Source organism: Aphidius gifuensis, linkage group LG2 (genome assembly GCF_014905175.1).
Source record: "Aphidius gifuensis isolate YNYX2018 linkage group LG2, ASM1490517v1, whole genome shotgun sequence".
NCBI lineage: Eukaryota > Metazoa > Arthropoda > Insecta > Hymenoptera > Braconidae > Aphidius > Aphidius gifuensis.
Window position 1 is genome coordinate 14,409,375 of NC_057789.1, and position 130,846 is coordinate 14,540,220.

The following is a 130,846-nucleotide window of genomic DNA, read 5'->3' on the forward strand; positions in this document are numbered from 1 at the left end:
TCTCGTGTCTTCTGTTGAGTCCCAGTATTTAATAAGCCCTGCGGCATAATGTTTTTAGTTGTTTCGGTATCCATAAGAGTATCCTCACGAGTATCTAGGGAAATATGATTCCAGCCCAGCAGAGCCCCGAATGCTGGACAGGGTTCTAAATACAACTGGAGCTCGACCTGGGCCTCCAGTAAAACCGTTTGTGACACTATCTATAGTCAAGTGTCATTCAAATATATCAGCATGGTGTCCGACACTTTAGCTTGACCAGGCTATTGCGAGACTATTTGGAAAATCAAACATAAAAAATACTTGTAAATCAAATTTTTTATAACTGTGAGATAAACTCTGGTTTTTTCAATTATAAAAATCAAAAGTGACTTTTAATTTATAATCAACATTTTAATTGTTGGATTCCCTGGTAGAAATTTGACTTCGAGTTGCGACATTCAATGTCGCAGCGAGCTGGGCGCGACCTATGCTATGCAACACTCGCAGAAGTATCTCGCTGCGAGGTTGCTGCGACCTTAGAATTCATATACGCGCGCGCATCTGCAATTTTGGTGTTTAACCTGTACGTTAAATAATAAATAAACGGTGGTGCCTTCTGCTTTATAATAGTATGTGTAGAACATTCATATTAATCATGAAAAATAAATAATTATAAATATAAATAATTATTGTCGCTCAAAAAATTCATCTGATTATAAAACAGTAAGTAATTTTTTGAGTCTTATATAAAACGTTGATACTGTTTGGAGAGTTTTCAGAGTAATGCAACACTAGATATTCATGTAGACATCGACAAACGGGGAATGTCAACCAGAATCATCGCATCGCATATCTTATTTTAAGTTTATGTCATATGTCATGAAAAAATAATGTAAGTAATTTTTGAATTTTATACCCTGGTAGAAATGCTCCGTCGGATCGACGTCGGGCCTGATTTAATATCGAGATAACATGTATAATCATTGGGAAAAATTTATAGGTTAAACACGTTATGTTGATATTAAGTCGGGCCCGACGTCAAATTTCTACCAGGGTATTTTATTACATAATTAATATTTGAAAGATTCAATAAATTTTTAATCTGAATTAATTTGTTGGAGAGTGATGATTGTAGTTCTCTACATTGCTGTTTTTTGTCAAGATTTGTCAAGATTGGTCAAGATGACAAGCAACGACAGCTTTAACTATATAAAACTTTTTCAAATTCCTGGAAACCAGTAGTATCATGATTATATTCGCTATTATCAGATGGAAATTTTTATATTTAATGTGTTTTTAAATTCAAACAAATTAATAAAAAAACATAAATAATATTACTATTATTATTATTGCTATCATAATAAAATTGATCCCCACTCCTTGCCGTTTAACCTAACTGAACCTGATAATCGTAGAAATAGCTATGTCGCATGCTAGACATTACATCGTAAGTCGCACGTGAATATCGCAGCTAGATCATTGCGAGATGAAATTTCTACCAGGGTTAACTCAGTTTTTTGTTAATTACTTAATTAAAAAATGCATTCACATAAATAACTTGATAAATTATCATTTTAACTAATAAAATTGAAAAACAATTGAAATTGATGAATTTAATTTTTAATTTGCACGACAACTACATTCTCCGATCGGTACTTGATCGAAGTATAGATTTTTAGTCATACGACTGAAAATCTGTAGATAGAGCGCACGGCAATCTGACATATATCAAAATTGAGAATCATGTTCGAGTTTTTTTTTTTTCTTATTACAAAACAATTATTATTTTTAATAAACAACTTATTTCCTTCAAAAATGTTCGTGCCAAGAAGTTTATTTCTACCGTCAAGAATTATTCTTCCTTTTTTTATCAAAAAATTTTTTGTGAGTTTGTTTATTCAAAGCTGTGCTTAGGGCTGGATACGAAACGAAACGATACGAAATTTTCGTAAGTTTCGTTTCGTTTTCGTTAAATGCAAAAAATTTGACTTTCGTCTCGTTTCGATTTCGGTTTCGTCAAGTAAATTTCGTTTCGTTTCGACGTCAAAAATCTTAATTTCGTTTCGGTTTCATTTCGTTTCGTCTCGGTTTTTTTTCGATTTCGTCTGTCCATTAATAATGCCTGGAAAATATGCAATAACAATATTACTGTGAATAAAAAAAAAAAAACTATTTTTAGTTATATGAAGTATTTATTCATCACTTGTTTGTTTTATTTATTTATTTATTTTTTTAGACATTTAAAAAAAAAAAAAATTTACATAGAAATTAGAATACAAATAAAATGATCGGCTTTTGTCAGACATATTTGTTGTATTTTAATTGATTTTCAATTAATATATAACTTGTAACCACGTTATTACTAAAGTAATTTTTTTTCAAATTTATGAATATGAAAAAATATATAGGGGAGAGTGGCCCAAAACGGACACCTTAAAGGTATAAATAATATGTTTTAATTTTTATCGCATAAGAGAAAAAAAAAAAAAAAATTAAAACTGAAAAACGATATTTATAAAAAAAAAAAAAAGCCCAAAACGGACACCCCTAAAAAGTCAGGGCAAATATATTTTTTTTTTTTTCTAATTTTGAATGTAACAATTTTAATAATAAATAAATAAATAATGAGTAAGGAACTGTCAAACTAAATGTACACATACACGTACAAACGACTACAAACACATGCAAACACATAAAGAGTAGAGACCTCTAGTCTCTTTGGAGATCATTAAAAATATAACTACAACAACGCCATTTTAACACTATAAAAACTAGGGTCTTTATTTCTTTTTAATATTTTTCTATACTGAGTTTCTATTGGTCCGTTTCTTTTATTGTACCAATAATATTTAAAATATGAACGATTGGCGAATTAAAATTGACTTTATTTATGTAAAACATTGGAATTATTCTAATTTCGGTAAAATGGTATTAATTATTAACAATAAAAAAAAAAAAAAAAAACAGTCACGACAATGCATAAAAACAATAATTTTTTTCATAATTTAACAATATTTTAAATTAATAAACAAAAAAAAAATGGGAAAATATAAAAGAAAAACAGATAGACAATCGTGGGATCCAATTGTAATGGCAAAAGCAATTGATGAAGTTGTAAATAATAATCAATCTAAAAAATCAGTTGCTCTTGCCTATGGAATATCCCGTACAGTATTAATACGTCGTGTTGAGTTGTACAAAACTTCCTCGAATATGGAGATAGCCATTATGAAAGGTTTGTATTTCTTTAAAATTTATTCATAGTTTTCATTATCAAATCACCACTTCTTCGTATATTGGTACAATTATTTATTTTATTTTATAATTATGTACATAAAAAAACTATTTCAATGACATATTTAATCCAGTACCAGGTCTAACACATGCTTGTAAATTTCTTTTAATATTTAATACATGAAAAAACAATTTGAATGACAAATCCAGTCCAGTACCAGGTCTAACACATGCTTGTAAATTTATTTTAATATTTGAAACATAAAAAAAACAATTTGAATGACAAATCCAGTCCAGTACCAGGTCTAACACATGCTTGTAAATTTATTTTAATATTTAATACATGAAAAAACAATTTGAATGACAAATCCAGTCCAGTACCAGGTCTAACACATGCTTGTAAATTTATTTTAATATTTAATACATGAAAAAACAATTTGAATGACAAATCCAGTCCAGTACCAGGTCTAACACATGCTTGTAAATTTATTTTAATATTTGAAACATAAAAAAAACAATTTGAATGACAAATCCAGTTCAGTACCAGGTCTAACACATGCTTGTAAATTCATTTTGGTATTTGATACATAAAAAAACAATTTGAATGACGAATCCAGTCCAGTACCAGGTCTAACACATGCTTGTAAATTTATTTTGGTATTTGATACATAAAAAAACAATTTGAATGACAGATTAGATCCAGTACCAGGGCTAACACATGCTTGTCAATTTATTTATACATTGATTCATCATTTCAATAATTTTTTAATCACTAAAATAATAAAATAAATCCACCAACTCATATTAGACTTGATACTTAATCTAGATTATAATTTTAATAATTTATTTAATCAATAAAGAAATAAAATAAATTAAATAAGTGTACCAATTCATAGAAGATTTATTTATGATAATAATGCTTTTTACGTGAATCTTATGTTGTGGATCAATGATTATTGGACATCTTGAATTTATAAATAGGTTTAGGAAGTGCAGAAACGGTTTTTAGTCGACACCAAGAAGAGCAGTTGGTGGAGTATCTGCAAGAAAATGAATCTCTTTTGTACGGCGTCGATCCAACAGCATTGAAGTCACTTGTTTGGTTACTTGCTGAAGAGAAAAACTTGCCAAATTCCTTTCTAAGTGGTTCAGCAGGTACAAAATGGATGCAAGGTTTTCTTCGACGTAATCCAACTTTGTCTCTAAGAAAACCTGAAGCTGTATCTGCTGCTCGTGCACGAGGATTCAACCGTGTCGTAGTCCAGAAATGTTTTGAGTTATATAAAACAAAACTGGACCAACACAAGTTTCTTCCCCATCGTATTTGGAACGTTGATGAAACTCCAGCATCAGCGATTCCAAAAACAATGAGGAAGATAATAGGCACAAAAGGACGGAAGCAAGTTGGTGTAAGAACATCAGGAGAGAGGTCTCGTAACGTCACCGTTGAGTGCTGTGTATCAGCAGCTGGTGAGAAACTACCACCAGTTTTCGTATTCGCCAGAAAAAGGATGAATGAAGAACTCATGGCAAATACAACTGATGGATCTTGGGGCATGGTCAGTGATTCTGGCTACATCAATTCTGAATTGTTTGAAAAATGGATCATGTGGTTTATGGCTCAAGTGAGGCCAACTTATGATGACCCAGTTTTACTGATTTTAGATGGTCACTTGAGTCATACCCGTAATTCAAAACTCCTCAGAATTGCTCAACAAAATCATGCTCTGTCTACCACCCCACACGACGCACAATTTACAACCCCTGGATGTTAGTGTCAACCTCCCAGTGTCAGTATATCACTCTAGAGAAATACTGTACTGGATGAGACAACATCCAGGGAAAAATGTAAGTGAAAAAAATGTCCCAGAATGTTTTTGCAAAGCTTGGGAACATGCTGCAACAAAAGAAAACATTCTGGGGGGTTTTAAAAAATGTGGTTTTTGGCCTTTTAATCCCAACGTTTTCACTGACAAAGATTATGCACCAGCTAAGGTATCTGAAAGACCACTTATACCAGCAACTACTTCACATGAATCTGGTAACACTGAAATATGTGAAGAAGTCACTAGAATGTGTAGTAATCTTTCAACTCTTTCAGTATCTTTATCAGAAAAAAACAAAAACAATAAAAAAGGACCTAAAAAAAAAGAAAATGATGAAGATAAAGATGAAGATGATGATGATGATGAAGAGATGGATAAAAAAGTACCTAAAAAAAAAAAAAATGATGATGAAGATGAAGATGAAGATGATGAAGAGATGAATAAACAAGTACCTGAAAAAAAAAATGATGAAGATGAAGATGAAGATGAAGATGAAGATGAAGATGAAGATGAAGATGAAGATGAAGATGAAGATGATGATGAAGAGATGAATAAACAAGTACCTGAAAAAAAAAAAAATGATGATGATGATGAAGATGAAGATGAAGATGATGATGAAGAGATGAATAAACAAGTACCTGAAAAAAAAAAAAATGATGATGATGATGAAGATGAAGATGAAAAAGATGATGAAGAGATGAATAAACAAGTACCTGAAAAAAAAAAAAACAATGATGATGAAGATGATGATGAAGATGAAGAAGTAGCTGAAAGAAAAAAAAATAATAAAGGAAAAGTAAATAAATTTATAAAGAAAAAACAAAGAGAGTCTGTAGGGTTTAAGGTACTACCCTGGAAGATCAGACCCTACCCAGTGGAAACCGATTTTTCAACTAGAAAAAGACGTGCTGGGGGTAAGACCTCAATTCTTACGGATGAAAATTATATTAAGGAGCTTGAAGAGCTAGAAAGAATAAAAGAAGATTAAGAAAATAAAAAAAAAAGTACAAAAAGAAGAAAATTAAATAATTCAAAAATAAAATCCATCAAAATTGAAAAAGAAGAAGAAGCAAATGATGATGATGAATCAGATGCAGCTTGTGGCATTTGTAATATTTTTTTTTCAACTGAGAAAAAAAAAAAAAAACTGTGGATCCAATGTGATCAGTGTAACACTTGGTTTCATGGATTGTGTGTTGGAGTGAAAAAAAACAATGTTAATGATGATTTTTATTGTAAAAATTGTCGATAAAACTTTGAATTATTGTTTCTATTGTTTATAAATTGATGATAAAATATTTAAATTTTATCCTTTATTTTTTAATTTTTAAATATTAATTATTTAAAAAATTGTTGTCATAGTTATTTAATGATTTTTTAATATTAAGGATTCAAATTATTAATTGAATATTTAAATATTGTTATTTGTCTTTAAATATTTAAATATTGTTATTTGTCTTTAAATGTTTTAATATAAAATATTTAATAAATATCATTTTTTAAGTTTGTTATTAAATTGAAAACAGTTAGTTATCAAAAATTAACAACAATTATGTGTAATTATTTAATATTATTTTTTTATTATTTTTTTTTGATTTTACTCAGTTCTACCCACTCTTGAAACACAAACGCCCTCTATTTTTAGTATCTTTTTTTTTTACTAAAGCGAAAATGACAATGAATGACACTTAACGTAAAAAAAAAAAAAAAAAAAAATTTATCATTTATTTCATAAAAATATTAAGGGTGTCCGTTTTGGGCTCGGTGCCCGTTTTGGGCCACTCTTCCCTATACGTTTCACAGTGAACACTACGCGTACTAAAATAAAAAAAAAAAACAAGCTCTGACCTGCTAACGAACGATAGTTTATATTTTGGATATAAAGCAAAACTAAAGATAAGCAAATGAACGTGACAAACAAAATATATGTGCTAGCTGTCGTTGTCCGTTAAATAGGTGTCATGTTAAAAGAAAAACAACAAAGGATAGAAAAACAGTCAATACGTAGAATTTAATTAATAAATATTAAGATGAGATAAAATGCGGATAAAATTTAAAATTAATATTTAAAACATTCATTTAAATTTTTCAACGAAATTTCGTTTCGGCCGAAACTTTCGGCAAAATTCGAAGTTTAAGCACGGTTTCGTTTCGATTTCGTTTCGCCAGTGTAGAGGTAAATTTTGTTTCGAAAAACCGAAACGAAACGAAACGAAAACGAAATTATTTCGGTCTCGGGTCCAGCCCTATCTTGGACATTTGTATTTTTAAAAAATGAATTTACACGTATTTTATTTATAAAATAAATGAAAAATGTCCAAGGAAAAGCAGTAGCTAAGGAAAAGATGTAGCTAAGGAATTAATGTGACTAAGGAAGTATTTCCTTGAAACATAATTCTTTGGCAACCTCAATTAGTAGCTGTTAAAGCTCTGGACATTTTATTTATTTATAAAATACATGTATTATTTTTAAAAATACAAATGTTCATAAAGCAGTAGCTAATGAATTAATGTAACTAAGGAATTATTTCCTTGAAACATAATTCTTGGCAACCTCAATCCTTAGCTACATCTCTTTCTTAGCTACTGCTTTTCGACATTTGTATTTTTAAATTTACATGTATTTTATTTATAAAATAAATAAAAAATGTCCAGGAGTAGTAGTTATGAATAATGTAGCTAAGGAATTAATGTGACTAAGGAATTATTTCCTTGAAACATAATTTTGGCAACCTCATTCCTTAGCTACTGCTCTTGGACATTTTTTATTTATTTTATAAATAAAATACGTGTAAATTCATTTTTTAAAAATAAAAATGTCCAAGAAAAAGCAGTAGCTAACGAAAAGATGTAGCTAAGGGAAAGATGTAGCTAAGGAATTAATGTGACTAAGGAATTATTTCCTTGAAACATAATTCTTTGGCAACCTCAATTCCTTAGCTACATCTTTTCCTTAGCTACTGCTTTTTCTTGGACGCTTGTATTTTTAAAAAATAAATTTACATGTACTTTATTTATAAAATAAATAAAAAATGTCCAAGGGAAAGCAGTAGTTATGAAAAGATGTAGCAGGAATTGAGGTTGCCAAAGAATTATGTTTCAAGAAATAATTCCTAGTTACATTAAATCCTTAGCTACATATTTCCCTTAGCTACTGCTTGTCCTTAGTCATTTATTTATTTGACAAATGAAATACATGTAATTTATCCTGTTTTAAACGTTTCATTTCTGGATAATTGTAAACAACTCAAAAACTCGCAGTATGCCCATCCCTGCTCAAATTAATGATACGTAAATAAATCTGATGAAAATCACTTACTCTGCCATCTACTGAGCCCTATCATAAATATGTTAATACTATCACCGTATGACGCGCGACAGTCGGATCGACAGCGGTTCGACGTCGAAAAACGCCACCTTTCGATGTCGTTTCGAGCTCGAATTTCTACGTCGATTGGACACTGCGTGTCGAAAATCGACACTAAATTCTACCTGGGTTTGTTATGAAAACATTCAAAGATTTACTTCCGAAAAAATGTAAAAAGCAACGTTCAAAACTGTAATTTTTACGTTGTTAAAACATTGAACGAAATGACACTTTTTTTATGTGTACTTAGCTTCTTTTCCCAGGAATCGGGTTAACACAATCAAGAAAAGAAATTACATTTTTCCGATGAATATTGACAATAGATTACAATTTTATTATTCTAGAATAACGTACTCGTAGTGTAGATTTTACAGTTTTGGTGGTAAAAAAAAAAAAATAAAAATAAATTTAAAAAAATGTAAAGTATACAAAGAGGATGATGAAAACACAAGATACGACTGAATATTTAAAAGTGCGATGAAAACATTAACTATTTACAAAAATAATATTTTATTATTGAAATGAATGAAAAAAATCCCAAGGAAAAGCAGTAGCTAAAGAAAAGATGTAGCTAAGGAATTGAGGATTAAAATATATTTTTTGGCAACCTCAACTCCTGAGCTACATCTTTTCCTTATCTACTGATTTTCCTTGGACATTCGTATTTTTAAAAAATAGATTTACATTTATTTTATTTATGAAATGAAAAAAAAAACCTGAGGAAAAGCAGTAGCTAAAGAAAAAATGTAGCTAAGGAATTGAGGTTGCCAAAAAATTATGTTTTAAGGAAATAATGTTGCTTAAAATATATTTTTTGGCAGCCGCAATCCCTTAGCTACATCGTTTCCTCAGCTAATGCTTCTCATTGGGCATTTATATTCTTAAAAAATAAATTTACATGTATTTTATCTGTAAAATAAATAAAAAACCCAACGAAAAGCAGTAGCTAAGGAAAAGATGTAGCTTAGGAATTGAGGTTGCCAAAAAATTATGTTTTAAGGAAATAATGTTGCTTGAAATATATTTTTTTGCAAACTTAATTCCTTAGCTACATCTTTTCCTTAGCTACTGATTTTCCTTGGACATTTGTATTCTTCAAAAATGAATTTACATGTATTTTATTTATAAAATAAATGAAAATGTCCGAGGAAAAGCAGTAGCTAAGGAAAAGATGTAGCTAAGGAATTAATGTTGCCAAAAAATATATTTTGAAGCAACATTATTTCTTTAAAACATAATTTTTCGGCAACCTCAATTCCTTCGCTACATCATTTTCTTGGCTACTGCTTCTCCTTGGATATTTTAAGCAACATTATTGCCATAGCAGTAGCTAAGGAAATGATGTAGCTAAGAAATTGAGGTTGCCGAAAAATTATGTTTTAAGGAAATAATGTTGCTTAAAATATATTTTTTGGCAACTTTGAAAATATATTTTGAGCAACATTATTTTCTTAAAACATAATTTTTCGGCAACCTCAATTTCTTAGCTACATCTTTTCCTTAGCTACTGCTTTTCCTTGAGCATTTTATTTGTTTTTAATAAAATACATGTAAATTTTTTTCAAGAATACAAATCAAGGAAAAGCAGTAAGCTACGGACATGATGTAGAGCTTGAGGTTGCCAAAAGATATATTCTAAGCAACATTGTTTCCTTAAAACATATTTTTGGCAACCGCAATTCCTTAGCTACTGTTCGTAGGGCATTTTCATTTATTCCATAAATAAAATACATTTGAATTCATTTAAAAAATAAATGTCCAAGAGAAGCAGTAGCTAGGGAAAAGAAATATAGGAATTGAGGTTGCCAAAATTATGTTTAAGGAAATAATGTTGCTTAAAATATATTTTTTGGCAACTTTGAAAATATATTTTGAGCAACATTATTTTCTTAAAACATAATTTTTCGGCAACCTCAATTCTTAGCTACATCATTTCTTAGCTACTGTTCCTCCTTGGACATTTGTATTCTTGAAAATAAATTTACATGTATTTCATTTGTAAAATAAATAAAAACCCTAAAAAGCAGTAGCTAGGAAAAGATGTAGTTATAAATAAAATACATGTAAATTTTTTTCAAGAATACAAATGTTCAGGAAAAGCAGTAGCTAAAGAAAAGATATAGTTTAGGGTGTGCGGCTGCTAAAATTAGATTTCAAGCAACAATATTTCTTAAAACATAATTTTGGCAACCTCAATTCCTTAGCTACTCTTTTCCTTAGCTACTGTTTCTGAGCATTTTATTTATTTCATAAATAAAATACATGTAAATTTATTTTTAAAATACAAGTGTCAAGGAGAAGCAGTAGCTGAGGAAAAGGTGTAGCTGAGGAATTGAGGTTGCCAAAAGTTATGTTTTAAGGAATATTGCTCAAAATATTTTTTGGCAACAACCCTTACACATCTTTCCTTAGCTACTGTTTTCCTTGACCTTATTATTTTAGAAATAAAATACATGTAAATTTTTTTAAAATACAAATGTCCAGGAAAAGCAGTAGCTAAGGAAAAGATGTAGCTGAGGAATTAAGTTTAAAAATTATATTTCAAGCAACATTCTTAAAACATAATTTTTGGCAACCTCAATTCCTCAGCTACATATTTTTCTTAGCTACTGCTTTTCCTGGGCATTTCATTTATTTCATAGATAAAATACATGTAAATTTATTTTTTAAAACAAATGTCCAAGGAGAAGCAGTAGCTGAGGAAAAGATGTAGCAAGGAATTGAGGTTGTTGTAAAAATTATGTTTTAAGGAAATAACGTTGCTCAAAATATATTTATAACCGCAATTTTAGTTATCTTTTCCTTAGCTACTGCTTTTCTGGACCTTTCATTTATTTTTGAAATAAAATACATGTAAATTAAAATAATACAATGTTCAGTAGCTAAGAAAAAGATGTAGCTAAGGAATTAAGGTTGCAAAAAAATATATTTTAAACAACATTATTTCCTCAAAACATAATTTTTTGGCAACCTCAATTTTCTAGCTACATCATTTTCTTAGCTACTGCTTCTCCTTGGACATTTGTATGTATCTAAGGAAATGATGTAGGTAAGGAATTGAGGTTGCCAAAAAATTATGTTTTTAGGACATAATGTTGCTTAAAATATATTTTTTGGCAACCTTAATTCCTTAGCTAAATCCTTTCCTTAGCTACTGCTTTTTCTTGGACATTTGTATTCTTAAAAAATAAATTTACGTGTATGTTATTTATAAATAAATAAAAAACCCAAGGAAAAGCAGTAGCTATGGGAAAGATGTAGCTTAGGAATCAAGGTTGCTGAAAAGTTATAATTCAAACAACATTCATCTCCTGAAGATAATTTTTTGGCAACAATAATTTTTCAAGAAATAATTTTCTGGCCACATTTACTCCTTAGCTACTGCTTGTCCTTATGATTTTTATTTAATTGATCAATGTAAAATCATTTTTTTAATTTTTTCTATAAGTGAATTTTTTAATAAATTCATTGCTGAGAATTGTTAAACCACATCTGTAAGTGGCTGATGAATTATAATACCTCAGAAACTGATTTTTTACAATATTGTCGATATGACGATACGATACGATATGGAGACAATGCGATACAATACGATATGATGAATTTTCGATACGATATGGAGGCGATATGACACATGACGATACGATACGAGACGATATGACTTAAAATGAGGCCTCATATCGTATCGTATCGCGGCATTACTACGCAAAATCAAAATAAAGACTTCGTATTAGGCTCATATTATGTGCCTCAAACAACTCTGTTGTGCACTTTGCAGTTTTTTTGTTCTATCTCTAATAGTTTTTGAGAAAAAAAAAAATTCCGATACTTGATTTTTTTCTTCGAAAACCGTTATTAATCAAAAAATAACCCCGGTCGCCATCACTAGATTTTTTTTAGGCGCATCATATGAGCCTGATACAAAATCTCTATCTTCAATAGGGCTTCATGCGGTAGGAGACGAGACGAGATTCAACGAGTCTCGGTATCGGTCTCGCTCGTTCGCACCAGGTCTCGGTCTCGGTCTCGTCTCGCAAGTATCACCGGGTCTCGCTTTTATAGTAATATTTTTTCGTTAAGTAAAATATAAAAGAATGGAAACCAATTGGTTTATTTATATATTATTCAATCATTTAAATGATCGAATAATATATAAATCCTTTATTGAAAATTCACATAAAATAAAAACAATTAATATTATATTATTTAATAATTAAAATAAATATTGAATTATTTTAATTAATATTTTATATCAATAAAATTGATGAATTAAATTATACAAAATTATAACATAATTTAATAACCGAAAAATATAAAGGAAAAATGTTCAAAGTTGAAACTTAAATTTTAAAAATCAATGAAGTATTTGGAAAAGTCTTTAGAAATTCCATAAACAAATAATAAATTTTTTTTTTCTGTCTCTTCATTGATATGTATTTTCCCCATTCCACGAAGTAAAATACTGCTTTTAAAATATCAGATACAAAAAATATCAGTTTAGGAAAATATAATTGGCGTAACTTTACAATTTTCATAGGTACATAAGGCTTGTAGATATCTCGCTGTGCCTGTAGCGTCAATGTCTTACTGTGCAGTATTTTACTGCATAACAGTTCTTCTTTTCAATACGATTCGTTACGACTAAAAGATGTTACTGATCTCATTCATGTAATGAGTTTAATAAAAACTGAAGATGGTATAGCTGGACAGAACAAAGATTGTTTTAGTAAAAATGCTAAAAAAATTGATTTAGATGAAGAACGAATCAGTAAGTTGAAATATTATTGCCTTAATAGGAACCACGTTTTTTTTATAAATCAATTAATTTTATTGTCAATAAATTGGTCTACCAACTGCTGGAAAAGTACACTACCAAGATCAATCACTCGAAAAAGACTAAAAATTGCTTCTTATCCATTTACAACTCTCAAACCTCATTTAAGAATGATTTTCTATGATGATAATGAACAAATTGCTGGTAAATAAAATATATATTATTTAAATATTTTAATAATTTATTTTTATATGTACTTAATGGTATTTTTATAGTTGCTGATCTTCCTGGTTTTATTGAGGATTCACACAAAATCGTGGTCTTGGAATAACATTTTTTGAACCTGCTGAAAGATGTGCTTTTTTATTTTAGATGCAAGTGAACAATGGAAACATATGAGTTTATTAAAAAATGAAATTCAACAATTTAGCTCAGCATTAAATGATAGACCATCATTAATTATTGCAAATAAAATGGACCTTCCTGGAGCAAAAGTTATTTTCAATTACAAAAATAATTAATTTCAAGATAATTTAGAAAAATTAAAGGAAAAAGTTAGCGTTAATCATTTTAATATCAGCAAAAATGGGTAATTATATTGAAAAATTATTGCAAGAAATTCGGGTAATTTATGATATTGAATTGAAAAAAAAAATGATAAAATAGCAAATTTACCAAATGATGGTTTAAAAATTTATATTATTTATCATTTTGTAAATATTAAAATTTATACAAAAGTATAATTAAGACATTGTTTTATTTGTATGAAATTAATATTTTCAATAATTGAATTAGTTTCTGGTTGATTAACAAAAGTCATAAACCATCTTGGAAGATTGTATATTTTTTTTCTGTCAAATAAATCAAGTGATTGTTCGTAAATTGTTATAATTGTTGTAAAAATAGCTACATCGGCAAGTGTCATTTTCTCACCAACAAAATAAGTTTGATTTAGCAAAATATTGTTCAGCACTTTGATCGTATCAAGCAAATTTTTGTTAGTCAACTCATTTCACTTTGTTGTTTTACGTAGGTGGGACGCTTCGCGTCACCTACGTATTGGATTTGTCTACCGAAAATTAAAAAACGCTTTCATTTCTAAAGTAATTGTCAGAGACACTTCGTGTTAGAACCAAAAGCAGCGTATTTTCAATCTCTTTAATTTGTATATTTCCGATTTTTTCTCAAATAATTATTAAAGTTGCCGGAGCCAAAAATGTTAAAAACCTTTTTTTCTTTTTTTTTTAAATATTAAATAACTTTTTATCTGTAAGCGTGATCGATTTGCACCGAGTAATTAAAAGTTTCCTTTTATTTTGATCTTTCAATCGCCACTATTTTGAAAACGATAACTTTAAAACTCACAAAGTTATTAGAATTCTAATAGAAAAATTTGATGTGGCTGTTTTTTTCCTGATTTACATTGGGACCCAACAAAATCATGTTTTATGGAGATTCGACGCGCAGTGTTGGCAGCCCTGTTTAGTTCGTCTCACTCACACAGGTGAACATATGTTATGATAAAATTTCGTAGTGCTGTGACTAAACAATATGACATTTTATTTGAAAAAAAAAAATTACACTCACTAATAATTGCACATAACCCACCGGAGTATTGAAAATTTTTATTTTCGTTATATATGATTTTTTTTATTGGTTTTATTAAAGCTAGCAAAATCTATCCACTGAATAATTTGAGCTGAATGAAAATTATCAAATCATTTTAATTTATTACCACCTAAATAAAATTTTATTGCATTTGCAATAAATAATTCAACATTATTTCCAGTCAATTTAATTGTACAATCTGTTGTTTTTTTTTACCACCAAATTTATCAGCAATTTGTGGACGATATTTTTTAATACTCAATTCTGTATGAATTATTGTAAGTAGCAAAATAATGTAATGATTCATTCAAACTAAATAAAAAAAAAAATTAAATATAAACACAGGCAATTTTAATTTTTCAATGATGTGTCACATCGTCATGTATTATGAGAGTACTAAAAATGTAAACGAAAATATAATATTCATGTGACCATGGAACTGTTGTAGCAAAAGCGCCACTATCGGGAAAAAAAGGTACTGACTTGCTGTATTCCGTGAGCTTTACCAACAGCCTATGCTTTAACATAGGAGATTACCCTCCTTGTATGTAGACCTCCATGACTGAAGAAGATGGCTTGCGGCCCGGAGCGCTAGTTTCGGTTACACCGTTCAGGGTGAACATCCGAAAAATAAAGTCTCTTTAAGCTCATTTAGTCCGTAATAGGGATATTGAATGTCGGTAAATATCCAGTTGGCACTATGTCCGACTTGAATACTTTACGTAAATCGGCTTTTCCTAGTTACATATTAAACTATTTTACTTTTATCCGATATAGTGTTATGCCACAAGATGAATGATAAATAAGATATATTTATTATGTTTAAGAGTTATAATTTTCGATGATATATTTTTTTTTATTTTCTCATATTTTGTAATAATAAATTTATGACACTATGTATTTCTATTAATTAGCATATTTTAATTTTTTAATTTTTTAAATTCATGTTATTACGATATTTATCATAATCAGAGCCGGGAAGTTCGTCTGTTATTTCAGCTTGCCGTAAATACCATGGCAACATGGTGAAATATAGTTTTAAAAAAAGACGATCTGAACCTCGTACATGGAAAAAATGGCCTCAAAAAATGGCCTTATTTTTTTTGGCCTCTTAAAAATGGCCCTTTAAAATGGCCTTATATTTTTGGCCTCTTAAAAATGGCCTCAAAAATTGGCCAAAAGAGGCCAAAAACCAAAGAGGCCATTTTTTAAAGCCATTTTTAAGGAGCCAAAAAAAAAATAAAGCCATTTTTTGAGGCCATTTTTAAGAGGCCAAAAATATAAGGCCATTTTTTAAGGCCATTTTTAAGAGGCCAAAAAAAATAAGGCCATTTTTTGAGGCCATTTTTTCCATGTACGAGGTTCAGATCGTCTTTTTTTAAAACTATATTTCACCATGTTGCCATGTGTTAACAGCTTTAATAACAGAACATTTCAGCTCTGATCATAATATATGAGTCACCTTTTAACGAAAAATAATGTTCAATAATTATACCGAATACGATAAAAATCACTAGTAATTTTTTACGAGTTTGTGTTGTAACGTGACATTTTTGCATGTTACCTTCTCGGACTAATTATCAAATATTTTATTTGGTTTATTTATTAATTTATCATGAAATGCAAAACTAACCAAAACCAATATCCAGAAACGTAAATTATTATTATTATAGTGTTAAAATCGTGTAGTTTTCAATTCACCCTAAAACTCGAAAAAGGTATGAGCTAAAATCAATGAGGTTTTCAATTCGCCCTAAAACTCGAAAAAGGCATGAGATAAAATCGTGAGGTTTTCAATTCGCCCTAAAACTCGAAAAAGGCATAACACATTCATACCAAAAATACCAAAATAACGTCAATTAAATCCAACAACCGAAACAAAGACCAAAATAACCAAATAGCGTATCAATAATTAGCCTAGAGGGACGCTAGAATCACTCAGTGTGCTGGTTATGGTAGAAGGGCCGGATAAAGTCACAAGGAAAAATATTTAATACACAAATTAAATAATCAACAAAACACATTATTATTTTTATACTCAAAAACCCAAAACGTAATATTTATTATCCAAAACTTAGACGTAAATCCAAAATACAAAACGTAAACTCAATAATCCAAAACGTAATACATAATCTTACTCACGACCTTGAATCTAATATATTAATTAAATTAACAAAAGGGACCGCGTTTCTAATTATTTAAACAAAACCAAACTAAATTATCAAATGAAAAATGTATGCTTGACGTTGCCCATGATTCACACGGCCAACGCCCCAAAAACTAACCTACAAAAATACACATGTCTGCTGGGTCTCCAGCTAGACACATGAGTACCCTAATATACATAAAACAAGAGCTGATTACGAAGCTTGTGCATCTTACCACGTCCCACAGCCAAGAGAGCGAGTTCAGCCCAAGATATTTTGGAGCAGCTCAGATCTACCAAGCTGTCCCCACTCAAAGCTATCCCTCCTCTCTTTATCTTGATAAAAAGGGGGAGAATATACTACAAAATAATAATAATAATACAAAAAGAAAATATTAAATACTAAAAATATATATATATAATAAATGAAACGGAGTCGTTGGTTGGAGGATTCGTCCGCTTGGTGTCTTTCCGTGTATAAGGCAGTGAGAATCACTACAGTGTCTATGAGTTTGTGTCTATTCATCGTCTGAAAAAAAATCAGTCTTATATTTATATGTAGAAATAGATTACAGACAACAAATAATCAACGGTAAAATCTATCGTAAAAAAATTGGTTTATCTATATACATAGAGTACTCTTATTATCAAATTCGGCTAGTACGAATGAGCCAAAAACGATTTTAATCAAATGTATATATAGCTAGTTCTACTTTTCTATATTAAAATTATTGTCCGTTTAATTGATATAGCCGAATAATAATCTATGTATATTATTTTACAACCTCTTTCTGTTTTCAGATTCAATCAGCTAAGCCGATCAATAGCTTTCTGAAGTTGTATTTTTATTGTCTAATCATATATTCATTTGTTCTATATTTTTCGCAATGTATTTTCTCCGTTCGAATATATTAACCATTATAGAGTTTCTGAAATTTAATAAAACCCTAGTGATGACTCCATCATAATTATGTAACACTAGATTTTTACAATGCTCAGATTTGCATTTGTTATTAAAACGAAATACTAGAAATCCTGATTCATCCGCAAAATTCATCGATAAATAGGGCCCTGTTTTACTAACTCTTTTGGCAAAAGATGGCGACACCATTCAAATTTATTTAAAATTTATAGACATAACCTCAAAATATGTTGTCAAAATACATACATCAATGTTGTTATTGTTGTTGTTGTTTTTTTTTTTTTATAGTTACATCATTTATAACATCAAAAATTTTTTATTTACAATTTAAGGCTATGTATAATAATAATAACAACAACAACAATAATAATAATAATAATAATCGTAGAAAAACTGTACGCCTAAAATTTCTGCCTTATCGACGGTATTTTTTGGGTGATAAATTATACGGCGGATGAATCAGGATTTTCACATTTTGGATTTTGTAGAGAACCGTTTAATTAAAAACCATTATTATATAGTTGTATTAACGTTGCATGCACACAAGCGGTCAATAATCTGATTATATTATTTTCACTTTTGACTATTGTTTATTCTTAAGATTGAAAACTTTAACGACTCAGGGTGACAGATGATTTTCACGGTGGTATGACTATGAAATTGGTGTAACAATACAATAGGCCTAAGGTACAATTATACGATGCTTAAAAAGTTCCATAGCATTTTTATAGAATTGTTTATTCGGATTAACTTTTTTTGATTGTGCACAAAAATAACAGCTTCCTATTTTCGAAAATTGGTGTAGAAATAGAATATTAATTTTATTGAAACAATATTTGCGGACACATAACTATTTGGTTGTTAAGTGCAAATTCAGAATTCTATTTTATTATCGTTTATAAAGTGGCATTTAATTCTTTATCAATATTTATTAAAATGATAAAAAGTTGTAGAATAAAATTCGCTTTTATCACCAACTCGTATTAAGAGAATCAAAAGTTTAGTGTGATAATATCATATATTTTCCAAATATATGAACAAAAAAAAATTATACTTTTATCTAATAATATTTTTAGTAAATATTATCAACTCACATGAAACATAATTTTTTTTTAGTAGAATTCAGTAAACGGCAAAAAAATGTTTATCATTTTCAATATAATGGAAACAACAATATTTGAAATCTCTAAATTCGTCCTAATCTAATTTATGAATGATAATTATAAACGTTAATTAATAATTTCTATTTTTAAGAGTTCGGCCCACTTTAAGAAAAGTTCATTTACGAAGCTTACACTTCAGAATTTGGAAAGATCCGCTAGTCGGCTAAACCATTACGGCGGCAACTTGTTCTAGCTCACAATAGATGGAATCGCAATACTATGTCAGAAAGACTTTTTTATTTACGGTGTTTTCTGATTCCCGAGGATTGAGACATGCCGCTGCAGGCCGCAAGCCAAGAAGATCCCGGTCTCGCGTCTCGCGAGACGACGCATGCAAGACCGAGACTAGTCTCGGTACCGCATGAAGCCCTAATCTTCATTATACCAAACGTTATGGCCCGCCGAAAAATAATTCAAAAAAACGGCCAAATGAATAAGTCACCACCCTGGTAGAAATGCTCCGTCGAATCGACGTCGGGCCCGACTTAATATCGAGATAACATGTATAAGCATAGGGAAAAATTTTTAGGTTAAACACGTTATGTCGATATTAAGTCGGGCCCGACGTCGAATTTCTACCATGCATGGAATTGAAATGAAATGTTTATAAGACTGAAAAGGGCCCAGAAAAACTCAATTTTTATATCTTGATTTTGAATAATGTTATTGATGATAAACTATTAAATTATATTTGAGGAATAATTTGAAATAATAATAGCCTTAGCCAGAGTATCGAAAATTTTCTATTTTCTACGCGTAACGTGGGTCACACGTCCCAACAAACATTACCAGGTTTTTTCGTGTTATGTTAATTGGCAGCATGTTCTTCTGAAAGTGCATACTCAACTAAAATTTACTTTACTTTAGGATACAAAAATTTGAAGGAGTGATGATAACTTCCTTTCTGAATAACTATAAAAAGGTTTTTTGTGCATCGTTGTTATGTAAGTATTATCCTGCGGAAGACTCAGGCTTAATTCTGGACTTTTGTGTGGACAGAAATAAATTTACGGAGTAGCATTCTGCGCACTCTGTGCATACAGTGATAAAAAATAGTAAGACCATGTTCTTATTCAAGTTCACTGTCTCCGAAGTATAGGTGAAGAAATCGTGCCAAGTGAAAGATAATTTGTAATGGAAGCCACATCAAGACGTAAAATTTTAGTATAAAATAAATGATTTTTAAATGAATGATAATTCGCACTCTTATTCACTGAGGGATACAATTGAGAATAAAAAGATCTTTTTTACCAATGAACTAAGAACTCTGTCAGTCATATTTAATATCTCGACTTTAAATCTCTAGACTTCTTTCTCAGTCTTTAGAATCCAAATTTTTACGAAAATCTTATTTTCCATCCCATATTTCTTACCCTGAATAAAACTAAACATATAATTACACTGTGTTACAAAATCAAACACATTCTTGCCAACCCCATTCGTAGGCCAATACCCAGGGAATCGTAGAACCTTCTCCTTCCTCACAGCCGCCCCAGCCCGGCGCAAAAGCTTTCCCACTTTTTTCTTCTGAACTGGCACTTGTCAGAACGTAGAGGCTCATTCAACCTCCGCTAGACCAGTCGTTCATCTCCCCGGACTTAGACTTTGCATTCGATACCCATTTCAGTTGTGGCTGAACTGCCATACGATGCTTACTTACGATTTAATTTCGCATACATGTAAACTGCATTGATTAGTGTGGGCAAACTAGTGTAAACGCACATGAAATCTATAAAATTTTTTGTGCTTTTTATAATAATATTCGTAGAGAGTAAAATTCGAAATGATTTCAATAACAATTTGATGTGTCAATAAACGTATTATTTAATTTGTGTCCGATACTACGCTCAAAGTGTAAAAAAAATAGACAATGTGGCTCATAGTATTCTTCAATCCTTGAAGATTTCTGAGGGGTAGGAATTTTTCGTGATGATGACATATTGTTATGCAAATGCATACAAAAAGCAATACCACTAACGTAATGATAATAATTAAAATAATAAAAACAATTGAAAAGTCATGTAATATTATTATTATTATTATTATTATTATTATTATTATTATTATTATTATTATTATTATTATTATTATTATTATTATTATTATTATTATTATTATTATTATTATTATTATTATTATTATTATTATTATTATTATTATTATTATTATTATTATTATTATTATTATTATTATTATTATTATTATTATTATTATTATTATTATTATTATTATTATTATTATTATTATTATATTATTATTCATTATATACATTATTATTATTATTATTATTATTATTATTATTATTATTATTATTATTATTATTATTATTATTATTATTATTATTATTATTATCATTATTATTATTATTATTATTATTATTATTATTATTATTATTATTATTATTATTATTATTATTATTATTATTATTATTATTATTATTATTATTATTATTATTATTATTATTATTATGTGTGTGTATTATTATTATTATTATTATTATTATTATTATTATTATTATTATTATTATTATTATTATTATTATTATTATTATTATTATTATTATTATTATTATTATTATTATTATTATTGTGTATTTTTGTTTGTGTGTGTGTGTGTGTATTATTATTATTATTATTATTATTGTTATTATTATTTATTATTATATATGTTATTATTATGTGTGTATGTTTGTGTATATGTGTGTGTGTGTGTGTGTGTGTGTGTGTGTGTGTGTGTGTGTGTGTGTGTGTGTGTGTGTGTGTGTGTGTGTGTGTGTGTGTGTGTGTGTGTGTATTATTTTGCCTAATTATTTTGCCCAATTATAATAGAAAAGTTGATATATTATACTTATAGAAGTAACCTTTATTAAAATTTATCAGAGGTTTCACCGCTTTTTTATTAAGGTGCATGAATAAAATAAAAATAATAAACTTCTTTCGAAGAGGTTAGGAACACACTTGATTTACGCTAAATACTTGTATCATCTGGCAGGAAAATATACTATAAACTACAGTAATATTCAGGATAAAGTACGCCATTACCTCTTTCAATATTTTTGTAAAATACACCCAAATTTTGGATACGAATATCATAATAATTGTTATAATAAGTGGAAACGAGTCGCCGAAATGACGTCAGCCCCTATTTTTACTATACCAATAAAGTAATATTTGTTGCGAATTCCTCTCCGTTCGTTAAGAGGACCCCAAGTGGAAATTTAGATCGCTGGAAGCAGATCAGGGAACCCATTTAGGAACGGATCCGAGTATAACGCTTTCTTTTAGGATTTGGGTCTGCATCTAGTCTCTTGAAATTTTTAATATAAAACAATCTATTCTAGAGATGCCAGCTCTGTCATAGATTATTTTATTATTCATATATTTTGTATAGTATCCATTTCTTGATCTATATAATTGTAGGCATTGCCTGATACATTTTCTTTTAAATAGCTTTAATTCTTCCATCTGTGTGGCTCCAACATTCCACCACAGAGGATTGATTAAGGTATGATTCAGCTGCTTAGCCCGCTCCTTAGCGCGCTCGACCATACTGAACAACGATGTTGCGTTACTTCTTTTCGCCCTTAAAGTATGGTGATGATGCTCAATATAATCAAGGTTATGTTTGGGAACAAAAAATCATAAGAATTATTAGTATTAATAATAGAAATAATGATATAGTTAATCTTATATCATCAGTATTAAAATTATATATATATATATAGGTATATTAGACCTGTCCAAAAAAAAAAAAAATTTTCTTTTTGTGCCCTCCTGAAGTTTAAATTTGTTCTTTATGATGACACGAAAGAAAAAATAGAAAAATTTTTTTTTCAGGATTTTTTTTGAGCCTGCTCATCGGGTTTTTGTATTTCCCATTTGATTAGCACGCGCGCGTATGGCTGTATATCTTTGACTTTGCATAACTCAGTCAGTTTTAATCCTAGAGAGTTGATATTAGTCTCATTTTTTAGCTCATGAAAATACCTTCAAATTGTAACTGTACATTTTTTCTGTATTGTTAATAGTTTTGTTTCAAGAAAACCTCAAAAATCATGACTTTGCAGGTATATGCAAATTTAACTTGTAAACGTATTTTATTATTATTATTAGTAGGATAAGTATTATTATTCGAAAGTATAAAATTGTTGAGCTTGATAGAGAAAAACATTTTTGTGTTAAATAAAATATGTTTAGCAGTTAAATTGTAAATCATGATTTTCAAGCTTTTTTTGAGACGAAAAAACAAAAAACAGTACAAAAAAAATATACAGACAAATTGAAGGTATTTTCATAAGCTACAAAATGAGACTAATATCAACTTTCTAGGATTAAAACTGACTGAGTTATGCAAAGTCAAAGACATACAGCCATACGCGCGCGTGTTAATCAAATGGGAAATAAAAAATGAGCCATTAAAATCCTAAAAAAAAAATTTTTTCATTTTTTTTTTTGTGTTATCATAAAGAACAAATTTAGACCTCAGGAGGGTACAAAAAGAAATTTTTTTTTTTTTTGGACAGGTTTAAGGTATATACATATTACAGTATTATATTCAAATATATATATACATATATATATATTTATTTCTATAATTTTACTAGTTAATTCATTTATTCATCCATTCAATCATGATCATTATTATGACAAATAATAAAAATAAGAATAATGTAATCGATTTAATACTATTAATATTATTTAAATATTATTTTTTTTACTTCATTTGTTTTGACGTATGTGCAATTTATTATTAACGAAAAAATGATGAATTGGTGAAAACAAAAAAAAAAATATTCTTTGTATCTATTTTATTAGGTTGAATGGCTTAAAAAACAAACAAAAGAATTTTTGAGCAAATAATAATTATTATCATTATGACATGTAATAAGGATAACATGAATATAATTTTATATTAATATATTATATTCACTTCTACTCTATATTTGTATATTCTTTTTGTTCATTTATCTATTTTTATTAATTTACATTGCTTAATTTGTCTGTTCTTTATCTTAATTTATTGTATTATCAGTTTTAGATTGATTATGACACAGAGCGTTCTTCTTTCCGCAATCTCTGGAATTATTAATAGCTGAACCAGTAGCTTTTAAAAGTACTTCTTTCTTGACAGTGGGAAGATTTTCCTTTACCCATTTAGTAGTAATTGTTTTTGGAAATAGAAAAATACAACAAATTTTTTTAGTGTTTATAACTTTTTTTTGATCAATAATAATGGATTGCTGTATCCACCTTCAATGAACTTCCACACCTTTGTTTTAATAACGACCATTAGCTTATTTTTTGTAGCTTTTTAAGCAGTGAAAGGTTTGAGGACCTTTTTAGTCATTAAATGTTTCAAAATATCGCCAACACTTCGCGATACGAGTAATGTTGTATTAATGAATCTTACCATGTTTTCACGCTGAAAGAAAAATTAGTGAGTAGATACATGTAAATATATATATTTCAACAATATAAATAAAGCAAATATTATATTTATTTAAATATATTTTTGAAAAAGTATACATAACAAAAATACTTATAATTGCATTGTTAAAATTTTATCTGTTTTTAACTTGGTATCAAATGTGTTGAATTTATTTATTGTATCATAATAAAAACTTTTTATTGATGATGCTTTACTTGTTGATGATTTGATGGTACTGAATGAATCAGTTTTCGTTTACAACTCAAGTATTTTTTTTATCATTTGATTTCGATCGATTTTAATTTCGACTTGATTTTGTTAAATCTTAATCAACATGTTTTGTAAAGTATCGTAACGTGTAATGTTTTAAGCACGTCGAGTATCTAGAATGAAAATATGTTGATGTTATATAATTATAATAAAATTGAGAATTTACTTTAAATAAATATTCATCCTGTGGTGTTGTTGGTATTAAAGAAGGAGTCATTGTAATCTTTTGCTGCATGTTCAAGCATTCTGGAGATAATTTAGTTTCTGTAACAAAGTAAGAATTGATTAATTTAAATGAATTGCGAAATTATAATTGAAGAGTTTTTTTATATAAAATACTTAAAACGTTACCATGTATTTTTTTTTTTTCCGAGAAATTTTGTCATCATTTTGATATTTACGATCGTTGAAGAAAGAAATATTTTTCTATTACCAGTTAATCTCTTGCGTTCATTACGAGTAGGAGTCTCATATTGATGATCAGATTCATCATTACTTGATATGTTAACATTATTTTCTGAAAAAATTATATTTGTTCATTAATTATTTTCGTTTTGGCTTGCTCAGAAAAAAATATTTCATGAAAATGTATACTTAAATCTGATTCTGCGTCAACGACATTACTTAATAGACTTTTATTTAATAATGCATTAATTTTTCTTTTATTTTTGATGGCATGGTATTTATTGACATTAAAATCTTCCTTTTTTCTGCTGTCACTTCTGGCTCAAAATCACCTGTTACTAATCCAAATTCATTATCACATAAGCATACTTCTAAAATTATAACAAAATAGTCTTGGATTATGACAATATTGCCTTGAACCAAGAAACTTTTTGTCGTAATCCAAGAAGGATACTTCTAAAATTCAGACACATGTTTCATGGAACAAGACGTACATGTCATGGATTATGACATAGACGTCTTGACTCAAGAATTTTTTTTTCTCAAAATAAGAAATATTCTTCACAAATCAAGAACAGATTGTTCATGATTCAAGAAAATTATTTGCAAGAAGAAAACTTCTATTTCACAGAAGTTTTGTTCTCGGTTTTAGAATTTTTTTTTTTCAGTGTAGAGTTGAAATAAATTGTTTGTAAAGCTTCAAGAAAGCTTTAAATTTAATTATGTTATTGTTAATGAACCATTAAATTATATTTAAGCAATAATTTAAAATAACCATGGCCCTAGCCAGAGTATTGAAAATTTCGTATTTTCAACGGGTAACGCGGGCCACACGCCCCAATGAACGTTACCATGTCTTTTTTTTAAATGTCATTCTTGGAAGTTTTATATATAATTTAAAATTATTATTTATGTTTATGACACTTGAACAAAATAAAAATGTTTAAAAATATGTATCTTTTTAGGATTCACGAATAAAAATACTGGACGGTTATAATATAGATGCTTTTATCAATTATCTCCAACAGTCAACACTGGTTTATATTTTGAACATTAAAGGATTTTTTTTTTTTTCGTTCTGATGAGTGACTTATTTCAGAGATTATTATAAAATATTTGATGTTTTTGAAAAAAGTTCTGATAATTAAAAAAAAAGAAAATGTCTTACTCTTTTAAAAATAACCTTAAAATATTTTCGTGAATACCAGTTTTTTTTTTAATTGAACAATGACATTATTTTAAGAAAATAAAAAATAAAATTAATTGACGTAATCCGTGTGTGTGTTTAATGCGTTCGAATAATAAAAATGAATATCATATTCTCAACAGAAAAAGTATTGAAATCACGTTGTTTATTCATGATTAATTATGAATAAACCAATAATGTATATTGAAAAGACTACTTACTTGTATCGATAGATGATTTATTCATTTTTTATTTAATTTTATTTTAACAATAAGTTGAGTATCATAAAAATATATAGTATCGACAAACGTCTGGATCAAAATGGCAAATGGTACGACTAAACACAGCAAGTTGATAAACAAATGGAGATTAAGGTTAATTCATAAAAAACGGCAAACATTATACCAATCAGGTGACGGTGAACTGCCGATACAGAGAAAGAGAACTGATTTTTTCACTTCGATGCGATTCAAATACACAAATAATGTTATTCAAATGAATACAAAATATTATGAGAGTCAATAAGTACATCTTGATATAAGTTTAATAAAGAATAATTATAGTTGCTTCATGAGTTTGCCTGAGACATCCAGATTTTTAATTTTCAATTTAAATGAATAATAATACTGATTGACATTTGATTATGCCACGTGGTTCATCAACAAGAATCATTTATTTTGATAAATACAAACATTTCTTTTGTTTGTTGAATAGATCTGGTAGATCGAGATCCATCATGTTTTTATAAACTTAAGTAACGTTGTGTTACATATGAAGTAACGGCATTGCTTTATCTATGTCATTACTGATATTAAAAACTAGCATCGATGCACTTTTTCTATTGAGCAATCAATCTCTTTTTTTTTTTTTCGATATTTTCCACATTCACAACTCTTCAGAATCACATGCCCGAGTAAAAAGTCAGTTCAGGATATGATCAAAATTTGATCAGGCAACTTGAATTCAGATCGATGCAATAAAGAGTTTTTTAATCCTCATATGTAATACATAATTATTCCTAAATAATCATTTTTGACTATATATATTTATTAATTAAGTACGAAATAATTTTTCTGTATTTATTTGTTAGAGTTATTGTAGTAAAAAAGTATGGACATATTGAAATGGATTATTTAATAAAAGAAATATTAGATAGAGCTGTCATCAGCTGTGATGATTTTTTGATCAAGATTTGACCAGGTTCACTTGATCAGGATAAATTGTTTAAAAAAAATATTTATTTCAGAATATTCAACTTGATGATTTTTTGATCAAGATTTGATCAAGCTGCCCTTCTTCAGGAGGTGTTAAGGTTACTCGATGCTACCTTGATCAAGTTAGCTTGAAATTGAATGCAAAGAATGCAATCAAGCTTCCTGAAATAAGGTAGCCTGATCAATTTTTAATCAGGATCGGCTATCAAATTGGTCAAGCCTGACCAGATTTTCACTCAGGTTGATACATGAACAGTGGTTCAATTTTGTAGACAGTTTTTCCTGAAAGACGAAGTTGATTGCTGTAGGATAATTTATATATATAAAATGTAAATTTTGAAAAAATTTTTTTGAAGTGAAACTTTTTTTCGCAGGGTAGTGAAAAAAAAATCAGTGTGTCGGCCATGTAACGCTCGGAGCAAGCGAACGCTCGGACCGAGCAAGCATTTGCCCATATAACTAATAAGAGTGCGTGAGTGAGTGGCTACGAGAGAAAAAAGAGATATGCTTTGAATGAATGTGTGTGTGCGTTGCCAATAGTGTAGCTGATCGGTTCGCAGCGCTTATGAAAATAATGAATCAAAAAATTATAAATGAATACATATACTCAATTAAAAATTATTATTGGTATATTTATGTTATTGATATTATTATTATAATTATTATTTTATTATTAATATCGATATTATTAGTATGGATATAATGAATACCAATGATATTATTACTATTATCAAATTGATATTATTATTCTTCATAATATTATTGAAATTATTATTATTTATAATAATATTTATGATATCTATAACGATAGTATAAATAAAAATAACAACAATAATTTCAATAATATCATCGATATTAATAATATCAATATAATATTAGTAATAATATCAATGGTATGAATCATATTAATAATAATAATAATATCGATATAATATTGATAATGATATGATCAATACTGACATTAATATTCAATATAAATATTAATAATTATTAGTATTCATATTTCAAATATTATTATTATAAATGTTATTATTAATATAATTAATATCATTTATATTATGACTATAGTCATTCCTAATTCCTAATTCCTATTCCTAATTTATAATGTTATCAAAATTATTATTGACATTTTTATTCTGTATAATATTATTGAAATAATTGTTATTAATAATATTATTATTAATATTATTAATATATATTAATTCATGGTATGCATAATAATAACAATAATAATTTCAATAATATATCATCGATAATAATAAAATCATTGATATTAATATTATTAATATCGATATATATTAATAATAATAATAAAAATAATAATAGTACTGTTAATAATATTCAAATATAAATATTAGTAATTATTAGTATTTATATTTCAAATATTATTACTATAGATATTGTTATTATTATCATTTATATAAATAATAATAATAATAACGATAATTATATGAATAATAATAATATTGATAATAATTTTAATAATATCAATGGTATTAATAATAATAATAATATCAATAACGATATAATATTGATAATATTATCAATATTTATAGTTTGGATATTATCGCAATATGATCGATATTATTATTATAAATATCATATTGATATCATCATTTATACTATAATAGGGTTCTTCGATTCTTAGAAAAGGAATCAATCTTCAAGAATCGAATTTGTAAGAATCGGGTAGCCGATATATCGCCACAAAAAGTACTCGATTCATAAAGAATCGATTAAAAAATCGTGTTTTTATAATTATTTTTTTATTAATTTTTTTAATCATACATTATTTTTTATGTATACACAATATTAATAGAAAAAAAAACGAATGAAATTGAATGAAAAATATGATGTTAAAAAAGAGAATATTATAAATACTAATAATAAATAATTAAATATTATTATTATTCATTAAATATTAAATATTAAATAATATTCATATTTATATTAATATTTATTATTTATATAAGAACTGTCAGAAGCTAATCCCCAATCATCAAGTGTCAACGAACTTTGTTGTTTCTTTCTAATTTTTTTTCTTTTTTTATTTTATATTAAAAAAGAGTTTAAAATAAATACAAATGATGGCCTAGGTTTATGAAACCTAGAACAATGCGCTTTGTAAGGGAGAAAAACAAGACCGATTCTTTTGGCGATATTCGGTGAAAAAGAATCGTGAATCAATTAATCGGCTTTGAAAAGAATCGAATACTTGTACTCGATATGAATCGATCCAGTACTCGAGTACTTAAAAAATCGCCGAGAATCGAAGACCCCTACACTATAAACATTATCAATATTATTAATATCATCAATAATATCATCATTTATTAATTGATTGTCAATATTATTAAAGTCGTTACGAATATCTTGACGAACTGCGGAAGAAGTTTCACTTCCCTCGCGCGTACTGCTAACACACACAAATTTTTTTCTTACTTAAAAATTTGTGGTGTCTAAACTATCCATCAGAGAGTATTTATCACCAGAGGTTTTTTGTTCGTAAATCTTTTCTGTTTTATATTTCATTATTCTTAAATTATTATTTATGTAACTTAAAATAGTTTTTATACGTTTTTATGTGAAAATTTTACAAGTTATAAAAACGGCGCAATAAATAACTCGACGCAAAATCATAGTAGAGACTTCGTATTAGGCTCAGTTTATGTGTCTCAGAAAACTCTATCGCCCAATTTGCAAAATCCCTTTCCATTTATAATAGTTTTTTGAGAAAAAAAAAAAAAACTATAAAATTGAAAAAAAAAATTCCGATATTTAATTTTTTTTCTCAAAAACCGTTGAAGAGAGAGAAAAAAACGCTCAATGCCGTTACTAGATTTTTTTGAGGCGCATAATTTGAGCCTAATACGAACTCCCTATCTTGATTATAACAAAAGTTATGGCTCGCCGAAAAAAAACTGAAAAACGGCGCAATGAATAACTCAACGCGAAATCAAAAGAGACTTCGTAGGCCGCTTATATTATGCGTCTCAAAAACTCTATCGCGCATAAGTTTTTTCGCTATCTATAATAGTTTTGAGAAAAAAACTTCAAAATTTGACAAAAAATTCGGATATTTAATTTTTTTGCTCGAAAACTGTTATTGAGAGAAAAAAAACCCCAATGCCGTCACTAGATTTTTTTAAGGCGCATAATTTGAGCCTAATACGAACTTCCTATCTTGATTATAACAAAAGTTATGACTCGCCGAAAAAAAAATCAAAAAAACGGACCAAAAAATGTCATCATAGAGTTGAAATAAAATGTTTATAAGGCTCCAAAAAAAGCCTTGATTCGAGTAATGTTATTGTTGATAAACCATTAAAATATATTTCAGCAATAATTTGAAATAATCATGGCCCTAGCCGGAGTATTGAAAATTTTTAATTTTCAACGGGTAACGCGGGCCACACGCCCCAACAAACGTTACCAGGTCTTTTCGATAATATTAAATACATTGTTACCTATCTATAACAGTTTTATTAGGGCCGAAATATGACTATCGTGATCCAGCTGGAGTTATTTGAATAGGAAAATCTCTACTATATCCTGATCCGGCCTGGATGAACTAATTTCTACTTCGGGTATTACATTCTACTTCGAGTATTTATCTAAACATTTACAATATACACTTGATTCAAATAAAAAAGATTGGAAGTCAAGAGTTCATGATGTGAATAACCTTAACTAATATTAATTGAAGGAAAGGCTGAGTGGACAGTCTATATACGACTTAAACGCAGGAGATCTGCGATCGTTCCCTCGTAGTCTTTTGCTCTGCAATATTTGCAACTGAATTTGAGACTGCAGGCTTCCAAAAGCGTTTGTCTTTAGAAATTTATTTTGTTTTATTTTCAGTTCAATTCGAGAGTGGACCCGAAAATACCCCCTGCTGTTTTATGAAAAAATTTTGGAAAACCTGAAGGCTTTTGAAGTCTTCCAAATCAAGCGTTTGGAAGTCAACGAAAGCGTTAAAATTTGTCGAAAAAAATCGCGATTTCATTTTGAAGACTCTTAGAATACGTTGGAAGTGCTGAAAACATAGTTCAAGACCAATAAAGCCCGTTCTAAGACTTGGAAGACTGTGGAAGCATCATATTCAGACAATTTAAATAAGCGATAATAATTAAACGAAAAACTATAGACGCGACGCGGGATCGATCCGGGGTCTCTCATGTGGAAGTCCAATGCACTTCTATTTAAAATTTATATAAAACTTATACATCTAATTACTCTTTTTTTTTTTTTTTTTTTTTTTTGAGTTAAATACATGCATGAGGCAAGTCCCGTGTCAGGCTCGGTGAAACAATGGGCACCAGCTTGACACAGGGCTGTGTTACAAGGCTCGTGGAAGGCCGGGGAAATCAAAAAACACACGCTTGACACAAGCTTAGACTATTGAGGCTCGGGTGAAGCCAGGGAAAATCAACGGGGACAGGCTTGTATCAAGCCTGGATAAAAAAGGCTTGTCTAGTGACTGGAAATACAGGCTTGACACAAGCTTGAAATTTTTTACCTTGTGTGATGCATAAAAATAACAATTGACATGGGCTCGGTACAAGACTGAGCTAGCAAGGCCCGGGCAATGACTGAAAATACAGGCTTGACACCAGCTTGGAATTTTCAACCTTGTGTGAGGCTTGAAATTAACAATTGACACGAGCTTGCATGGTTCAAGCCTGGATTGTCAAGTCTTGTGCAATGACTGGAAGAATTCTCTGTGTCATGCTAGGAACATCCTAGTCTACCAAACAAGCCTGGCACAGTCGTTCACTCTCGTAAGATCCTACCTGGGCTGTGTGATTCTGTCATTGGAAAGTTGAAAATTATTATCAAATTGAATTTAAATTATCGCATTACTACCAGTGGAGTTCGGCTGAAAAGTAAGACAGTGATTGAGTTTGCAAACACGTCACAATTACCAACTAAATTATTCGAAATAAATAATTGTTATTCACCAGACTTTTTAGAGTATACTTGGTCAAATTTTGTAAAACTTTTTAGCCTTATTTATTTTATCTTACATATTATTTTCAAAATTTTCTAATAATTTAGTATCACCACTTAACTTTATTTTTTAATATTTAATGAACCATCTATACAGGTTTTCCTTCACAAGCATGTTTCATTTATATTTTTGTTTACTCTCACAAGTCCATCCTTCGATAATTTCACACTGAGAAAAAAAAAGTTATTTTCACGTGGTGATTACGTTTGAACCGACGAGAGATACTCAAGTTTAATTACACTTGATTTCAACTTGAAACTCAACCATTCTCACCCTAAATCCGTTTAATTTCACGTTGAAATCACGTGAAAATAAACTCGAGTATCTCTTGGTCGGTTCAAACGTGATCACGACGTGAAAATAACTTTTAATTTTTTTCAGTATACTAATATAAAAATAAGAAAAATGAATTATTTTTTGAATAATTTGCAATGAGACTCATGAAAAAACTTGTATCATGCAGTTTCTCAATCGATGGAAAAGTTTTTTTGTGTTTTTTTTTTTTCAAATTAATTACGATAAAAAAAATTTCGATTAAAACTTAAACTTATGGATTCAATGTGAAAAATGAGAACTGTGAAAAAAAAGGTGAACCGTACAGATTCGATCTAATAAGCATCATTTGTAGGCAATTCTTTACTCCATGCCTCCGAAAAATCATCCTGGGCACTCGGATTTTCTAGGAATTGATTTCTAACACTCCCATTTTGGACATATTCAAGTCCCATTTAGGATTCCCCGAGTAGAAATTCAAGTCAGGTCCTGATTTCAAATCCATTCCGGATTCGAAATGGATCGGGATGGTAATTTTTTTTGGTAAGGTTTAGATTCGGATTGGATCAGGGTACCTGATGTCGTCTACAAGATCTCTCCATACATGACGCCACCCGATGATTCTGCGGTGGGAGTGACGAAATAGAGGGTACGAATCTGACGTAGCCAGGGTAGGCATCTGGATTATCCGCTCGTGGCAGATGTCTACCAAGTCAACATTGACATTCAGGCGAAAATAGATGTCACTACCGAGGCTACTCACAACCCGGTGGTATTAATTAGCGTCTTAGTCAATAAAACCCCTCAGACCAAATTTCTAATTATTTTCGGGAGCGCGAGATCTGCCAAATCTCGTTACAACATATCGCATAGGCAACGCCACCTGAAACGTTGAATGAAACACAGTATACAAATAGCATAGACAACGCTACATGAAACGTTGCATGAAACACAGTATACATATAGCATAGGCAACGCAACATGGAACGTTGCATGAAACACAGTATAGTGTAGTTTGAAAGAAAGAAAAAAAAAAGGCAAGCCCATAACTGAAAAAAAGACTCCAAAAATAAATTTGAAAAAAATAAATTTAATATGATTCAAATAAAATAAGTATTGAAAGTTTAAAATATGTAGTAAAAATAAATTAATAAAACATAAAATTAATAATAAAACAAATAAAAATAATAAAATAAATTGATAAACTTGATTTAATAAAGAATAACACACTACAAGTAAAATTGTAAAAAACAAAATATTAATTCAAATAATAATCAATATATGAAATCAAATTTAACTAAATAAATCAATAATCAATGACAACTGACAAGCAATGGAAAACACAATTTAAAAAAAAAACGAAAAAAAACCGTACACAATTATTACTTTCTAGGTAAAAAATATTCAAAGTTTTCAATCCTACCCTTATCTTTATTAATTGAGTATTATCGATATATTGTTTTTATGTTTATCATGTGACAGTAGAATAACAACACTGAACAACACGAAATAAATAAATAATCTGTCAAAGACACACAGCCAAATAGCATACACATACATAAACTATTCACCATCCTATTTATTTTGTCCGTCCAATGGCGCTAGATTTAGTGCCCTGTATTATCGATTATTTAAGATTCACACATTATTTTCGAAATTCACACACTGTTTTAGTCTCAAATAACGTGTGTGTTTCTTGATCGACCCACTGATTCCTACTATGTCAGAACCGTCATCTTTATGAACTGAAATCGATGCGGATACAAGAAAATTTTGATGCTCTATTAGCTTCAAAATCTTCACCTGTTTCAAGTACTGAACGTTCACGGCAATATCGTGCTAGACAACGTGAAAAAAATTGCAAGAAAATCCTGATGCCATATTAGCTCTAACACCTACTATTTTATCAAGTACTGAACGTTAATAGCAATATCGTTCTGGACAACGATAATTGATAACAAAAAAATTTATAAAAATACAAAATTTTATACTCATTTTTTATTATTTGTATAATTTAAATTGTATAATTTAAAATAATATAAAAAATATACATATCACAAACAATATCTTGAATTCTTAACATAATTACTGTATTATTTTAATATATAAATTTAACTAATTAATAAAATGAACAATATTATGAATACCGACCGTAATATGAATTGTCAATACCAACAGAAAAATCAATGAAAGAAACTTATAGTTTTATTACCGCAATCTCTCCAAAAGAAGTTTCACTTCCCTCGGGCATAATTTTTTTTTTTTAATAATTTTTTCTTGGTTTGATCCAGAAGGAATCAGGCTATCCCTATTAAGAATGGAGTAAGGCTAGCTGGATCCGAAATGGATGAAGAAAAAAGTATTTAATTTATCATATAAGTTTTACAAACTGCCTGGTCAGGATAGCATCAGGCTATCTCTACTTTATCCTCAATAGGGATAGCCTGATCCATTCTGGATCAAGACTCGACCAAGGTAAAAGCATAAAAATTTTTTTTTTTGTTCAAATATTTTTTTCCTGATCGAGTCTTGATTTCATAAATCACGGGGCTAAATTTGCTACGTAAAAAATCTAGCTAAGTACAATATCTAGCTAAGAAAAAAATATTGCTGGTAAAATAATGTAGATATTGATTGTTTTGTTACAATTACAGCTAAGTTCAAAATGTAGCTGAGTAAAAAATCTAGCTAAGTAAAAAATGTAGCTAAGTAAACAATGCAGCTAAGTAAAAAATTTTGCTAGTGAAATAATGTAGATATGGCTGATACCGAACTCAGGCCCGAGCACCCCATGGTTCCTCCCGTGGCGGCTTATTGCAGATTATGGCCATTATGATCATCCGAATTTTTATTTTTTTTTTGACTCATTTCGTATAGTTTTGCCAAAATCGAAATAAGGGACTTAGTTTTTTTTCGTAAATTTTTTTTTTTCCGTTTTGAAGTAAAAATCTAGCTAAGGGAAATAATGTAGATATTGATCGTTTGGCTATAATTAAAGCTAAGTAAAAAATTTAGCTAAGTGAAAAATCTAGCTAGGTTAAAAATTTTGCTAAGTAAAATAATGCAGATATTGATTGTTTGGCTAAAATTACAGCTAAGTAAAAAATCTAGCTAAGTAAAATAATGTAGATATTGATTGTGTGGCTAAAATTACAGCTAAGTAAAAAATCTAGCTAAGTAAAATAATGTAGATATTGATTGATTGGCTAGAATTACAGCTAAGTAAAAAATCTAGCTAAGTAAAAAATTTTGCTGGTAAAATAATGTAGATATCTAAGTTTTGTTTTTTGTAAAATTTAATTTTTTTTTCTAAGTCCATCATTTTCACTTGGCAAAACTAGACGAAACTAGGCAATAAATAAAAATGACAACGGACGGTCATGCAAGCCAGAATGAACGATAAGTCACGTTCCGCACCCCTGGAGCGCTTGGGCCTGAGTTCGGACGTTGCCCTTATCCAAATCTAGCTATCCAGATCCAAGGCGGGTCAGGATACACGGAAAAAAATTTTTAGCTGTAGCCACGAAGCATTGGATAGTTAAAAAAGGATAGTTAATACAAGAAAATAGATAGTTGATTTAATAATCAGGCCCGATATATTAAAAAGACAATCGGTTAGTTATTCCAGTCGGCTGGATAGCTAGCGTGGCTAACCAGCTCGTCAGGTTCGACATAATCTCAATGTCAACAGCTGTTGTGTTCATAACCACTCTTTATTGACAGATGCACAAAATTATTATTAACAATGACTGAAATAATTCATATAGTTATTAAAAATTTAGCATAAGATTGTGTATTCAAGTTGGCGTTTATTTGGTGCATCAAATTTAGTATAAAATTAATCAGATAATAATTTTAAAAATTAGTAAATGTACATTAATATATTGTTTTTACTTCGTATGTCTATATACTTATAGTTATGCATATACGCAATCCTAAATAGCTACTACAGCGATACCAGCTTGTCAGGCTTTGGATAGCTACCACAGCTAATCCAAAAAATAGCTAATGTAACGAGTAGGCACGCTGTTTTCACAAGAATAGTAACCTGTCAAATGTGGATTGCCAAAATAACAATCCAAAGGTTAGTTAGCCGTGGATAGGAGAGACAGCTATCTAGCTCGTTGCTGCAGCTAAAAGGTTTTTACAGTGATAGAGAAAAGAAAACCGGATACAGCTTAGCTTACTCACACCTGACTGAATCCGGAGGTTAACTTGTGAAAAAAATCAAACTCCGATTAAAGTCCGGCATTCTGGGTCTGATTCAGATCAGGACAATGTAAGAAAAACCGGAACCGGTTAACCTTAGCCAATCCTGACTGAATCCGGGGGTTGTTTCTAATGGGAGTTTGATTTTTTTTCAAAGCCCGGCAAGTCGGAACCTTTCCGGATCAAAAAAGAGAAAGGAAACTTGGACCCGCTTAGCCTGAATCCGATTTTTCTGATAAAAATGAAAGGAAATGATGTAAAAAGAAAACAGAGAGTAAATTTATTGATCACCTTTCCTCAACTTGTTATGTCTTCAGCATTTAAGTTTTTCGTCTTCTCGAGACACAATTGTCTCAAAGTCCAGACTATTCTCGCATCAAAATATTATTGTGATAAAATTACGTGAATGAAATAAGAATAACCATTAGTCAATAATGAGACATCACCAAAAATATTGGAGTCTCCAATTACCGTTTATACGACCTCCAAAGCTCATGTGTACAATTTGACTTTCAGCTCATCAGCGTGAAATATTTATTCTTAGGGCATTGATGGAATTCACCAACCAAGCGACAGAAGATCAAAATAAACTACAAAGTTTTAGGATTGATTCGGTCTTCATCGTGAAAAACTGTAACAACAACGTGGACAAAAGGTAAATTTTGAATTAGGAAAATATAAAGTTGAAAATATAGTAAAATTCGACAGAAAATGTAAAATAATCTACCCGAGGGTACTTAAGTCCAACATTTTCGAAATTAATATTTTTTAGAAAATTCTAAATATTTTTTTGACTTCTAGGGAAAAAAAAATTTCAAACATGGTTTTTTTGAGAAGGGGTGGATAGAAAATTCGGAAAATTTGACAAAAAATGTAGAATAGTATCCTCGAGGGAACTTCAGTCCAACTTTTTTATAATTCGTAATTTCTATAAAAAAATTTTTGACCGAGAGAAGTCGAAACAAGATTAGAGATAGCTGACGAGAGACGAGAATATTCGAGACGAGAGACAGATTTTTTAAAGTCAAGACGAAACGAGACGAGAGTCAGCGGCATCACTAACTACGCACGACTACTCAGAAGTGACTAAGAAAAAACGTCCGCTGGTGAAAAAAATCTGGCAGATTGTGGTAGATTCTGCCAGCCTTATATTTGCCATCCAAGATTCTGCCAGATTAAGGTATTATATGAGAGAATTTTCACGGCAAAACCGTTCAACTACAAATTCTAATTTCTTTACTACAAATTAGCTAGGATTTTTCTGTATCTATCTGATATTTTAGTTTCAATTTTGGTCTATAAATAATAAAGTTACGCAATATTTTATTAAGGTATTTTATGAGAGAATTAATTTTCCCGGCAAAACGGTTCAACTACAAATTCTAATTTCTTCACTACAAATCAGCTGGGATTTTCTGTATCTATCAGATATTTTAGTTATAATTTTGGGCTATAATCAAAAAAGTTATTAAGATTTTAATATTTTGGATTAAAAAAAAAAAAATTTTTTTGCACTTTTTTGACGCTTTTTCTTGGGAAACTGGTTTAGTAAAAATTTTTTTATATTCTTTACGAATTGCTTTTTTCTTATTATACTCGTCATTTTTTTTTTTTATTATAAACAAAAAAGTTATGCAATTTTAATATGATTATTGCTCCAATAAAAAAAATTTTTTTTTTTTGTCATTATTTTCCATCTTAAAATTAAAATTCATTTACTCCAAATTACTACAAATTCTAAGAAAGCTATTAGACTTATTTATTACATATTTTTCTTTAATTTTCTACGAAAGTACATTTAATTCTTTTTCCACCTTTGATTTTTGAACTACAAATTAGACCCTTTTCACTACAAATTACTACAAATTCCAACGAACGTATTGGCCCTAATTTCATCGCTCTAAGTCAATTTTTAAAGAAAGTACCTTTTAACCCTTTCTCCACCCTTAATTTTTGAACTACAAATTAAACCCTTTACACTAGAAATTACTACAAATTAAGACCTTTAAAATAAACTTTAATTTTGTGATTATAGTGATTTTATTTTATATTGATATTTATTAATTTTTAAGATACAAAAAGATATAATACCAAAATAAGTTAAGAAGGAAATATTTAACACATATAATTAAGTCTTAATCTTTGACAAAATTTTATACTTGACCCCGCCCGCTTCTTCCCAAATAAAATTTGGGAACATCCGAATTCAGTGCCGTGGCCCCCACGGTGAGGGACGTGACTTATCGTCCATACTGGTCTCCATGACCGTCGATTGTCATTTCTATTTTTTGACTAGTTTTGTCTAGTTTTGCCATGTTGAAAACAATGGGCTTAGAAAAAATAATTTAATTTCACAAAAAAAACTAAGTCCCTTAAAAAAAAAAAAATTTAGCCTACTCACGTCTCGACAACAGAGTTAATGGTATTTTCCAATTATCCCTTATTATATATATATACCCTTCAAATTTTATCTAGGCTTAGGACTGGCAGCGTACAATCTTGTTAACTTGCCGGCATGTTCAAAAATATATATATATATATATATATATATATATCTCTATACATATATATACTTTTTTCGTCAATCAACAATTCAATAATGAATGCGTATGACACAATATGACACGAGCGCCGAATATATATTTTACAGTGTAAAAGGTGGTGTCCACTATGCAATTTTCCCAGATATCACCAAAAAATATAGTTAAATTCAGTGACAATGCTAATAAGCTAAGGGTTTAAACTCACGATAAGCCTAGTTTCGCTTGTAAAGCGCACTAGCATGTGTAACAAGTTAGGGCTTAAACTCACGACAAGCTAACGTTTGCTTGTAAAGCGCACTGTGCACGCGCAACAAGTTGGGTTGTGTCGAACTTGTAAACATGGCCGTCCTAATTCCCATAAAACTAGTAATATGTCCCCAGCCATCGTGGTTTTTCTAGTAATTTTACGTGTTGCGCATGCTTAGATCACTCAGAATTACGTCAGCCATGTTTACAAGCAAAAGTTAGCTTGTCGTGCGTTTGAGCTCTAAGACATTAATTTAATATAATTCAAATACTTTTCATGGATTTTCAAAAAAATCACACTTGTCACGCTCTATCCTTGTCTCTTATATATGAAACTACTATAATAAAGTCGCGAGGTTGTGACTGCGCATACATTTGTGTAGAACGACTACTAAATTTCAGTAGATTTGCTTTGGTGTGAAAGTCTCTAAATTTTATTTGGGAAGAACCGGACGGGGTCAAGTATAAAATTTTGTCAAAGATTAAGACTTAATTATATGCGTTAAATATTTCCTTCTTGACTTATTTTGGTATTATATCTTTTTGTATCTTAAAAATTAATAAATATCAATATAAAATAAAATTACTATAATCACATAATTAGTGGGGATTTCGAATACTTGACGCTCCTTTTTGTAAAAAAAACTGTGTTTCTTTTTTTGTTTAGATATCACATTTTTTTGTAAAGTCCTTCAATCATTCGATAGAAAAAACGATAATATTAAAAAGTATATAAAATTACTTGGTACCATCCGTATTAATTTTTGTTTGTTCTAAAAAAAAATATGTAAGCATTTTTTGCATTACTTTGCCAGTTTTTGCTAGCAACGAACAAATTATCAATTTTTATCCAGCTAGTATTCTTGCGGAAATAACTGACAAAATAACTAACTTTATACGTAGAACCCAATCAGCGCGAAATTGGCAAATTTGAGAAGCTCGAGGTACAGGACATATTTTGTCCCATTTCCAATGTACGGAGTTGACTCTCCTTCTTTCTAGTCTTCTTGGTAGAACCACAAATGTAAATTTTAGAAGTGGGTATTCCGTTGATTAAGCAATTATCATTTTTACTTGACCATTTAAATTTATTGATGTAGAGTAGACTTAAAACAATGATATCATTAATTTTGAGAACTTCAATCTTTCTTAGAATTTTCGTTGATCTAAAACAATCGACACATGTACCAACCCCTTTGTGCCACAATGATAGTGATTGATAAATAAGTTCTTGTAAAGTGAATGTGTTATTTTCATTTGGTATTAAAAGATTTATCACAAATTCGTTTGACAAGGAAACATTTACATATGAACACGATTCACATTTTTCTAAATACTTTTGTTCGTAGCTACAATTGTACATTGCTAATGAGCAAAAATAAAACAACTGAGCCCCCCTCAAAATGCTTTACCCGGGATTATAATAATAAGTACTATTTTTTTATAGTCCTTAAGGATACAAGAATACGTTTCCGTTGTTTTTTGAAAATTTCGATTATTTTATAAAATAATAATTGTTATTAATAAATGAATTTTTTGCCAGTGTTATAAAAAAAAAATCAGTTCTATTAATCTGCGGGAAGGAATTGAATAATTTTTATACAGTATATGAAAAAGAGACCGGTCTTTTCAAAGAAATCAAAATGATAAATTTAATTCAAAAATTAGCATGAATTATTAATAATTTTTATAAACAAATGAAAATTCTAATACTTTCTCCCTTTTTTTTTACATTTTTTCACTTTACCTTTTTTGTTCTCCATTTTGTTACGCAACTTTTTACGTTAAAAAAACTCATTAACATTAAGATTTAAAGAAGTTATCAATATTTTTCCAGTGCGTCGCGCGAAAATTGAGGGTCTGGATGCAATAACACGTTGAGCGCTCGAAGACATGAAAACGCGACGTTGTTTCGGTGGAAAATTAAAATTGAAAAATTGAAAAAAAAAAAAATACAGTGATATATGAAACTAAAAAATATACATTTTCATTTGAATAAATTTTTTTGTATAATAATTAGTTAATGCAATAAAAAATAAAAACAAAATTTTTTTTTTTAAAAAAAATCTTTTTTTTTAAACATATAACTCGTGATAACTTATTTAAAAATTAATAAATTGACTTGAAAATTTGACTGTAGCTTTATTATAGGCTAGCGATGGCAATAGTGATATTAAAAAACTTATTTATTTATATTATTTAACTATTGTATTGTGCTGATGGAAAATTCAATTTGTCTAACTTCGAGTGAAAAAAAAGTCGAAGAAATTTTAAAATCGAGTAACTTGTCAGTGGCAATATTGTTGAGCAGTATATCAAAAGTTTTATGCAAATTTTTGGGTATTTTAATTATTAATTATTTATTGAGTTATTAATTCAACAACAAATTGAGAGCCACCGTTAAGGCTTCGCGCGCAGTAATTTTCTTACTAATTTTCGCACGACGCACTAGAAAAATATTGATAACTTTTTTAAATATTAATGTTAATTAGTTTTTTTAACGTGAAAAGTTGCGTAATGAAATAGAGAATAAAAAAGGTAAAATGAAAAAATGTTAAAAAAAAAATTGAGAAAGTAGTAGAATTTCCATTTGTTTATAAAAATTATTAATAACTTTTGCTAATTTTTTATTCAAATTTATTATTTTATTTTTTTTTAAAAGATCGGTTTATTTTCAATGATCTGTATAAAAATTATTTATTTCCTTCTAGCAGATCAATAGATATCATTTTTTTCAATTAACACTAGCAAAAAATTCATTTATTAATAACAATTAAAATAATGGACATTTTCAAAAAACAACGAAAACGTATTCTTGTATCCTTAAGAACTATAAAAAAATAGTACTTATTATTGAAATACCGGGTAAGGCATTTTGAGGGGGGGCTCAGTTGTTTTCTTTTTGCTCAATGAAAAATGAATAACACCATAGAGCTGTGAAGTCGTAGAGACCGAGCGGAGACTCAATTCGTCAGTGAGCGAGAAAACTTACCGGTGTTGGAATTACCAAAACTCTGCTCTTCGTATCTTTTATTATAAAGGTGCAGCCTTTTTAGTTCCAACTCTACCCTTCCAATCCATGAAATCTGTATAAATAATATATTTTACAATGAATAAATATAATTTATATTAGAAAATATCACACTAATTATTATTAATTAAATGAATAAATAAACAAATAACATTGTAATCACTATCATCATTAAGAAAAGCGAATTCTTCCATCTTCACTGGATAATGATGCTTGTTTCAAATGTGTTTTCTCAGTTTTAAATAGGTATACTTATATATTCACAGATTCATCACAACCTACGAATCACAACCTACATATTTTTCATCACAGTATACACAAGTTTCGTTTTCAGTTATTGTCTTAACCAGCTCAATTTTATGAGTTCAACTTGTATAATTATAAAGACTTCTTTTTCCACTAAAAAATTTATTGCACTTGTTACATTTAATTTCATTCTTTTCTTCTATTGTTTTTCATTTGTAAATGTAAATGAATCGTCACCAAAATATTACACGATTGCCCACAATACAAATTTATAAAATTTACTTAATTACTATATGCAGCAATCTATATTGATATTATTTATTTATTGTGTTATTATAATATTAATTACCTTCACAATTAATATCCAAATTTAAACCAAATAAATATATAATTATGAATATTTTTTATATAATAACATAATAATATATATATATTCCCAAAAGCACAATGAAAACGAAAAGCTATATAAACAAAGCCTAGCCTCCGTAAAAAAAAAAAAAAACAAAACGAACTATTTGATGTTAAAAAAATTTAATATCAAATATTGATCGATTTTTTCAACATTTTTTTTATGAGCGAATTAACCACAAACACATGATGGTGCATCATCGCCGCCACTACCACCACCATGTATTTGTTCTATTATGATTGCTGCTGTTTATATATGATCAATATTGTTGTTGTTATTTTGATTTCCACTCGGTACATTATTTATTAAATTATTATTTACTCCTGTTGATGTCGTTTCATGGAATGATTCAAAATTTAATCATCTGTTCCATTTTTTTGTCCTTAACAAATTCATTCAAGATCTTGAATTTATTTCGATCATGGCAAGCACGATCATAACAAGCACAAGCACTTGAATAACCACTATCTTGTGTATTATTTGATTATTGGACAGATTTATTTCAAATACTCATTGTTTGATTTAAAATATTATTAAAACTACCAGTACAAGTCTCATGAAAATTACCAGACATTGTATAGGATGTAGTCGTATTAAAAATTTTACTGATTTAGGAATACCAGTACATTTATCAGATGTTTTTGATAATATTTCATTGTCATTAATTGTCTCTTGAAATCCTATACAATCTAAAATACGATCTTTACTATCTTTACGTTTATGTAGTACCAAATTTTATCCACATATTATTTATTGTTGTTTGGTATTGTGATTATGATGTTGCTGTCGTATTATGTCAAGCACTTAAATAACCACTATCTTGTGTATTAATTGTTTATTTAACAGATTTATTTTAGATACTCATTATTTGTTCAAAAATATTATTATAACCACCATTACAAGTCTCATCAAAATTATCAGACATTGGTATAGCACCTCGTCGTATTTTAATTTTCTCTGATTTAGGATTACCAGTACATTTGTCACATTTTTCTGCTAATATTTCAATGTCATTAATTGTTTCTTGAAATCTTATACAATCAAAAAAAACCATCTTTACTATCTTTACGTTCACATGGTACCACATTTCATCCACATATTATTTATTGTTGTTTGGTATTGTGATTATGATGTTGCTGTCGTATTATGTCAAGCACTTGAATAACTATTATCTTGTGTATTATTTGTTTATTTAACAGACTAATTTTAAATAATCTTTATTTGATCAAAAATAACATAATAAATTATATATTGTATATAATAAAAGTTTTAACCTTAATATTCACCTTTGTCTCTTGAATCTTTCATGGAACTAAAATTTTGAAACAAATTTTAAACACATTTTTTCGTATCGTTGTCAAGGGAATAAATAAATAAAACAAGATAAAAAAAAATTTTAAATTACTTTACCTTCATACCGTTACTTTCATTGCATCCATCTTTTGTTTTTTTTTTTTTACTGCCCATTCTAAAGAAGTTTCACTTCAAAAAACTCATTAAACTTGATGGAAAGAAAAATAAACAATAGCATGTGACTTGGGAACATAGCTTAAAGTATCATTATTTAATTTGCGCCATAGATTCGATATTGGATACTGAAGTAAATATAAAGGTTTCCCACACTATCTACTATTACTTTGCACAATTTTATTTTTATAATGTTGTCAAATTGCTCTGGACTTGGAAACCATATTGCTTTGATCTGATTTGGTTTTATAATGTTTGTCAAAGTGCAGTAAGGTTTTAAAAGAATTTCAAAAAAAGCGCAATTTCTGAAAATGATTTTGAAGTTTAAAAAAAAAGTATACATCTAAAAAATCTGTTTTTATTAAAAAGATTCAATTAATTTATAAGATGATCAGAAGACAGAATATTTTTCACATCAATCAAATAATATATTCCAAAAGGCACAAGAAACAAAGGCACGATAAAGACAAAAGGATGTATAAACAAAAGGTTACGTTTATCAGCAAGCATGTGTATGTTGTATATTAGTACATTAGCACACCTGATGAGCAGGAATCGCGCCCATATCCCAACGGCATATGGCGCGCGCACCATCACTGCGATATTGAATACTGTAGCAACATCGATGTGATATTGAATACTGTACTGATATAAATAAAGGTTCTTTCACATCATTCTACTATTATTGCTCAATTTTTATTTTATAAGGTTGTCGAATTGCTCTGGACTTGGCAGCCATAATGCTTTGATCTGATTTTGGTTTTATAATGTTTGTCAAAGTGCAGTAAGGTTTTAAAAGAATTTCAAAAAAAGCGCAATTTCTGAAAATGATTTTGAAGTTTAAAAAAAAAGTATACATCTAAAAAATCTGTTTTTTTTTTTATAAAAAAGTGTGATGTTGATTTAATAAAATGGACAGAAGACATAATATATTTATCTGATCAATCATATTTTAAAATAATTTCCCAAGGAATTGGAGGGTTAGGGTTAGCTTCGTGTCGATAATATATAGGCACGGTAGTTAATCTCGTTTCTCCCACTTTTTTTTTTTTCTCATACTTGACGCGAGGCACTACCGTGCCTCTTGATAAATAGGTTGCATGGGTATGACGTCACAAATTTTTAATTGCTCAATAACTTACTTATTATTAAATATAAATGAAAACTAAAATTACTTCCCTCATTAATATCAATATTCCTCTATCCAATGAGCCTAGTCTCGAATTTTTCCGATGTATAGTAAAATAGATATGAGAACTCGTAAAAGCCAGGCTCTCTCACAGCTACACGCGTCTTCCAAGCATGAGATGTATAAAAGACTGTTAGTCCAGTCAAAAAACTGCGAAGTTCGTCAAATTTCTCAATAAGAGAAATGAAAAATATGGGTAGGTTCCTTGAGACTAGCTGATTATGCATTTTTAAAAGCTGGATTATTTAAAAAAAAACACATAGAAAAAATAATTTTACAAGGATGAAGTTTTGTAACTTTTTGTAAAGGAAAAAGTTTGCAATTATTTGGTTTTTTTAGTTTTTTTTTTATAGAAGGGTTGATTCAATATTGGGGTTCAAAGTTTGAATTATTCGCGTAATCGTTGTGAGTAGTGGGGGAGCTGAAAGTTTCAAGGGAAAGTTGAGAGGGAAATATATTGTAATTATAAAATTACAAATTAATATTCACAAAATAAATTTATTTGTAATAAAATGGATTTATAATATAAAAAAAAATTGACACAAATGAGTAAAATCATAGGTTAGGAATAACATATTGAAAATAGAAAGTAAATAATTATTTATTCCGAATGGATATAATCTCGATGAAACAAAAAAAAAAGATAAACTGAAGAATAACTAACTGTTTTGTAACTTCTTCAATTATTCTATTTATTTTTATACTATGTATTAAACTTGATTAAACTTATTTCGGTAACACAAAGTTTTATTTGACGTCGTTTACTGATAGAATCGAGGGAAAATAATTAACGCAACTCGCGAGACCTAGCGGCCGTCTCTCAACTAATTTTTAACATTTTAAAAATGTTGAATTCAAAATTTAACATTTTTTTAAGTGTTAATATTATGTTTAAAATAAATTGACATTTTTTTGAATGTTAAATTTACATTTTTTCTAATTTTTACATTTTTTCAGATGTTGAAGATACAAAAATGTTAAATTTCTATTTAACACTTAAAAAAATGTTAATAATTTGACATTTTATTTAAACATTTACATTTTTTTTACATTTTACATTTTTTTTTTTACTGTGCTAATGTGTGGATACTGTGGTTTACTGTGCAGGATAAAATTTCGAGTATTAAAAATAATGTGCCGAGACGCAGCTGACCCGTTACGCAAGCCAGTTCCAATGGTTGAGCCGTTGAACATTTTTCTGAATTCATTTAGCTCTTTAAAAAAAGTTCTTCGATTGTTCGCAGATTTTAGGAGAACTATTTTCAGAAGTTTGTAGAAAGTTCGTTGAAATTCGTAGAAAATCGTAGAAAACTCGTAGAAATATTCCCATCATCGATAATTTGGCAAAAATCCTTAAAATATCTCTTAAGGTTCAGAAAAATGATGAATAATACGGAGAAACCTTCCGAAGATATCTTAGAACTTTTTCCTCGCATTAGTCAATTTCGTAGGAAACTCTTAGAAATTTCGTAAAAATTTCGTAGAAATATTTCCATCAGGGAAATAAAAATAATTGTGGCAAACAGCTAAGGAAATAATTTGAACTAATAATTAATTCATTTGGTTACATCCTTCCTTTAGATACATTTGCCGATAGCTTTTTAATTAATTAATTATGGCAAATGTATCGAAGGAAAGGATGTAACCAAATAAATTAATTATTATTCTAGAATAATTCCTAAGCTATTTTGCACAATAATTTTAATTTAAGGTTGGTATTTGGTGGAATTTTTTCGTAATTTTCCTCTGCGTCAAAATCCAGATAATTAGTGTCAAAGTTGACAACTTTAACACGCAAGCATAGGGAGTATAGGTACGTTTGCGCTTGTACTTTTAAAACTCTTAATTTAAATTTTGATTTTTTTCTACAGATTTGTACACTTTACAAATACGAAATCAATGAAAAAAAAATTATCCATTTCCTCAGTGCCGTTTAAAAGATATTGGCTAATTACTTTTTAAAGTTACGGGTTTCAGCCGGCTGAATTACATTGAAAATTTGGGGTACGTTCCAATACCGCCGTTCGGTTTTATTCTTCTAGCTCTATCCTTCTCTCTATCTCTTTTGGCTCAATCTTCCATCTCTTCTTCTATCCTTCTCTTACAAGAAATGTACGGTTTTGAAACTTCCCCCTAAATGTTTATTGCTAGAGTAGTATTAGTGTCTGTAAATATAAGCCGGCAACACTCACACTACTTATGACGCATCAGTAAAGTGAAAAGATTTTAGGCATGAGGGGGCACTATAACTTTTTTATTTAACATACGTTTGTAAGTACCCCTGTGAACCCAAAACGTCGCCCGGTCATGCGATTTAAAAACAACCTTAATATAGAAAATATTGCTGTGGAATTGATTAAGATTATAAGTCGAATTTTTTGGTTACATCCTTTCCGCATCTATTTTTGCCATAATTCATTTATTAAAAACCTTTTGGCAAATGTTGCTAAGGAAAGGATGTAACCAAATAAATTATTTCTGAGTCTGGATTAATCTATATTAAATTTTATTTATGTAAATAAATATTTCTTTACATAAACGAAAAGCTATAGGAAAAATGGTAGCTGAGGAAAAGATGTTGCCTACGTGTGACTTTCTTTGGCTTAATTAATTTTTTGAAAATTAACTGGTAAACAACTTCCTTTCCTTAGCTACTATTTTTCCTATATTTTTATTTATTTAATGAAATAAAAAGCTATGGAAAAAATGATAGCTAAGGAAAAGATGTTGCCTACGTGTTAATTTCTTTATCTTAATTAATTGTTTTATAAATTAACATGTGGCCACATCCTTCCTTAGACATTTTTCCCATTTTTTTTTTTTGTTTTAATAAGTTATTACAAGTATAGAAAATTTAATTAATTTATATAAATTCAAAAAATGCCGATATATGAAATGTAGGTAAAATAGTTATTGAAAAGTCGGTCTTGTAGAAAGCATATATCGGCGCGTTTTATCTGTCTGTCTGTCTCATTTTCTGTCTCTTTTTACGACGAAAATTGTTCTTCTGCGTTGATGTACGGTCCACTAGTCAAAAAAAATAAGCCCTTACCGAAATAAACGTAGTGCTATACAGATCTGTACCCACACTCGATGCGCCTCTCCGGTGGAAGTGTCGAAGTAGGGGATACGAATTTATCACAGCCAGGGCAGGAATCTGGATTATCTGCTCGTGGTGGATCCCCAGCGGAAGAGTCATTAATGAAATGGGCGCTTACTCAATAGCAGATTAATAGCAAGTCAATAGCAAAAAGAATTATGGATTACAAAGGCTGCATTATACTAAACATATTAAAGTGATCTACATAAATTAAGGAAAAAATTAACAATGTTCCTATCACATTATTATAGCGTGATTCGATGTCATTTCTCAATAATCATGGCGAAGAATGATGTTAAATTTTTTTAGGATATGTCCGAGCTGTCATTCGTTGTTATCTGAGTTTTGGTAATTTATGGAAAGTTACCGCGAGAATAAAATGACATGAAACATCCACTCAATAGCTAGTCAATAGCTAGTTAATAGCAAAAAAAAAAAAAAGTCAAATATACGTTATTTATCATTCTTATTGTTTATTGTTGTTGTTCAATTGTTTATTTATTTATTTATTTATTAAGTATTACGCCCTTGTCATTTCGTACTTATGGGCTACATTATATAAGTTTTACAATTACAAGTTTGTTTCTTAATAATATGTATTATTATATATGTAAAGAGATGAGTATATATTAATGAGATAAACATGTGGTAGTAGACAGTCGCTGATGACCACGTGACGATCTACGATTGTGACAGAGTGCCATATGTATATGACGATTCACGGCTGTAGCGGAGTGACACATAGACTTCCACGTCGATCCACAACCAGATGATCATTATTGGAGTTTCGAGAAGATTGTACAGATTCTCGAAAACGAGCCTTTATTTTACATCGCCCTGAGTTGCCTTAAATGACAACTTTTTCGATGGAAAATTACTGTATAGACTCTGCACTATCTAACAATAATTTTTGTTTGCCGTAGTCCGGAATCGAACTCGAGACGTTTGAGTGAAGAGTTAAGAGCGCTATCCACTACACCAAACGAGCCGGCTAATTATATTGTTTTTTTTTATTGTTTTTTTTTTTTATAATTTTATGGAATATCGTTGAAAACTTTAAAAAAACGATATAATAAACAATTAAACAACAACAATAAACAGTAACAATGTTAAATACCGTATTTTAGACTTTTTTTTTTGCTATTAACTATCTATTGACTAGCTATTGACTGGATGTTTCATGTCATTTTATTCTCGCGGTAACTTTCCATAAATTACCAAAACTCAGATAACAACGAATGACAGCTCGGACATAACCTAAAAAAATTGAACATCATTCTTCGCCATGATTATTGAGAAATGACATCGAATCACGCTATAATAATGTGATAGAAACAATGTTAATTTTTTCCTTAATTCATGTAGATCAATTTAATATGTTTAGTATAATGCAGAGCCTTTGTAATCCATAATTCTTTTTGCTATTGACTTGCTAATAATCTGCTATTGAGTAAGCGCCCATGTCATTAATAAGTCGCTATCAAACTGTTGTTGAGTGTTCCGCTAGGGATGTCTACCAAGTCAACACTGACATTCAGGCGAAAATAGATGTCACTACCGAGGCTACTCATAAACCAGTGGTATTAATTAGCGTCTTACAGCAGTCCAATTCACAGGGCAAAATAAATTTTACACTTTAGGGTTTTTTTCCGATGGCGGCGCTTGAAAAACTTCTCGTCTGGATTGGGTATAAGCAGAGTGAAGCCATAGATGATTTTTACCTCGGAAGTGACGGAAACCTCCTATACCCACTCCACACGGCGAGCACAAAATGTCGGACTAATGGGACCTCGGTGGCTTCACTCTGCTTATACCCACTCTATTCTTGTCAAACCTCTATGCTGAATGTAATTCATGATTAGAGAGCTTATTTTTTCTGTGTTACGTTGGAGTTCACATCGATCGTATATGATTATGAATTATGACATATGTATGTCGATTGTGAATAATTGGAGTGATTAGAGCTATATTGACTCAAGCTCGAAAATAAAATTTGGAAAAAATGATAAAATAGTATAAGAGAAAGCAATACTAATATAAACTTCGAAAAAAAACTTGTTTTGGTAACCTATCATTATTAATATATTTATTAATTTTTTTTTTTTTGTACAAAGACAAATTATAATTTGCTTAATTGCATTATTTTGAAAATTGTAAGTTCTCTAAAATAATTTAAATAAAGTTCTCTCATCTAACGTACGTATCAAATGGATTGGATACTTTACTAATCATATTATTTCTTCTCATATTATAAATACGTAATATTCTATGTTTATCTTCTTCTTCTTGTTCTTCTACATTATTCAAGTGGGCTCCAACAATAGCAAACACATGATAAACCAAGTACAATGACAGATTAAGCACGCCTTTGTTGTTTATAAATGGTCGTATATGGTGTACATATATGATCGATGTGAACTCTAACGTAACACAGAAAAAATGAGCTCTATAGTCATGAATTACATTTAGCATAGAGGTTTGGCAAGAAGTTTTTCAAGCGCCGCCATCGGAAAAAAAAGGCCCTAAAGTGTAAAATTAATTTTGCCCTGTGAATTGGACTGCAGACCAGACCTCTAGGGATGTGCGATAGTTCTAAAAGACCGATAATAATATATCGGCAATATTTATAAAATAATATATATCGGCCGATATATATTTGAAAAAAATATCGATATATCGATACTATCGGGGAAAAAATATTATCGATATATATTGGTAAAAATAAAATAAATATCATGACTATTTTAAATTTCTTAATTTAATTTATGATAGTAACTCTTTATTTTATAATCAGATTATTTTTTTTTCTCTAAAAAAAGATTTTTCAATTTAAGAATCATATTTTTTTTTAAATAAAATATATTAGTGAAAGTATCATGACATACCATTGAGCCCATTACCATCCATAAATGCACATAAATGTACGAACACCAAAATAATTATAACTAAAAACATTTTACTTTTATAAATAATAACAGAAACATGTTAAATAAGTATATATTTAGACTACTTTAGCAAACAGTTTGATATGCATTTGAAATATAAAAAAAAATACACTTTTCTAATATATTTTTCGAAAGAAAAAAAAATTAAATATATAAAAAAATAATTAAGCTAAAATACAACTATAAATACTAATGAGTAGTATCAATATCATTATTAGCATAAGTCATATTGAAAACTAAAAAAATAGAAAATATCATGGAAAATACACAGGCAGCTGGTGACGATTTTCTAGAATAAAAAGTAGATTACATATCATACCATTTAATATGAATTAAATGTTGCCAAAATCCATTTCAATTAATCTCACTTTTCTGGTGTTAGTGAATTTATTTTAATTACATCACTGAAGTTTTGGTGCAACAAAGTCATTCTAAATTCATAAAAAGAAAATAGTTGAATTGACTTATGATAAAATTATATAAATCTTTCAACGAACTTACTCTGTATCTTCTTCATGAAAATCATAAATAAAATCATTGTTTACCATATATTTATAATATATAAACTTAATCCATAGATTCAATGACTATAAACAAAAGAAAAAAACATTATTTTTTGTTGAGGTTATGTTTTTGTTGTTATTTGCTAATCAATTGTTCCTCGTATTGTTTTCTCATTTTATCATCATTTTAATATATGTACGTACATTTACCTGGTATTCCAGGTACTGTGTATTGAGTAATTAAATATAATTTTCTTTTTATTCTTCACCAAACAAAATATAAAAAATAATATTGTTGTTTTGTTTTTATTTATTTTTTTTTTTGTCGGTAATAGAAATATTTTCTTGAAAAAAAATACCCGATATTTTTTATAAAAACTATCGGATATTGATATATCGGGTCAAAAAAATATCGGCCAACTATCGCACATCCCTACAGACCTCTAATTATTTTCGGGAGAGCGAGATCTGCCAAATCTCGTTTCAGTTTATAATAATATTTCGTAGTGTAGTAGCTAAACAACATAACCTGTTTAAACAATATGACATTTTATTTGAAATAAAAAAAAACAATTACACTAATTGATAATTGCACATAACCCACGGGAGTATTGAAAATTTTAATTTTGGTTACATGTGGTTTTTCTCTCAAGTTACTCTTTTTTTAGTTGTCAAATTGAGATATTCATTTTTAATCAAATTATTTGAACTAACAGAAAAATATTGACTATCATTTTTTGTGGGGAATTTCAAGTTACTCTTTCGTTTATTTTGAATTGAAATTCTTCTATTTTTTCAGATAAACTCCATGATGTTCATGCATGACAGAGATTGATTCTGGATCTAAACTCTTTGGTCTAACTTCCCATCATCAATGTGGCTTAAGACTACGTTAAAAATGATAGGTGCTCCATCAACTACATGTCACATAGGTACTCCTATAAAATAATACTTATTTCTTTATAATTAAGGATAATCAGATACAAAAATTTACAAGATCGGAATAATCAGCATCAAGTGTCATTATCGTCGTCGTCGCCGTCTCCGTTAGGTTGAGAATGGCGACGACGCAAGATCCAACGACATTGGACACAACTTCGAAACTGTCAGATTTGTTGGGAACATCGAATCATCACTTTAACTTTACGAGCACAAGCTTTGTGACACCAGACTGGCCAGATACATCCGTCGCAGTCGGAAAAGGCTGTTTTCTTGGTGTAATAATAATTGGAGCTGTTTTTGGTAATTTACTTGTGATTGTATCAGTAATGCGTCACAGAAAACTCCGAATAATAACGAATTATTTTGTTGTATCATTGGCACTCGCTGACATGTTGGTTGCCATGTTTGCTATGACATTTAACCTAAGTGTACAGGTAACAGGTCGTTGGTTGTTTGGTTACTTTATGTGTGACGTATGGAATTCTCTTGATGTATATTTCAGCACAAGCTCTATATTACACTTAATGTGTATATCTGTTGATCGATATGTTGCGATCGTAAAGCCGCTCAAGTATCCAATATATATGACGAAAAAAGTTGTTTTTTACATGCTACTTGCATGCTGGTTCGCACCAGGCATAATATCGTTTGTACCAATATTTAATGGATGGTACACAACAATCGACAATAACAATTATCGCCACATGCATCCTGATATTTGTGAATTCAAAGTCAATGAGGTCTATGCAATACTGTCATCGAGCATATCATTCTGGATTCCATGCACCATCATGACCCTTACTTACTTAGCGATATTCAAAGAAGCTAATCGTCAAGAAAAGCAGATGCATAGTAGGATGGGAAACGTCATGTTGCTAAGTCATCGACCAAGTCGTGATTTGAACAATATTAACGGTGAATTAAATAATAGCGGCTCATCAAAGACGCTAACACTTAATGAAATTAATACTGATCATCTTCATACACCAACGAAAGACAAGAATCTTATCAAAATGAAACGAGAGCACAAAGCTGCAAGGACTCTCGGAATAATTATGGGTACATATTACTCTGCACTAAGAGAATTTTAACGTTAACCTCACGAAGTAATACCACTAAACTACGCTCTAAGGTCATTTCCGTGGTTATTTAGTAATTTCAGAGTAAGTTATTGATGATTTTTCGTGGACTTTATATTAAAACCCCGTGAATATTTCCAAGTTATGCCAGATACGACATTTACCTTATATATTAATGTAATTTTCTTGAATAATTCCAGTCGACAACCATATATTCTTGTAACCCGAAAAAAGTAAGTATTAAATAGCAATATTGACGGTTGCACAGGAAATCAATATCATTTATTTAATTCCACGGAATAGCGCATAAAATATTTTCTACAATGACCAACTATCTTTCACGGGATAACCACGTAAAAATAAATAGAATTTAAGAAAAGGAGAGAGCTCGAGAACTACGTGATTACCCTGTGGAAATTGAGCGCACCATTATAACTTTACGGGTAAAAACGTAGTTTTCGAAGCCCAAGAAAATACGACGTTGCTCTAGGTGAAAAACCAAACATAAAAAATTTAGAAAAAAAAAAATACAATCATTCAAAGAATTAAAAAATACCTATTATTGATATTATTTTTTATATTCGTTGGGAGACAATTGTAACGTGCTCGCAACTGAATTTCCACTTTTATAGATTGATTTTTATGGTGAATTTTAAACAATCATCAATTTTATATAGAATATTTCTCTTTTCTCACATGCGTGATTTGATCCTCGAGTTGGACGCCATTTGTAACACGTGAATTTCTTCCACTTTTACGTTTTCATTATTTTAATATTTTTGATGTGTAAACATCTTTAGGCGTGGGTTGGGTATGGAGTAAAAGGAAAAAACACAGAGTTTAGACGTCAGATCCGGTAACGGATCTGGGCAGGAATCCATTTTCTGTCAGTCTACATTGCGCCTTGCAGCGCCATGGTAATCGGTCGGTAACCGTTACCATCAGGTGTTCTGTAGTATAGATGAATTTAAATGCGCGTATTTATATATTTAATTAATTTATTATTATATATATATGCGCCTTTGTATATATTAATATACAAGTATTTTATTTGTATTTATTAGTTATACTTGCATTTGTTAGGCGAAGTAAAGTTCATATTAAACATATATATACATGCATATGCAAGTATTTTTTATTTACAAGATTAATATACATATTATTATTGTGAATATAAAATAATATTTCCTAAATTCAAAACATAATATTGAATTATTATACAATAATAATTTATTTATAATATTGACTAATTTTATGTTTTAAAAAAAGAGAAATAGACATTGATGTGTTAGTTTGAAAGAGAAAATTATTATTGTAATTATACAGAGGAATTTCAGAAGATATTATCATAACCAAGACAACATGTTTTTTTCACGGAAAAAATACGGAAAAAATTCCTACGAATGCGCAAAGTGGTTAAAAATGGAGTTGAAATATGGAAAAAACGGCTATTTATCGGTTATATATAGTATAGTTATTGAAATAACGATTAACTCTCACATTTAATAATGGCAATCAATGAATCTCGTCAAGTAAAAAAAAAAGTCAACATAAAAAAATTCGATATAGCGAATAGTTTTCGAGTTATAATAACTTATATGTTTCGATATATTAAATTTTTTTTTTTAATATTAATAAAGGCAATCGATGAAACTCGCCAAGCTAAAAAAAAAGCACAAATAACAATTTTTATATCTCGAATATTTATCAAATTATCGATATTTTTTTTTAAATGTATACAATTTTTTTTTTTTTCATAAAAAAAAGTCGAAATTTTTGTTTTTTTTTTAAAAAAAAAACTACTAATTATTGATCTTTGCGTATTGTTAAGCACGAATATATATTTTTTTTTCAAAAATAATGAATATATCCAAGTTTTTTTTACTTGGTCGCTAGGTTTTTTACTTAGCTATATTTTTTACTTAGCTATATTTATAGCCAAACACACAATATCTACATAATTTTACCAGCTATAATTTTTGCTTAGCTATATTTGTTACTTAGCTATTTTTTTTACTTAGCTATATATTTATAGCCAAACACACAATATCTACATAATTTTACCAGCTATATTTTTAACTTAGATATATTTTTTACTTAGCTATTTTTTTTACTTAGCTATATTTTTTACTCAGCTATATTTTTTACTTAGCTTTATTTTTTACTTAGCTATATTATATTATCAATTATGAAAAAAATTATCATAAACATTAGAAAGATATCGATAATTCGAAAACTATTCGCGCGATCGAAAAATTGTATTCGATTTTTTTTTCTCCTTGATGAGTTTAATCGACTTCCATTATTAAATTAATAATTTAAAAAAAAATCGATATATCGAAATTTTAAAAAATATTATAACTCGAAAACTATTCAAGATATCGAAATTTTTTGAAAGACATCTTCTTCTCCCCGACGATCTCTATTGATTGCCATTGTTAAATTTGAGAATTAATCGTTATTCCAATAACTATACGACATATAACCGATAAATAGCCGTTTTTTTCATATTTCAACTCCATTTTTAACTCCTTTGCGCATTCGTAGGAATTTTTCGTAGAAACACGCCGAAGATGTTTACACATAATAAACCCGCGAGTCTAGATGGCTCACAAATTTTTTTTTAGAAATTGAAGGTCCAGATGCAATAACCACCCGCACTTTCGAAGCCCAAGAAAACACAACGTTGCTCTAGATATAAAATCGAACATAAAATTTAAAAAAAAAAAAATACAATTATTCGAAAAATTAAAAATTACATATTTTTCTTCGAATAAATTTTTTCTAATTATGATCAATTAACGCGTTAAAAATTTAAATGAACAAATTTCTTCTGATAACTTATTAACTTGTAATAACTTTATTAAAAATCAATGAATTAATTTGAATGGAAAAAATTATTTGTTCATATTGTTGAAATTTTTTTTTATTATATTATATTTTTTTTATAAAAAAACTCGATTTATCTAACTTTAAACGAAAAAGGAGTTTGAAAATTGAGTAACTTGTCAGTGATAATATTGTGTAGCACTATATCAAGAAGGTTTTTTTTAAATTATTCACTTTGTTAATAATTTAACAACAAATTGCAAGCCACTGTTAAGGCTACCGAAGTAGAAAGTGAGATCAAGTTTTAATCGAATCTTGATCAGGCAACATTGATTCCAAAACCATTCTTGATCAAGATACATGTTTTGTGTTATTGAATTGGAAAGAAAAATTATTTACTTATTTATTTGTTGTACTATTATGTGTGTTGTCATAGAGAGGAGTGAGATAATTATAGAGCGCGGAAGTTTTTTTTTTTTTTTCCAACACACGCTGACCAAGGATTGAACCGACAGTTTTTTTTTTTTTTTTCAGAAAAGAATATTTTATCAACGTTTAAAAAAAAAATCGTAATAATACAAATAATATAAAATGAATTTTGTGATGAGGAAAAATATTTTTTTATTCTAGAAATTTATAATTAAAAAATTCAGCCAACGATAATGGTACTGCGGTTAAAGTTCTGGCTTTGTGACAGGGAGGTCACAAGTTCGATCCTGACCACCGACCACCGATGTCATGAATGAAGAGTTCTGCTACATCATAATTTCTCTGCTTTAAATAATTTAGTTTGAACGCATTACAAAAAGTCTACATCCAGGACTGTCGCAAAAATGAGTTGTAAAGAGTTGTCGTTTGGAAATACAGAAAGACATATGTAGAAATGAAATACTGTGAGATACCGTGTTATAAACTTCTTTATACAAGGAGTGTGTCACGTTAAACAATTCAGTTTTTTATAATCAATAATAAATAAATTGATTGACTAATTCTTGATCAAGTTTGTATCAGACTGGCCTTATTAAGAATGAATTAAAGTATTCCTGATGCTAACTTGACCAGGATAAAAAAAAAAAAACACAAGTAACAAAATAAATATTATTTTAAAGCAAGACGGTCTTAGTCAAGAAGACTTAAAGTTTTCTTGATTCTATCTTGATTAAGATATATTTAAAAAAAAGTAGCAGTTACGAAATGAATATTTTTGGATCAATTCTTGATCAAGTTTGAATCAAGATGGCCTTAGTCAAGAAGAATTAAATTTTCCTTGATACTATCTTGAGCAGGTTATTTTTAATAAAGCTACTTGATCAAATCTCGATCAAAACTTGATCAGGATTCCTGCATGCTCGCGCGTTTGTATATTTATATAAATACAAACGCTATACGCGCAATTTTCCATTTCAAATTTTTAATGCGTTAACCAATTATCATAAAAAAAAAAACTATTTGAAGAAAAATATGTTTTTTTTTCAATTCTTTGAATGATTTCCCTGGTAGAATTCTGTGTGATTCAATTAGTTTCAATCCATTCGTTAGCTAATTTTAATGGCTAAAAAGTAGATACAATATAAGTAGGCATTTAACAGCTAATAAATAGCCATCTACAATAGAAAAATTTTCGTTTCTAACAAAATAGGTAATAAGTAGGTAATTGTTAGAGTCAACGATTAGATTCATTTTATTCTGAGCGCCCTCTGTAATTAGAATCATGATGACTATTTCTTATCTAAAATATCACCCATAAAATAGCTAATAAATAGGTAAAGATTACTGCTACATATTCGTTTTATTTTAATGCTCCAGAGGGCACCGGAGTAAATTTAGAGACTTACAGTGGACTGGGTATAAGAACTGCAAGAACTTAGATTCAATGTACAACTGTCAGTGAATAATATAATTTATTTTTTTAATTTACAATCAACAAAGTGGCGTAACAAAATTATTTAATTTCATTTAAAAATCAAAAAATAAAGTAAGTAAAATTTTGATATAAATATTTTATTAAATTTTCATTTTTTTTAATTGGTTTTTTTTGTAAATTTTTTTTGCAGTTATTTGAGTGAAAAATTTTGAGGTTAAATGTTGTAAGTACACTATCATTTACCATAGTAATATTTTTTTTTAAAGTAAAATTATTTGCCATTTATTGAAATGTAAATAAAATATTAAATACAGTACAATTATTTTGAGTTTTTTGGTAATGTTGATTTCTATTGTTTAGGTTTAAAATATCTGGAAATAAAGACCCAACACCATGAAGTTTTATTCAATTAAAATCACAAGGAAGACTTCCGAAAAAAAATCTATTGAGCTACTGGTGATTGTCTTGGAATAAAACTGGTATAAAATGCAGCGAAAAATCAAGTGAAATATTGTAAATTTGTATTATTGCAAAATAAAAAAAAAAATTATCATTATTATTGTGATTATTATTATTAAACCTATGGGTGAACTCGTAAATACCTAACATTTAGCTATTTACATGCCCATATTAAAACTAACTGTTAGCTAAAAAATGGCTATTTATGAGTCTAATAGAGATAGCTATCCAATTGGAAGATACCGCTTACATTTATCCCTCATAATCGCCTAAATATTAGTCTAAGAATCAGCTAACTGTGAGTTTGAATCTAATAGAAATAGCTAATCATTAGCTATGTATGGGACAGAATTTCTACCAGGGTTTATTTTATTTTTTTTCCAATTTTTCATGTTTGATTTTTTATCCAGAGCAACGTCGTGTTTTCTTGGGCTTTGAGCGTGCGGCCGGTTATTGCATCCGGACCCTCAATTAACAAATCTAGATTAATTTCTCTGCAATATTTTCTATAGTGAAATGAAATTAAAATTTCACATTTACATACATAAATACCCTCAACTATAAATCTAACCTTCAAATTGTGTCAATCAGATATCTTAATAGTTAACATACGCATATACCTATATTTTAACTATTAAGTTTGAGAAGTTAAGAAATTTTAAAAATATACAGCTTGTACGAATGCTCCTGCACGTAAGGGTTTAGTAATTAGGAAGTTGTAGAATCAAACTCAGTTAGGGAAAAAATTTATGTAAAATAATAGGTCATCCAAAAATACATAAAATTGTCAATATAAAATACGTATACTCTTGTTGAATTTTTTTTTGCAATAATTTTTCATGTAAGGAAAAAAAAAGGTTGTATTTTAACTTTACGTGACAGGTAGAAATTTTTACGGAATACCCCGTTAAAATTACAAAATTTTACATGAGAGATGAATTTATCTTTTTTATGTACAATCCCGTGAATTTTCCTTCGTTCCCCTCCGAAATTTACATAGTAACTTAAGAATATCTAGTCGTAGACGTTAGAGCGTAATCTGGCGACATTACCGCGTGATTATAAAATGATTTCCACTGATAATTCACGAACGAATTCTCTTAGTGTAGCGTCAAGTAATTTATAAAAAATTATATTTAATCATTGAAAAACTGTGTTTTTTAATTTTTAATTTGTAATATATGTATTGATTACAATTAAAGGTACATTCATACTGTGTTGGTTACCATTTTTTCTATGGTATGTTACAACCAGTTTGTGTGGTTCACATTGTTCATGTCCAGATATCGTAGTCCATATTGTATTTTGGATTGGTTACATGAATTCTGCCCTCAATCCACTGATTTATGCATACTTCAACAGAGACTTCCGAGAAGCCTTCAAAAATACTTTGCAGTGTGCTTTTTGCTCACTTTGTAGGAGAGAACCATTCGATCTGGAAGCACTTGATATTCGTCGACCATCTTTGAGGTATGAAAGCAAATTTTTACTACTTTATTTTCATGATTACAAGATATTATTTTTGTATATCATTGCTTTACTGACACTAACTAAAAAGTTATAGTTTTGAAAAAAAAATTGCATTGAAACAACTAATGTTCTCTTGAATATTTTCGGCTTCAGATTGAATATGAGACTTACTAAAAAAATGCCATGTTTATCAATAACGAATAAAATTATTAATAAAACAAATCACAGCAACATACGCAATAATTTAAATAAAAGAATATTTTGGTTACATCTCATAAAAAAAATAATTTAAGTTAGAAACTTCCTTATCAAGGTTTCGAATTCATTTCATCACGATTTTGTTATTCACTATCACGCCAATAGAGTAATATTAAACTGTTAGTTGTTTTGTTTTATCATTGTGATGTTTGTTTGTCAATACGTTCATATCAGACATTTTTATAGTTAATTCACTCAACTGTTTGATTATTTTAGCTGCCATTTTGAGGAAAATTATACGTATTTTTTTTTTTTTTTTCATTTTTTTTATAGGCTTTTTGCGGTATCATACATACACTAAAAAAAAAAATCTCGACGATGTTTTCAATGTACAAAAATTTCAGCTTTTCGAAAAAAAATATTTCACATTAAATGGAGTTCTAAAAAATTTTAAAAATTCAATTTAAAAATTAAAATGCAATTTGTGGTGAGTGCGCCATTTTTTTTAATTTTTGAACTAGATATTTTTAAAAGCTGCGAAGTTTCACATAAAATACGTCAAAGTCAAGTTGGAGTCTCTGTAAGAATTTGAGGATCATTGGACGTTTAACAAAAAAACGATAAAAATAATAAAATTTTCAATTTTTTTTTTTTTTTTTTGAGTATTTTGATGTGTAAACATCTTTAGGCGCGGATTGGGTATAGAGTAAAAGGAAAAACATAGAATTTAGACGTCAGATCCGTTAACGGATCTGGGCAGAAATCCATTTTCTGTCAGTCTACATTGCGCCTTGCAGCGCCATGGTAATCGGTCGGTAACCGTTACCATCAGGCGTTCCGTAGTATAGAATTTAAATGCAAGTATTTATATATTTATTTATTTATCATTATATATGGGGCATTCCAAGTCAAATCACCGAGTCATCGGCCTGACCCCTACCGATTCACTTGGAAATTTTTTTCTAGGTGTATTTTGGACCAAAAAACGACCTTATTTTTTTTCAATTTTTTTCCACCATTTTTACACCATAAAATAATTTTTTTTTTCCTACTATCGAGTATTTCTCAAATTAGACCAGGTACAAAATTCTGAAATTTTTCCCATATCATCTCGAGGTAAAAACAAGTGTTACGTACCAGGTTGATTTAATTAAATTAGTCTATGAAATAACAAAAGAAAAGAAGAATATTGAACTTGAAAAATAATAATATAATTTATTAGGAATAATTTAATTCAATCAACCTGATATTTAACGTTTTATTTAAAATCCTCGTATTTTGTTATTCCCTACAGGGTAACGGGTTAGGAGGGAATGTATAAATTTTGTAGATTCTACCTTGTTTATTGTGGTTTATCCAAAAGTAATTTGTTGAGAGCGTGTCAAATCGGATGGTCGCCTGATGATGTTGAAACTTTCGAATAATCCAATAGGTAATACAACTCGTAGCACAGAAAACAACACCCCGGAGAAATTCACAGTAAATGTTAGGATTTAGGAAGGGTATATTTTGTAGGAATAATTATTTTACACAGTTATTTAATTAAATTTTTTATGCACTGATAATATTATTTGTTTATTATTAACTTCTTCAAAGGATTAAATTTATTTTGTTTTAAAATTTTATCAATTAATATGATCAATAATATAATATAAATTTATGAAATATTACTAAGTATTTGTTTTGAATTAAATTGATTCAATATTTTAATTAGATGTTGTTCAGATTGAAGTCATCGCGAGAGTGACGCTTCTTAAAATTAAAAATAAAATTATTCCCATAAAATTTAATTATTAGGTAGGGATGAAAAGTGGTGCCATTTCTTGCACCAATGAAATGCAATGGTTCCCATAGTAGTCAGCATATTGTAATTGTTTAAACATTTAATAAATAATAATTTAGCAACTTCAACGGATGTGGCATCTCGCGTTGCAGAGGTGACTTTGAAAACTGCTTACCCAAAATTTATGTAAAAATTATAAAAATAAATTGTTTTATAAAAAATGCAAAATATGAATTTTATTCCGTGTGAAAATAAAAATAAATAATTTATTATAAAAAGGAAAATTTTATTGCTTGCTCAACATCTATTGAATTTGTTAATTTATTATTTATTATTGTTTATTAATTCTAATTTATACCAAGAGGTAACACAAGTCACCCATAAAAATTTGGGAATGGGCCGAGAATAATTACTAATTTTTTTTATAACTGATTAAAAAAAATTTTTTTTACGAATTTTAAAAATAAAAAAATTTAATAATGGTTTCTTGTAGAGAAATCAAAAATAAAAATAAATGATATTTTGATGAATTTTGTTTTGCCCTATATTTAAGGATGGAAAGATAGAAAAACTGCGATGCTTAAAATTCAATTTTTGAAGCTTTTACCCTCGAAATATGGAAAGAACCAAAATTTGCCCGGATATCATTTATTTTTATTTTTGATTTCTCTACAAGAAACCATTATTAGATTATTTTAAAATTGGTAAAAAATTTTTTTTTTAATCAGTTATAAAAAAATTAGTAATTATTCTCGGCCCATTCCCAAATTTTTATGGGTGACTTGTTTTTACCTCGAGATGATATGTGAAAAATTCCAGAATTTTAAACCTGGTCTAATTTGAGAAATATTCGATAGTAGGAAAAAAAAAATTATTTTATGGTGTAAAAATGGTGGAAAAGAATTGAAAAAAAATGAGGTCGTTTTTTGGTCCAAAATACACCTAGAAAAAAATTTCCAAGTGAATCGGTAGGGGTCAGGCCAATGACTCGGTAATTTGACCTGGAATGCCCCATATATATATATATAGTTTTGATTTTTCAGGATTTTTTAAGAATGTACCAGCTTTTCCATGCTTTTTTACTCAAAAACTATTGACTGAATTAAAAAAATTATAGAGACAAAAAAGTTTCACTTTTACTTATAACTTACAAAAAAAAACTTTGAAAAATTGTTTCAACAATTTTTCCACCATTAATTGTTAAATAAACAATTGAAATCGATTTTTCTCAAACTTGGACCCGATTGTTTTTTTTTTTTTTTTTATCAATAAATAATCTTTAAAATATAAAAAAATTTTGAGCAAATTATAAGTAAAGCATTTCCATAATTTTTCAAGGTACGAATAAATAAAGAGTGAAAAACACGGTCCGCGCGCTGTCTCTGATAGAAGTGTATATCTATATAAAGTCGAGCGGCACACAGGACCGTGTTTTTCACGCTTTATTTATTCGTATCTCAAAAAGTTATAAAAATGCTAAACTTATAATTTGCTCGTTAATTTCTTATATTTTAAGGATTATTTATTGATAAAATAAAAAAAACAATTGGGTCAGGGTTTGAGAAAAATCGATTTCAATTGTTCATTTAAGGTTGCTTATAAATAATTAAATCGTCACTCAATTTTTTTTTTTTTTGGCTCATTTTTCAAATGAAATAAATATCTATACTCTCAATTTTTTTCAATTTTTTTTGACGTCGTTTTTTTGAGATAAATAATGTCAAAGTTGACAACTTTTATACGCGAGGATAGGACTATAAGTTGATATACCGTACATTATTATTTTTAACGAGTTCGTTTTTCACTAAAAAATTTTCAAATTACTATCAAATTGTAGTGCTCGGCAAGACGAATACGATTAAAAAATTTGAGTTTTTTCTGACGTTGATTTTTAAAAATATTTAATGTTAAATTTTGAAATTTTCGCAACGAGAGGACATGAGAGAATTGCGATCCGGCAACACTGCTCTCTTCTCCTTGTTTACTTTTCACTTATACACCAACGTTATACACCAACGTGACATACACAATGATGCGCTGTAGTAGTGGTAGTATATAAAAAAATACAGTGTCTCACGATTTCCATTTTGCTTGCTGGAATAGTGTTGGTGCCTATCTGTTTACACACACACTACGATTTTTAAGGCAAAAGCGTAACAAAATTTTTGAAGAGGGGCCACAAAATGAACGTAGTGGTATACGAGTCCTCCAAGCCTAAATAATAGTACGACTATGTCCCTTGTAAGCAACCTTAACAATTAATGGTGGAAAAATTCTTTAAACAATTTTTCAAAGTTTTTTTTGTAAACTATAAGTAAAAGTGAAACTTTTTTCTCTCTAATTTTTTTGATTCAGTCAATGGTTTTTGACTAAAAAGCATGCAAAAGCTGGTACATTTTTGAAAACCCTTAAAAAATCATAACTAAGAAAAATCACAAATCAAAATTTTTTGGAAAAAAAAAAAAAAAAAAATACCTTTTCAATATTTTTTGCTCGAAAACAATAAAAAAAATATTCCAAGTGAACTCAATTTTTGGACTTAAAATTCACGTGGATCTAGACATATACATGCATATGCAAGTATTTTTCATTTACAAGATTAATATACCTATTACAATTGTTTATATAAAATAATATTTCTCAAGTTTCTTCTTAAAACAAAATGTTGAATTATTATACAATAATAATTTATTTATAATATTGACTAATTTCATGTTTTTAAAAAAAAGAAATAGACATTGATGTGTTAGTTTGAAAAAGAAAATCATTATTGTAGCTGTACAATAATTTTACAATATAATTTGTTCATACTTTTTCAATCAAAGTAAAGGAAAAATGGTATACATGATAAATATATATATATATATATATATACAGTGGTGGTTTCGGGGACTACTTTATATATACAATGGTGGTTTTGAAGACGGTCCTCAAAACCCCATTTGAAAATATGCTTTGGTGGTTTTGGAGACTTTTTATTTTAACAGGTATAATTAACGGAAATAGAAATGTGAAGTAGGTATTACGACTAATTAATCTTCAATTGATTCCATCTTAAACTATAAATAGTAATGATTCGATGAAAAAATTCAATTATTGACCAAAATAAGAATTTTTTCGTGTGTCCCTGAAATCTCCATTCCAAGTACATCATTTTTCTAACTAATGGAGGTTTCAAGGACTTTTGATAAAAAAGCAACATTACTGCACTAAATGCATTTTTACGATTCAATTCAAACTGCAAACATGTGCTTAGTGAATTTTCAGTATAAAAAAAATATCACTATGCTTTATAATAACATTTAACATAATTATATCTGTCTTAATATTGCACGTCCCCGAAACCACCAATAACTACCTTTTTTTTCACACAGAGGCAGTTTTGAGGACTTAATTTTTTGAACCTCAATTCGATGGAACAGTCGACTTTATGAATTTCGATATGAATTTTCTGGCAGTTCTCAATAAGATTCTTCCCTTTTCATGAAATTCATCGTTGAAATTGCAGTCGACTGGATAATAACTGTCGATTCTACTTTAATCTAAATGTCCCCAAAACCACCATTCCACGGATTTCGTGTCTCCAGATATTGGCAGTTTTGAAGACATTCTGTAAAAATAGAAAATGCACAGGAATATGCAGAAATAGTGTACTCGTTTTTAAGAATCTTTTTTTTCCGGAAGAACAAGTTTTTCCGGAAAACACAAAAAAAAAATTGTTCATCAAATAATTGTTGAAAGTCCTCGGAAGCACCGTGACATACAATTTTTATAATTGTGGAATGGTTGTTTTGAGGACATATGCTAAAATTTGAATAATAAAAAGGTATTATATTTGTTACGAGTTCTACTGAAGCTTTCTTTGTGTCCACAGAACGTAAAGGTTTGGAAATTTCATAGAACCTTTCTGATAATCTTAAACCATACTTAAATCAAAACAGAATTAACGACGTTATTTTTAAACGTCCTCAAAACCACCATACTACGGAAGTTTTTTATTCGTAGAACGGTGCACTGAGAGAAATCGCCGATTTTAGGAAAATTTTTCAATCTTGATTCAAAAGGCCCGCTTGAATCAAGAAAGCCATCTTGAGTGTAGATTGAAACTGATTGAAGGGAGTAAGGAAACATTGCATTCAAAAAAAGTTGTGTGTCAAGAATAACTGAATTGTGCGGAAGATGGCCTTCAGTGTGATGGAAAATGTATGAATTTTGTTTCTAGCCGGGACAGCGACGAATCCATTTCGATTTTAAAGAATCGAGGATCGATTTGATAGGGATTCTACTTTTCTCACATAAACCACAGGCACTAACAAAACGGAATATAACTTGATTACATTGAAATCAAGTGGCAATATTTTGTACAAAAACAAAAAATTTGCAGATAAAAAAAAAAAAGGTGAAGCGAGCCGGTCCCATCTTGAGAGAAGAAGGGACGCGAAAAAACAGAATGAGAGTGGATATGAGTGAAGACCATTTGCAGACAAGAAGAAGAAGTTTTTATTTGTTGTTCCTTAGAATCAATCCAAAATTAATATGTACTTTTAAATGATAGTAGTTGCAAATTCAGCGAATTTGAGTCGCACATACAGGCAATACAAACCAGCTGTAGACAATCGAAACCCATCTTACCACAAGATTGGCGCATCTTCGTTGTATAAAAAGTGGCGCTACTGTCGTTAAATCTTGGTTATCTTATGGTGACATGGTAAAATATCAAATACACGTTGGCCGATTTGACATTGATACAATGAGCGACAACTTGAAAAGGGTTGCTTGTTGCTCAGAATCAGACGAGAATAAATAAAGAGAAGAAGGGCCCATCTTCTCTCAAGATGGGAACATTTGCGTTCTACTGGCGGCCAAACTTTTTTCCAAAATATTTCACACAAAATTGAACGACAGTAGCGCCACCACCCACTCTAAATATGAAGAATTTGAAGTTCGATATTTATTTTTTAAACTATCATAAATCGAAAAAAATCCACCCTCAAAAAGGATCAATCTTGTGTCAAATATTTTAGAACAAGCATTAGCCGCCAGTAGAACGCAAATGTTTCCGTCTTGAGAGAAGATGGGCCCTGCTTCTCTTTATCTATTCTCGTCTGATCCCGAGCAACGAGCGACTTGTTTCGAGTTCCGTTATTTGTATTAAATCAAAATTGCACAACATTTATTTCATATTTCTACATCTTACCATGAGAGGGCTAAGATTCAACGACAGTAGCGCCACTACCCACCCTAAATATAGAAAATTTCAAGTTACGATATTTATTATCTATATTATCATAAATCGAAAGAATTTAGGTTAAAAATGGATCAATCTTGTGTGAAATATTTTAGAAAAAACATTGGCTGCCGGTAGAACGCAAATGTTTCTGTCTTGAGAGAAGATGGGCTCTTCTTCTCTTAATCTATTCTCGTCTGTTCCCGAGCAACAAGCGACTTATTTATTTGCTCAATCATCATAAATCGGGAAAATTCTGGCTTTAAATATATAAGATGGTTTTTACTTGCTTACAACCGGGCTTGTTTTACACTGAGCATCATGCGATCTTCTTCCATTTGGGATCACTTTTTTTATAAATTTATGATCTAGATGCACTCTTCTTGTTGTAAGATGGGTCTTGCATAATGACAGATCTACCATGCTGCGGCAAATATAAGTCTTTTTGCTTGACTGAATAACCTTTCAGTTTTCGCCACCAGTTCTCGCATGTTTTTCACATGTGAGTTTTTTCTCTACACATTTAAAAGGACTTGCGAAATAAAACATAAGTATTATATTTATACTGAAGCTTACTTCTATTAAGGGCTTCATAGCTATTTGGTTTTGTGTTTCATGACAATCCGTGATTGTCATGATTTTAATTATCTTCCCAATTTTCAGGGAATAGTTGAAATAATGTTCAACTAATTTTCCGATACAATGAGAATATTTCACATTAAAATTCACGACTATAGTCAAATAATTCCAGATCATTTAAAAAATAAAAAAAAATTTCAATAAATTTCAGCAATACGATGCACATACTATGATTATTGAATGTAACATTTTTCAATCTTCTGAGAAAATTGGGCTGTATGTAGCTGAGCATCCACAGTATTCCTACCAAAAGAAAATTATTCCCCGGAATCCTGTATTTTTGAATAGAAATTAGTTTGATTTTTTGTATATTTATATTTTATTGTTATATAAATTTATTCGACTATACCCAAAATTATTGGCTTTTGTCAGAGGAATAATATTTTTTTTGTCAATAGTCGATCAAATGGATTTCATTACAATACTGATAGCAGAAAAATAAGTCTGTCGTCAGTTAATTGTTTCGTATTTGAATATCAAACTTTTCTAAATTCAATATATATAATTATTATTCTTTTTAATCAAAAAATTGTCAATTGGATTGATTTAGACAAATATTATATCTAATATATTTAATCTGTACAAATAATTTTGCCATCTTCTTACAAGATGCATTATTATTCAGATATGACTTCAAATTGTGCATTAAAGATATAACATAATGATTTTAATTTTTTATTTTCAACAACGGAACCAAACAATTATTACTGGAATATAATTATTATTAAAAAATAAAAATAATTATCCTGATTCAAAATTTTTTTTGGACCGAATAACGTAGCGAAAAGTATTTTATTGCCATACAAAAATTTTTTAATTCAACACGATAATGGATAACAAGAAAATCATACTTAATAGAATGTAAATTCTCCAATCTTGAGAGAAAATGGCATTTTTTTCAGATACATATGTATAAGATCTGTTCAATTTTATATTTTCATACTAGAAAAGTTGTATTTTTTTTATAATCTCGCAAGTTTTCAAACAATTGTTCATAAATTTCATTTAACAGATTGACTGTCTGGTTCGATGATAATCACTTCTTGTTCAGTTTTTTTTCCGTGAAATTCGGCCCATCTTGAATCAAGATTGGAAAATTTTCCTAAAATCGGCGATTTCTCTCAGTGTGGTTTTGAGGACTTGCAGCTTGTACTGGAAATTATAAAATAATCTTTTAAACTTGAAATAAGGCCATTCTTCTACACTGTAATTTGTTATAGTTTGTAACGAGATTTGGCAGATCTCGCGCTCCCGAAAATAATTAGAGGTCTGGTCTGAAGGGTTTTATCGACTAAGACGCTAATTAATACCACCGGTTTGTGAGTGGCCTCGGTAGTGACATCTATTTTCACCTAAATGTCAGTGTTGACTTGGTAGACATCCACCACGAGTGGATAATCCAGATTCCTACCCTGGCTACGACAGATTCGTATCCCCTACTTCGACACTCCCACCGGAGAGTCGCATCGAGGTGTGCGCACAGATGGTCGTATGGAGTGGGTCAAACGGGAGTGGGGATAGAGAGTCCATAAAACTGGTGATCGCTGGCATCTCACTGCCAGTCGTCGGCCGGCTCTCGGAGCTGGCTGATGGCACCGGGACTGGTGACAGTCCGTGGTACGCTTCCGATGAAGCTAGCTGACTCCTTGGTGGAGTTGGCTGGTGACTTGGTGATGTCGACATACTCCTATGGAGGAGCTAGTTGATATCATTGGTGAAGCTGGCATGACTTCTTGGTGGAGTTAGCCGACTTAGACGATGACGTCGAATGGGTCCTAGGTTGGAACTAGTTGATGTCACTGATGAGTCCAACCAAGCTCCCGATGCGTGGTGCATGGTCCCGGGGGTGATTTACGATGTCGCTACGCTGTATAGGTAGGACGTTGTATATCACTCGCTCTCTCGCTCTAGTGTGGTTACTTACTGTCAGGGTAACCAATAATCGGGTAGCCAAATGCATATAGTGGTCCGGCGTAAGACCAGCGTGGCTGCGGGTGGACTTTGTGTTCGGCAACTTGGTGCACTAGAGTGAGTAGGCAATAGGAGGATATTTGATAAAGCCTGTGAGGTATGAATCCTCGTTCTCGTATTGACTTAGGTTGTGCGAGTGAGTTAAACCGATCACGGTAATAACCGCCGCCGCGGGGTGAGGTTATTACGCTCCCGGCCAATATTAAAAATCATATACATTTTAGTAATGGTGCCAGAGTGACGTTTTGGAACTAATATCCCGAGGAACGAAATTTATATATATCTTTATATACCTTTATATATTCACATATAACTTTATAAAATTTTATAAAATTTTATATAATTTTATATAATTATATAAAAATTTGAAGAATTTTTAAACTCTCTATATATAATTATATACAACTTTATAAGGTTATATACAGCTATATATAATTTTATAAAGTTATATATAAATGTGTACAAAGTTGTGAACGATTTGTGTATAAGTATATATAATTATATAAAGCTATATATTTCTATATGTAGCTGTATAAAGTTTCATATAGTTTTATAAAAGTATATAAACTTGTATATGAATATACGAAGATATTTTTACCCAAGGAACGATCGTTATAAAGGTATATAAAGTTATATATAGTTATATACAATTGTATGAAGATATATACAATTGTATATGACTATATATAACTTTATATACCTTTATAAGGTTATATATAGCTATATATAGCAGTATAAATAAGTTTTATACATGTACAGTTTTATATAATTATATTAACCTTTATAGAACATAATATTCATAAATTAGTGAACCAAAGTTACAAATAATAATATAGAGCGAGTTCATATATTCGCTGGCTTCTTTAATTGGAATAATGTGTTCTATTCGGATTCCAACAGCATCATGAACGAAAAATGATAGTTTACTATCGAAAAAAAGGTCAATAAGTATAATAAGTATGTAAGCAAAGAAGGTATAATAAGGTAAATAGAGTTTACACGGAAAAAAAATTTCATCAAATTTTACTATGCTGCCACATTACCAAAGAACTATCTTTTGACTATTAAAAAATTTACTATCATTTTAACGAAAAAAAACAATTGTAGTCTTGGAAAATTAAAATGTACCATAGCAATTTTCTTACGTTTTTTTTTGCTATTTCCCGATGAAAAAATTACAACGCATAAAGAAATTTTTACAGAAACCAAATTTAAAATAATCCAGCCTAAAAATTACATTGCAGCATAGCAAAAAATATTTTTTTTTTTTTTGCTTTGTATATTTATAAAATTTACTCTGCTGTTGTGGACAAAATTAAAATGATCCTCTGAAAATTTACAATGTCGCATAGTAATTTTAATAACTTAATAACATATTTAAAATTACAATGGGGCATAGCAAATTGATGACGGACTCAGAAATGTCAACTGCCCCCACTTTTTAGTCGACTGCGCAGGCGTGACTTTTGCTTGTTGATGTAAAGCAAATAAATTTTTGTATTCACATGCGTTATCGTGGCGCATCGGGTACTGCGTCGGGTTGGTAACCGAAAGGTATGGGGTTCAAGTCCTGAGCATGGACAGTTTTTTATGTCTAAATTTTGCGTTTGACCATTTTAAAATACAGTTACATATACATTTATACAATTTTATATACCTTTATACACTTGTATAAAATTTTATAAAAGTAATAGTTATTGATCTTTATATAAAACTTTATACAATTGTATGAAGTTTTATATAGTTATATAAAGTTTTATACAACCTGTTATATATAGCTTTATAAATAAAGTGGCAATGTAAAACCATATATAACTTTATACAACTTTATAAAATTTTATATAATTATATAAAGTTATATATAAATTTCGTTCCTCGGGATGGTGGACCGCGCCCCTCTACCATTTCTTACTGGACTAGTCGCTACCGAAATGGCCGTCGGCGGCCATTGCTCCCGAAACTACCCCACGGTCCGTTGGTTGCCGTTATACACCAGCTGGCTCCCTCCTGGCGGTAAGAGAGGAGGATGGTGAGAAATCCTCGTTGACCCCATAGTAACTAAGGCTTCTACTTCATCGGTGGAAAAATCAGTTACAAGTTTTAATAATTTATTGGACGAATCGAATCATAAGGGCTATCACATAAAACCAAAATATGAGGAAATTATCCGACGAAAAACCCGTTGACTGGAAAGACGGTCGTTCTGTATTCCTTTAACATGGAAAGTTTAGACAATTTTTCCCGGGTTTCCGGAACCTCAGAAATGATTGATCACCTTGAACCAGTAGCCTGAACAACAAGATACCGCCTTGATTTAGTAGCATTAGAAATTCTGAGATACCTTCGGGAAAACCGAAACTGAATTCGTTTCGATAGCAATAACTGAAACTATTTGCTAGACAGTAGGTATTTAGAGAAAGACCGTTGTCTTTGTTACAAGTTCTACTTAATTTTTCTTGGTGTCCACGGAACGTACCAAACCATAAACTTTTTCCGTTAGTGCTTTTAGGAACATGAAGCCCAAACTGAAATTCATACAATCGTTAAGTATGACTTAAAAAATGGCCGCATAGTATGTTTACTCTCAGAACTCTTTAATTGCAAGTTCAAAAATTTTTCTTCTAATATTTCTTTTATTCTATGATATTTTTCCGTTTTTCTCTGATATTTTTCCATTTTCTCGCGATTTTCTCGGATTCAGTCCGCTTCGTAGAAGTAGATGATGTTATACACATATTCCAAACAGTCATAATTCTGTACTCTATTTTCTATCATTAGTTCGTTCAAGTTCTATGAAGAGTCTTCAAAACGACCAACATAAGTCGGATAAAAAAATATAATGAAGGGGTTCGAGGACATCATGTAAGATATATAAATAGTGTTTTATCTTCATTAGATTCATGTTCAGAACCTTGTTTTCGAATTCTTCTTACATTACACGCAAGTGCTATCATATTTGATTTTTTTCAAATCTATGTTATCGATGCACGGATCTTACCCAAATAAAGTCCTTAAAATCACCTCTTTATAAGTTTCGAAAAAAAGGTATCAGAGGATATGAGGACTTCATGTAAAAATATTACAATGAAAATGGCACCGTAACAATAGTATTCAACTTATGTTAATGTGGTCATTGGAATTCCGGGCAGAAACCTCGATTTCATAAGTTTCGAAAAAAATCTATCGGAGGATTTGAGGACATCAAATTAAAACAATAACAACGAAGTCCTATCATATGGCTCTAACACATTTTATAAATTGTCATTCAATATAAGTATTAATCAATAGATATAAGGACTTTTGCCACCGTCAAACCGTCATTGAGTTATTTTAAGCAGATAAAAAAATTTTTAAAAGAAAAGTCCTTGAAACCTCTATTACATAGTTTTCAAAAAAAATCTATCGGAGGTTTTGGAGACATCAAGTTAAAACGATAACAAAGAAGTCTTCTCATATGGCCCTGATACATTTTGTGAATTGTTATTCAATTCAAGTAATAATCAATAGATATAAGGACTATTGCCACCGTCAAAACAGTCATTGGGTTATATTGGAGGGATAATCAAAATTTAAAAAGAAAAGTCCTCGAAACCACCATTACATAGATCAATTCTTCATGTATCGGTTGTTTTGGGGACTTGTGTGAAATCTTAAATTTTATGTATTAAAAATGTAAAATTTACTACTTCTATTTTTTGTACCTTCTAAATTCATGCCAACACAATACTAAAATACAAAGGATTCGAATAAATAAGGTCAGTGAAGGGTTGAAACAGTGTCATAACGATGGTCCTCAAAAGTACCAATCGATGAAAATTTTTTTTTTTGGTGTATACAATAAAATCGTCTTATACATGAATGTACATTGATGTACAAAGTTCAATTACTGGATAAAATCGCAAAAAAAAAAAATGTCCGCGAAACCACCACTGGATATATATATATATATATTTATAATTATAAAGTTTATTATAGCGTATTAAAAAAAGTTCTTTTTAGTTTAAAAATTAATTTTTGATTTAAACTAAAAAGTACTTTTTCTAATAACTGAAATATATTACGTATGAAAAAACACAGTGATATTCAATGTTTCAATATCGATATTATTAAGATTCAACTATATATTATATTTCATCTGTCGATATTTATTGATTTTGAATTATTCAAGTTTGTTTAACATACTAAATGCGGAAGTGTTTGTAAAATATAGTTTGGGACCTGAACTATCTAGATGTTACACGGCGTATAAAAGTAAAGACGTATTAATATAAATAAAAATAGAAAAATATTGATAAAACAAATACAAATTTACTACATCGACACTTTCAGAGGATATTATCATATCCCAGACAACATGTTTTTTTATTCAGTTTTCATAGAAAATTTTCTCACGATTACGGGAAAAATTCCTACACATGAGCAAAATGGTTAAAAATGGAGTTGAAGTATGGAAAAAACGGCTATTTATCGGTTGAATATCGTGTAGTTATTAAAATAACGATTAATTCTAAAATTTATTAATATCAATCAATAAAGCTCGTCAAGGAGAAAAAAATGTTTCGATAAAAATTTAGATAATAATTTATAAATTTCAATATATATATTTTTTTTGCAAATATAATAATGGCAGTCGATAAAACTCTTCGAGTAAAAAAGAAAGTAAAAAAAAAATTTCGATATATTAAATTTTTCATTTTTTTTTTAAAACCGCTAGATTTTCAACTGAGCTACTAAATTTCTTAGATAGCCGCTAGACTTTTTACTTAGTTTCAGTTATAGCCAAATATATTTTTATCAGCTTAACTTTCCCCTTAGCTACATCTTTTCCTTAACTAGATTTTGTCCTGAGCTGGATTTTTTACTAAGCTACATTTTTTACTCAGCCACTTGATCTTTTACTTAGTCTTAATAATAGCCAAACACACAAAATCTTCATAATTTTACCGGCTTAATTTTTTCTTCAGCTACATCTTCTTCTTAGCTAGATTTTTTCCGTAGCTTGATTTTTTATTTCGCTACATTTTTTACTTAGCCGCTTAGTCTCAATTATAGCTAAACACACAATATCTACATAATTTTACCACACGGAGAAAAAAAAACGACAAATATTGTTGAGAAAACAGGACAAAAATTGTCGTGCCGCACAACAAAGTAGAGGCGAAGTTGAAACTCTATAATATTTGTTCTGCCGGTAGTACAGTTTTTGTTCATCTGGCAGAGTAATAATTACCGTGCTGTTTAACAAAATTTGTCATGCTCCAAACAAAAATTAATAGACATACAACAAAATTTGTTATGCTCCAAACAAAAACTGTTGAACATACAACAATTTTTGTATTTAGTTTAATAATTTTTATTATTCTACATAACAAAAAATCTAAAACCATATTAAATTTTTTTTTTTTTTCAAAATTACGAACTAATTTTCATTATGATAATTAAAAAGAAGAAGGAAAACAATTAAGGAACAAATTAATTCAAATTAATGCTTTGATTTATTTTTCATATTTATAATTATTAAAGATTAAAATAAAAAATCTCTGCATTAAAATGACAGATGCAGGTTATGTTTGTCATTTTCATATAATTTTATACTTTATTGTTGATGTGATTTGTTAAATATCAAGTTTGGTTATTTATCTAGTTGCTCACAAATATTTTAGTTTATAATTCAATGATTAAAATGTTATTAAAACTTGACATCTTGGGATTAATTAATTTATTTTTAAAACGTCAGTCACACCAAAGCTGATCTCAACTTAGAGTCCAGCGTTACCAACTCTGGCAATGGCTACAATGGTATGAGGAGGGAGAAAAGATGGTATATTGGGGGAAATGATGGTATGTTTGAGGTCGGTAAAAAAGATGTCAAATTACATATATATAATTTTGATTTTGAAGGTATATAGTGGAATAAACGTGAACGATATAAAAACAATTAATTTAAAAAAAAAAGAAAAAAAAAAAAATCTGTCCCGAAAACCAAAAAGATGGTATATTTCTCATACCATCGTCTCTCATTTAAAACGTCAGTCACACCAAAGCTGATCTCAACTTAGACTGACTTAGAAAATTCCACACAATGCCATGTAGATATACCGAGGCACACGAACAAGACCGAGTCTTACCGATAACACCCGAAAATCAAATTGTTGTGCAGCACGGTAATATTTGCCTTGAAACTGGACAATAGTTATTGAGCATCCGAACAAATATTATTAAGCAACACAACAAATATTATTGGATGGTAAAAATTGTTGTGCAGCTAAATAAAATTTGTTCAACGATACAATAAAATTTGTTGTAGCACAACAAATTTTGTTTAACGATAGAACAATTTTTGTTGCAACACAACAAAAAGCGACAGGATAGGATTTCGCCTCTAGTTTGTTGTGCTCTCACAACAATTTTTGTGGTTTTTTTTTCTCAGTGCAGCTTAATTTTTCTCTCAGCTACATTTTTTTCTTAGCTTAATTTTTCCTTAGCTATATTCTTTACTTAGTCTCAATTATAGCCAAACACAGAATATCTACATAATTTTATCAGCCAAAATATTTTACTTAGCTACTTCTTTTCCTTAGCTCTATTATATTAATAATTACGAAACAAATAACCGCTAATACCAGAAAAATATCGATAACTCGAAAAATATTTGGAATATATTAAAAAATTTTATTTGAACTTTTTTTTCTACTTGATGAGTTTTATCAATCGTCAATATAAAATTAGGAGAAAAAAATCGATATATCGAAATTTTAAAATCATTGATTATTGAAAAATACTGAACAGCTTGTAGTTTATTATAATGCGGATTTTTAAAGCCCTCATCGATCAATTTCGTCTGTTGATTTCAAAAGATATTCAATTGTCAAAATCAAAATTTTCTATCATTAGCGGTCATTCTCTCTGTTTTATTCGTCGTGCTGTCTCATGTTTCTTGGCTATGGTAGTATGTGTGTGTCTATCCAGATAGACTACATACACGCATACTACCAAGAACCTGTCTGTGTAGTGAATATATTTTGGATAGAGGGGCACTGAAAATATTTTTGATAACCGTGTGTAGATACGCACCCTCTTGAGCCCAAACTTTGTTCACCGATGCGATTTACATTCAACCTTAATATGAATGCAAAACGTTGTAAAATGACGGAAAAATTGTCTGTAAATCATCACCAATCTCTGATGAATCTAAAATGGATAATGATCCCAACAAATTGAATGTTGATCAAAATAATGAAAACAAAAATGGTAATATTAATACTTATTCTTTAACAATTGATTAAAAAATATTATTAATATAATAGGTATTCTCGAAAAAATAAAAACCAACCTTACTCTATTACTCGTCGAGGCTCAGGTTTCCCATCCTGATTCAACTGATCAAAAACCCCAGGAAAATCTTGCGAAGAAATCAAGACCATTAAGTACTGAACGAGTATACTGAGAAAAAAAAACCTCAAAAATTGTTGTGAGAGCACAACAAACTAAAGGCGGAATCCTATCCTGTCGCTTTTTGTTGTGTTGCAACAAAAATTGTTCTATCGTTAAACAAAAATTGTTGTGCCACAACAAATTTTATTGTATCGTTGAACAAATTTTATTTAGCTGCACAACAATTTTTACCATCCAATAATATTTGGTGTGTTGCCCAATAATATTTGTTCTGCTGCTCAATAAATATTGTCCAGTTTCAAGGCAAATATTGTCATGCTGCTCAACAATTTGATTTTCGGGTGTTATTGGTAAGACTCGGTCTTGTTCGTGTGCCTCGGTATATCTACATGACATTGTGTGGAATTGTCTAAGTCAGTCTAAGTTGAGATCAGCGTCTGTGTGACTGACGTTTTAAAAATAAATTAATTAAACCCAAGATGTCAGGTTTTAATAACATTTTAATAATTGAATTATAGACTAAAATATTTGTGAGCAACTAGATAAATAACAAAACTTGATATTTAACAAATCACATCAACAATAAAGTATGAAATTATATGAAAATGACAAACATAACCCGCATCTGTCATTTTAATGCAGAGATTTTTATTTTAATCTTTAATAATCATAAATATGAAAAATAAATCAAAGCATCGTAATTTGAATTAATTTGTTCCTCAATTATTTTCCTTCTTATTTTTAATTATCGTAATGGAAATTTATTCCGTAATTTTGAAAAAAAAAAATTTAATATGGTTTTAGAATTTTTGTTATGTAGAATAATAAAAATCATAAACTAAATCCAAAAATTGTTGTATGTTCAACAGTTTTTGTTTGGAGCATAACAAATTTTGTTGTAAGTCTATAAATTTTTGTTTGGCGCGTGACAAATTTTGTTAAACAGCACGCCAATTATTACTCTGCCAGATGAAAAAAACTGTACTACCGGTAGAACAAATATTATAGAGTTTCAACTTCACCTCTACTTTGTTGTACGGCACGACAATTTTTGTCCTGTTTTTTCAACAATATTTGTCGTTTTTTTTCCTCCGTGTACGACAATATCGTGAAAGGCAACGTTAAAAAAAAATACAGGAAAACCCTTATGCTCTATTAGCTTCAACATCTTCACCTGTTTCAAGCACTTAACGTTTACGGCAACAACGTGCTAGACAACGTCAAAGAAAAATTACAAAAAAACTCCAATGCCATTTCTAACACCTACTATTTTATCAAGTACTGAACGTTCACAGCGATATCCTTCTAGACAACGATAATTTAAAACAAAAAAATTTAAAAAAAGTAGTCAATAAAATGAACAATATTATGAATACCGACCATAATATAAATTGTCAAAAACAACAGAAAAATCAATAAAAGAAACTTATAGAGTCATAACCGCAATCACTCCAAAAGAAGTTTCACTTTCCCCGCGCGTACTCGCAACACGCATAATTTTTTTATTATAGTAGGGGGCGACCTTATGCCTTCATCTATAGAGTGGGTATAATCAGAGTGGTGCCAATAGCGGGTTCAGGTCCACCATATCCTGCTTTTTGTATGTAGTTGGTATAGCAGAGTGACGTCACTTCTGGGCAGCTTTTTGCCTTCGGCACTACTCTGCTTATACCCACTCTATTTATCTAAAAAATAAATTGTCAGTGGCAAATGAGCGCCCGCAGGGTGCGACAAACATTACAAGTAATCTCATTGATTATTAATTTTTTATTTTTGTATTTATATGTTCCCTTTTTTTTTTTTTTTTGTTGAAATAAAGAATAAATTGAAGGTGCCAAATGAGCGCCTGAAGGGCGCGACTAAAGTACCCTATGATACTGAGTTTATACTAACCTGCTAATTTTTTTTTCTTCTATTACGGCTTAAGGGCACCCCCTACAATCATAAAAGAATATATCAAGATGCTCTTGACCTGCCAATATTTTATATAAATAAAAAGAGGCTCAAGAGCGCCCTCTACAATAATAAAAAATGTTGTTAACGTAATCGTTTCCCGTTGAAAATTGAAAATTTTCAAAACTCCGGCGAATGCGGGTTTTTTAATTACGGAACCATATTTATCATTATTATTATTATTATACATAATATATATTTTTTAAAAATATTTATATGAATATAAATATTGTACACAATAATAACAATGATAACATTTGAACCTAACCTCAATATAACATGTATATATTTTTAACTATATACATATATATATTTGTTGTTTCTTTTCTAGTTGTAATTTAATTTCTAAAAAAATTTAAAAAAGTGAACAGTTATCTTATTTTTCTACTGGTAGATCAAAAACTTTTACTATTTTTATTTTTTTAAATTTTATTCTTACTATTTAAATGAAAGATCGATGAAATGAAATACCGACTTACCGATCGAAATATATTTTTTGATTGGCGCATGCGTACAAACTTTTTATTTAGAAGAAATTGTTGTAAATAATAAATTGGTTATTATTGAACACCCGATAACTTTTGAATAAATAAACGCAAAAAAATTATGTTGCATTCAAAAAATTCTTTATAAAAATTGCCACAGCCAAGGATATGATAGAAATTCCAAGTCCAACTTTTCAAAGGCCCTTCATTTACTACAAAGTTCGCGATGACACCTATTCCTATTATAAAAAGGACACTTGACCGCTTTTTATTCGTCATGTGATTGGTCGAAATTTTTTAGCATTTGTTTATAATTAATATTTTATTATTTTCTCTCTCATACTAACACGTTGCTACGTGTTGTTGTATGGTTGCTACGTTTGTTTATTTTCGGCAATTAATTTATTTGAGTTGTGTCGTTTCTAGATCAAAAGTCATACTACAGCTTTTTACTCATTTCTATATGTTTATATTTAATAAAAATAGTATTGTTATATGAATACAACTAATTTATATTATATTAAATTAATATTCAAATAAAAAAAAAGTTAGTGTGGTTATTATACGTTACGGTTACTACGTTTATCCAGAACGTCATCATATTTATCAATATTACTTAATTGAAATAATATATAGATTTGAATATTGTATAAAATATAAATATTTATATAAATAAGTAAACATAAATAGAAAAAGTTAGCGTGCGGTTACTACGTGTAATTGCTAATTATATTTTTTTATCAAAGATAATAATACAATCGACTTTATAAAAAGCTGTAATATGACTTCAATACTTTGATTGGGCAACGATGCCACTAAAATGATTTAATGATTGTTTATAATTTGATCAAATGATATTTTTGTTCATCACGATAATTATAATATTGATTATAAACTTGAAATAAATATAGTAATTCATGGAAATGAAAAATAAGAAAAGTACTTCACGTAATTAATAAAAATTACAATTATGATAAAGAAAATAGTATTAATAATCATATACATAATATTATATACAACGACGCGCCGGAGGCGCAGCGTAACCCTTGTATTATAAACAATCGTCTTACAATTGAAAATGGGTTGTTTTAATATTTTCAAATATAGCCTTGACTGTAGAGATTTTGATGAGGAAAATTTTAAGACCAAATAGAACTCTGTGAGATAATTTTTAAAAAAGTTATGAAGTGTCTAAAAAAACACAAATTCTGATATTTTGTTAATTAACAAATTTCTAGCAACAATAAAAAAAAAAAAATCGTAATCTTGTAGAGTTTAAAAAAAAAACCATCCTGGCGAAAAATTGCATCCATGATTTGTTCTTAGTTTTCTTAATATTTCGAGTTTAAAATTTTTTCATTATCTACTTTTATCAAAAATTAATTAACTAATAATCAAAATTTTTTCTTTCATATCCTTGGCTGTAGATCTTTTCAATAACTTTAATTTAAGCCTATTTCAAACTCTCTATCTTGAATAGTTTAGAAGATATGATTATTATTTTTTTGACATGATGTCAGGTTTCTGTAAAGAAAGGTAATCATAAAATATAAAAAAAATTAAAAATAATTGCGATTATTTTAGTTTGTCGTTTCTGGGCGCTCATTTGTACTGGCAATTTATTTCTATGATAAAATATAGGGCCTCTAATAATAAAAAATCATATCAAACCTTTATTTATTTGTAAAAAAAATGGCAGGTACTTTTTAATTTTAACAATTTTTGGCATATGTTTTGATGATTGTTTTGCCTTATCAGAACAAAAATCATATATGTAAAATATATATAAAAAAATACGTATTTAACGAAGTATAAGTATATATTTATATATAAGACAAAATATATTAAACAAAGAAAAATATTAATATATATCAGTCTTTGAGTACTTACAATTGTAAGTAATTGAAAAGGACTATTTTTGTGCTCTTCCACGTGCATCCATACGATTTCCAGCCTTTTGCAACGACAGCTTAATGCGACTTTCAATCAGTGCAATAGTAAACAGTAAGTAATTAGATGCATTAATTGTAACAACACCATCTGGAAAAAACAACAGATTTTAGTCATGCAATAATATTTTTAAATGAGGGTAGGAAATGAGCCAGGTTGTGCCTTCGGCTTGCTCGTTTGTCATCATCAATGTCATAGCTTTATTAACTGTTTCCGGTCAATGTTGCATCATCATCAATGTTATCAGCATTCATTTCTTTGCTGGCTGACTAAAATCATTTGATAGCTGTGTTTCAACTATTTTATGAGATAATTGAGGGTCCGGATTCTATAACACGCTGAGCGCTCGGAGGCCTATAAAACGTAACGTTGTTCAAGTTGAATTGACGAAAATTTCAAAATGATTTGAAAAAAAAAAAAAAAAATACCTTCATGTGAAAAATCAAAAATGACATTTCCTTTTGAATAAATTATATTCAATTAAAATTATTTAACCAATTAAAAAATAAAGTTTAATATTTTTTTTTTCGAAAAAAACATTATTTTTCCGGGTCTAACTCGTCATAACTTTGTTAATAATGAATGAATCGACTTGAAACTTGGCATATAGTTTTGTTATAGCCTAGCGATAATTAAAATAACTTGAAAAATAATATTTACTTGTATTGTTTTTTTTTATTAATTTATTAAGTAATGCTGGTCGGAAAATACGTTTTTCAAACTTCAAGATAAAAAAGTGTCGAGGAAATTTTAGATTTGAAAAACTTGTCAGTGGCAACATTGTTCATCTATATATCAAGAAGTTTTTCTCAAATTTTCAAATTTTTCGAGAACCCAACTCGATTTTTACATATCTTTTGTAAAATTTTCACAGCTTTTTGAAAAAATAATTTTTAAACTTGTCAATTATGAGGCAACGCAACTAAAACAGCTTTTTCTGCGAAAAACTGGATTTGCAAAGTGTTATAAACGTCAAAAAAAAAAAGTAATAATTTTTTTGAAAAGCTGAGGAAATTTCACATGAAAAATGATATTTCTTTATATCAAGAGACTCGGTAGAGTCTCGCCTCAATTTTTAAAAAGCGAGACTCTTTACCGGGTATAAGTATTTTAAGTCAGTGGTCCGTGACGTCGTCGTTTTTAATTTATCAAATCTCGTTCTAATTATTTGTTAAAAAAAAAAAATAAGAACAGTTTCAGTATGTATATCGATGCCTCTCTTTTCAATGAGCCTACTCTCGATTTTTTCCAACAAATAATATAAAAGATATAAGAGTCAGTAGAAGCCAGGTATTAAATCTTACGAAAAAATAAATTTTCAAGCTAGAATGTCTAATTTCTTCGGATACGTTGCGCATACCCCGCGCATATCCCTACTCCTGAATTTCTTTTTTACATGCATATATGTGTGTATATGCAGCCGCATGTATTAGTTATTTATCATTGATGGTATAGCAGAATTTGTTTCTTTTTTCTTTTATTCAAAACGTACATATATAGTATATATACACGTTTAAATTTTTATATTCCAGAAAATAAGTATTCGAATATTATTTATTATTTATTATGGTATTCACGGTCAATTTAAAGTAGACGTATTACAAATATAATTTATTAATAATTTAGACAATATAAGTGAAATAAAAACAAAACATAAATTTACAATTAATGTCGCCAAAAAGCCTCAATTTTGAAATACCTGTCTATTCATCATACCTTTAATAAGCAAAAGACGTAAAATATCCGAAAGAATGTCAAAATTTTGAAGTATAAAGTTGAATAATTTGCTGGATAAAAAAAAATTTAAAAAAAAATTAGGCCCAATTCGATACATGGTATAATAATAATATAATGATAAAAACTGTAGCGCCTAATATTTTCATTCACCGACAAAAAACTAAATAAAAGAAGCAAAAAAAAAAAAAATTCCAATTTTGATAAAATGCCCCATACAATAACTGCTAAAATAATGGACGAAAAAATAAAAAAAAAATACGTAGGTTTTTTTATTATCGAGGACTATATCATGTCAAAATTTCAAGAAGTTCTGAGGATAAGTCACCCAAACTGACGTCCTCAATTGGCGTTTTCGCTCATATTTATAAAACAATTAGGCAGTTTTCTGACGGAAGTTTATAAATTTGATTTTATAGTTTTTAAAAAAGTGCTTAATTTTTTATTCATATCAGTAGTATATATAAGACAGTTCTGGCTCACCCACCCGCTGCGATTCGCGGGTGATTTCCCGGAATCCGCGAGTCCTCCCCCAGGGGGTCCGCGAATTAATTTAATTAGGTCAAATCGCTGCAGGGGGTCCTTGAATTAATTAATTAGGTCAATTAATTAATTAACTAGGTCAGATCGCCACAGGGGGTCCTCCAATTGATTAATTAGGTCGAATCGCCATGGGGGGTCCGATTTTTCATTAGACGCCATATTGGTATTTTTCATTAGACGCCATATTGGTTTTTCTATAAGACGCCATATTTGTTTTTCTATAAGACGCCATTATAAATTTTTGAAACTTTGAAATTCCCGGGGTCCCATTTTTTTTATAAGACGCCATATTGCTTTTTTGTAAGACGCCATATTGGATTTTTTTTAATGTCATCTTTGGTTTTTGAAAGACGCCATCTTGTGTCATTATTATTATTAATGGAAAAAAAATATTTTCCCCAACTGGGATTTGAACTTGGACCTTTGGCATGAGAGTTTGGCACGCTATCCTCTGAAACAAACAAAAGATTATGCTATTCCCTGTCGGTAAAAGAATATTCCTTCAAATATTATTTAATGAAAAACTAAATTGCCTTCGATAGCTCAGTTGGTAGAAGCGATGGACTGTAATTGGTTTGATTAAAATATGAGAGACATCCAGAGGTCGCTGGTTCGAAACCGGCTCGAAGGAATATTTTTTTATTCATATAAAAACAATGTTGATGGAATTAAAAAAAAAAAAAATTTGTCTTGATGATGGTTTGAACTGAGGATCAATCATTTTATAAGTTGGAACCTTAACTCTTGCATCATCAAGACAAATTACAGAAAGTATTGTAAATAGTTCCATTATTTCATCATCTATATGATGTTTATAAAATAAGTTGTGGAGGGGGTAAATAGGAAGTGGAAGGGATGGAAAAAGAAGGGAGTGGATATCCAGAGGTATAAAAGAAATATCATCAGTTCAGAACTGGTCACTATACAGTCGAGTTGAATTGAGTTGATATATTAAAACAAAATGTCAGCATTCATTGATTTTCAAGGATTTCAAGAAGCTCAAGGTTTATTTGTTGTAAAAGAGTTAGTTATCCAACCAATAAATTCAAGATCTTCACCAACTATAAAAATATTCAAACCACCTTGTGAAAAATCACATCTAACAGAAGAATATAAAAAAACTGTGAATAATTGTGAAAAAAATTATCATGGGATATCTTGGGAAGCTGGTTATGATCAATATAATAACGTATCAACAATAATCATTGAAGAATTAGTTGGAAAGTTTAATTATTTATTTGTCAAAGGTGAAGATAGAAAAAAATGGTTAACATTTATTTTACGTTTTAATCCAATGACAATTTTTAATTTGGAAGACTTGGGATGTCCAGATATAAAAATATTAGAGATGGAACATCCAGCAATACGACATGTGAATTCACATCCTTTATGCAGTTCTTACAAATGTGCATATGAAAATGCACAGAGATACAAATACTGGTATATTAAAAAATTTTCAACAAGAGCCAACATGAAAAAATCCATTTTACATTTTTGTGCAGTTGAAAATATAACTGACTTGACACAAAAAGATATTGCTACACTTCCAGTGATGGCTATTATAAAATTTGCATCACATCAAATTGATGAAATTTGGGAGAAATTATCAGTATAACAACGTTCAAATCCAACAATTTCAAAATTAAAACGATGTAAAAAACATCCAATACAAAATGATTGTGAAGATGAAGTTGGAATATCTTATTATGTACTAGAAAAAGATTGTTTGAAATGTAAAGAAGGAACTGACAACGGAGAATTGAATTTTTTTAATGAATAAATGATGCAAAACCAAATTCTTTTAAAGTTGTTAATTTTTTTAGAATTATCCTTCCTTCCTTTAAATATAAGATATAAAAAAAAAATAAAGATTTAGATTGTATAATAAAATAATAAAAACAAATTTGTTAACTAAAAAATAACTTTTCCATGGTTCTCGATGGTGAAAATAACCAAGATGTAATATTAGATGATAGTACATATAATCTACGTGATTTCGGTGATGATGATGAGGAAATGTAAATAAATAAATAAATACACTAAATCAAATTATTTTCGTTTGTTTTTTTATTTAATTAAAACCATTAGTTACAATTAATTTATGTTAATTTATGTACTATTCCACTTATTGGTCTATATTCAATTATTTTATCATGTAAAATTAAGCAATATGCTGTCGTTCCTTGAGGAAAGTTTTCTTTCGATTTAAATTCTAAACGTACATCTACAGCACCAGTCTTCAAAAACTCATTTTGTTTACTACAATCAATAACAATTAATGGAGATTTTGTAATAAAACTATCTTTTGTTACTAAATCTATTTTTGAACCATAGTAAGACTCTGCAAAATTAGCATACATATCGTATAATAAAGCAAATTATTTTCGTTTGTTTTTTATTTAATTAAAACGATTAGTTACAATTAATTCATGATCTGTCCCGAATTTGTCCCGAATTTGTCCTGAATATGTCCCGAATTTGTCCCGAATATGTCTTGAATGTTCCGAATTTGTCCCGAATGTCTCGAATGTTCTAAATATATCCCGAATGTCGTGGATTTATGAATTTATATTAATAATAATATCAACTAACATAATAAACAAACATTTTAATATTGAACAATTTAACTTGACTTATATCCCTACATGTCGATGATGATGATGATGATTATTATTATTATTAGAATGGAAATATTGAATAAATTGATCAAGTCCTTATCATTACAAGAATTAACTTTTATTGATTCTTTCAATTTACAATTTTTATCTCATGAATTAACAATATATTGCTCCATTAATTTAACAGAAAATTTTGATAAATCTTTTAATAAATAATATCAGCTCTCCTTAACTCATTGATTATTGATGATATTTCATCATCATAACTTCGTCTACTATTACTAGATTCGATTAGTATTCGCAAATGATGAACGAGCTCATTTGGATCATCAGAGTATATTAGATTTGAGCACAATGTATTATGATTTTGTTGCAGTAAATAATCTGGAAGTAAGTTCTTATTATCATTATCATTTTCATTATTATCACTGATAGAACAGATTAGATCACTTTCATTTTCACATTGATTATTTTCATATGATAAATTCGAATTTTTATTATTTTCTGCATGTTTAAATTGTTGAATATTATTAAAGTGTTTTGGGATTTCGATTCCCATTTTATGAAAGTGTTGATATTTCCTGAGAATATTATCTCTAAAAATTTCCTTCCCATCTTCATTATTATCATCTAATATTTCTATTTTATCCAGTTGTGTTGATTGTATGCATTGCTCTTTAGATTGTAAGTGTTTTAGTTTTTGTGGAAATTCGCTTTTTTCCAAATAATAATTCTGTTGTTGTTATTGTTGCTGTAGAATGATCTGGTTGCTGGCATTTATGATCAGTGAGCTTTCCATTTATTAGAATAAGTTTATTATTCTCATCTGTAACTGTTATTGCTCTCGCTCTACAGTTTTCTCTCCGTCGTTTAACACAATCCCAATAAATTTTATTATTTTTGTTTTTCGATTTCAGGTAATCATAACCTCCATAAGTCATTTTATTTTTTTTGAAAAATATTAATGACTTTTCCATTTTGTTCCACAATAATTAAAAAATATATAAAGATTTTTCACTAGCACCAATACGTAAAAACAAACTCTTGAAACAAGTAAAACTCCAAAATTGTTAGCAACTCTAGATAATAAAAAGAATTATGTTGCTCATTAGAAATTTGAAACAATACTGTTCTTCAAGGATGATTATTACTAGAGTTTACCGTGTTCTAAAATTTTATAAACATAAAGTAACGACTAAAATAATAACCTCAAGTTGGAAAGATGATAAACGTCAGTTAATGAATGGTGAAACTGACGATCTGCCTTGAGGATATATACCTGTTGAACGAATGTGTGTTAGAATAAAAGTACGTATTGAAAGTTTGAATGATGTGAAAAGTACATGTTTAAATGATGTAAATAAATAAATTTAAATATAATTAAAATAAATACACTAAATTAATCGATTTTTTTTACAATAGTTTATTGATTATCTATCCATTGATTATGACTATTGTCAAATCCAAGATATTTAACATACATTTGATTCCCTCGTCTTTTCAAAACTTTTTCAATCAAATAAATGTCAGAATGTCGAACTTTTTGTAGCTCTTCAGTATAAAAGCTTCCTTGTATTGGATTTCCTTGATAGTCTTTAAGCTTATACGTTACAGGTGATGTTTTATTAATTTTAGTAATTGTGAATATTTCGTTTGTCCAATTTGGTTTATATCCTTTATCAAAGACATGCTTATATTTACTTATTCTTACATGTTGATTTAATTTTAAATTGATTTTAACTCGACAATGATTTAAACTCTTAAATACAGTTTGTTTTAATATTTTAATATTTTTACCAACAACTTCAACTGGTTTCATTTTAATTGTGCGATGTTTTGTATTATTATATTTTTTAATTAATTCTGGCAGCAATTTCAACCATTTATAATTTCCTTGCATGCTAAATTCAAAAAACATTTTGTTTTTTAGTGTTCTATTGAACCGTTCAACTATTGATGCTTTCAAATGAGTAAATGTTGAATACATATGAACGTTATATTTTTTTAACATTGTTTTGAATGTTGAATTATAAAATTCTTTTCCTTGATCCACATGAAGATTTTTGCATACTCAACCTTTTTTGAATATTAATTCTATTGCTGCTGTTACCTCTTTTCCAGTTTTATTTTTGAGTCCAACAGCCCAGCTGAATTTTGAGAAAATATCAATGACTGTTGAAATAGAATTATATCCAGAATTGATCTTTGAATGTTCAATCATTTCAACAAGATCAGCTTGCCACGTTTCATCCTTATCACGAATATCAACTTTACGTCGTAAAAAATTTTTGTTGCTGGAGCGTGTAACTCACGCACAACGTCTCTTTTATAATCAGTCATAGTTCACTGACGGATGTATACAGACTGATTTTTTATATTAATATATTAATCCACATTCTCTCAACTCTTCAATAATTGACATGATCTCATTATCATGATTCGGATTACCAGCTGCTCTTGATGCTACTAATAATCGTAATCGATCAACAAGTTCATTCGGATCGTCCCAATAGATATAATTGACTCTACTTGGATTATTTTTTCTAAGAGTCATAACCGTTGGTAATAATCCAGTACCATAATGCTTATTATCATTATTCTTATGAGGTGCAATAAAACCAATGTATTTTCGAGATGCTGAATTTTTTATTGGCATATTAGATCTATGATATTGATGATGTGCGTTTGTATTATTAATAATTTCATTATAATTTTTTTCATCAATATCAGTGATAGTTCTTCTGTCTGGTGACTTCATAAATAATAATTCCATTAATCCTGGTGTTATTTTGTAAGATGTATCAAAAATATTTAATTCATCATCGTTAAAGAATATTTTTGCATTTCCAATTTTGTAATCAGATTTCACTTTTTTTACACCATAATCTTTATCCCACTGTATACTATTGATTTTTCCTAAGTAATCATTTATTAAATCTTTATTTGATTCTTCCACAAATGTTTCCTCACCTTCATCAGCAGTATCATATTCACCTTCTTGTTCATAAACTGATTCTTCAATATCAGAAGTACTATAATTGTCCTCATGTGTTGAATTATTTTTTTCATCATTCGTATTTTTTTTATCCGGAAATGATTTATCATCAATTAATGATTTTTTGTTGATCGTTGTTGTTGTTGGCAGTTGTGCAGCTAATTTGTTGAGCGGTGTGACAACAGGTTTAAGATATTCATTCGCAACTTCTGATATATTTTCTTTCCCTAATTTTATCAATTGATATTTTTTCCGAATAACGTCTTGTACTTTTTCAATTTCACTTAAAAATTTTGTTTCATCAACTAGTTCTTGCTCACAAAGAGGCATGTTGATCCTTTGCGATTTTACAATTAACTGAGAAAATTTAACAAATTGTTTTGTTATTTATAGTTATAAAGCAGTCAAAATTTTTTCTGTATCTCCCTTTTTCTATATCTCTATCTTTATCGATACACAGGAAGCAATATTTTTCTTTCCAACAATCCACACACATCTGCCGGAATTTACTATACTCCATATCAATATTAACGTGATCGTGATGTATATGCTTTAAATTTGTATCATCTTGTGGGAAGACTATTAAAAAATTGATATTATCACGTATTAAATGTTTTGGTATTCGTGCATATGATTGACATAAATAAAAAGAATCAACAGCTTTGTGCCTTCCCATACAAAAAAATGCTTTTATATGGTCCTGCTTTTCAGTTGCAACGTCGTCAAATATAAACAAAGAATTTGGTTTTGCTTCGTCAACTGGTACAACTTGATCGTTGTCTGAAAATTTATAATAATTTAATTTCTTCAAGTGGTTCTAGTAACTTTTCTAAAAATTGATATTTTGGTTGGTATAATGATTTACTATAAATATAAATATTTGCAAATCGTAAACCTTTTGGATCAACAATTAAACTCATTAAAGCGTTCGTTTTACCACAATAACTTCCTCCAATTATCGCACATCTTATTGTATTTGGTAGTAAATCACCATGTCGTTTTTCTTTTAAACCATTACCACTTTTCGATGTAATTATATCAAAGTTTATAACTGGTTATTTTAGAGCTTGTTTCTGGTATTCCATCGTGATGAGCACTGAGCTCAAATCATATAAATTCAACCGTTTTATACCAAAGCAAATCAGTCTGTTATAAGCTATGATTGAGCATACATCAAAAAAGAAAAAGAACAAAAAACGTTGTGGAAAAGGAATACTCAATAAAATAATTAACAAGTTACCATTCGAGCTCCATCTGCCTGGTTATTCATATTGTGGACCAGGTACCAAGTTAGAAAAACGTTTAGCAAGAGGAGATCCGGGAATTAATCCTTTGGACGCAGCCTGTAAAAATCACGATATTGCATATTCGAAAAATCGCAACGACATTAAGGCAAGAAACGCAGCTGATGATATTTTAGCTCGTGAAGCAGCTAAACGTATTTTTTCTAAAGACGCAAGTTTAAGTGAGAGAGCAGCAGCTACATTCGTTACTGGAGCAATGAAAATAAAATCAAAATTTGGTATGGGTTGTTTTAAAGAAAAAAAGAAATGTACGAAAAGAAAACTTCCAACTTCGCTCAAAAATGAAAAAACAAAAAAGAAGACCGGTGGAAAATTAATGAAAAATAAAAATCGCACTGTTAAAAAGAAGAATATCAAGAAAATATCATTTTCAAAAATCGTACAAGCAGCAAAACAAGCAATGAAGGGATCAAATAATTCATCAGTTGCAATTAAATCAGCAATAAACGGTGCGAGAGCAGCTATTAAAAAAAATGGTGGCAAGAAAGCTATTACAGTACCTAGAGTTTTACCAGTTGCTAAACATATCGGTGGTGCTCTACCGCTTTTAATCCCGATTTTCTCAGCTATATCAGCATTGGGTGGGTTAGTTGGTGGAGCATCTGGTGTTGTCAAAGCTATCAATGCAGTAAAGACAAGTAAAGAACAATTAAATGAAAATAAGCGACAAAATAAAATGATGGAATCAATTGCCATAGGAAAAGGACTTTATTTAACACCACATAAAAGCGGTATGGGACTTTATCTCTCTTCAAAAAACTTCAACTGATGCTACCACAAAGAGCTTTAACTGACGGTGATTTATTAAAATTCGCTAAACAATCAAAAATTGCTAATTTCCGTGGAGTTTTTATGCGAAATGATATGCCAAAAGATGGACCATGGGAACAAGAGTGTGGAATCATTAATTTAGATGATAAAAGGAATCCTGGAACACATTGGGTAGCATATAAAAAACTCAATAAAAATTCCGCAATATACTTTGATAGTTTTGGCAACTTACAACCACCGAAAGATCTTGTCAGTTATCTTAATGTTGGTAGCATCAATTATAATCATAAACGTTATCAAGATTGGAATACGTATAATTGTGGACATTTATGTCTTGCATTTCTCACTGGAAAACTATAAAAGCAGAGGAAAAAAAAATTTGCAATTAGTTATTTATCAACCTTGAGAATGAACGATACATTTACTTTAACTCTCACAGGTAAATCTTCAGTCTTAGAAACTGATTACTTTCCACCAATACAATTATCAAGTGAAAAAAATTATTCATTAGCACTAATTTCATTTTTATCATTTAATTCATTGCCAAATATCGATCATGAAAATAATATAATTTCATATTTTAACGGTTTTGATAAAATTGAAATACCAACTGGAAGTTATGAAATAGATGATTTAGCTGCTTACTTAGAAGAATATGGAATCAAAATTACATATAATAAAAATACTTTACATTCATATATAACAAGTGAAAGAGATATTGATTTTGTAAAACCAAAATCACCAGCACGTTTACTAGGATTTACACCTAGACTATTGAGGGCAGATACAAAATATGAATCAAACTACCCGATTAATATTTTAAAAGTGAATACATTGAGAATCGAGTGCAACATTACAACAGGAGCTTACGTGAATCAACAAAAAGTTCATACAATATATAACTTTTTTCCTGCTGTACCACCTGGTTATAAAATAATTGAAGTACCAGCTAATCCAATCTATTTACCAATTACCGTTAAAACAATTGATCATTTACAACTAAAAATTGTTGATCAAAACGGAAAATTAGTAAATTTCCGTGGTGAAACAATAACCATTACGTTACACGTAAAATCATAGGAATGGGAATTTGCTTCAATTCACGCGCTATAAAACGTGGGGCATCGTATAAAAGCAGCAAATCATGGACACCTCCAGTCAGTCTGAATCGAGCAGTCAAGAAGTTGACACCTCAGAATATAAATTACCTGCAGAGTCTAGGTCTAAAAGTGAAAAAAAATTTTGGAACTTTAATTGGATAAATATAACTTGTCTTAATTGTTTTACACGTCAAAATGAGTGATGAAAATATTTTCGATATAAACGCCCAAGTTCAATTTAACAATGAAATATCCAACTATGAGCTACATGCTCATCAGTCATTTGGATCAACCAGCTTCGATAATAGTGATCAAATAAGAATATCAATACAGAATCAAGATTTGTTTGTTCTACCATCAAAAAGCTATATACGTATGAGTGGAAAATTAACGCAACAACATGCTGCTGCAAATGCAGAAGATCCACTTGCCCATATTTTTTCTTTAACGTTAGTAAATAATGCTATGTGTTTTTTGTTTGATGAAATGCGTTATGAATTAAATGGAGTTTTAATTGATAAATCAAAGAATGTTGGTATAACATCTACAATGAAAAATTATTTGTCATTAAGTTCAAGAATGAATTATGAAAATGCAGGGTGGATAAATCAAAATGGTATGAAATTGATAAATGATGATGGATATTTTGATATATGCGTTCCATTAAATATAATTTTTGGCTTTGCTGAAGATTATCAAAAAATAATTGTCAATGCGAAACATGAACTCATTATGATACGATCACGTTCAAATTTGAATGCGATCGTACGAGATAATGAGAGAGTTCCTGATATGCCAGAATTTGATTCAAAACTTTATTTTTTATTATTTTCGCGAAAAACAATAATGCCTAGAAGAGTGGTTTTTGAACGCGGCTCTAGAGTTTCAAAAACGCTTTTTTTAAGCCTAGAATGAAGTCTTTCCGATAATCCTATCGAGACTTATCAAATTTATAGTTTTTTCGCTATTCGATTTTCACACGATATTACATGATATCTCTGGATAGCATAATCGTAGCGAGGTTATGTTAGGCTTCCAGGAAGCGTCTTTCTAATACCTTTCACCCACCTACAAGAGGCATTTTTTGAGCCGAAAACGCAGTCTCTATTTTGATTTTTTTACGAGTTATTGTTAGCGCCGTTTTTCGTTTTTTTTCGAACCACCATATTTGGAGTTATTATAATCATAGAGACTTTGTATTAGGCTCAAAAGTAGCTCCTTTATATGATCTAGTGCTTTTCAAAAAATTTTTGCTCTATGTTGCATACTTTTTGAGAAAAAAAAAAAAGTCTTTTTTTTTTTTTTTTAATTTTAAGGTTTTTTTTTTTTTTGGTTCGAAAACTATCGCTCATGGCGGAAAAAGTCCGTAATGCGGGCTCTAGAGTTTCTGTAGACGCATTTTTTGAGCCTCAAACGAAGTCTCTATCTTGATTTTTTTTATAAGTTATTGCTGGCGCCATTTTTTGCACCATTGAAAAAATTTTTGTATAAACGTCTGTCTTTTTTTTATTTGAATGCTTATCCGTTTTAAAGAAATAAAACATGATAGAGAAATATCTAAAGATTATATTAACCCTCGTAACTTATGCTCTCAGATTCATAGTTTAGATGGCATTAAATTTAGAACAAAGAACAAACATTTTCCAAAAATCGATTAATAATCGGACCCCCCATGGCGATTCGACCTAATTAATCAATTGGAGGACCACCTGTGGCGATCTGACCTAGTTAATTAATTAATTGGCCTAATTAATTAATTCAAGCACCCCCTGCAGCGAGTTGACCTAATTAAATTAATTCGCAGACCCCCTGAGGGGAGGACTCGCGGATTCCGGGAAATCACCCGCGAATCGCAGCGGGGGGTCGCGGGTTTCGCGGGGTGAAGGGGGGCACATCGGGGCGGGGTTGTGAGCCAGAACTGTCTTATATATACTACTCATATATTTATTATTTTAGGTCTCTTGTTTATTGAAAAAGGAAAAAATTCACTTTTGCATATAAAAAGTAATTTTTATTTCGGTGTTATTTCACTTCGTTTGTTTAATTAGACGCTATTATTGGGAACATCTTAAGTTTTGAATTTTTTCAACTAATTTGAAAAATTTATTTTTAAAATCAAAATTATTAAAATAAAGTTTAGAATACATAGAACAAAAGTGTATTTATGAAAACTCTGGTTCACAATTTTGAATAATTGTTATTTATTTGTTTATAAACAAAAATGAAAAAATCTAACACGCACCATGCCATCCCTGTATATAGAGAACCAATCCGATGTGCGTATCCGTATGTAAGTAGCGTACGCATTGAAGTGAAATAAAGATAGGAACGATGCATGTATGAAAGAAGACGGAGAGATAGACGAAGAGATCAGACCAGCAATGTTAAAAAGAGAAAGAGACCGCGACGGATCGGCTCATTTTTAAGTTTGAAGAATCTTTTTTAGTCAAAACTGTGATATGGCATTTACGGGGTATGTATTTTATTATTCACCGGAAAAATTCGAGGGTATGCTTATTGGATAGGGAAACATCAATATTAATCAGGAAACTATTTTTACTTTGAATTCAAAATTGATATTTGAGAAGTTATCAAATGAATGAAGAAATGTGACGTCATGCACACGCAACCTATTCATATAGTTACCCGGTAACTTCTCTCGCGCTGGGGAAAAAAAAGAGTCAAAGACCCTACCGGGTCTTTTGATATCTTTCAAAGTTAGATTGTAGATAATTTTTTATTAGCCCGTTGAATTTGTTTAAAAGTTATCAATTCGATAACTTTGGGAACACATTCTTATGATATCACTTAATATAACATCTGTCGGCTGACTTTTTTGTCTCTGACACTAACCCGCCGTACTCATGTCAGATGAATGATGTCCTGAGAATAGATTTTTAAGGATAACTTTTAACATATGCTAAAAGCCATCTTTCATCTAGATTTTTAATATATCTAAAAGCTATCTTACTCGAAGCTGAAATCGAGATATTGTTTAGATATCTACGGATAGTTTGTGTTACTTGGGATTAAGGTACCAATGTTACAAATGAGAATGGATTAATTAGTCAATAGCTATACTCTACGATCTCTCAAGAGCGATTCTTTCTCGTTGAGTAGCTGAGTACAAACTAAGTCCGGACTCAATTATAGCTTTTCAAAAATGTTTTTTTATTTTTTTTTTTTTTGACCTGGGCTACCTGTCCATTTTAGGCCACTCTTCTTTCTATTTTTATATGGCTTTTTACATATGTATTTTCCAATATATTTTCCCCATAGTTTTTCGTATTCATACTGTATTTCATTTATAAATATATAATAATAGTACCTCATTGAGTTTTTAAATATGACATAAGTGCGAGTAAATTATGCTGAAAAATCCCAATCTCATTATTAACAGTTTTTGTGAATGTGCTTCTGTATATGTATACATTAAAATATAGATGTATTAAATCTAGACACTCTTTTTTGTCTGTAGAGTAATATTTCCTCAAAGTGGCAACTTCCAGACAATAATATGTTTCCCCTGAAAATTTTTAGTTATGCTCATATATTAAAACGGCTATCGTCAATCAATCCTCAATCGATTTGATTCCATGAAACCATTGAACATAAAAATCACTTTATTGATGGCCCAATATATCACTAAAATCGACTCGTCTCTGAAAGTGAATCTTTTCTATTGAGATGGGCTAACATCTAAATAAATTTATTTCAATTCAAATCTTGTAATATTTTTGATTCGAGTTATGAAAGGATTTTTTTCTAATTCTTTATTACTCTAAATATCGTTTATAAGTTTTGAGTTCAGGGATAAAATAATATGCATGGGAATATAGTTTTTCTATAACTTATTTTTTTTATGGAACTGTTTTCAATCACATTTATAGTTATTTTGAGAATTTAATTTAAAAAAAAAAAAATATTTTCAATCTTTCGTTGATCTTTCTTTCTCAGTTGGAAGACTAAATTTTATGGAAGAAAATGAATGTTTCAAAGCAACTTTTTTTCAAAGTATATCGACGTATTATAAATTTTCACGATGATTTTAACATGATGATTTATAAAAAAAATAATATACTTGGATTATAGGTATGATGATCGAACCAAGAGTGTATACAGCGAAACGTTCATCAAACACAACGACCGACGTAGATCAAGCGAGTATGGGAGCAGCCTCTGAGATGAAAACAAAGTTAGATTTTAAGGCTCGAAGGATTCATAGAGTTCAAATTTACAAGCATTCTCAAAGAAAAGAAAAAACGATATAGGATAACGCTGACAATTGTTTTCTTTGGCCATTCTTATACCATCATGGACTGACTGCAAATAAATGCATTTAGCAGTGTTATCTGATATTTTTTTGTTCAACAATGTCAAAAAATTCGATGAAGGTGACCTTAAGACGTTTTGGAAGAAATTTTAGATCAAAAAAAAAAAATAATTGAAAGGTCGTTTTTTGTCAAAAAAAGAAAATTATTATTCAAATGCTTATAAATTATTTCAATTTTTCCTAAGTTGATTATTAATTAATTTGACCAATGTATCCATGTAAAGCATGTATTATATTAATTCATAGACAGAGTCAGATTTCAATGAATTTTTTAATATCAGTTTTAGACAAACAACTAAAGCAATATATAAGAGACTGTTATGTAGAATCGATCAATATATTTAGCAAGCCCTCATGTTTCTCAGAAGTTCTTAAAGCTTTTTTACATAAATTCAAGTCAATATTAAAGTAATAACTGGTTCTAAATATGAGGTGAATCAATAAAAAAATATTAAAGAACATCGTTCAACCTCCAGTTTTCAATGAAACAGTCCCAAATAGCCTTTATAAACGTCGTTAGCTTCACGGGGAGAAATAATAATTATTATTTTACTTGATTATCAAGTTTTACACGGACCCTGAAAATAACATGAATATTCGTTTTTTAAACGTTTTTATACAAGAATTTTACTGGATCGGTCTCTTGGTTCGTCGGAAGGTAATTATAACCTGAAAATAATCTTTTATTTCTCTCAGTGAATTTAAGCACGTTAAATTGGTTTCTTAAAGATAAAAAACGCTGAAAAACTAACTTTATTATCGAAAAACTACCGACAAAACTTGAAAATCGATAGAACAAAAACATTTTTAGAACTCACTATTGCAATATATCTTTATCACTCAGTTTTTTAATAAGACTAATATTTCGACAAACACATTTTTTTGATAACTTGAAGTTGTTTTCTGATCTGATCAAGTTAACAACTGATTAATGACTAAAGACATTGATATGTCGAATTAACCTAACATAGAGCTAACGATTACGTCAAAAACTCTGGTCTACTGAAAAATGGAAATTCTCGGAAATAGTATATTGTTCAAGTAGTATTCAAAAGAGGTAATTCTTGCATGATTCTGAAAGTGCCAATATACGAATCACTAGGAAGTTAAAGTTGAGTCAAGGACGACTCGGTGTCGAGTATGGCAACTCCAGAATCGTAGATGATCATCTCCTTCGCGTACAAATCGAACATTATGTTTTCACACAGCTATTCTGAGGATAACCTGTAACCGAGCACGGATTTTAACACGCGATAGAACAGGGGGGCTATTCTCGGATTCATACGAGTCGACTCGTTCACACGGACCGAGGTCCGTGAACGGATCTCACATCTCTACTCAAGGCAAAATCCGTCCACGGACCTCGATCCGTGTGAACGAGTCGACTCGTATGAATTCGAGAATAGCCTCCCAGTGCCTTAGACTGTTTTTGTGTATGTCTGGATGAATTCTCGGACTATGTATAAACATTCTTGAATTATCTGTGCTGTCAAGTGCAGAAGTCCAAATACATTCATATTGAGGATCGTTTGGGGCTGTAGTACACTGCACATCAAAATCAGTTCAAGATTGCCGGGTTCCCTGGTGGGCATGTGAAAGAAGACTATTACTACATTGATCAAAAAAAATCCTTCGGAAATATCGAATTTTTTCATAGACATTAATGCTCTGTATTGAACAAAAAGTTAAAATTGGTCAGTGTCAATCATTTAAAAATAATGAATTTCAAAATTGTAAAATCATTCGCTGCGCTGAATCATATGTGATAGTGTTTATTTAGAAAACGTCAGATATATATGGCTAGGTCCACGTGAATTTCAAGTCCAAAAAAAAATAAAAAATCCTACGCAACACTTAGGGTGCACCTTGGGGAACTTGACTATCTTTTTTTTTTCAATATTTCCCTCACACAAGAGCAAAAAGTAGTAGACGTAATTATAGGGTTGAAGCAGCAGCCGCATATACATTATTTGAATAAAAAAGGTACGGTTAGCTTTTGTAAATATTTATGTAACCAGTTCAGTATTAGAATTTACTGAGAAACTTACAATCATATGTGATAGAATATTGAGTAAATTAACTGTAAAAAAAGATTTTCTTCCAGATTCAGACACAGAGTTTTTGAAAATTTATTTCTTTGAATTAAAAAGAATGTGCCTTATTTCATAGCAAACAAGTCCATTTTCAAGAAGATTATTACCTTGATTCGGAGACAGGAGTTTTTAACGGAATGTTGAATCTATAAAATATTTTGTAAAAAATGGGCATAAAAATGGAAAAATTCTTGGGCTATTCCTTTAATAAAAATTTTATAGCAAAATGCTATTTCTTGTAGTGGCAGTACTGGCACATGACATTTTTTTTTTTTTTGACTTCTATTGACGCGAGGAAATGAAGTGTAAAACGAATTAAAATTGTGAAACACAAGGTGTTTTAATGAATAAAAATAATCTTTTGCAATCTCTTGAAATAACCTCAAAATCTACTTGTTGTTGTATGCACCAAGTATATATACAGTGAATTTATATAGATGTTAAGTCTATCGTCATAAAAAGCGTTGTGTGGCTCATAGTCCAGTGAGCGATCCAGTTGGAGAAGGAGCCGAACATTCTCGAATCCATCCGAGAATACACGAATCCAGCAAGCAAAGTCACGCCTGCGCGCGGTGTATCCAAGCACTGGTGTGACGTCAAAAACCAAGCTGGCCGGCAGGTGCTGCTATCCCACAGTGATCTTTTGCGTTAACATTCTCCCCCCTCGACAATGTAATTGGCAACTCATGTCTGTGTGACCTCAATTGGTAACACTCACAATTTAGCCACTGGCCTCTGATACTCAGTAGTTTGTGTTTTCACAGTGACTGCTCTGACTAATCCATCAGCTCCAGGAAACACCGAAGTGACTTGTGCCAAGGCCCATTTACCTGGTGGTAGCCTCTCATCAATGACCAATGCCATTGTACCCACTTGAATGCATGGAGATTTATGTTACCACTTAGACCTGACCGAATATTTTTGTAAATATTCCTTGGACCATCTGGAAATTTTTTTTATAGAATTTCTGACTGGTACTCGTCCACCAACAATCCAGTATTGTTGCCTCAAGGTGGCCAACATCAGTTGTGCACCGCCATGTAATGTATTTACATGACACTCGTTGAGTATCAGTTCAGTTAGTTTTGACTCTCTTGGTGATATCAACGGCTTTTTTTGATCACTTGTCCGACTCTCAATGCACCATCCTTGTCAAGAAATGGTGATAATTTTATCAAAGGACTTGACCTCGATAGTGCTTCACCTTTTGATAATTTTTTAATCACCTCATAATCGTAAGTATAATCGTTGATTATTGATTACCAATTCCAGCAATGTAATTTTACGTTCTTCAAATGTAATCCAGCATGATTTATCCACAGTATATCTTGCTGAAAAACTCTGATAAAATCTCCTCAACCATTTTGTATAAATATCACTCTATTATGGGCAAATGTCTTCCAACGATTACCGTCACCAGTTATCCAACAATATGTAATGGATGAGTCAATCCACAAGTGTATCTTTGCTGACTGACAATCCAAACTCTGTTAAATATCTCTCACTAATTTAACCAACAGCACTTTCTTCTTATTGGAGCTGTTAAAGTCTGATTTGAGAGATGCAAGTTTTGACTTGGACGCTATTATCATACCCTTAGCTTGACCAAGTGAATCAATAATCATTAAGTAAACTACAGCACCAATTGCTGCATCTGATGCATCACCAAATTCATGAATCTCTATTGAAGTGACTGTTGGTGTGATATGATATTCAACCACCGTGGTATTTTTATCTCTGACAAATGACTTAGTTGTGAGATAAAATCTCTCCATAGGCCCAATAAATTTTTCAGGAGGAGGCTCATCCCAATCAAGCTTGATTTTCCACAGTGACTGCATTCCTTTAACAACTACTGGGGAAATCCAGGCAAGTGGATCAAAATGTTGAGCCAACACGACTCTTTTAGTAACTGTTATAGGCTCCTTGAATAGGAATGTAATTAAAACAGTCAGACGTCGTATTCCAGTTTAGAGCAAGTGCCCTGAAGATCTCATGATCTTCACTCAAATGGTTAGTTGATTTCTCGTGAAACTCCTGTGGAATATTACACAGTAACTCGTTTGAATTGCTGATCGATTTTCGCAATTCAAAACCACCAGATTGAAACATTTTCTGAATTTGTATTGCCTTGTCAATTCCTTGTTGTGAATTGTCAGCGCCAACATATATATCATCCATGTATGATCCCTGTGAAATTGCTGATTTTACAAGTGGACATTCAACTCTTTCTTCCAGTTTAAGTTGTGTCAGTGTAGCCAAGGCCAGTAATGGGGCCGCCTTGGTACCGTATGTTATCGTGGTAAGCTCGTATTCTTAAACTAGTGAGTTGAGTGTGTCTCCAAAGTATTCTATGGTATTTTCGATCCACAGGATGTATCAAGATCTGCCTGAACATTCGCCTGATGTCACAAAAAAAGACAAAACGTGACTTTCTCCACTGTGTCAGGACTGATACCAGAGTAATTAAACAACTTTGGACCCTCGAATAAGTTGTCATTTAATGATTCCCCTGTATTTGTTTTTTTCGAACCATTGAATACAACTCTCAACTTTGTTGATGTACTCGACTCTTTCATGACACTGTGATGTGGTAAGTAATAACACTCAAAATGATCTTCGACAGGCAATGCTTTCACCATGTGACCTTGTGATTCATACTCAGCCATGACTTCACAATGTGCCTGTTGGAGAGGTGGATTTTTAACCATTCTTTTCTCTTGGTTATGGAGCATTCTTAATGCCAACTCAAACAAGTTATCAAAAGTGTCTAAGAGTTTTTTAAGCTGGGATCTTACCACAAAACGACCGTGCGTATTTCTCTCGTAATTTGAGATGAAATAGCTCATACAGATGTCTGAAAATCCTGATGACTGTCGTGTCAAACTGCTCTTCTTGCAACCAAAATCTCTTGACAAGATTGTACAACTCTTACTCTCTCTCTGACAGGAAACCCCTAGATGATAATTTTTTGATGCCGTACAGAGAGAGAGAGAGAGGTATTATTTCTCAAATTCAGGGTATTACCAGATAAAACGCAACCAATCTCTGTACTCTGAGCAGTTGGATGACCCTCTGGTCCTTTTATAACTCCATCCTTCACTACTGAGCTGTATACATCAGCACCAAAGACAGCATCAATTTGAGCTGGTACATAAAACTCACGATCAGCAAAGTGAAGATGTTTTATGTGACTCCAACTGTGTAGCAATTGCTTGTGAATCGCAACTGATGGTAATAACACTGTTAGTTTTGGCATTATCAATGCCCTTACTACTCTTTTATACGGTGATACTCTTGATGTCAATCGCACCTCTTGCTTGCATTGAATGTTGACCAATGCCCACTACAGCAAGACATAATGACGTTCTAGTCAGTCTAGAGAGCCTTGGACACCAGTGAGCTCTCAGATCTTTGATCCAGCAATGCTCTGATAGTGACAACTCTACCCCAGTGATCAAGTGAATCTGTTATAGCTGTTGTCAGCAATACTGGTTGTCGAGGGTTAGACATCAATACCAGGACCTCTGGTTGATCCACCACTCGTTGAAACGCATTAGCAAAATTTAGCTCCTTTATTTTCTAATTCTACTAGCGGTTTAACACATAAATTAAACATCTCCCTAAGTTGTAGTATATATTACCACACTACAAGATACTACAACTGTAATTGGTACAATTGGCCATTGAGTACAACACCTGGGTCTTTGTACATATTCAAGAATAAAATAAACTGCATAAAAAATAGACAATCTCATAACCGGTTGACGATAATGATAGACCACGATGAACGACCTGAAGTCTTTGATACCAGCTCGATATGAAGGCAGCTGTATACCTGGGTATGTTCAATAGGTATACAGTTATACATGTACATGGTGTCTTTTAAAATTATGACAAATGCATATGTATATGGGGCATTCTTAGTCAAATCACAGGGTCATCTGCTTGAGCCCTTGCGATTTTAATAAGATGAGCTATTTTTAGTTGATTTTGGTCCGAAAATAAGCCTCTAATTTATTTAGATTTTTTCATCAATTTTTCTAGAACCCATTATCTTGAATATCACTAATTTTGGAATTTCTCAAAAGGGACCATTTTTTTTCCTGAATTTTTTTTCACAGAATATAGTACACAATACACGCATTTTGAGCATAGCAAAAATCTGGGCCCAAAAATATTAATATTTTTTTTTGGGACTGGAAATTTACCAAGGAAAAATCTAGTTCTATTTAATTTTTTTGAAATTAAAAACTTATATATTGAAAAATTATATTAATTTTGAGAAAAAAAAATAATTTTTTCTGAAAACAAAAACTTTTTTTGCTGAAAAAAAAAATTTTTAACATCAAAAAAAAATATTAATATTTCTGGGCCCAGATTTTTGCTATGCTCAAAATGCGTGTATTGTGATATTCTGTAAAAAAAAATTCAGGAAAAAAAAGGGTGCCTTTTGAGAAATTCCATAATTAGTGATATTTAAGATAATGGGGTCTAGAAAAATTAATGCAAAAATTTAAAAAAATTAGAGGCTCAATTCCAGCCCAAAATCAACCAAAAATAGCTCATTTTATTAAAATCGCAAGGGGTCAGGCAGATGACCCCGTGATTTGACTAAGAATGCCCCATATATATTGTAACGAGATTTGGCAGATCTCACGCTCCCGAAAATAATTAGAGGTCTGGTCTGAGGGGTTTTATCGACTAAGACGCTAATTAATACCACCGGTTTGTGAGTGGCCTCGGTAGTGACATCCATTTTCGCCTGAATGTCAGTGTTGACTTGGTAGACATCCACCATGAGTGGATAATCCGGATTCCTACCCTGGCTACGACAGATTCGTATCCCCTACTTCGACACTCCCACCGGAGAGTCGCATCGAGGTGTGCGCACAGATGGTCGTATGGAGTGGGTCAAACGGGAGTGGGGATAGAGAGTCCATAAAACTGGTGATCGCTGGCATCTCACTGCCAGTCGTCGGCCGGCTCTCGGAGCTGGCTGATGGCACCGGGACTGGTGACAGTCCGTGGTTGGCTTCCGATGAAGCTAGCCGACTCCTTGGTGGAGTTGACTGGTGACTTGGTGATGTCGACATGCTCCTATGGAGGAGCTAGTTGATATCATTGGTGAAGCTGGCATGACTCCTTGGTGGAGTTAGCCGACTTAGACGATGACGTCGACTGGGTCCTAGGATGGAACTAGTTGATGTCACTGATGAGTCCAACCAAGCTCCCGATGCGTGGTGCATGCTCTCGGGGGTGATTTACGATGTCGCTATGCTGTATAGGTAGGACGTTGTATATCACTCGCTCTCTCGCTCTAGTGTGGTTACTTACTGTCAGGGTAACCTATAATCGAGTAGTCAGATGCATAGAGTGGTCCGGCGTAAGACCAGCGTGGCTGCGGATGGACTTTATGTTCGACTACTTGGTGCACTAGAGTGAGTAGACAATAGGAGGATATTTGGTAAAGCCTGTGAGGTACGAATATCCTCGTTCTCGTATTGACTTAGGTTGTGCGAGTGAGTTAAACCAGAGTTAATGATCACGGTAATAACCGCCGCCGCGGGGTGAGGTTATTACGCTCCCGGCCAATACTAAAAACAATATACATTTTAGTAATGGTGCCAGAGTGACGTTTTGGAACTAATATGGTGGACCGCGCCCCTCTACCATTTTCTTACTGAACTAGTCGCTACCGAAATGGCCGTCGGCGGCCATTGCTCCCGAAATTACCCCACGGTCCGTTGGTTGCCGTTATACACCAGCTGGCTCCCTCCTGGCGGTAAGAGAGGAGGATGGTGAGAAATCCTCGTTGATCCCATAGTAACTGAGGCTTCTACTTTATCGGTGGAAAAATCAGTTACAATATATACCAAGTAACCATAGTCATACTACGTCTAGTATGAGACAAGTAATTCAGACTTATTATTAATTTCAAAAGTAAATAAGAAAGTATTTAAATAAATAACTCATTAAACACTGTCCGTGCGTGGACCCCGAAAAATAAAATTTTTCAGCTTCGTGATGCTGAACCAGTTTTCAACACTCACAAATAAAAAACACTGTGTTCCCCGATTCGAATAATTCAAGTTTAAATTCACCGATGAATTAATTATATAATGACCACTGATTTTAAGGTATAACTCATTCGTTTTGCTCGAAGGAGCAAATACTGACGCGAGAAAATGGAATGTGAAAGGAATAACCTGCTCTTGGGCCATAAAAGTACTATTGGAACAGTGAATAGATGAAATTAAGAAAGTAGCATCCTTATATGTATGTTCATCAATTTTCTCCAAAAGATTTGTAGCTTAATAGAAGAGTGGTCGCGTATAACTGGAAAAACCTTGGATCAATCTTGATTTAACAGATATTTTCTGTTTATTTTTCTATGAAATAATGATAAAATTCCGACAAATTTTCATAAAATTATTTACTGCACTGAGAAAAATTTCTTCTATTTTTTAGAAGAAAACTTCTTGGCAATATTCTGTTTGAAAAAAGAAAAAAATAGTTTATTATAAACAATAATTGGTTTGTAATAAGAAAAATAAAAGTCTTGTTATAAACAATATTCTGTTTGTTTCATGAAGATGGTGTCTTGTTTGAAACCATAGATGGTTTGCTTCAAAAAGGATACTTCTAAACGTAAACCATATTTCTTCTTGGCACAAACCAAATTCTGTTTTTTTTTATGCAGATGGCGTCTTGTTTCAAACCATAGAATGGTTTTTTTCAAGAAGAATACTTCTAAAAATATGCCACTAGCTTCTTGTTACAAACGGTCGATGGTTTAAAGCAAGATAATTGACTACTTATTTCAAACAACAAAATGTTTAATACAAACGATAAATTGATTAAATATTTAAATTAAAAAAAAAAAAAAAAAAAAATTGATTGATATTATTTTTGTAGTACATTGAGTAGACAAGTTGATGAAGACTATTTTTTTTTATGAACTACCGAAAACCTAACTGCCGCGAGCAGGAATCGAACTAGGGCCTAACCGAATGGGAATCTAACGCGTTACTGATGCGCCACGGAACCGAACGTGATTCAAGAAGTTTATTTATTATACATCAAGAACGTTTAGGTACAATCAATAAATTACATACAAAACATACATACAATTGTCATTTACTTTTTACTATGATATTTTAATTATGAATTAATTTTAAAAATTAGTTTTATTTTCAAAATAGTCATTTCTTAAAAAATTAAATTATGTCAGTTTATCTAAACTTGATGAAATTCGAATTAAATATCATTTTTCAACTGTATTGAAAATAAAACTAATTTTCAAAATAAATTCATAATTAAAGAATCCTTCCTATTATAAAAAAGACAATTCGATTTCTGCTCGCGGCAGTTAGGTTTTCGATAGTTCATAAAAAAAAAAAAAAAAAAATCGTCTTCATCAACTTGTCCACTCAATGTACTACAAAAATAATATCAATTTTTTTTAACCAAATATTTAATCAATTTATCGTTTGTATTAAATTTGTTGTTTAAATAAGTCGTTAATTATCGCGCTTAACCATCGACCGATTGTAACAGGCTGGTAACAACTTCTTGAAAAGTATTCTGTTTTGAAAAAAACGCCATCTGCATAAAAACAGTTAATAATCAGAAAAGAAGATAATGATTTACGTTTAGAAGTATTCTTCTTGAAGCAACACTGAAAAAACGGTGCCGCTGGCGCAGTGGTCTAAAGTACCGGCATTTGTAGTCCGCTGGCGCAACGAAACATTTCTTTCCCGCAGCCGACTATAAGTCCGCTATTTCAGCGGACCTGAAAATCAGCATGGGCACGCAACGTGGTCATATGGTGCTACAAATGCATAATAAATAAAGAATAATAAATGTCAATATCTTGTGTTTTTCGTACGTTTTTCATTGTTTATTAATTTAAAAAATATATTTTTTGATTCATTTATGATACATCGTTGTTTAAATTAATAGACAATGGAAATATTGATATAAATATAATTAATACACCAATAAGGTATTTCTTATAAGATTTTATTTCTTTAAAACCATTATTTGTGTATTAATTATATTTTTAAACTCCATTGAATTTTAAAATTATGTATTAAGTGGCTCATTATTTAAATATACAACGTATACGGTTGGGTCAGTCAATCCACCGGTACTATAAACCGTGAATCGGGCTGAACTGACGAAAAGGACTCGAGGTCCGCTGCGACAGCGGACCTGGTAAGTTGTCGCAACGTACCTTAGATTCTTCTACGTTAGTTCAGTTGCGACAACAGAGCTGGCTAGCAACGGACGTTAGTTCCGTTGCCGTAGCGTCAAGTACCGTTGCGCCAGCGGCATCGTTTTTTCAGTGAAACCATCTATGGTTTCAAACAAGACACCATCTTCATGAAACAAACAGAATATTGTTTATAACAAGACTTTTATTTTTCTTATTACAAACCAATTATTGCTTATAATAAACTATTTTTTTCTTTTTTCAAACAGAATATTGCCAAGAAGTTTTTTTCTAACTACAAGAATATTTTTTCTTATTTTTAACCAAAAATTTTCTCAGTGTGCAAGAGCGATAAAATATGCAGAACAACGTTGTCACACTTCGGGAGCAAAGTATTTAGAACGAAGACAGCAAAAGTCTGAAGATATTTTAAGATTCTTTAATATTAGTTTTTTTTTAAAGTAAATGTATTTATTATTACTCTCATGTCTTTGGAAAACAATAACGTACAAAATTTATTTCTATATACAGGAGCATATACTTTTGGTATAGCTTTATTTTTACAATTCAAATATTCTATTTTAAATATTATTTCAAAATAAGATAAACAATTTTCTGTTGAATATTAACTAAACAATTTATTTAATAATTATAATATTTGATTAGATGTTTGAATAGAATCCAAGATAGATATTTTACTGATTTGTGGGGTGGCAAACCCACGTCACGAATATATATTTTAACAAATAGTTTTTCCGAGCACACTTCGTAGCTTGGTGGCTGGATTCGAAGATCAATTTATTTTTTTAACACACCTTGTAGCTTGGTGGTCAGACTCGAAGTGTTTTCATTTTTACATATTATTCTACAAGCCAACACCACATTACTAAGGTAATGTGGTGGGAATTAGCGAAATATGTGCAGTAAATTCCATCTCACTACAATACGTTTATTAATTCACGTTGAACGATATAACAAATAAAAAACTATAGTATATGTATAGTTTATACCCTTAAGTTTTTGATGACAATATACACTCAGAAGAAAAATTGCTGTTATTAAGGAAGAAGTCACTACAGAATAGCAACGTTTATCTCGAAAATTTTATGATTTCATTGGAAAAAAAAATGATCAATTTGGGGAAAAATGTCTTGGTTTAAGATTTTTTTTTTCTTGAGACAATTTTTACATGTTTTGAGAAAATAAGCAATCAGTTTGAGAATGAATTTGCCTGAATAATATCATTTTTTCTCTTGAAATAAGAGATAAGTTGATCAATTGAAATCGATTATTAATTAATATAAAACAATGTCAATTTTTTTTTGAGAAAGAGATTCATTAATTTACATGATTATAATTTTTAATCGAATTAATAATTAAAAAAATCGACAGAAAATTTGCTCGAATAGAGTGCCATTGTACTCAATACCTCCTTACTCTAATTACTCAGTACCTCAATGAAATTCTATCTCACTTTTCTCATTATTCTCAATTTTTCAATTTAAATGATTATAACTTTATGCTAAAACAATGATAAGTTTGAGAGCAAATTTCCAGTTTTTCTTTTTCCTGAGTTCATTTGAAATAATCACTTTGTACGATATTAGAAAAAAAAAGCTGATAACAAAATGAATTGACGAATCACGAATCAGAAGGACGTCGGAGTTAAGTTGATGAAACTCAGAAAAATTAAGAACCCGTGTGGTCTAGAGGTCAAGGCGTTTGCCAGGTAAGCAAAAGACCCGGGTTTGATTCCCAGTGGGGGAACTTCTTTATTTTTTCTAAGTTTCTAGTTTTTTTTAAAAAATGAATTGATAAATAGAAGGACGTCGGAGTTGACTTGATGAAACTTCGAAAAAATAAAAAGCCCTATATAAAAAGCCTATATTCTATGGGTATAACCCCTTTTCATATTGATCAGAAAAAAATCCAAAAATCAGAAGGGCCTTTTGTCATAGCCCATTTTGTCGTTTTTTTTTTTTTTTTTACCAAAAGCTTTAAATCTAGGTAAATCATCGAGAAATTGGAAAAAAAAACTTAGGCCCTTCTGACATTAATGAAATGCAATCTTCTGCTGCTAACGTGGAAAGTTTAATTGTCATAACACAACGTTAAGACATATACCAAGACCAGGTAATTGTATATCTTGATCAATTGCTGCTGAACATCCATCAACAAATTTTTTTATTTTTGAAGAAAAAACTAATGTGTATCAACGATACACTTATTATTCACCATTAGTCATTAAAAGATATAAAATCACCACATAATTTATGAGTTATTATTTTAATTATGAATTTTTACTCATTCAGATTACAGAGGCATTTAGATTCCATTTAGAGCTTGTCTGTGATTTCTCGTCGTAGAAAAAATTTGGCTCCTTCTATCCGAAAAAATGGTTGAAATCTCCATAAGAACCAATGTTAAATATTATTTTCAATAATTAATTACAAAAAATTTAACCGATCAATATAAAAAAATAATTATACCGTTATATTCAGAATGAAAAGATCTACTTGTGTACAAAATTTCAGAACATTCTCATTATATTTAGAAAAGAAAGAGTAATTTCTGCATAACCTCCTTAATGTGGACTCAAAATAATTAAGCGCAGCAATCTAATTGATTATGAAATTATTATTTTTCAAATAATTACTAACTAATATCACTAATGAATTCATTCGGCTAGATCCTTTCCTTATAATATAACTATAGCTATACATTTGGCATAATTAATTATTCAAAAAGCTATTGGCAAATGTTGCTGACGGAAGGATGTAACGAAATAAATAAATTAGAAGTCTTTATTGATTCCTCAGCCATTAGCCACAATTATTTAAAATTATTATAGAAAATATTGCAGAGGAATTTATGCAAACTCCTAATTAATTAATTTGGTTACATCCTTTCCTTAGATACATTTGCCAATAGCTTTTTTATTAATTAATCAAACCAAATATATTAATTCGTAGTCCAAATAAATTCCTCAGTAATATTGTTTATAATAAATTGAAATAATTGTTGCCAATGGCTGAGGAATCGATCTAGACTATCGATTAATTTATTTGGTTACAATGGCAACGTCCGAACTCAGGCCCAAGCGCTCCAGGGAGGCGGAACGTGACTTATCGTTCATTCTGGCTTCCATGTCCGTCCGTTGTTATTTTTATTTATTGACTAGTTTTGTCTAGTTTTGCCAAGCTAAAAATAATGGACTTGGAAAAAAAAGTTAAATTTAAAAAAAAAAAACTTAGATATCTACATTATTTTACCAACAAAATTTTTTACTTAGCTAGATTTTTTACTTAGCTGTAATTGTAGCCAAACAATCAATATCTATATTATTTTAATTAACTAGATTTTTACTTAGCTAGATTTTTTACTTCGCTAAATTTTGTACTTAGCTTAAGTTTTTACTTAGCTAGATTTTTCACTTAGCTGTAATTGTAGCCACACAATCATTATCTGCATTATTTTACTTAGCAAGATTTTTTACTTAGCTGTAATTGTAGCCACACAACCAATATCTACATTATTTTACTTAGCTAGATTTTTTACTTAGCTGTAATTGTAGCCACGCAATCAATATCTACATTATTTCACTTAGCTAGATTTTTTACTTAGCTTTAATTATAGACAAACAATCAATATCTACATTATTTCCCCTAGCTAGATTTTTTACTTCAAAAAACTTGGAAAAAAAAAATTTTACGAAAAAAAACTAAGTCCCTTATTTTGATTTTGGCAAAACTAGACGAAACGAGTCAAAAAAAAATAAAAATACGGATGGTCATAATGGCCATAGTCTGCAATAATCCACCACGGGGGGCACCATGGGGTGCTCGGGCTTGAGTTCGGTATCAGCCGCCGTTACAACCTTTCCTTAGCAACATTTTCCATAATTAATTAATAAAAAAGCTATTGGCAAATGTTACTAAGAAAAAGATGTAACCAAATGAATTAATTGATAGTCTAGATTAATTCCTCAGTTATATTGTCTATATTAAATTAAAATTATTGTGTCTAACGGCTGAGGAATTAACGAAGACAACGAAATAATTTATTTGGCTACATCTTTTTCTCAACAACATTTGCCAATAGCTTTTTTATTAATCAATTATGGTAAATGTATCAAAGAAAAAGATGAAACCAAATAAATTAATGAGTAACTTTCACCTGATTTTCAAGTTTTTTTTAAATTTTCAAATCAATTAATTTCGTGTAGATTGCCTTGTAACTTATGTAAACGAAAATTCTTCAATTTGCAACTTGTAAAATTGGTATCGCGCGTTAAGGCATAGGTTTAGTAATTAGGATATCGCAAGTTCAAACCCAGTTAGGATAGAAAATTTCAAAAGTAATACGCCATCCAATAATATATAAAATACAATCGTATTTTCCTAGTCTTGTAACCGTGAACACAATTGTATTTTTTGCGTATCGTGACCACGAATACGATCGTATTTTTCGGTTCTTTTACCGAATACTATTGTCTTTCTATTTATACTTACAATTGTCTCTTGCTAAAATACTCTGATTTTTTCATCTTGGGTGGTCAATAAACTCAAAGAAAATGATGAATGATGATTACCTCATACAATTCTGCAACTATTTAATAATATTGTTTTATTATTAGGTTGACAACCATTCATAAAACGTCATGCATCATTTAATGCATCGTCATAGTGTCATATAGAGACCAGTATTTTTAATTATTATAAGACAATGTTAACACGTAGACAAAGACCATGTAATTTTATATTTCGATCAGTTGTTGCTCAATGTCCTTCGAAAAGTTTTCGAAAAGTTTTTTCGAAAACTAATAATACATTTAGATTTAGATCCTCGTTCAAATTAACTGAATAATATTATTTATTGGCTTCCTTTAAGGTGCTTTGGCATTTTTCATTGTTAGGTAAAAGACTAATTTTTTCTCTATGTAACGTCACATGGTTTAACGTATTGTAATACAGCCTCAAATTTCATTATTGCAGCATAAAAAAAAAATAATATTAAAAATTAGCTTCAAAAAAAAAAAAAGTAAAAGATTTTACAACTAATTAAACAGGAACCGGTTGACATTTTAGTATTGTCATTTCAACAATCACATAAAATCACATAAAATGATAATTATTATATAGTAACAAGATAATTTCTATGTTGTTTTTATTCTTCATTTTATGAGGTCATATTTTATTATTATACCTTTTTATCAAGAGACTCGGTAGAGTCTCGCCTCAATTTTTAAAAAGCGAGACTCTTTACCGGGTATAAGTATTTTAAGTCAGTGGTCCGTGACGTCGTCGTTTTTAATTTATCAAATGGCGTTCTAATTATTTGTTAAAAAAAAAAAATAAAAATAGTTTCACTATGTATATCGATGCCTCTCTTTCCAATAAGCATACTCTCGATTTTTTCCAACAAATAATAAAAAAGATATAAGAGTCTGTAAAAGCCAGGTATTAAATCTTACTAAAAAATAAATTTTCAAGCTGAAATGTCTAATTTCTTCGGATACGTTGCGCATACCCCGCGCCTATCCCTACTCCTGAATTTTTTTATATATGTGTGTATGCAGCCGCATGTGTTAGTTATTTATCATTGATGGTATATCAGAATTTGTTTCTTTTTCCTTTTATTCAAAGCGTACATATATAGTATATATACACGTTTAAATTTTTATATTCCAGAAAATTAGTATTCGATTATTATTTATTATTTATTATGGTATTCACGGTCAATTTAAAGTAGACGAATTACAAATATAATTTATTATTAATTTAAACAAAATAAGTGAAATAAAAACAAAACATAAATTTACAATTAATGTCGCCAAAAAGCCTCAATTTTTAAATACCTGTCTATTCATCATACCTTTAATAATCAAAAGACGTAAAATATCCAAAAGAATGTCAAAATTTTGAAGTATAAAGTTGAATAATTTGCTGGATAAAAAAAAATTTTTTTTAAAATTAGGCGCTATTTCGATACATGATATAATAATAATATAATGAATAATAAAAACTGCAGCGCCTAATTTTTTAAAAAATTTTTTTTTATCCAGCAAATTATTCAACTTTATACAAACGACATTCTTTTGGATATTTTACGTCTTTTGATTATTAAAGGTATGATGAATAGACAGGTATTTAAAAATTGAGGCTTTTTGGCGACATTAATTGTAAATTTATGTTTTGTTTTTATTCTATTATCATCACAGTTTCAATAATTTAATGAACAAATTATAATCATATAATGATTAATATAATTCATATAACCCTGAATTTTTTTTTTATCACATTATCATTTCATTATGGTTGTTATATTATCGAAACATAATAATAATTGAATCCATGATGATAATTGAAAATCAAAGATGAATAAATTTCTATTGTTTGAATATAAATGAATTTTCTTTTCAATTATTGCATGTTTATGATTTTTTTAAATTCTGTGATACTTTTTATAAAACGATGAATAATCACGAAAACGTGTAGGATTTATTGATCCACGAATGAACATTGTAGGATCGACCATTTTTTAGCATGCTCGATTGAATTAGCTTTATTTTTCATGACTTGGAGCCGTATAAAATTCTTTAATTCTTTGATATTCTCAAATCAAGGATCAGGACGATGAATTATTCTTATTTTAATTTAAATTAGCTCTGCTGAGAGATCGGGGCTATTGAAAGCCTAGAGAAGTGGAGGGAAGGCAAAATGGACCTGAGAGATTGGGGCTATTGAACGCCTAGAGAAGTGGAGGGAAGGCAAAATGGACCTCGGGTCTGATTGCTAATGCGGGCGCAGTGGTGACCGCGCCCTAGTTATAATAAAATAAAATAAACAAAATTACTGTTGTTGAGTATAAAGTTTTATTATTATCATTATGACCATAATTTATGTTATCATTATAAATATTATAGAAATATTCTTGTTATTAAATCTTTATTTCAACTGGTATTTCTTATAATATTATTTTTTTCTGTATCTAGTCACAAAGAACTTTTTTTCATATAATAATTGTAATAATAATAATAATGATAGTGATAATCGAAAAATCATAGGTGAATAGAATAGACATACTTATACATTGAATTTTTTTAGTTATTTATAGGATAGTTATTTATATTATTATTAGCCACAGGATCATTGGGGTTAGTTTTGAGAGAGTAATAATTTTTTCTTCAGATCGTTTAAACCAATCTCTGTTCACCTGAAAAATTTCAAAAATATCGATCAATGGGTTTTCATAGAAGAATGCCTTTTTTTTGTTCCGAGAACTATTGCTCATACCCGTGTAGGAATCGCCAAGCATGGAAACACGGCCATACACTGGCCGATAAACGGCAGCCCATGATTGGTAGCCAAGCAAGGGCCATTAATAGGATATACTTAGCAAACGATCGGTTCATTATTGTGTTGCCAAGATTGGCAGTCTTGTCTTGGCCAACGTCTGGCCATTAATTGGCTGGCCATTTAATGACTGCCGTTCATTGGCCGATCCTTGGCAAATTCATGGCTGGCCATTTAATGGGTACCAGTCATCGGCCAATTCATGGCAAATTCATGGCTGGCCATTTAATGGCTACCGTTCATCGGCCAATTCATGGCAAATTCATGGCTGGCCATTTAATGGCTACTGTTCATCGGCCAATTCATGGCAAAATCATGGCTGGCCATTAATGGCTACCGTTCATCGGCCAATTCATGGCTGGCCATTTAATGGCTACCGTTCATCGGCCAATTCATGGCAAATTCATGGCTGGCCATTTAATGGCTACTGTTCATCGGCCAATTCATGGCAAAATCATGGCTGGCCATTAATGGCTACCGTTCATCGGCCAATTCATGGCTGGCCATTTAATGGCTACCGTTCATCGGCCAATTCATGGCAAATTCATGGCTGGCCATTTAATGGCTACTGTTCATCGGCCAATTCATGGCAAAATCATGGCTGGCCATTAATGGCTGCCGTTCATCGGCCAATTCATGGCAAATTCATGGCTGGCCATTAATGGCTACCAACCATCAGCTAATTTTTGACAAAAAAAAACAAGACAATAGAAAAAAAAAAATCAACAATGGAGCATTAAAATTAAATGAATAAATAAATATATTTGTATTTAAATAATCATCTTCAAAAAAGTCTACCAAGTCTACGAGTGAAGTTAATTACTACAAGAGAACAAAAAACTGGCTCAGTTAGTTAAAGCATAGGTTTAGTGTAGGTTTAGGTTTTCGGTCGAGAGTTCGCGCCCGGCGAGAGGCAGGAAACAAAAAACATTTATTATAAAAAAAAACAGAGTTGGACTCGATAATCTATATATGCAATTGAAAAAAAAAATATTTTTTTTATTTTTATTTATAAAAATAATTGATTTCGCAAGTAATGGGCCAATCTTGGCAAATGTTAATGGGCCAATCTTGGCAAATTTTAATGGGCCAATCTTGGCAAATGTTAATGGGCCAATAATGGCAGCCAATATTAGAATGGTGTAACGCGCCAGGCCTGGCGTATGAGTGGCCCATTAATGGCAGAATTTCGCCATGCATCGGCCGTTGCATGGCCGTGTTGTAGTCTCCTACACGGGTAGTGGACAAGGTCCACAATGCGGCTACAGGCTTCTTGAAGACGCATTTTTTCAGTCTACTACGAAGTCTTCATTTTAATTCTATCACGAGTTATTGCCGGTGCTGATTGTACACTATTAATAATTTCTGTAAAAACGTATGTATGTTTTTTATTCCATTGCAAATTTACCTTTGAGCCATGAAGTACGATAGAGAGATCTCTGAAGAAAGAAAAACGTCTATCATAGGTTTTTATAGAATTTTCAGAGGCATTTCTTTTGAGCTACTTGTGAACTCTCTGAGTACATAAGTTCAAAAGTTATGAAACTTTTTTTTTCTGGTGACAAATTTAATACTGTGGCGGAGCCTATTGCTCCTAGCCTCCGTCAAAAAGGGAATCGTGTAGAAGCTTCTTTAAGAACGATGGCAAGTTAATAGACTTATTATATTCTAATATAAGTATTTTACAAAAATCAATAAAAAATTATTTCATCATTTTTATTTATGTTTTTCTTTCTCTCATCAAGTACTTAAGTTTGAAGCAAAAATCATCGAGTGGATAATTTTAGTCACATTGGATCAATGAGATTTGACAATATTCATTTTTATTATAATTTTTAATATCACCAGAAACTTTGACACAGAATTTTGGTACACGTGAAATCGTATTTTTTTGCCAGTAGTAATAGCGAATATTTTTGGAATTTGATTATAAAAAATAGCTTACAATGTTTCTTTGAGAGGGTGACGTCTCTAACTAAGACGTATGCCTAAAACGTCGGCCTAAAAACCGTATGATCTTGAAATAATTGTCTCCTACCTAAACCCAGTCCCCTGACGCTACCGTCCCGTGTAGGAGAACACAACATGGCCAAGCCTTGGCCGATGCTTGTAAAACATCCACCAATCATTGGCAAGCATTAATGCGCCATTAATGCGCCAGACCTGGAGCGTTACGTTAATTTAATATCGGCTGCCATGAATGGCCCGATGATGTTTCCCAATATTGGCCCGATAAACAGCCCAATAATGCGCCAACTGAAAACCAATGTAAGCACCAATAATTGGCCAATTCTATTTCCCCAATACAGGGCCAATAATTTTCCCATTAATGGCCCATTAATATTAGAGTAATGACCCACTTGCCGCCCAATAATTAGCCATTAATGTGCCAAGCCTGGAGCGTTACGTCAATTTAATATCGGCTGCCATGAATGGCCCAATGATGTTCCCCAAGAGTGAACCAAGTATGGCGCATTTATTAATTCCATTAAAAAAAAAAAAAAAAATATTTATTTATTTATTTATTATTATTATTATTATTATTTATTATTTATTATTTAACAATCGGGCTTTTATTATACAAACTATTAATAATCAATTGAAGAAATTATCATTAAACACTATTGAAAATTGATTCTACCTGGACTTGAACTCGGGTCTTCCTGTGCGATATCCTGAAGCATTACCACTCGGCCACGGCGGCTATAACGAAATTTGTATAAATAAATTTCTGATTTGAATTAAATCAATAAAAGACCAACTCTTGGCCGCCCGAGAGTCAGCCGAAGCTTGGCCAGTGATGGCAACCATGCGTTGGCCATTTAAGGATTCAAAAGCTTGGCCAATGAATGGCAACCAAGCAATGGCCACTAATGTATCAGCCAGAGAATGGCCAATGATTGGCAACCAAGCAACGGCCATTGAAAGTCTACCGAGACTTGGCCGATAATCGGCAACCAAGCAATGGCCATAAATGTATCAGCCAAAGATCGGTCAATGATTGGCAACCAAGCAATGGCCATTAATGTATCAGCCAGAGAATGGCCAATGATTGGCAACCAAGCAACGGCCATTGAAAGTCTACCAAGACTTGGCCGATAATCGGCAACCAAGCAATGGCCATTAATGTATCAGCCAGAGATCGGCCAATTATTGGCAACCAAGCAATGGCCACTAATGTATCAGCCAGAGAATGGCCAATGATTGGCAACCAAGCAACGGCCATTGAAAGTCTACCAAGACTTGGCCGATAATCGGCAACCAAGCAATGGCCATTAATGTATCAGCCAAAGATCGGCCAATGATTGGCAACCAAGCAATGGCCACTAATGTATCAGCCAGAGAATGGCCAATGATTGGCAACCAAGCAACGGCCATTGAAAGTCTACCAAGACTTGGCCGATGATCGGCTACCAAGCAATGGCCATTAATGTATCAGCCAGGAATTGGCCAATGATTGGCCAATGATTGGCAACCGAGCAATGGCCATTAAAGAGTCAGCCAGGCTTGGCCCATGCATTGATGCCGATTATCGGCCATTTAAGAATCAGCCAAGGCTCGGCCGATGCATGGGTGGCAATCATTGGCCATCTAAGAGTCAGCCAAGGCTCGGCCATGAATGAAAGCCATGAATTGGCAGTACAAGAATGGGCCAGTCGTTTGCCAATGATGAACCATGAACGGCCCATGCATGGCTACCAATTATTGGGTGCCATTGATGGGCCAATGCATGGCCGTGTTGTGAGTCTTGGCGATTCCTACACGGGGTTGTATGCCCAAGGTTTTTGAATCAGTGTGACTTTTGTTTACTCGCTAACTATCTTATGTTTAAGCGAATTCCAGCAATGTCATAATCGACGATGCTTCATCTGTAGACTTTACGATATTTTTTTCAAATTTTTCGGTCCTTTATTTTTTTTTCAACGATATGTAGTGTCACGTTTTGTTTTTTTGAGATAATTTTTGAACTGCTGAACCGAATTAGTAGATGTCAAATCAAATTAGTGTTTTTTTTTTTTTCCCAGAAACAATGATTATATATTTTTTTACTTTTTGGCTCTTATGAGATTTATTATTCTCATTTTTTCACCGGGCCCAATTGTAAATATTTCGGCAATGTCTTAATCGACGACGCTTCATTTGTAGACTTTACGATATTTTTTTCAAATTTTTTGGTCCTTTATTTTTTTTTCTATTCAACGATATGCAGCGTCACGTTTTGTTTTTTTTGCGATATTTTTTGAACCGCTGTACTGAATTAGTTGATTTTAAAACAAATTTATGTTTTTTTTTCCCAGAAAGAATGATAATATTTTTTTTTACTTTTTGAGCCTTATTAGATTGAATTGTCTCATTTTTCCACAAGGCCCAATTGTAGAGATATTTATTTTGAAATTAAAATTGATAGAAAAATCGAACGTTACAAAAAATTAAAAAAAAAAAACCCTACGGAACACTTAGAGTACAACTTGGAACACTTGACTATTTTTTTTTTTTTTTTTAAATTTAAATATTTAATTAATTCATCGTTTGTATCAAAAATTTTGTTGTTTGAAATAAGTAAGTAATTATTTTGTTATAAACCATCGACCGTTTGTAACAAGAAGCTAATGGCATATTTTTAGAAGTATTCTTCTGGCAGAAAACCATTCCATGGTTTGAAGCAAAACGCCATCTGCATAAAAAAAAGCAGAATTTTTGTGTCAAGAAGAAATGTGGTTTACGTTCAGAAGTATTTTTCTTGACGAAAACCATTCTATGGTTTGAAACAAGACGCCATCTGCATAAAAAAAAACAGAATTTGGTTTGTGTCAAAAAGAAATGTGGTTTACGTTTAGAAGTATTTATGTACCAGTATTATATACCAAATTCAAAAAAAAAAAAATTTTTTATTTTCAACCACATTTTTTTGATCATTGACAAAGATTTATTGAATAAATTTGTACGTAATATTTATTTTAATTGCTTCAAGAACCCATCAATATTTTTTAAATATTTTTATATCGTTATTTAAAATTCTGAAAATCCGTAAAAATCGTGGCTACACCGCTCTGTTTTTAAAATTGTCATACTAAGTGCGTGACAAAGATAGCGCATGTTAAACATAGTGAGCAGTAATAGTTGCTTATATACTGAACTTCATACACATATTGCATTTGAATTTACGCGCCTTCCGCCATTATATCGACGTTGCCAAGTCACAAAATTTTTTTATAAAAATGACAAAAAAAAATATTATTTTTTAATATCAGTTTCTTCCACTCCATCGTCAATTGATAAATCATTTATTATTGTTTTACGCACACGTAAAAATTTCGGCACGACGAAACCATTAGTCTGTTTATTAAATTCATTTTTATTGGTAATCAACTTTTTCATTACGCGCACCACTGGGTGTGCGCATACTGCTTCTTTCTGTTGACCATGGTAAATGCAGATTGTTGACAAAGGTGATTGCTTGATGAATGTAGGCTAAAGTGTATGTTTAGCAACATCCCTGATTCGCATACATAGTATTTTCTCGAGAAACTCACAGGATTTATTGCCAACACCTAAAATAAAATGACTTTTTGATGCAATGTTCCCTAAAACTTTGACGACATATGTTTCCTCAGAGTCACCATCAAACTAATTCATTTTTAATTTACGTATTTGCTTCACTGTGAAGTTGCGAGATTGCGTTATTACCCAATGACCAGTTATATTTTCATTTATACGAAAAAGAGAAATTTCGTATAGTGAAAAAGTTAAACCTGTTTCTACAAAACCAAAGACAGCAATAGTGATACCCATGACGAACGAATAAAGACTGAAAATCAAGTTAAAACAAATTTCAAAGTTATTACGTAGGTGGGACACTTCGCGTCACCTACGTATTGGACTATTCGATTTGTCTACCATTAATTAAAAAACGCTCTTATTTCTTAAGTAATTGTCAGAGACACTTCGTGTTAGAACCAATAGAAGCGTATTTTCAATCTCTTTGATTTGTATATTTTCGATTTTTTCTCAAATAATTATTAAAGTTGCCACAGACAAAAATGTTAAAAACCTTTTTTTCTTTTTTTTTTAAATATTAAATAACTTTTTATCTTTAAATCGCCGATATTTTGAAAACGATATCTTTAAAACTCACGGAGTTATTAGAATTCTAATAGAAAAATTTGATGTGGCTGTTTTTTTCCCGACTTACATTGGAACCCAACAAAATCATGTTTTGTAGAGACTCGACGCGCAGTGTTGGCAGCCCTGCTTAGTTCGTCTTACTCACACAGATGAACATATGTTTATGATAAAATTTCGTAGTGTTGTGGCTATACCCTAGCGGATACGTCAACACTTATTCGATCGGGATTAGCGAGATTTGACTCTCCAATGTAGCATTCAATCGACAGCGATTTGACAGCCATTCGACAGCATATATAAAACGTAATTCACGAGCACCGGATACTTAAAATGAGTTGGAAAAATATGAAATAAATATGAGATTATAATGACAATAACTTAAACTGGATGAAACCTTGACTAGTACATGTATTTAATATTAAATAAGAGTTTGAATTATACAAGGTAGAGAGGTTAGATTGACAGGATTCGCATATCTACTGGAGTCGGAAAGCTGCACCCGTATTCAGAGGATGTTCTCATTAGGGCGTTTTTTTCCGATGGTGGCGTTTGTGAAGCTTTTCTATATGAAATCTATATAAAAAAAATTTTGTCAAGCGCCATCAGCGGAAAAAAAAGCCCTAATGAGAACAATTTTGCCCCGTGAATACGGGTGCTGTCGAGCCTCAGACCATTCATCGGTAATTGACTCGGTCATTATTACCGAGATATTTTCACTAAATTGACAGGCTTACGACACCGAATTGAGAGGTGTCTAATTTATTCATTTTTCATTGTTTTAAATTGTTTAAACATCATGAAGGACTTTATTATTGATAAATTTGCATTTTTTTTATAAAAAAATTAATAGAATATATAAAAAAACTTGTAATAATTTAAACAAAAAAATTTATTTTTTGTTTATAATTTTTAAATTAATTGTTAATAACAATTGCATGTAAAAAACAAAATAAAACAGTATAATTAAGCATTTAAAGATTAAACAATCGCGAAAATAACTTTTTTTCAATTTTATAGCGCTATATACCTATTGACTCTGTCTCGACACCGTATTGATCGCGTTTTGACAGCATTTCGATCGCCTTTCAACAGGCTTTCGACACCGAATTGAGACGTGTCTAATTTATTCATTTTTCATTGTTTTAAATTGTTTAAACATCATGAAGGACTTTATTAATGATAAATTTGCATTTTTTTTATAAGAAAATTGACAGAACATATAAAAAAACTTGTAAAAATTTAAACAAAAAAATTTTTTACGGAGGCTAGGAGCCGAAAGACTCAGCCGCAGTATTGGATCTATCCCCCCCCCCCCCAAAAAAAAAAACGTTTATAACTTTTAAACATGGAGGTGAATAAGGAGTGTAAGCTTTGATTTTTTACTGTGTTAAAGCATAGGCTGTCACTGAAGCCTAAATTTCGGAGTAAGTCAGCGCTGACATCGACCATTGACCAAAAAGAGAGATAGAACAAAATATTCTTATTCACTCTAGCCTGTACAATTATGTTTACCTTTTTTAACCATTCAGGTGCAGTTTAATTATTAATATGATATGACTTTATTAATTAAATTTTCCACTGAATTTTTATTTTTCGATAAAGTTAAAGGACATCTTACAGCTACTCAAATTGTTAGAGAGATGTCATTTCTTGAGAATCTTTTTATAATTTCTTGAATTGAAACGAAGTATTAATTTTAATGTGGTTTTAATTACACCCTTTTAGCGATTAAATAAAAAAATTAATCAATAAAATGTCATACATAATTTTCAGGATAGAATTAATTTTGTTTGTTCAGAATAAAATATGATCTCTTATAGTGTACAGTTATTCTTACTTTTATTTGATAATACGTTATTTATATTATTTTATACATTTTCATTTTCTCGCAGTTTAATTGATTTATTTATTTTAACTTGGCTATTTTGGTATGCATTTGTGTCTCTTCTCTTCTCGATGATAAATAAATATCATTATAACGATTGCAAAGAGTATTCATACGAAAAATTATAAAAAAGCTCAAAATTCTATCAATTTGTCTCTATTTTCTGATTCATCAGTAGTGAGATTTCGAGTACAATCATTACATTTAGTAAATTTTATTATTTTTCGGGCAATATACCCTGAAACGTATGATTTTACTTCATCACCGGTATATTTACGAACATAATCATGGTCGAAAGGTTCAACAATAAAATTGAATGTATCATCACTTTCATTATCACAAGTATCAGCACCAATTGGTTGTTGTTCCAGAATAGATTCAATTTGTAGCTTTAATTTTTCTCTTCCACTACATTCTTTTTTAGATTTTACATCTTCAGGATTAAGTAGTGTTACGACAGTTTCATTTGAATCAACATTAGATCCTTTTGGTGGTTTTATTAAAGAATACACACTCAATAAACGAAATATTTGAGCAAAAGAAATTGGTGTTGGATGAGTATTATTCCCACCTGCACTTCGCACAATTGAAAAAAAACGCTGAAAAATTAAAGCAAAAAAAATATTAAATAGATATGAAAATCAATTTAAAAAAAAAAAATGTTTTAGAATTTAAAATCTTCTCACTTCAAGTGCATCCTGGTTCAATCTACAGGTCATTAAGCTTGATAAATTATCACCTTCAAGTTTCGTTAAATATTCATGTATTTCTAGAGTTGCTTTGACGGTGACTCGAAGTCCTATCAAAGTAGAATTAGTTATAGATTGTTTTGTTTTCATGTTTTTCACTTTATCACAACGTGCTGCTTCTTTGATAATTTCCTCCCAATCATCCAAATACTTTAGGAAATTTTCAAGATCCTACAAGGAATTAAAAAGAACCAATTAATATTTGATTTTTTTTTCAACTTGGTGAAAACCCATGTTTAAAGATGATTATTAGCAGGAACTCTACATATTCAATTTAGAAAAACAATATATAATATTTAATTTTTATCTTTACCTTACGATCATTAGTGTCCCATTTAAGACTACGTCCTGGTGTTTTTGAGTTCATTATACCTATGAGATTATGGATTATTTTGATAAATTGTATTGTTGGATTAGCATCTTCCAATCCAGCTATACCTTGGTTTTTTGAATAATTCCATGCCTTCAGCAATACCAAAAAACTGTAAATAAATTATGCTACATTAAATTGAAAAAATAATAATACATAATAGTTATAACAATATAAAACTGTCATGCTCAAAAAGTATAATCAAGACAATACTCACTCTGAATGCTCTTCTCACATTCATTTTTTGAAATGGTTTAGGATGAATAACATTATGACTAAGTCCAGGACAAACTTTCAAATTAAATTCTAATGGATTATCAGCTTTCAGCACATTTCCAAGCATCAAAAAGTACTGGATCCTGTTTGGTACCGAAAATAAATAAAAATATTAATTATATATTTTAAGTTGACTGAAGTTAAAAAGATTAATAAAAAAATCTGTGTTGATTAATATATCATTCACTTGATTTAATTTATAATTACCTTTGGTACACTAAAAAGAGAAGTACCTTCAGATTTATTGTTATTCCTTCCTCCATTACAATTTGAAACAATACACCTTCTTCCCATTTCCTGTAGGATATAAAATATGTTATTTTTAAAAAGTAAAAAATAAAAAATAATTAGTATATGTTTAATAAACAATTACATTAGGCTTAAAAACGTCTTTGTATTGACATACTTTAACTCTATTTAATTTTATTTATGGTAATCAAAGAAATCACTTACCAATATAGCATAAAAAATAACCTTTCGAATACGCACAATTTTTTTTAATTCGATTATAATTTATCATTTATCAATTAATAGTTTCATTAATAAAAACAAATTGACAGTCCTAACCTTGTTTAACTTTAAAAAATTAATTTTCAGACACATAAATCAGACAAAAGAAAGAGACTTAACACACAAGTTCTAAAAAAAACAATTAATCTATTAATTAGTTAAATTCAATCCATTTATTGTAAAATATTTGTAATTAAAGTAGATTAAATCTGACATTAACAGTATTTGCACTACAAACAACACAAAAAGTAAACAAACAGTAAGTAAAATAATACACGTGACACTGTCGTTCGAGTTCGATTCCAGCGCCCTCATTTACTCCGAAATGTCGGCTTCAGTAAAAAAGCAAAGCTTACACTCCTTATTCACCTCCATGCTATTAAACTAACTGTCGTAAAGACTTCGGATTTGGCCTTAAAGACGCGGATTTGGAAATTCTATCGCCCCTAATAAAAAAAAACATTATCTATTCGGCCATTTTTTTTTTTTTTTCACGAAAAATACTATTTGTACGGGAAAAATTTATTTGAAAAAGTTATAGAATTTTGAAAAACGATTATTATAAGTCCAACGTGGAACCTCTGCGACTACTCCATTTTGAGTTATAGCTTGTGCCGTTTTCATTTTTTAGGCAAGCAATAACTCGTGATGAAATGGTGTTAGAAACTTCATATTAGGCTTAAAACATGCGTACTCGAAAAATCTATCGCCTCTCCAAGAAAATTTCGATCTATGAATCACATTTTTAAAAAAAAATTTAAAAAAATCGCTCAAATTACGTAGAGTTAAGGCAAGCTATAACTTTTGTTAGAATCAACGGAATGACTTCAAATTAGGCTCAAAAAACGTGGTTTTCAAAACTCTATTGCCACTCAAGAAGTTTATCCTGATTCCAATGGTCGATTTTTTTCTATTTTTGAAAAAAAAATTACAAAAATATTTCAAAAATTCTATTTTTTACAATTTTATAAAAACTATAATTTTTTTTGAAAAAAGTTTCGAGTAAAAGTTGTAGGATTTTACCACACATGCTTTTTAAGTCTTATACAAAGTATCTAGGACGATTTTGTCGAAAGTTAGAGTGTTTTTCAGAAATTACTCGAAAACTAGGGAAGCAATAACTTTTGATAAAATTGTAGTAAAGACTTCGTATTAGGCTCAAACGACGCGTCTTCTAAAACTCCATCGCCCCTTATGAGGAAAAGCATTATGTAGTCAGTCATTTTTTTTAAAAAAAAAAAAAACTAATTTGAAAAAAAAAAAAAAAACGATTTTTTTAAATTTTTTCTAAAAAATGTGATTCATAGATCAAAATTTTCTCGGAGAGGCGATAGATTTTTCGAGTAGGCATGTTTTATGCCTAATATGAAATCTCTAACACCATTTCATCACGAGTTATTGTTTGCCTAAAAAATGAAAGCGGCACAAGCTCTAACTCAAAATTGAGTAGTCGCAGAGGTTTCATATTAGACTTGAAATAATCGTTTTTCAAAGTTCTATAACTTTTTTACATAAATTTTTCCCGTACGAATAGTATTTTTCGTGAAAAAAAAAAAATGGCCGAATAGGTAATGTTTTTTTTTATTAGGGGCGATAGAATTTCCAAATCCGCGTCTTTGAGGCCAAATCCGAAGTCTTTACGACAGTTAGTTTAAAAGTTATAAACGTTTTTTTTTTTTGGGGGGATAAATTCAATACTGCGGCTGAGCCTTTCGGCTCCTAGCCTCCGTAATTATAGTTTTTATAAAATTGTAAAAAATACAATTTTTGAAATATTTTCGTAAATTTTTTTTCCAAAATAGAAAAAAATTGACCATTGGAATCAGGATAAACTCCTTGATTGGCCATAGAGTTTTGAAAACCACGTTTTTTGAGCCTAATATGAAGTCATTCCGTTGATTCTAACAAAAGTTATAGCTTGCCTTAACTCTACGTAATTTAAGCGAAAAAAAAAAAAAAAAATTGATGTTGAGAAAATCAAAAAAAAATGTACTATTATTGTATTGTTACTTTCAAAAATCATTTAACGGATAAAATTTAACACGGCCCTAGCCGGAGTATTGAAAATTTTTAATTTTCAACGGTAACGCGGGCCACACGTCTCAACAAACGTTACCAGATTTTTAGTGTTCCGTAGGACACTTATGTTTTCACTTTTCGTGTGACTTTTTGTTATTTCGCGATAAAAATAAAAGTTATGAATCGAATTGGCTTCTACGAAGCCCATTAGGTTCCATTTTTTTTCCCAAAAGCAATCATCATATTTATTTTCAATTTTTGGCCCTTATCAGTTGTGATAGTGCCATTTTTCTACAGGGCCCAATTTCAAATATTGACGGATCGGATCCGGCAATGATTCAATCGACGACGCTTCATCTGTAGACTCTACGATATTTTTTTGAAATTTTTCGGTCGTTTATTTTTTTTTTTATTAAACAAAATGTAGTGTCAGAATTTGTTTTTGCAAGATATTTTTTGAACCGCCGAACCGAATTAGTTGATGTTAAATGAAATTTATGTTTTTTTTTTTTCCCAAAAGCAATCATCATATTTATTTTCAATTTTTAGGCCTTATCAGATGTGATAGTGCCATTTTTCGACAGGGCCCAATTTCAAATATTGACGGATCGGATCCGGCAATGATTCAATCGACGACGCTTCATCTGTAGACTCTACGATATTTTTTTGAAATTTTTTAGTCGTTTATTTTTTTTTTTATTAAACAAAATGTAGTGTCAGAATTTGTTTTTGCAAGATATTTTTTGAACCGCCGAACCGAATTAGTTGATGTTAAATGAAATTTATGTTTTTTTTTTTTTCCAAAAGCAATTATCATATTTATTCTCAATTTTTGGGCCTTATTAGATTCAATATTTCCATTTTTCGATAGGGCCCAATTTTAAATATTGTCAGATCGATTCCGGCAATGTTTCAATCGATGACGCTTCATCTGTAGACTTTCCGTTATTTTTTTGAAATTTTTCGGTCGTTTATTTTTTTTTTTATTAAACAACAGAAATAAACAACATTAGAAAATAAAACAAAACAAAAAAAATAGTCATTCATTTTACAATAAAATGAAAAAACAAATCAAACAACAAGAAAAAAAATAAAAAATCCTACGGAACACTTAGGGTGCACCTTAGGGGACTTGACTATATTTTTTTTTTTTGTTTATAATTTTTAAATTATTTGTTAATAACAATTGCATGTGAAAAACAAAATGAAACAGTATAATTAAGCATTGAAGAAACTGAATGGTCGACTCTTGAGCGAGTGTCTGCTTTTTCGATCGTCCAAATCATTTTATTTCCCGCATGTTATGCAGAACTTAGTATATATTTTTTTAGAGTTTCTTTATGAACATGTACACCTCCAAGGTTTTTCCGTATATTAAGTATAATGAAATCTATGTACACTGACAGAATAAGTTCTGAAATATATCAAAGTTTTTCTTGAAAGTTTTAGGCTTTGATTTAAAGAACAAATGTATTAATTTGAGCAAAATATTTTTCAATTAAAGCAATTCATTTGCTTTAATTTGAGATAGTTTTTTTTTTATTTAAGAGAAAAGAGAATTAATTTAAGGGAAACTTTGCTAAAAAAGAAGCAAAAATATCCCTTAAATTAAGCGGATAAGCGGTCTAGTTAAGACAAAAGTTGCTAAAATTGAGTGAAGTTTCATCTCATTTAATAGGTAAGTCGATTAATTTGAGGATATAATTGATTGAATTAATAAAAAATTGTTTTTAAACAAAAGATAAATAAGTTAATTTAAAAAAATTATGAATCAATTCAAAAGAAAAAACGGTCTAGTTAAGACAAAAGTTGCTAAAATTGAGTGACATTTAATTTTATTTAATAGGTAAGTCGTTTAATTTGAGGAAGTTATCTATTAATTTGAAAAAAATTATGAATCAATTTAAAGCAGCAAGGCGATCTAATCAAGACGAAAGTTGCTAAAATTAAGCGACATTTAATTTAATTTAATTGGTAAGTCGTTTAATTTGAGAAAGTTATAGATTAAACTAAGAGAAAATAGTTTTTATTTTTGATTAAAAAAAATATTTTTCTTTTTTTTTTTTTTTTATTTTTTTTTATTTTTTCAAGACTTGTTATACATTTTACACTTAAGGAGGTTATGCACAAATTCATTGCGGGTGTTGCGGGGCGCTTCTGACGTCACAGACAAAACTGAAATCCGACTACACTGTAAAAAAATAAAGTGAAAAGCGCCTGCGCCCCATATACAATATATGGGATTGCGGGTATGTGTGTGTGTTTGAACATACCATACGTTGCCACATCTAATTTTTGTAAAGTTTATAATTAATTACTCATTAATTGACCGATCAACGAATGAAAATTTTTCGCGCAATCAATAAAACTCGGTTTCTAGTATATGTGTGATTTTTTTCAAGACTTTTTCATCATTTTTTCTATCCGAAAAAAATGGTTGAAATCTCCATAAGAGCCAATGTTAAATATTATTTTCAATAATTAATTACAAAAAATTTAACCGATCAACATAAGAAAATAATTATACCGTTGTATTCAGAATGAAAAGATCTACTTGTGTACAAAATTTCAGAACATTCTCATTATATTTTTTAAAAAAAGAGTAATTTGTGCATAACCTCCTTAAAGAATTGATTGTATTTTTTTTTTCTCGCTACTCTAACCAAGCCTCGCACCCCTGCCTGATCTAAACCTATCTAAACCTATACTTCTAAAAACCAGTGCGTTACTCCCTGAACCATCGCGCGTTAACATATCAGACAAAAAATTATGAAGCCCTTGTATCGAAAGTTTTTTCACGATAATCAAATTTTATTTTCGTTACATGTAATTATTTAATTTTCTATTAATACAGCTCTCTGTCAATTTATGGCTTAGAAAAAAAAAAAAAAAAAAAAAAAAATTAGAAAT

The 130,846-nt window shown here is 30.0% G+C and overlaps 2 protein-coding genes across 7 annotated transcripts; both read left to right on the forward strand.

Annotated features, from left to right (window-relative positions):
- Positions 1-20,570: 20,570 nt before the first annotated feature.
- LOC122849108 (octopamine receptor beta-2R) lies at positions 20,571-98,796 on the forward strand. 6 transcript variants are annotated; one of them, XM_044147701.1, is made up of 6 exons: positions 20,597-20,997; positions 37,531-37,669; positions 53,493-53,625; positions 53,691-54,694; positions 61,069-61,336; positions 98,095-98,796. In XM_044147701.1, exons 4-6 carry the CDS (start codon positions 53,752-53,754, stop codon positions 98,183-98,185), a joined length of 1,302 nt encoding a protein of 433 aa, XP_044003636.1. In that variant the 5' UTR covers positions 20,597-20,997; positions 37,531-37,669; positions 53,493-53,625; positions 53,691-53,751; the 3' UTR covers positions 98,186-98,796. The 6 variants fall into 6 exon arrangements, with proteins under 6 accessions (XP_044003638.1, XP_044003637.1, XP_044003636.1 ...); XM_044147702.1 differs by having other exon boundaries at positions 20,579-20,997; positions 53,493-54,694; XM_044147699.1 differs by having other exon boundaries at positions 20,597-21,040; positions 53,493-54,694.
- Positions 81,927-86,991, forward strand: LOC122849130. The gene is made up of 2 exons (XM_044147727.1): positions 81,927-85,232; positions 85,293-86,991. The coding sequence occupies exon 2, from the start codon at positions 86,176-86,178 to the stop codon at positions 86,827-86,829; it is 654 nt and encodes a 217-aa protein (XP_044003662.1). The 5' UTR covers positions 81,927-85,232; positions 85,293-86,175; the 3' UTR covers positions 86,830-86,991.
- Positions 98,797-130,846: the final 32,050 nt, after the last annotated feature.

Excerpts from the sequence above, each read along its gene's own strand:
- LOC122849108 (XM_044147703.1), top strand. The coding sequence starts at position 53,752 with ATGGCGACGACGCAAGATCCAACGACATTGGACACAACTTCGAAACTG. Across the intron at positions 54,695-61,068 it reads GACTCTCGGAATAATTATGG|GTACATTCATACTGTGTTGG; the intron begins GTACATATTACT and ends TTACAATTAAAG. Across the intron at positions 61,337-98,094 it reads ATTCGTCGACCATCTTTGAG|GTATGATGATCGAACCAAGA; the intron begins GTATGAAAGCAA and ends CTTGGATTATAG.
- LOC122849130 (XM_044147727.1), top strand. The coding sequence starts at position 86,176 with ATGTCAGCATTCATTGATTTTCAAGGATTTCAAGAAGCTCAAGGTTTA.